Below are 110,696 nucleotides of genomic sequence, written 5' to 3' on the forward strand. Positions count from 1 at the left end.
TTTGTGGCACATTAGTATATGGGAGGGGGCAAACGTTTCAAGATGGGTGGTGACCATGGGCCATTTGGAAGTCAGCCATTTTGGATCCAACTTTTGTTTTTTAAAATGGGAAGAGGGTCATGTGACATCAAACTTATTTGGAATTTCACAAGAAAAACAATGATGTGGTTTTAATGTAACTTTATTCATTCATTAGTTATTTACAAGTTTCTGACCACTTATAAAATGTGTTCAAAGTTCTGCCCATTGTGTTGGATTGTCAATACAACCCTTTTCTCCCACTCTTTCTCTCACACACTGATAGCAACACCGCAGGAGAAATGCTAGCACAGGCTTCTAGTATCCATAGTTTAAGGGGAGAACTGAACCCGAGCTTGCTGTATGGCTACTATACTAGCATACATCTTAAAGCACATTTGTTACATCTCTATATTACATCAGACGACTCTGAATGGATTTGCTTATATTTCCATTTATATAAAAATGCCAGAGTGTACGCAAAAAGCGCACATTGCTAGCAGTAAATTGTTTGTCACATTGAGGTACTGAAAATACAGTACCCATTTTATGTCTCTACAGTTCCTATTAATTTCCAGTGAGTCTCTATCTGTCTAACTGTATCTGCTTTGGCCCTATGTTCTGTGAGGCTGTCTGAGTCGCGCATGCGCGGTAGCCTACTTTACTAAGCGTTCGCGTCTCCGCTCAACAGAAATATTATGTCCGTTTGCCGACGCTGTTCCTTGTATCTTCTTTTCGCGGAGCCTGAATGGCGCTGGTGACAGTCCAGCGTTCGCCGACTGCCAGCACCTCCTCCAGCCCATCGGTGTCGGTAAGTGAGTGAATAACGGAGAAGGAGACATTATAGTTACACTTTATCACACTACTCCCTGTCACACTAGCCCCTGGTTCGCTCTCTGCGCATGCTCTTACACGGCTGCACTCTTTACTAACGGAAAATGAATTTAGCTTATTTAGGAAAATTAATTAACTTTCCACCGAATTGAAATTTCCTGAGAAGCTGACTTCAATCTCATTTACAATCTCGGCATTTAAGGTGGAACGGAATATTTGAATATGACGCTACCTTTAGGGTGTTGCTCATGCTCCTTTTAAGGTGGAACGGAAATGTTCAATAAGATGTTCAGTTTAGCCTCGTTCATTAGAAAGCAACTGCTGCACAGTTTAAGGTGGAACGGAATTTTCCATTCAACAATTATCTAGCTAACTTTATTCTTGTTCTTTGCTGTAACTTAGTTAAGCTAACTAGCTAACAGTATCAGCGTCTGTCATTTGTAAGGAAACAAATGACTACTTCATGTGGAGTCACTCTGGAGTTCTATCTTGATCCTCCAGAGTTAACATTATTCATCAGTTTTGATTCTACATACAACTCTCTACAGTCTCAGTTAGCCTGCTGGTCATTGTCCTGTTATTCTGCTTGTCAGCACCTATGTATCTGTTTGAGATTCATATAAACGTTGGCTTTAAGGCGTGTATGTGTATATTCCCAGATGTGAAACCACACATCATCTAGTTTAGAAATTGATTAATTTCTGTTTCACTCTCCTGAAAGCTAATGTTAGCTGGGAAAAGTTTGTTAGTGCCAAAGCAGCCACACGCAATTCTCAGAGGTTGTAAACTGTGATAAGGCAGGCAATGGGTTTCCCAAAGGAAGGCAGCCTATTTCCTTTTCCTGCAGAACTCAGTCACTGAGATGTAAACATTAATTCCAAGTGTGAAATAGTGCACCGTATTTCCAATATTTATAATTGGCATCATAAGCAGGGCCTGCAGTGTCTACTACCCAAATACAGCAATTGCACTAACCCAAAGGATCAGTGTACTGACAAACCAAAAAAAAAGAAAAATAATAAATGAATTATAATATGCCCTTCTTTATATTTATCATAATATTTAAGATTTTATCTTAAGATCATTTCCCACAATGGTATAACCAGATAGAAAAAGGCCTAAAACCACCCTACCTAAGAATGTGACTTTGTTTAGCAGTAAGTTCATTAGATTGCTGAGTGGCTAGCTTCAGCAAACAAGTTTTAAAACGTGTAAAACTACTTTAAAAATATTTCAGTCATCAGACATGGTATTTGTTGCCATTTTGTATAATATGTTCCTATGAGGCAATTAACACTGTAGCTAACCCATAGACTGGCCAACAGTTTACACTGCTTTTTTACTGTGAAATGAGACAAGCTTTATGAACTTTCTGTTATGCAGTTATTTTAGATTATTTACTTATGTTTATTCATTTTGAAATTGGTATAAGAATGCAAGGCATGCATCATTATTCTGCCTGCACCTCTGTGAATGACTTTAGTAGTCAGTGCATGAAAAGTAGGTTATTATGGTAGCCTATAGTCCACCTGTCAGGATGTGTCATGTATAACAATAACGAGCCCTTGGTCTAACCTCTCAAGACAGAGCAGTCACCATGACACGGTTGCTGTAATGATGACACCAAGACTGGGGTCTACTTTACTTGGTGAATGTATCAGTGGTACAGCAGGGGTTCTCAAAGGCTGCAGAATTTTGTCTTCTCCTCATATATCACATCACATTCAGCTGATTATTTGATTAAGAAGTGTTCAGGTGTGTTAGAGTGTGTAAAACAAAAATGTGTTGGGTCCTTAATCCTTTTCATCACATTCAGTGTCAAAAAATTATACTCTGGACCCTTAGACAAATGTCTAGGTTAGACCATCAGTGAAATCTATAACAAAGAGCTCCAGCCTAAAAGAAATCAGGTTAAGTGAGAGAAATGGGCTGAATTTGCCCTATGGATGTGATGCTACCAGCTGCCCGTCATCTGACCTCAGTGAGACATCCATGTGAGTCATCTTGTGAGAACCCTCAAGCTTTTCAGAGAGAAAACTCACTGTGAAACTCTGCATTTCTGTATTGCTTCAACATGTAAAAAAAAATAGCCAGGGTTGCATGCAGTGAAAGTTATTAACACCTTACTGGTTTGCTTATTCTAGGGCTTCTTGCTTAGTTTTTGTGCTGACTTGTACATTTAGCAAACTATATTAATCATTTTCTGAAATAGAATTTTCTGCAGGAAAAGCAAGGGCTTGTTTGTTCTTTATCCTTCAGCATAGACCTTAGTGTTTACCAATGACCAACTCTTATTTTAAACAGACCAAACCCTTTTGTGATAATTATCATAAAGTTGTCTTAGACACCAGGCAGCATACATGTAACAGCTTAAAATGAATTTTATATATTTAGTATTTTAAGTTGTAGACACATTAAATATTTGGTTGTTACTGACTTTGCTGTAAACAGATGTTTCTAGAATGTCACATTTCTCATCGAACTATTCTGACATTACCTCAACATTTTGTTTTTTAATTGTATAAAGACATTTTTTTTTCTTTTCTTTTTGTTGCCATTCTGCCATAACATATAACTAATTGCAGTGTTTTATCCATACTGTGCACCATCAGCGCTGGGGCAATTACATTTTTGCTATTCTTTTTTCTTTCTTTGTGTTTGTGTGTCCCTGTAGAGGACTGTCTGATTAGGTCATATTAACCTAGTTTGGTGTCACATTGTGGCCCTCTGTGACACAGTGAGGATTGACAGCTGATCCCTGAGAGAAAGCACTAGGAGTCAGAGATTATTGGAGCAGGCAGTGCGGATTAAAGCCAGTCTGGGTCTTGGCAGGGCTACAGCCTGAAACCACTTTGTTCTGCACACTTCTGCCATGGTGTAGCCCATGTTGTTTACATGTTTTTTTTTTTTTTTCCCCTGTATCCACAGGAGGCAGGGAGTGGTGAAGATGACCGTCATTCTCAGACCAGGAGGTAGGGCTGGCTTTTTCATTCTCTTATTTTTTTCCAGTTCTATTCTTGAACAAGGCTAATTAACACTGACAAGATACCGTACTAAGTCTATGTTGCTACATATTGAAGTATGCCTTTTAGTATGTTGAAACAGTACAGTGAATTTTTGAACTGATCAGTGTGCTCTTGATATAGTTTTAACCAAAATGGCACATATTTGTTCAATTATAAGCATGTTTTATTACCCCCAAACACTTACAGAATATTCTGGATTATCTATAACCATTCAGGTGTTTTTGGGACCCAGTTAACAACAGAGAATCTTTAGAGTCTTTTACAGGATGTGCTATATTTCAAAGATCAATATTGAATTAATGACTATCAGTTGATATTGTGCAGCTTTTATTCTATAACAAGTGCTACAAGAGTTTCATTATGTTTTAACATTGTTAGTTTTGGACATGTGTAAACTAATCAGACCTAAGAAAATATGTAGTTTTTTATTTTTTTTATTCTGAAACAATAATTTAAGGAAAATGCATTAGAGCCATTGATATAGCCAAAATTTATTTTAAACTTCTTACGTGTGGAAATTTCCCAGTTACACTGCAATACTCATTTTAACCACCATGAGGGGTCTTCTGATCATTGCATGACTAAAAGCTCAGACTGTACAGTGTGTTCTGGCATTGTACTGCTGATTATTAGATGCTTGGGTATTACGAATTAAAATTTAATTAAAATAGGGTAACAGAAAATCCAGCTCAGTCACCAAAATCAACAAAACATCCAGCATTTGTAGCATTGTTAGCACTGTAAAGTCTGAGACAGTAGCTCATCTGATGCTGCACAGTTTTTGCTGTTCATCCCCTGTCATGTTACAGAATTCTGTGCTTTAGTCATATGTACAAAGTGTGCTTACATAATTTGCTGTTTATTGTTACTTTCAAAGAAAGCAAGAAATGCCCATGAAAAGCCCATGAAGTCCCTCCCAAATCATTTGCTTTTGCCATTATGAGCAGCACAATCAATGCAAAAACCTGGGAAACATTAACTAGACATTTTCTTGGTTTACAGACACCAGTTAGTCATAACATTATGACCTCTACAGTCACTGTCCATTTCCGCCGCTCCATTCACCATACTGGACTACTTCTAGTTCTACAATTACAGTCCATCTATAGCTTTGCATACTTTTTCTTGCCCTCTTTCACCCTGTTCTTTAACAGTCAGGACTCCCACTGGGCCAACACAAAGCAGACGTGATCTGGCTGGTGGAATATTGTCAGTGCTGCAGTGGCACTGATGTGATAGTGTGTGCGTGTTGCATTCGTGTGAATGAATTAGAGTAACATTTTGTCCACTCTATTAAACACCTACCTAGTGCACCTTTTCAATGTAATATCAGAGAAAGTAGCTCATCTGTTGTTGCACAGTGTGTGATGGTCTTCCTCTGGTCTTTCATCAGTGGACACAGGAAGCTGTGGCTGGATATTTTTGATTGGTGGAATATTCTCTGTCAAGCAGTTACACTGAGGTGTTTAAACTGCAGCACAATTGCGATTGGGCCTCTCATACCAATTCAACAAACACTGCAGCGCTGAGTATATTCCACCACCACGTCATACCTGCTCTCTGGTGGTCTTGTAGGGCTCCTGACAGAAGTACAGTGTAAAAGGTGGCAAACAGAGTATGCAGTGCAACAGATGGACTACAGCCTGTAATTGTAGAACTACAACGTGCTGTGTAAGTCCAAAGATCAATGGTGCTGAAAGAATGGACAATTAATTATTGCTTGTTCTCATGTAGTAATATATAATGTTCATCTTTTTATTTGGCTTCTTTAACTAGAACTGCAGTTGCAAAATACTCTGCAGAGTGTTTTGTTTTTTCTCTTGCTCTTTTATTTATGTGTTTATTTGTCTTGGAATGTGCAACTAATGCAAAGTTGACAAAAGCAATATGTCTTCAAATTAAATAAAATTTGAGCATAGTGTATTAGTTAAGTTTACAAGTTTATGTAAGTTCATTTCAGAGAGAGAAAGAAACCATTGTTGGATCACTGACTGTTATAAGTATGTGACCTTATAGTCCAGGTAGTGAAATTATTTGCATTATTATCAGCCATTTGATGTCAGTGAGCTGTTTGTGTTTACAAAACCGCAGTACGTCAATGCAGATGTCAAACTTAGCCCCTCTCGAAAAGTGATTCTGTAAAATCTTGTTTTGAGGACTACATCTCGCACACAAATCTAACAGGGAAGATATGTTAATAAAATATTTAAATGTATCTAAAATCTGGATGTAGATTCAATGAATAGATTGTTTAACTGAATATGGGCATGATTAACTGAACTCCTTTAAAGAAAGGTTTAGTCAATATTGATAAAGTTTTCTTTTCAAAAATAGTCATCATAAAGGCACATGCCAGCATTTTAAAAGCTAATACTTTTCTTCTGCATCTATAGCTTAAGATTGACTACCACAGACAAACATTTCCCTGTATAATTAATAAAGATCAGAACAACCTCTGACTCACAACACATAATAGTGCCAGGGTGTGGGAACAGTCCTTTAGCAATTGTTATAAATGCATTGGGAATAAACAGGTTTTTGGCTATATATCTAAGTACAGATACAAAAAGTTTTGAATTTATTTATTCCTAGTGTATATACATAGTGAATCTTGAGTACATGTTTTTATTCATTCATTCGTTCATTGTCTGTAACCGCTTATCCAGTTCAGGATCACGGTGGGACCAGAGCCTACACAGAATCACTGGGCTCAAAACAGGATCACACCCAGGGCAATGTTGTTATTCTTGAATTCAAATTTAGTTCAAAAATGTATTTAAAAATGTATAGAAATTTGAAAAACTAATATAGGTGCAAGATATATTTTACAAATACTTTAAAGTCAATAACTTGTACTGAATGGCTTGTTATGGCTGTAAATTGAATAAACGATTGAAGGGATCTGACTGGCACAGTACTGTATCATAAGAGTGCTGAGTGTCTAGTGGATATTTGAATTTTCTTATGCAACTACTCTGTCCAGAGTGCCAAGAGGTGGGACAGCCCAAGAAGGGGCTTACATGACATCAGGTTTTGATTCTGCAGTATCCAACACAAAATGTAAACTCTCTTAGCCGTTTGTACAGTGCACCCCACAGCTATGGCTCATAACTGCAGCTGCACATATGGCCTCAATTATATGGAGCATTAGGTAACTCTGACATGGGAATGATATCATTTCCTAGCGATTCTATCCTATGAACTGTCTTTGTATTATCATCTGTCTCAATGCTTTTGGCGACTACCCCCCCCCCCCCACCAACATGTAATAACCTGACCCATGGCAGATTATGTAGCAAGTAGCCAAAATTAAAGTGGAATCAAACTGAGTATCATACCCATGAACACACACATTTGAAGGCATGCAGATTGTGGCTGCATGTAAATGTATCAGTAAATACTTACATTAAAAACAGATTTGTTTCACCAATTTGTAATATTTTCACCTTTGAAACCATATTTTACAAAATTTAACCTGTACAGTGATTTGTTATTCTTTTTCAGTCCTCAGACCCCAAAGTCATCAACATAGGTTTCTGCTCTATAAGTGGCATCCTCTCTTGAATAAAATATTGTATGTAATAAATAAGCTATGAACTAAAACAATGCCCTACTTACTGGGGCTTTCAAAAGCTTAGTTGTGCTGTGGGTGCCCTTAACATCTGAATGCAACTGAGTCATGCATGTGTTTTGTACTTTGTAGGTCATAGCATATAATGCTTGGAACAACAGATTGTAAAAAGAGAGAAAGGGTGGGGATTAATGTGGATATGGAACCAAATAGTTTGCACACTTGTTTATGATCATTCCTTAAAAATGATCAATAAAAAATGAACAGTAGAAAATCTGTTTGTGCAAAAGAGCTTAGAGATTCAGTCTTCATTAAGTTGGCAGTGTTTGGCAACAATTTTCACTTTGCCTTTTTGTCCATACAAGAGGAAATCATGATATATTCATGAGGATATTCAGTTATTGCAGTGCCTACCATTAATTTGCTTTGTTCTCTGGCATTCGTCTGTTTGCTAATATTAGGCTTAAGACTAGAGAGGGAGCATGAAGCAGTGAGAGTAAAAAAAAAAGGAAGAGGTGAAAGTTTAGGCTTAAAAAATCGGATCAGCATTATGGATAAACAGAGATGAAATCCATTGACATCTTCCCTACATTTACTGTTTGTAGTTGAGCAGGTTCTTCAGGATTTGTGTGCACGTGTGAGAAAGCACGCGTCCTAAACTTCCTGTTACAGTAGGACCTATGGTCAGTGATACAGACTGAATCTTGCCTAGATCTGTAATTTAACCCAGATGTCACACCTGAGAAGTTCTATCCTCATGCTGCCAAACCCTAACAAATCATACAATTCTATGACCATTAACTCAAGAACTTAAAACTGGGACAAAAGACCCATTGACATAGTAAGGACTGCAATCACATACTTGTAACTTTCTTAAGTTACAAACCATTTCTCTCAAATTAACAGAAACTAGAAATTATGAACTTTAAAGACTATCACTGCTTCATTCATCTGATTTGTCACTGTTTTTCTGTGTATGGCTGTGAAAAGTATGCTCACATTTCCTGTTCCGAGTATAGGAAACAGCTGGCCCCTCAGAGCAGGATGATTGTGTATTAGGGGCTAACATTTGGGTGATGTCCAAAATTTAAGAAAGAACTTATGACCTTTTCATGGACCTTCCATGCCAAAGTTAAACCATTGCACAAGAAGGATGTGTGATCCTGTAAACATGACATGACAACAGCAACATCTCAAATTACAAGACAAGTGGATGAGACGGGTCTTAATGGGACATGTCTAATATAAACATGAGCAGTCTTACACAACCCAAAGTTTGTCCATATGTTCCAGATAGAGCTATATGTTTGAACGTGGCTGATGTTGCCGATGAAGTGTGGCGGACTGGTGAGAAATAGATTGTTTTGAGTTGTAATGTAAGGAACAGAGTGACTTTTACTTGTGATTTAATCGATCACATAGGCTCTTCTCAGCATATCCACTACAGTGCACCAACATCACATGCCCTCATCCATCAGTCTTGCTGTTTGCTGTTTTATTGTGCTTTTTTTTTGGTACGCTGTGCTTGAATAGCATTAGTCTGTGTTGCAACATGAGTCCATGATGTCCTCCAACCCAATTTCAAAATTAGGAAATTGAACAGCAACTACCTTTAACCAGCTGTACACAACCCAAGTAATTCCTAGAAGTCTTTGTTGATCCGCAGTTGAAATAACATGGTATAAAGTCTCTTCCAATCTTGACTGATGCCTATCGGAGCCAGACAGCACAGCTGATGATGATGATGATTCAGTGAGATGAAACACGAGATGGTAATTACATTTCTCAAGCCATCAGGGAAAGCATTCAATTAAGATCTTTTTGTTAATTAATGACAGCCAGATCATTATGGGTTCTCACATTTAGATATTATTAGGCATGATTACAGTTACCGGGTTTATAATTGACTGTAAGGAAAGTTCTGCCTGATGAAAGTAATATAACGTTATTAACAAGGGTCAAGTATAACCACAAAACTTTGAGGCCTGAAATTACGTCACAATGTTGTCTACCTCAGAAGCAGCTCAGTCAGAGAAGACAGGAATCCAGTGCGGTCAGTTTTCTGTCTTGCCTGAGGATGTGCTTCAGTTTAAACAAAGACGTTTAATCTGCGGAAGAACTACGTAAGCTGAGAGTGACGTGTTTGTCATAGATACCTTAAACAGAGAGTTTCTGTGGTGACACTAATTGTAGTGCTGGTTTTTGGTGTTCTGCTGTGTCTGATCCACTCCATATAAGCCACTATCACATCAGAGTCACTGCAGTGCTGAGATTGATCCACCACACTGCTCTGAGGGTGTCCTGATTGTTGAAGGATTGTGGCTAATGGAAAGGGCTAATTATGTATGTAAATGTAGAATTACAACATGTAGACTATACAAGCAAGGTCATTTTAATGTTATGGCTGATGTGTGTGTGGTGTAGGCTTATTTGTCCTGTATAGTGTTTGATAAGGATTTTCAAATTAGATTCCCTTACTATAATCAGATCATGCTTGAAGGAAAACTTGAAATGAATGTCTTGTTCCTTACTGAGAAGTCTGGTCTCCAGGGCCCAACGAGGAGTCTGCTAGTAACACATCTCTAAAAGGACTTAGAAGACTATTAAAAACAGCGTTGCTTGAAGTTGTTGATGCTAATTTTAGTTTTTCCTGCTTGTGTTCTATTTACCTCTTAAAGCTATTCATAGCACTTGCGCAACAACAGTGTGAACTAAAGTGCACTTGGAGCTCATCTTGAGTGTTGTTTGTGTGTGACTTAATATTATATATTATATATATATTTATGTTGTGTGAGTTAGGTGCAATTATGAACAGCTAAGCAGCTAGTGTTTTTTGGGATATATGTAAGTCAGATGTCAAAATGTCCCACTGGAGTTGGACAGTATCACATTTTATTATGGTATAATAATGCTGCCAAGCATTACTGCACCAAACACTGTGTAGTTGTCCTATGAAAGCTGGCAGAGCAGGGTTTAATTCCCTGGCAAGTGGTTGGTGTGAGGGTTTCATTGACTCGTAAATAGCATAGTGAACAGAGTAGGATAAAATTGCCCATCCGTTTTTTTGTTTGTTTGTTTGTTTTAAACCATATTGTTGACCACATTGTTTAATATTGCAACACTTGGTATTAGTCAAACCACCCAACTGTGTTGCAAATATATATTTTTTTACATTTTAAAACATGCCATGCCCCACCTGTCTTTCACTTCTTCCTTACAGTTCTGCCACTGAACAACAATATGGTCAAAATAGCCATTAGGTATAAGATAAAATTTTCAGTTTTTAGAACATTTTATAGACATAGACAGCAACCAAAAATAATTTATTTTTTAGAAGTGGAAATATTTGGGTTCTATAACTGGCAGCATCTTTGTTTAATTGTATTTTTTGTACTTTTGCCCTTGTTTTTTTAGTAGCTTTCAATATATTTTTTTTCTTCAGATCTGAAGTATCAGCACATCTGGATTTTTCTCCTATCTGTCAAACACAATATTTATGTACATTTTACCTTATGATGGCAGTTTTGGTGGTCTACCTGGTCTTACATGGTTAAAAGTCTCTGCTTGCTCTTTATGCAGTGGCTAAACACTACTTGTTGATGTTCATGGTCTTTCTGTAACATGTATAATTTGGACTGTTTATTATATATGCATGTTTAGCAAAAGTACTGCTACCCAATAATATACTTAGGAAAGGAGCAAAATTCTGATTTATCTTCCTATTTCCTACTGCTTGGAGATACAGACAAACTCAGCCAGGACTGTAATTTGCATATGTTTGGTACAAATATTTGATTAGGTTTTGGTATTTTTTTTTTTTATATAGAAGTTATTCTTATATATGTATATATATATTTAACTATGTCTTTATTTTATGTTGTAAGTAACGTGAGCTGGGTCAGTGCATTTACACCACACCACTCCTACATCAAAAGGGCCCTAAATAATTATGCATGACTTGTGCTAAATAGCCATTTGCCTCTAACTTTCTGGCTGTGTTCAGACGGCAAAGCAATCCACCTTTGAGAATGCTTGCAATTAAAGAAGGAGCATATTTTATGCATGGTAGTTTTCAGCTCAAGCTTCAATTTTTTTATTCATGCATTTGTTCTCTGTACTGGTGAGAATCTATTTTCAATCAGCCACATGCCCGCCATTCACATGTAGTTACATATATTGTGTTTTTTTTAGTTTAAAAGACTAAAAATGAGAAGCATCGAGCTGATGTTTTTTCTGTCAGTTAAAAAAAAAAAAAGCTTTTCAACATGTTTTAGGTATTCATTCATTCATTGTCTAACCACTTATCCAGTTCAGGGTTGTGGTGGGTCCGGAGCCTACACAGAATCACTGGGTGCAAGGCAGGAACACACCCTGGAGGGGGTGCCAATCCTTCACAGGGCGACACACCCACATTCACTCACACCTATGGACACTTTAGAGTCGCCAATCCACCTACCAATGTGGGTTTTTGGACCTTGGGAGAAAACTAGAGCACACCGCTTATATTGATTGTGGATTCAGGCTACTCATCTGCGGATTTGAGTGTAAAGTATCCAGCATCAGGCATAAACATCCAAATGGATTGCATCACTGTAGTGTGTCAGAGAAAGTGTAGTTTCTGGGGAGCCCTGCTGGTGGTGTGTGTAGTCCCTGCGAGCTCCTGTGAGCCCCGCCTGGAGCACATGGCCGAGTCTTCAGTCCGCCCACAGCACACAGAGTTCCCCAGCGCCTAAAGCTCACGGGAGACTAGACGCCGGGGCACAAACACAGCACTGAAACAAGACTGAGCTTCTGCTGTGCCCGGGAGAGCGTTTTGCTGCTGTTTTACTAGGAGGACGTCGTGTGTTTTGTTTGTTATCTGACTTTTTAAGTAGAAGACAACTGGAGATTTATTATCCCGGGATTATTTCAGTCGGACGCGGACAGCTCGCTTCATCCTCGTTTCACTGAGTTTAGTGGAGGACAAGTAGTGATATATGTTTGAGCCTTATTAGCACTTCATTTCATTTCAGTTCGTTTTTTCACTGTCCGTCGTGCACCATGATGTTCGTGGGAGAGAGCTGCTGAGTTCTCCGGTTCTCAGTCATGACTCTGGCTCGACTGGCCGCTTGTGAGAGCCCCGAGCCCGGGCAGACCTGCTCCTGCTGCGGGGCGAAACTCGCCTCAGCGCCGCTACGCTATGACACACCATCGCTGTGAGTCCACTATTCACCTCTTAATCTAGACGAGGCAGAAAAGGTCTTCTTATAGTTTTCTCTGTTTCATCTTGAATGGTGAAGAAAGTACACATGGCACAGTAGCTGGATGAAGCTCAAGTTCCATTCCACCTTAAATGAGTATTCTGACTTAAGGTGGAAGGGTCAGTTAAAAAGGCTAGCGAGAATTTATTTCGCATTGAGATAATGGTTATCATACCAGTGAAACACACATTTCTCACCGACCTATTCTCTATAAGATACAGTAAACAAACTAAGAGCTATTGTTATAGATTGTGGCTAAGAAGTGTTTTAGAGGGCTGATATATACCAGTGAAGAAGCCAGTTTCAGCATAATTTTTTCCTGTCTAGTATTTCACTAAACTGGGTCTCTCCGTTTAGGCTGATCTTGACGTTGAAGGCCTTAACTCTTTCTTGTCCAGCAAGAAACGCAGAAGGAATGTTTTATTTATTATTAGTTATAACTCTGGCTGAAGTGTCTTGTTTCATGAAATGCTCTACTGTCTACAATATGAACATAGAATGCCATCTTTATAGTTTTCTGAGGTTTGTGATTGAATTGGAACAAAATGTTCTGGCACTGGTACCAGTCATCCCCTTTAGCCAAAGCTGTGGAAAGCTTGAATACTACAACAAGGTTTCAGTTTTAAAAGGAAGAACAAGCCAAACAGTTTGAGCAAAAATGGAGAAACGTTTTACAATTTTCATCTTTCACATGCAGTAAAGGGTGGTACAGAAGTTTTCACTTACTGTAAAAGTAATGAAGAAACTCAGTCTTCCTTATTTCTGAACAGTTCCTACCTGTTAAAAATTTCTCAAACACTTGACGCAACAGGACGTGAGGCTCTTCCTTTGTTTTGGGAAGTGTATGTGTTATTCGCAGGAGCTGGCGGGTGTTTCACAATGCAGGATGTCACAGGTTAGCCATGTAACATGCTTAAAGTTAGCCCATTCCAATAGGAAAATACCTAAAAGATATTAATATTTCATATCTCTCCGATTTGAGATTTGGGTTTAAGATGTCTGGCTTAGAAACCCTACTTTAAGAAATCTTCTCCTGGTCTAATGAGTCTGACAGATACTCTGAACTTTACTTTTTTCTTCTCCTATGTTCAGATATTGGGAAATCACTTGGTGTCTGTTCATCTACTAGCTGATTTGTAGCATCACAAATCACTGTAGTTCATGTACCTCTATCTTAAAAGTTTGAAGGAAATGTTTACAGATTTGTCACATTTTCTGAATAATTAAAGGCCTATGTTGTGAGGAAAAATGGTGTTTAGACTGATGCTTCATTCTATATAAACTGAAGTTGTCTGAACTGTGGTGTTAATGCCTAAATGCCTCAAACTCCTCACAGAAAGTTCTTAGACTTGTGTCAAATGGCTACAAATATGCTCATGAATGCCTGAAATAGTTTTTCTGTAGCAGTGAGGTAAATCTTTGGCCTAAAATATCTATATTTTTCATTGTTATATAGCAATATATTTGTAATGAAATGCACTTATAATATTTGGTCTAGTTTCAGAGAAACTATTTTTTATTTTTTATTTTTTTTTATTTGACTTTCAGATAGCAAAGTTAATGTCTGATTAATGGTCTTAGTTGCTGCATGCAGTGAAATAAGCAATGCCCAATATGCTTATTTTTAAATTTTATCATGTCTGGTACAGTTGTGATTGTGTTGGTGACAAACCACAGCCAACCACAGATTTTGCATGTTTCACAACACGCTGACGCAGGTGCGCCAGAATGACCGTGCTTAGTGTGAAAAGAAAAAAAGTCAGATGTCTTCAGGTTATGTTTGAAAAATATGTTGGGTTAGTTGGTGTACTTCATGGATCACTGGAGGCATTAGGTGAAAGTCAAGCATAAGGGAAAGTCCTGTGACTAAATTTAACTCTAAGGAAGCTTTCTTCCTGCTCTGGATTCATCCATGGTGCTGTTACTACATTGACAGCACAAACCATAAAAGAGAATTTAGTGTGTTTTTTTGCAATTTGGACTTTACTGAAATTGTTGCAGTCTTGGCAACAGATACAATCATTATATTTAATAGACGAACAGCAGAATGTACACACATGGACATTGACAATAGTCTATAAACTTTAATATGTTTGGAGTACTGGACCTAGATTATTTTTTTTTTGTAATAGATTTTCTCCTGATTTAAATATTTTGGATTACTTTGCTTCAAAATTAGGGGAGTTGGATTGTGTTTGTAGTAAACAAGATGTTCAAGAAGAAAGTTATTCTCTTGTTTAAACTGTTGTTTGTTTTGAGTCAGTTAAATACAAATACTCAAACTAGCACGTGTGTGCTGTAGTCTGCACCAGCTGTGAGAGGTTTGTTTTCTAGGGAACTTTGCCCTGAGTCTGGTTGCTTTCTGAGAGATGTCAGGCCATAACAACACATACTGATAAGGAGAGGTGATAAAACTAGCTTATATTTTGTTTACTTAAAATGATTTTTGGCAGGTACTGTATTGATATAAAAATGGTGTGTGTGTGTGTCAGCTGGACTTTAATGTTTAACTGGTAATTGCAGTAGGTTTCCAGGCAAGGAAGTGCTATGTTGAAACCTGAAATTTAAAAGTATCCTCCCGTTCTTCTTGTGTTTGTGTGTGAGAAAAAATCTACTTGTATTGTTTTGGGGTTATTTATTTAGTAAATAAATTAAGCCGTCTCTTGTACTAATTATTCCTTTTTTGGGGGGGGTTGTGAGACTAATTTGTTTCCACAATCCTGCTCTCTAGTTCCTCCACTATACAAGTAAGTTCCTCCAACTCTGTATAGTGTGATGTGCCTTTTAAAGGACAGAGGTGTAGACCAGTGTTCATTCAAACTCTGGCTTCAACCAGTTCCCAGTGGTCTCAGATCCATCTTTTGGCTTGAGCTATGCTCATGTATCTTATGATAACAAAGTTATGTTTATGTAATCTGTATGCTGATTCACTGGTATTGATTTTGTATATTTGAATTGCTTTTATTTAATAATTTAAATATATTAAAATACACACTCATTGTATGACCAAAAGAAAAATATATATTTTACTTACGTGATTAATGCTTTCACAGGCAATATTTTCAATGGTGTTCTTTTTAGCTTTTTTCTCTAAAGCTAGATTTAACTATCCACTATATATTTAATAGTGATTGCTAGTATCTTTATAATCTTATTTTATTTTGCTACTGATGTATTTTCTCCATTCAAATGGTTACTCTGTTTCCTAAAGACTCACAACCACAGTGATTTTAAACTCCTACATTGCAGTAGTCACTATATGCTTGTGCATGTTAAACACACAGGTAATCCATATCTTAGAAGGTGTTAGAATGCACTCCCCCTGCCCCTCTCTCTACCCCACCCTGGCTCTTAAGGCCTTTTGTTAGTTTGAGGCCTGGACCTATATTTATCTCCTCTCTAGTGGGAGTGTGACTAATAAGGGCAGGGACAGGTGGGGGTCAGGCATCTCTCCACCCACTGCAAGTGTGCAAGTGAAGTGCTTTGGCCCCTTACATAGTGATGACTGTGTCCGTGCCCTAACATGTACTGGGATGCCAAACGATGCTGCCAGCCAACCCCCCATTGGTTCCTCCTATTTGCACTCATCCGACTAAGCCCCATGTGGACGAGTACAGGCAGGCTGGCTATTTCCTTCTGTCTGACCCATCAGGTCCATTTTTTTTTCTTTCTTTTAAACAGCCCTAGCCAGGATAGTATGGGCATGTGTTTGTGTCTGACCTTACAAAGTCTGCCTGAGTGAAATGTCAGTGGGTGGAATTGCCCGTGTGTATCCTCCATGCCCCCTGCACTGTCTAGTTCATTACTTGTGGAACCCACTGACCCTTCTGAAGGTAATACACTGGGTCACATTCCTCACTATTTACAGGAAAATGTTTTCCTGCATCTGTGGTGTAGAGGGTTCTTACATGGTCTGAAGGCATTTTTTGATGATTGAGATGTACTGAGTATTACAAATGTATAGCCTAAAATTTGGTGTTAATTTAAAGGAGTAGTTCAATAAAAACTTCTCGATGTTTGATATTTGCATCAGTAGATTTCTAACTAGTAGTTTCAAACATGTACCAAACTGTGGTGCAGCAGGTAGTGTCACTTTCACACAGCTCAGCAGTCCTGGTGACATGGGTCCAAACTCAGCCTTTTATCACTCTGAGTTTGGTGTGTTCACAGTGTGTCTGCATGGATTTCCTTGAGGTGCTCTGGTTTGCTTTCCCACTCCAATAAAACACATGCTCGTAGGCGGCTTGACTATTCAAAAGTGTCCTTAGGTGGTGGTGAGAGTGTAAAACTTTGTGATCGACTGGTGCCCTGTCCAGGGTATGTGCTTACCTTTTGCCCAATGATTCCTGGTAGGTTCTGGACACTCAGATGACCCTGAATAGGATAAAGTAGGCACAGATGATGAATGACTTCAGAACAACTTAGTGTATCATGTTACAGGGGTTGAAATATGCGGGGTTAGAAGTTTCTTAAAGACTCGCATCGTTTGGTGGGGACCCTTAAAATCGCTCTTAGGCTGTGGTTTTACACACTATTCAATACCAACCTAGATTTGCTGGCATAAATATACATGGTTTAAATTTGGATTTTAAAACAATCAAATGTGGACTCCCAAATATTCTCTGGAAAGAGGTTCTTAATTTAGAATTATGTACGAAAATGATCTTCCACCAGCTGAGCTTCATGTGATTCAAGATGTAAGCCTGCCTCAGTTGTGCAAAGTGGTTAGACTGCCTTTGTCTGCAAAAATGGGTTAATGCAGTTTCCTGAGCTATTGCTCTAAAGACTGCAAGCTTTGCACTGACTTACATGTGCTACAGACTATCTTTAGTACCTTGAGGTTTCAAACCCAGGGATATGTACAGTTGTAAGTGATGATCAGAGGTGTTATACAGTAGAGACCAAACTTGTAGAAGTCTATCAATAGCCTGTGTTCGTTCACTGTGCCATTTTGACTATAATTAGCTGTGTAAATATATCTACAAGCCTGTAGCCTAGATCTTGGTGCTGAACTTTGTGCGTGCATCCATGTGTGTGTGCATGGGCTTGATTGTTTCACTATTTTCTTATTAAATAGTTTCTCCTCTTCATCATCAGTTTGCCACTTTCCCTCTCGTTTATCTCTCATATTTTACAAAAGTACTTGGCAAATCATTTCTTAGGTCAGGCATCCTCAAAGTCAGATGTTGTAGAACCATCAAAGTGAGAGAGTGGGTTAGAAGGACATTCAAGCAAGAAATGAGCTAAAAGTTGAGGGTGGGAGGTGGGGTGAGGAGGAAACAGCTGGGTCAAGGGTGAATGGGTTATGGGAAATGAGCTCAGTGTTTTTGTTTTTCTTTTTTTCTTTTTTTTTTTTTTTCTCTCGGGCCATGGCTCCATTCTCTGCCTTGTGCAAAAGTCTGTATAAAGAAAAATGTTTCTTACATGGGCTCCTGAGAGAAGCCAAGCTGACGGAGGGCCGGCTGTTTCCTCCTTTTTTAATCACAGTCCCCTTTGAAGTTGCTGCAAGGCTTTTGCAGCATGAGGAACTGCTGTTAAGTCAGTAACCCACTGTCCATGCCTCAGAGTCACTGGTGTTTCTCACAGTACTCCGCTGATGATGAAGTTGGGGCTGTAATGATAACTATTGTGGTCCTGTTTACGTTGCCTTGCTCTGTCATTGAGTGCTGATTAAAAGCCAAAATCACACGTAGGGTGTCTGTAAACTGTCCCCTGTCTCTTTCCTTTCCTCAGTCTGCCTTGTGCATCACAAGTAAGGGTAAATGAAATGATAAAATGATATTGAACCTGACTCTTCTGAAATAGGCTACTAGAATCAGTAATAAATCAGTGCAGTGTCCTATTTTTTTGCACAATTATTTATTTTAAGAAAATTCCAAAAGAGACAACAATTTAATTTGTCATTTTTAACAGTACAAAATCATTGTTTATTTTATTTTTTAGCCCTTAAATAATTTTTTGTAATATTGAATGGTTGAGTTAACTGATAGTGCGAATATTAACATGTTAAAGTGAAGCCACTTTTTATTTCTATATCACTAGCCTTAGGCTGTCAATTAAAGATCTTTATATGGAGGTCTGATGTGAAGTATGTCCCTATTGTGAGAATTTCGTCTCACTGAGGGTCCAGCTGTAGGACCTTCTCCCACAGAAACAGAGCCAAACACCTGCGTATGAAGTGTGTGTGTTTAATTGCAGTTTAGTTTAGGGTTTTGTTTTTTTGTGTGTGTGTGTGAGAGAGAGAGAGAGAAAGAAAATAAATTGCTACTGCAAGACTGAAAAGACATCAGAAACATTTTAATGCCACTGCCATATTGTTCATTTTTAGTGATATTCCTGTGTCTATCTCTTTCAGTATCAGTGAGAACTTCCTCACTGTCAAGGGCGCTGCTGTCTTTTTACCACGTGGAAATGGTTCTTCTCCCTCAACAGCACCCCGCATTACACAGTGGCGGAATAAACACACAGGTATGTCACACAGAGACAAAGATGTTTATTGGCCCAGCTTATTTTAGTTTTTGCTTCTTAAAATCATTTGCTTAAGGTAGTGAAGGGAAGGCTGAGAAAATAAGATGGGGCTTGGATTGGATGATTTGATGTGATTTAATATGATGAAGCCAGGGCTTACACAAGTCAATCTGGGGCCATGTACATGATTTAAGCATAAATGATCCATTAATAAGGTCACACTTATGCTTATAGTAAATGCAGAAGTGCAGTGCAGACATTTGCAGTCGCCTCAGTGCTTACTGGGCAGAACTCCACTGTCAGCAGAGCAGCGAGGGTGGTGGAATGTGCCCTGGTCATGAGGCTAGAGGCTAATGCATGGGGTAGGCTATTTAGGAGAACTGTTCTAAAGCTTGACCTTAAGGGTGAAGGACGCTGTTTATTTCAGTGAGTGAAGCATGTCTGTGTTTTTATGGAGATTAAGAGGGTTTCTTGTAAAGCATTTATGCATTTTGATGTTTGCTGGTTTTAGGCAATACTTCTGAAAAAAACTTTCTAGACAGAAAATTTTTAGATGTTCTGTAACATGACATGCAAATGCCTGAATAGTGTAAAACAGAGATGAAGTACATGTTTTACATGTGCAAAGAAATAAAACAGCTCAGTATGGTGCTGTAAATACTTGCAAAAATTATATAATATCTGATTTTGATATAAATCACAGTGTAACAAATAAGTCTCTTGATTTCTATCCAGGTGACCTCCAGCAACACTTGCAGACCATGTTCACTCTACTGCGGCCAGAGGACTCCATCCGCCTGGTAAATACAATCTCTCAGCTGTTCTGAAAACAGAGGTGTGCTGACTCTGCTTATGTTACTTTAAACTGTGGTTATGCTCTTTTTTCCCCTCAGGCTGTCAGGTTAGAGAGTGCCTACCCTCATTGTACACGGTACATGGTAGTGGTGTCCACCAATGGCAGGCAAGACACTGAAGAGAGTGTGGTTCTTGGCATGGACTTCACCAGCTCAGACCGGTCAGACCCTTGCTCACAGTCACTTTTTAAACAAACCTTTATTTTCCTGTATTAGCTTGTTGTCATTCTGTGGATTTATGTTGTTCTACCTCCTATAGTCTCTGCACAGTTGGACTGGTCTTACCCCTGTGGAGTGACACTATGATTCACTTGGATGGAGATGGGTAAGGTAGCGCTCACACTCCCACATTTGTTTTTATGTCAGAAATGATAGTTTCCATCAGCAGTAATCGAATGTCTCTGTGTCTGAACAGTGGCTTCAGTGTGTCCACTGCCAACAGAGTCCATGTCTTCAAACCCGTGTCTGTCCAGGCCATGTGGTGAGTAAAACATCGACTTCACTCTTTAACTTCCTCTGACCTTTCTGTTTTTTTATTGGAATTCTCTCTCTCTCTGAGCAATGCAGTCCATTTTCCCCCATCTCATTAATGGTCTTTCCATTCTTTGTTCAATCTCACTTCTCTTTCCCTGTTTGTTTTAGGTCAGCTCTGCAGTCCTTACACAAAGCATGTGAAGTAGCCCGGTGTAATAATTACTACCCAGGCAGCCTGTTTCTGACGTGGGTCAGCTACTACCAGAGCCGCATGTGTTCTGAGCAGCACTGCGTCAATGAGTGGAACGCCATGCAGGACGTGCAGTCACACCGCGCAGACTCTCCTGTGCTATTTACTGATGTGTAAGTGCACACATCCATTCAAATACACAACTGAAGAGTCATGACTATGGGTAACTGTACATCAGACTATTCTCACACACATTCAAGGGTTTTTGTGGCATTTCATGTGATGTTTCCAAGTCAGACACACAGATGGTAAACCTAGATGAAAGTCTCATGACTAGTGTCTTAAAATGCAACTTTCTATATATGCACTGCTGCTTGTGCCCTATTTACAAGGTTTAGTTTTTTGTTTTTTTTTTATATTCCACCGACCTAGCAGTGCTTTGAGGACATGGCCCAGAAATGTATTTATGTCAATATCATGAGAGAGGTGATTTCCCCCCGTTGGAGGCATTCCCACGTGAATATGTTTTTATCTTTTAACTCAGCCATTGCTTTTTATAGCTCCACTTGGAGACAGCTTGATTTACAGTTGGAAAAAGCATGGAGACAGATAGATATACAGACACAAGGACAGATGGAAGGAAACAGGTGTTCAGAAAAGAAAGGAGCCAAAGAAGTATGCGGTTAAGAAGCCGTAATCAGTCTAGACAGTTGGTTTTGATAAAGAGATGCAATAGATGACCTTGATTTAAGGGAATGAGGGCAGAAGGTGTTAATTTTCCTTGAGATATTTGACCTCATAAGTTCTGCTGAGGCTACTTTGCCAGTATTAAGGTGTTTAAAGCTCAAACTCCTGTGGGGCGGGTGGGGAAGTCAAACAGAACCCATGTTTATCTTTGAAGCGCAAACAACAATGCACAAAGTGAGATTGAATTTGGATCCTGTTTGGCTTCCTGCCAAAGGTGAAATGTTATTCTTTGTTATGGTATTGTCTCTATTCTTTTACACGCATACTGTCATTTTAATAGTTCTGCTTGTTTGCTTTCCACAACCAGCACTCACTTATGAAATTCAGTGAAAATGTAACTCTACACCACTTCCCAGTAAGGCTAAATTAGTGCTAGTGGCCAGGTGCTTTGTAAGGTGCCTGATCAAGTGTTCGCACACAAACAAACACAGGAACACGTGTTAGTCAAGTGGACTTTACCCAGAGTTGCATAAACATGATTGCATGCACTTGCTGACTTTTTCTGGGGGGAGCTAAAATATATTTATTTTATTTCTGTTTATTTATTAAGTAATTTATGCATTTATTATTAAATTATTATACTTTTTATATAAAAAGTGCGCCATTGTTTTGTATGTGTATTAATGTCACAATCCTGAACCATAGATCCATGTTAAAGATTCTCTGATTCAGAGTGACAAAGTTGTAGTTGCCTGATATCAGGATTGTATTTCTAGTCTGTCTTTAAAATGATAAGCTTATAAGAGTAGGGAAAACACTATTTAAAGTACTATTTAAAGAATTACGTTTGTTTTGCTGTTTATGATTTTTAAGGACAAATATTATTAGAGTTTCATATGGTGGCTATATGCTTGCTTTTATTTGTTTAATAAAGCATGTGTTCATGTCCTTTGTTGTGTAAGCAGGCCAACAGAGAGAGAGCGGACAGAACGACTGATCAAGACTCGTCTGAGGGAGATTATGATGCAGAAAGACTTGGAGAACGTCACCTCTAAAGAGGTACATGCACAATACTTGTGATCACAGATTGTCTGGGGCTGCATGTTTAAACATACTTTTGAACTCTCGTCTACTGTACTACAGTTACAGATTAGATTGTGTACAGAGCAGACTATGGAGTGGGTAAGCATATCTGCTTTGTTTCTTTCAGATCCGCACAGAACTGGAGATGCAGATGGTGTGTAACCTGCGGGAGTTCAAAGAGTTTATTGACAATGAGATGATAGTGATCCTGGGACAGATGGACAGCCCCACAGAAATTTTTGATCACGTCTTCCTGGTGAGGGCCTTCATTTCTCTGTTCAGATCTTTAAATCATAAATAGTACAATGTAAATGAGAACATACTGAAATGTCTCTCATTAATAAAACAGGGTTCAGAATGGAATGCATCCAATCTGGAAGAGCTCCAGAGCAGTGGGTAAGTGCTATTGTTTTGGGCAGCTGGTTCAAATCAATACATCCGGTCTGCTTTGGTGAATTCATTGTTAATTTTATCCCTTACTTCTCCATGCTCAACAGAGTTCGCTACATCCTAAATGTGACTCGGGAAATTGATAATTTCTTCCCTGGTCTTTTTGAGTACCACAACATTCGTGTGTATGACGAGGAGGCCACCAACCTCCTTGAGTACTGGAACGATACCTGGAAGTTCATCTCAAAGGCCAAGTACGAGTTTGGATATTTATGACGCTTAAACAGCTCTTTGTTAATTTATTGAATTGAGTGTAAATGTGTTCTGTGTTTGTTGTAGAAAAGCTGGGGTGAAGTGTCTGGTGCACTGTAAGATGGGTGTAAGCCGCTCAGCCTCTACTGTGATAGCCTATGCAATGAAAGAGTATGGATGGGACCTGGACCGAGCATTTGAGCATGTTAAAGAGAGACGTTCAGTCACCAAGCCCAACCCATCCTTTATGAAGCAGCTAGAGGAGTATCAGGGCATCCTGCTGGCCAGGTACAGACAGAAACAGAGACATACATTTGCATACAAACAGACATTTAAGTCCAAATGTATTAATACCTATCCCAAGCGTGATTTTTTTTTTTTTATAGTGCATATTTTACAAATATGTCACCAAAAGATATGACAAGTCCTTGTGTTTGTGAGGGCAATGGTAAATTAGTGGTTTCTCATTATGAACTCATTATGAATTTTTACTAAAATGGCCATGGTCACATTTATTTATACCCTTTCTCAGGAATAAGTGCAAAGCCTTTATTTGCAATTACAGCAGTCATATGATTCTTATTGTTAACTAGCTTTCTGCATCTCTCCATTGTGTATTTTGGACCACTCCTTTTTTGCAATGATCTTCAGGTTTTAAGAATTGGAAGGCTTCCTTTCCATAACGCCAGTCTTTTGTACTGTCCACAAAATCCTTGATTGGCTTCAGGTCAGGGATCCAAAAGGTTGATACTCTTTTCTGTTAACTAGTTATTAACCACTTTGGCTGTATGATTTGGATTTTATTGGCTTGTTGGAAGTCCCAGGTGCTGTTTAAGTACAAGTCTATAAGCAACTGGAAGCAAAATGGAAGTTTTTAGACATGAGGATGAAACACAAAGCTCTCCCCCTGGTCAGTCATGATGGTGGTAAATACAATGATTTGGGTTTTTGTTTGGTTGGTTACTTATTAATTCAGACAGTGGGCCAGAAAGCCTTCTCAAAGTAATTGCCATCACACCAACTAAAAGATGAATACCAATGCTTAATTTAAGCCAGGTTCGACCAGAACAAGATCAGGCATCTCTCATATTTGCATCACATTCCTTCCCGAACTTATTCATGTGGACCTGGCACCTCTGTTGTTTTTATCAAAATTTTATGAACATTCTGGTTTGGCAAAGCCAAATATGAATCCCATGGATAATCTGTGAAGGGAACTAAACATCAGAGGGATGGCAAGGAAGCCTTCCAAACTTCCAGTCTAGTATTTTCTGAAATATTTTTCTCACACACACCTGTGATTTATTCACCACAAAGCACACCAATACTGACCTAAATAATGAAACATGATCCACTTCATTTTGCTTTCAAATAAACATTGAAGGCTGAAACTGGACTTTTCCACTGTGCGTTTGCTTAAGGATTTTCTTGCCACAAAATGATGGTGTTGACTACTGCGTGTTACGTATTAATTATGTAGGAGTGGGGAAGGAGTACTTGCTTGACTACATTCCTTTTCTTCATATCTCTTCGTCATGTTCTGATGTCATGTTTTAAATTTCCATTCACACAAGTTTTCCTTTTCTCTTTCTTTATTGGCAGAAAAAGGTCATGAACAAATGTTTTCCCAGTTTATTCTATTTATAATAGAAACTTATACTTAGGAAACTGCATTTATACTTACACCGCGACCCTGAAATGGAGAAGCGGAGACGAAAATGATGATGATTTATACTTAGTAAACTGAATGCATGGATCACCACGTTTGCCTCAAAGTGCGTCAGTGTCTTACACTGAATGACAAACTGTCATTTATGGGAATGGGCCACACTACCTAAAATTCCAACCCTGAAACCTGAATGATTTTTTTTCACATACAAAATTTTTCCATTTAAAACAGATGTAACAAAAGCACTTATATTTAATCCTACAAAAGCAGACTCAGAGAGACCTATAAACTGGGTGCCAAGCTAATGTTTGTATTGTATAACAGTATGTAATACAGTGTCATACTACAAGTTGACTTGCCAATAACTTCAGGTGAATTAAGGCATGTGGATTTTATTTATTAACCCTCAGTTTTCATTCTTCACTCTTTCATCTCCAGCAAACAGAGGCACAACAAGCTGTGGCGGTCTCATTCTGATGGCGACCTGTCTGAGCAGCAAGAATCACTGTGCAAAAGTCCACGCACTCTGGGCCGCTGTTACCCTCACAATCACCACAATTTCAAAAGCAGCAGCCCTCCATCCATCCAGAACATGCTTGGGATGGCTGTGCTACAGACCCTCAATGGCCAAAGTCCCAGTGAGAACCACCCATGTTCCAACTCCTCTGGCATCTCCAATGGTCAGTCCACTGTGAAAAACCAAGCTGAGCAGAAAAACGAGGACCCTTTGCTTCCTCCTCGGCCACGGCCACGGGCAGCCACTGTTGTTCCTGAACAAAACATGGTAGAAAGCTGCAATCTCAAAGTAGCAGTGACGGTCCCTGTCGCTAGCCCTCACCCTCCTCCTCTTCTCCATGTCCTCACTCCTTCTGCCTCCACTTCTCTTCACACCCCGGAGCCAAAAATGGACTCTGTTAAGCCGTCCTTGGATTTGACTGATCAGAATGACTCTTGTCAAACGTCTCATTCCTCCGGGACGTTAAGCTTGGCACTTTGTCTGGATACTGTGAGCACTGTTAGTGAAGCAGAAGGCAATTTAGCATCACCAGAGACGCCTATGACCGACAGCCCCTCAATGGCTGCTCTAGCACTTGGACTTCCTTCTAAAAGTGACTCAGAAAACCCCAGTACTGTAGCTGAGCAAGTTCAGAGGAAAAATAGTTCAGTGGACCCTGCCTGCTCACACCTTAGCACTGATAGCATCGACTTCTTCAGTGCCAGAGAAAAGTTCCTGGGACTGTCTCAGGACAGCCAAACCCACCAGAGTTCTGACGCAACACCTTTGCGCATGGTTCACTCCCAATGTTCCAGTCTTTACTTAGAGGAGCCCACCACAGTTTCAACAGTGGAGGTAAGAGTGCCGTTACGCTCAGCACTGAATAGATTTCCTAAATTGTCACTGTAGAGGATGTTAAGTTTCAGCTGCAAGTGAAATTAATGAAATACTGCTACCTGCTGGAAAATATGGGAATTACAGCACTAGCAGCAACCACAAAGAGAATGGAGTACAATTCTAAAAATAGTTTTACACTAAAGCTGATATCGTTGCAATTTGCCTTCATCACAACAGCTGCATCACAGAGGCAACTATATAAAGAGAAACAGAAGCAATAGTAAGTCTTTTACTGAATGTAAAAGGCCAATGGTCAGTATCAGAAGTCAAGGGAATCCATTGTAATATCATTAAAAATATACTTTTTTTTTTTTGGACAACATTTTAATAACTGTACTGATATTTACTTTTCTGAGATGGTCTTTCTTCATCCTTCAAACTTACTAATTTTAGCAGCAGTATTCTAATCCTCACTTCTTTTATTTTCTCTTTTTGTAGTGCTCCACCTGTTCAGAGAGTGTTGACGACGCTGTATCTTTGCCAACTGCATCACCCTACCATAACCATGACAATGGAGTGTCCGTGCGGCACATGGTGACTTCACTGGAGTCCACCTCACATGCACGCAGCCCTCAGCATCACCCCTCACTCCAGGAGCAGGAGGCGGAGCAAGAGGAGAGATCATCACTCCCTCCCTCCCCCTCCACACCCCACTGCGAGCGACCTGCCGGATCTGTGCGACGAGCCACAGAACAGCTGGAGCTGAAGCTAAGACAGGAGCAGGAGAGCATCCATTTCCACTCCCCTCTGCACTCCCTCAGCCCAAGCAGTCCTGATCTACAGTACTTTTCTGTAAACACTGATTCCATTCAGGACACAAAAGTACAGGGAGACGATGTCCGGCCACTGGAAGATGAGGATTCGGGCATAATCCCTGATCCAAGTAGTTCTCTCTCCACTTACCAATCGGCGGTCACTCTGAACCCCAGCTTGGAGCCCAGCTCTGCCTCCTCCTCCGTACTGTGTCTAGAAGGCGTCACTGAGCTGGAGAGTGATGTAGATGACCCACTTAGGCCAAATGGACGTCTGGCCCGGAGCAGCCAGGACCTGCAGAGAATTCAGGAGACACTCAGGGAGCTGCAGGCCTTTCTGCATGAGGCTGGAGGCCTGGCCAACCATGATGATGCCAAGCCTCGGTTCCAAAGCACCCAGAGCAAGGTAGAAGCAGAGCCGCGAGCAGAGCCTAAAGCTCCAGCTGTGTGGCAGAGGGCCATGGAGATTGAAGCAAGGCTCAGACAGGCAGGGCTAACGCCACCCTCGCTCATGAAGCGCTCTGCCTCTTTAGCCAAACTGGACCAGCTGGAGCTGTCCATGCATGATCTGAATGACTGGGACTTCCACCCTACTACCCAAGGCTCTGAGCCTCCCTCGTCCTCCCCCTCGTCTGATTCTCAGTCTCACTCACTTGTCCACTGTCCTGACGATACACATAAGAAGCAACGTTTTCTACCTCAAAGCCCTTCCAGCCCCCTCACTACTGCTCATTCTCTGGAGGCTAACAGGACTGAAGACTCCACTAAATCCTCATTTCCACACTTTATTCATCGACAAGTGGGTGGGGATGAGCCTAGCATTGCTCCACCCACAGTTTCTGTCCATACACGACAGCAACAGCAGCATGCTAAAACGTTCCCCACACGGCGTTTGCGCAAGGCAGCTGACAAGAAAAAGACAGTAACTGTGTTGTACAATACCATGTGACCCATGTTGAACTGATGTGTGCCAATGAGGCTGACTGTGGCCTGTTAATGTTAGGATTAAAGTGGCCCATACCTAAGCTAAAACTGTGAGTCTGTGCTACTGTATTTGTGTGTGTGTATGTGTGTGAGAGAAAGTATGAGTGTATGACACTGCCCCTCCCCCACTTTCAGCAACTTTCAAATATCAATCTGTGGCGAGTGGGGGTGCTGTTTCTCAAGACATGCACTTTACTTATGTTTTTCTCATTTTTAATATTGTTTATGATCTTTTTTAAGTTTGTTTTTATGTTTAAAGCATATTTTTTGCACTGATTTGGAAGGTAGCCTGTCTGTATGTGTGTATGTATAAGTGTGTGCTGGCCTGGATTTTGCTGGGGAACCAGTGACTTGATATGTATTTTTTTTATCTTGTGGCTATTAAATAAATAACAAATACATACATTTTAACCACGTGAGGATTTTTTTTCCCCCTCAGTGTTAACATTACCAACATTTGTTGTGTTGTGGAGTGTAGAGATTTGAGGTGATTTAACAGAACTTTCTTTGTTTCCTGAAAAGTCATATTTGAAAATTAATCAGTGAAGAATCTTTTAGCGGTTTTATTGAATCACGTAACCTTTTTTAATGAATTGACCTACTGTGTACAGGGACATAGCATTGTGGAGGTAAGGCTAACTATACAGGAGAAAGAGAACTTGAACTTTAAAAGGCAACTGTACACTACCTTTCGACCTGTTCCATTGGTCTATTCATCATTAACATCTTACTCAACGTAAGCAGAAGAAAGAAATGGAAATTTAAATCCAAAGGGTTAAGATTTGGAAGATGTCAATGTAAAAATGTCTAAAACTGAATAGGACATAAGAATATACTAAGTGTATGCAGCAGTGCCACCGTGTGGAGAGTAGTTGGGACCAAAATAAATTTACGCTCTCACATTACAGGCCTTAAAGTAAGGATTATGAATGTAGTAGTTAAGATGGTATAAGTCCCAATGAAATTAAGTCAATATACGGCCCCCACAGTGTACGGTAATTGGTGTGAATGCTGTAATGTAATGCTGTGCTCTAGTGCTGTCCAGCACCAGGGCTCAAGCCCCACTCTTAATCTAATCTACGACAGCTTTACTGCATCTGTTTATCCGCTAAACGGCCCCGGTCACAAATGGCGGGAAAACGGTGCTCGCTAAAATGGGAATTACTTTCAAGTGGTGGCTTTATTTCAGGAATCTAAACAGTAGACACCAGCCCAGTCAGTACAGCTGGAGTTTACATTTTAGGCACGTTTATTAAAACAATATGCTGTATTTTATATTCAGTAGGTTGTTTCCCCCTACTCTCTATGAGGAGTTTGGTGTGTTCCCCCTGTGTCTGTTTGGGATTCTTCCAGGTGCTCTGGGTTTTTTCTTCACTATCTTCAAACACGCTGGTAGGTGAACTGGCTGTGCAAAAATATATCTGTGAGTGTTCTGTGCCTTGTAATGGACTGGCACCTTAACTAAATTGTGTACCTCCAGGGTAGGCTCCAGACTCACTGTGACCATGAACAGGATAAATCAGTGATAGAAAATGACTGAATGAAAGTTACTCAAGTGCAGCAGTTAGAGGTATTTACTGTTAAAAAAGAAAAAACCCTGATGCTTATGCTTTTCGCCCCTCGCTGCCGTTGTATGCTTAGCTGAACCTGTGTGTGCTTTTAGGTCCTTTACACCTTTATTTGCTACACATGGGAAAACATGGGAATTTCTTTTTGTAATTGATTCGAGAACTTACATTTAGGTTTCGGGATAACTGCTCGAGATGAGGGTGGGTACATGAGCTTTGCCTGACGTAAAGAAGGACTACTGACGTGCAGACTGACCAATTAAATGTTTACGGAGAAGGTTATCGACCAATAGCGGTAGCTCTACAGTCAGACCGTCCAATCAGAAGATTTTAGGCTACTTTGCCACGCCCCCTTCTCACTCAAGCGAACCAATCGGAGTAGGGGAGGGCGGGACTAGTTTGTGAACGAAACGCTTCTCGAAGTTCTATGTAAGCTCTAGAAAAACAAAATCCCGGACGGTAGTGAAATTCCGCCCGGACATTTTTACACAAGTCTAAAAAAGAGGACATGTCCGGGTAAAAGAGGACGTCTGGTCACCCTAGTGTCACCTGTCAACATTAGGATATTTTACACTGTGATTTCAGTCCATCAAGGAAAAGCATACATGATTTGACACCAAGCACCAAGAGAAACATTTAATGGTTTAAATGATTTTTGTTCATTAAGGGCTTTATAAGGTATTCACTCAAACCTCATTTAGTATAAATGATCTCTTATACCCTAGTTAAAAGCATTCACTCAAGTGTGCACGCTAATGTATAATACAGACGCATATTTGTGAGTGATACTGAAATTCTGTCAACACTAACCAGGGTCTATTCTCAGTTAAAGTCCCTCGTTGTTCACACGTTTATTTATAAGCCTCGGCTCAGAAGCCCAGACCGGGTTTGAGCTGTTTGTGAATTCTCTTCACGGCTCTGGCTTTGAGTTCTCTGCCTGGTTAATGTTATTCATTGAGGTTGACTCACCAGGCCACTGAAGCTCTCTGCAGATTGCTGATTCATACTGAGATTCGTGGAGCTCTGCTTGGCTCTCAGTTCAGTGCTTTCCCAAACCTCCCAGAATAACTGGAGCTAAAGGCCTTTTTCTGAGCTGCTGATGAGGCTCTTCTCACCCTTCTTCATGTTGTGACACATGGGTGAAATGAGCCAGTTTGAAGCTTCTGAACTGCAGACATGAGTTTTACAGCTGCTTTAGGATTGCCCCGATTAAGATTGCCCCAGTCTCCTGACAAACCCTAGTATATACTCATTATTACCATGAAAGATCATGTTTACATAACACACAAGGCCCATTTAATTAAAAATGAGTTGAAATATAGCTCTCACAGGGGTCTGTAAATAGGAGAAAAAAAGTAATGATTATAAGTAATAATAAAAATAAAACAGCAACTTCTACCAATCGTTCTTCTACTTTAATCGTTTCACTGTTTGGCTACACAGTTTTTTGCAGAATGGCTGAGCACACTTCATCTTCAATTCAGAAAGTCTTAGCATCTCTGATATTTAATGTGCGACCCGTCAGCATTCATTAAATATTACACACTGTATAAAATGAGATCTTCTCTTTTTATTCAGTCTCTCTTTAAAGTTACAAATCTGAGCAGCGTCATTGTAGGCAGTTCCATCACATCATATAGACACCATATCGACACTCCACATTCATATCAGGTTTAAACAAAAACAGTGAAATATTTTCATGTTGTTTTAATATTTATGATATTAAAACATTGAATCACATCAAGCATGTCTATACTCTCAAACCTTATAATCACTTGTTCTCTCTAAATAACTCTACACACTAATATACACACTCTGCTATACTGCTGAACAGCCCTTTGGTCATTTCATTTGACTTGCCTTTCATAGCACAGGGTCCATCTGCTTTGTGTAAAATTGTGCTTAAAAAGGAGACTCATTCTGTCTATGGTCTATTGCCTTGCCTCTGATTTTATTATTCAGGCTCCACCAAGTTCTGCCAGTCACTTAGACCCAGATTGTCAGACTATGAAGAGGAACTCTCCAGTTAAGATATATGATGTTAGATTGGTCGTCAGTATGAGACTGTTATCTGGATCAGAGGAACTAGCCCTTTTGGTTTTCTCCCTGTATCGGTGCACCTGGTTAGACCCTGCTTACAGTCAGGCCACTGATTGGCGGAGTCATGTGTTTCAAGCACTGTGATAGAACTAACATGTCGTAGACAGTGGGTTCTGAAGCAATGTGTTGGGAAGCACTGTATGGAAGCCACAAAAAAGAAAAACAAAGTGGGATCCAAAAAACATGCATAAAGCAAATGACATCAAAGAAATGTGATAGAAAAAGACTGACATAGCACCATATTAGATACAGTACATACATTATAATGTATGTTTTCTGAGCAGTTTGACATTGTGGTTATGACAAAGAACATGAATATTGCGGTGAAGATTTCATTCACTGTCAATTACACGTCAGGTTAATCTACTTGACCTGGAAAAAGACTGGACATCAGTTGCTATTTTCATACTGTGCTGTTCACACTTATCAGTTATCATGTATAAATGCAATCCTACATCCTTTGATTCAGAACTTGCTCTTGCTTGTCGAAATAAACTAAATTAAACTGCACAGGTGGGAGGTGGAACAACGAAGACAGGATCATGCTGTTTCCATCGTGCCCAGAGACAAAGTGCCACCCATCCTGCTTGACAACACGAGGCCAGTGTACTCTACATCTACACATTCCTTTAAACTCCTTATGGTTTCTACTACAGTGCAATCAAAATTATGTGCAAATGAAAATCAAATCTAATATACAATTCCATATAAAACAGACATAATAGCTTTGTAAACCTCTCTCCTTCTGGTGGAGAGTCTGGGAGGACTTTAGCCTCGTTCTGAGTGGAGCTCAGCGTAATGGCTTTACGAATGATCCTGAAATCTCCAGAAGCAGCTCCAGTCTCATTAATTTGTCAGAAACAAAATGTACACACACACATTTGCTGAGTAGCCATGCACCAGTCTGGTGCCTGCAAACTGATTGCCCAAGATTTTGAAAAAACGTAGTGGTTGTAAACTTGTAAAAAAGTAGACAGGTGGATCTCTGTGGTGCTGTATGGATGTAGTCAGCCCTACTGAGCTTTGTGCCTCAGGGAGGTTGCTAGAAGAGGAGGGACTGGACATCAGAGAGAATCACAGTTCTTATTGGACTGATGCTGTGCACCCTCTCCCACCACTTGATTCTTGCTGTGATTTCTATCACTTCTCCATGAGTGACAGCTGTATGATGCGCTGAAGCTCTTCCTCCTCTTGCCTCTGCCGGAGCTCGGCCTCTTCCTGTTCTCGGGCAGAAAGCTCCATGGCTAGTCGAAGCTGCTCATCATAGCTGCGTGGCGGTTTGGTTTTGGGAGTGCGGGGACTGGCTACTGGGCTGCTCTTGTGCTGTGGTGTTCTGGAGGTTGCGGAGAAAAGAACCAATTAACGAAGGAAAAGACATTAGGACACCTGTGACACCTGCAACTTAAACAGGCATGTAACAGACATTAACATTGGGCAGATAATATTTTTAAAACCATAACTCTACATTATTAGAGACGCCTGTTAGTAGCAACCACCTTGAATCCTAAACTGTCTTTTCAGCTGTGTCCTGTTGTTTTTTTGTTCTTGTTGTTTGATAACCCATAAACCAGTGTAATTCAGATCACATAGGAAGTTGATGTGGTTTGAATAAGTGTGTGATGATTTGTGTGCACAATGCATACAGCCAATGGGTGAGACATAAGTTCTCTTTACTTTTTAGTTACACAAGCTTTAGTTCAATGCATTAATTAAGAAGCAAACATATATTAATTTTAGAGAAAAAAATCATTTTGAGGTAAATATTCATTTAAAATGGTCCAGGACATGTTCGACCCACTAGTTAACACAGCTCCCAGGGTTTTTAAAGAATCATCTGTGTTATATGCTTTGATCAAAATTATACAAGAAGCACTGTTCTCCCTCTGTCTGAACAGCCCTGTTCAGAAAACCTGGTTTCAGTTTCTTTAAATGAGAATGAGCCACAGCTTACTTCAGCGCCAGAGTCCAGGAGCGAGAAGTGAGGATAGGGTCTAGTGTTCTGAGCGAAAATACTCAGACAAAGAGGCAGGACAATTTCAAAGTCTCTGCACTTGGCTTAATAAAAAGTGCCATCCCATTTCATGACAAAAACTGACTGGATTTCCAGACCACAAATTATGAGCAAATGCACTGAATTTTTTTTGCGTTCGCTAAGGAGAGCGCAACACTAAATTTCTATGATGTTTTTATGAGGTGTCTGAGGTTCAAACACAATTTCTATGATTTTCACTCTGTGATGCCAAGGGTATTGACCCTGGACCTGTGTAAACAGTTATAGTATGTGCAGTGGTGCATACAGGATGTGCCTGATGGCAGTGGCCATGAAACTACAGGGAAGAAGAGATACTGACTGCAGACCTTTCCACACGGCTGGAGTCACAGGAGATAGGGTGGGTCCCTGGCTTACTGTTCGTCAGTGCTTCCCAGATAGTCACCTATAGAAAATATCATTAGATCAAAGAAAACCCTTAGTAAACCTACATTTATCATTTTAACTCTGTTTTGAAAATGTGATATATGTTTTGAAATTAAGATACACTAATGATTAGTTATCACCAGGGTGTAACAATACACTGCTTATGATACAGTTTCATTCACTATTATATTTTCTCACAGTTTCTTAAAAATGTTCAGTTAAAGATTAATAGAATTTCACATTTTATGACAAAAACAATATTTCGCATGTTGAAATGTAGCAGCTGGAGTAGTGTCCCTAATAGCACACCGTACTCCCAACATACACCCAGAGAGGGCACTGGTTTCACTGGAAGATGTGAAGATTATAGCTGATTACAAATAGTTTTATAATTCAATGTACACTGTGCACAACATATGAGCTTGAGCCAATTTATCATGGTGCGGTAGTAGAAGTTTTACACCTCCTTGTCCTAATCATGTAGACTTTTTTTGCTGTCCTCTTGAGCAAACTGATGCACACAAGCTATTAATGCACCCGTTATTCACTTCCTAAAACAATGCATCATCTTACAAGTTTGATGTGTCTGATGTTGGTGGCAAAGGTAATGTTCATAAACATATCAATGTGTGCACACATGTCGATTCAGTGACAGATTCCTTCACATTACAGACAGATACAGGACAATATGCTACAGGCTTGCGGGAGATTTTTGTTACGTTTGTGATCACTGATGTTGGAACAATGGCAACATTTTAAAGGACATTACAGGAATACATTTTAAAGGAATAAACAGGAGAGATATGTCAAGATGGTGCTGTCTACCATGCAGTGTCCTTACTGTGTTGCAGTGCATTATTACCCCCCTAGTTATTATGTGTTGCATATAACTTTTCACGTTAGTTATTATCTGCTCATGCTGTAGGGGGTAACTGACCTGGTCATACTCAGAGCCTGCCTCCAGTAGACTCTGCTGAATTGCAAACTGAAGGAGATCCTCCTCTTCCTCACGCATGTTCTCTCTCTGGTTACCTCCCAGTACACTGTAGCCTCGTGGAGCCTCAAACACACATGGAGGAATCTCGCCTCCACGACAGGAATCTAAAGTGCGCACACACACACACACACACACACACACACATACAGATGTCACAATGCAGTGGGAGTAAAAGACAGACTAAAGCCAGTGCTACCAGCACGTACTGTTAACACATGCAACATCGTTCCATTCAGTTTGGAGTGGGTGAAACTCTTTTCTCTGTCACACTTTTGGTGTCCCAATTGTATATTAAACAATAAGTCTAGCATTAGCTAACAGTGAGGATCACCAGGTTATTCCAAAAAGGGTTTTTCATTCCAGTCAAATAGAAGCCCATCTGATTCCATTAGTTTAATCAGTTTGCCTCACTTCTTCAAACAACTGGTTCAATATCTTGTGTGTGATCTTGTTTGATTGGAATGAAAACCTACATCCACACTGACCCTTTGATGAAAAAACTGGTGACCCCTGCAGTATATTTAGCAGTTGAATATGCTAAAAATATCCCACATGCAAACCACTGGCCGATTTTGGTGTGTGATGCCAAAAGACATAATTGTCCATAAATGAAAGATAAGTGGAAATAGAGGAATTACTCACGGCTGGAAATTTTTGAAAACATGGAAGACGATGAGTTGAGCATTTCTATGATGGGTGAAAAGAACAATTAATAAACTCCAAACGTCATCTAAGTTCATGGCAAAACATTCTTTGTATAAATATGGTGGTAGTTCCGAACTAGCCTTCAAGTCAGCAGCTTGAAGCCATACACAGTCTCTGTGTCCCACTATGAAATGATCTAGTATGCTTATGTTATAAACAAAAACCTACCACAATCTTACAAAACTCCCACTCACACAAATTGTATTAGTGGAAGTTTGACAGTTATTTTTAAAACTGTGAGAATGCACCTCATAAAAAAAGTCCATTAGAAAAGGTAATAATGGCACTGAAATCTGATTGGCTGGACCAATCCTTACATACCTGATAAACACACACTTTTGTGTGAACACTTCAACTAAAACGTAGCCGATGTCTGTGATGGTCTATACATTTCATATCTTTATTATTGTTTATTATACAACTGGGACATAGTCATTTAATTTCACTTCCATTACTGGCACTGAGTTATTACTACACTGAGTGACAATCTGGTTCTCACTAGTGGAGCTGGAGCTGGACACACTGGATGAATCGCTGCCTGGAGAAGGCGTCTCTGTCCTGGGGCTATCTTTCTGTCCATCTTCGTTCTCTGCTCGCCCCAGTCCACCCTCCTCACAGCCATTCAGGTTCTCAAAGGTGATGCGGGCATTCAGGATGTGATAGATGGGGATCTCTGAGGAGGTGATGTATGATGGATGACGGGTGATGTAATACACAGTGGAATTAAATTACTGTATTTATGAGATTTTTTTCTGGATCAGCCTGACAACCACAGTTTTTCCACTCTAAGAGTGCATACAAGGAAACAAACAAATGAAGAAGGACTGCCTAAATTCTGATGGATGGAAAAACACCAGGAGATAAATATATATATATATATATATATATTTAGATAATTCTGCTTGTCTAAAATAGAGGGAGTGATAATATAAGAGAATCTCTCTCTCTCTCTCTCTCTCTCTAATACAGTAATTCAGTAGTGTTATATTTCCATTCCCAGTAATAAATCTAAAATACCTAAAGTAAATACCAGTTCAATGTAATTTGGCGGCATTACCGAAGCATTCTATAGCCCAGCATTAAACTCTTAAACCTCAATATTGTGCAAGAATTCACTGATTTCTCTAGCTTTCATGATTTTGTTCCTGTGTGTCTTTTCACTACAATACCCAACTTGTATTTCAATGATAGCAATAAAACAATAAAACTATGGTGTCAATCAGTCACTATTCTTAGTCAAGCCACTCATCTGTAGTCCAGTAAAATCAACATGTAACATAGGATTTTACACACACAGGATCACACAGGATTTGTAAAGAAAACCGTGATTTTGGCTGGAGTGTCCCTTTAAATATGCACCACAACTACACCAATCAGTCATAAACCTCCTTGTTACTCACTGTCCGTTCTCTCAGCTCCACTGTCCACAGGAGCATTTTATAGTTCTACAGACTGGAGTCTGTCTGTTGCTCTGTATTTATTGTTTGCCCCCTTTGGGAATATAGGACAAATGGACTATATTCTGTAGTTATAAAACTATGAAGTGCTCCTGTGTGGTCAGTGACAACTCAGAGAATGGACAGTGAGTGTAGAAACAAGGAGGTGGTCGTAATGTTAGTTTGATCGGTGTAAAATCTTTTGATTACAGAGTACACACACTTGCATGGCATATTTCTCTTCTTCTTACTCTCACCTATCTTGACAGGAAAGCCAGGGGGCAGACGCAGGGTGATGAAATCTCTGAGCTTAGCAAACAGGGCATTGGAGATGGCCATGAGATCGATAATCGGAGCCACCTGGTCGGCCAGTGACAGAGGATGAGACTCACAGAGCCACAGCTTGGCTTTGAACCTGAGAACATGAGGTAAATCGGGTGCTTTAGTGTATAGAAAATAATTATTATGACTAGTATTATCAATTGCACTGCACATGACAACAAAGGTGTAAGAGTCTGTTTAAAGGGATTGGTTACTGTGGATTATGGAGAATTAATTCTAACCTGTGAAGTTTGTTTGTGAGCTTTGAAACATGTTAATGGTTGGCCTGAGGTTATTACCTTTGTGTCTTAGTGGTGAGGTGGGATGGCTGGCCGATATCTTTGTGGCTTTGGCTCAGACTGGGGTTGAAGTATTCCTCTGCTGTCAGGGCAGTGGGGTTGGCCACAGGGCATGACATTTGGGTCACTAATGTCTGCTATAACACACACCAGAACAACTCATACACAACATCAGAAAGCAGCATTAAACTCTGAAACCCTAACAACCTTTTTACTTTTATCAATTGACTATTAGCCTTAGGATTGAGCACTGAAGTCTGAAAAACCTTATTAAATCTGTTTTTTTGTTTTAGTTGGTGGAACACAGCTTAGGTACTGTACTGGTTACCTACAAATAAAAACATTTATCATGAACTCATGAAATTTTACCATTCACCCACATTTACTAAACATTTTATGGAATCAAGGAAAAAAAATCAATGCCTGTTTTTCTTTTTTTTTATTCCCCTCCTGACATGAATAAAATAAAACAAATAAAATAAAATAATTTACATGTGTTAATGTTAATTCTTCTATTTGTAGTGTTATATTCAGTTTATTTAACCTATAATAAATGATTACTTTCTAATACTCCATGCTGTGATTTTCAAACTGCATGTCACTATTTGTAATTTTACAGATCTGACAGCAGTTTAGCTCTAATAAAAAAAGCAGACACAGCTGTGTTGTTATTGTTGTAAAGTGTACCATATGTTGCTGATATTCACTTCAATACACATATAAATCTGTCATTCAAATCTTTAAAAAAAGCAATTACAGAACATCCTCGGGTAAAACAAACACAAGACAAACACACAAGTTAAAGGTTTTCTACATAATGTCAGCCACAGCCAATAAGGGGAATGTTTACCACTCAGTAAATCATAACAGTGGTCGGAAATGCATTAAAGTGCACTCACCCCATTGTTGGTCCCCATGTGCTGCTCTGCGATTCCCAGAAAAGACTGCAGGGGGGTTTTACTGCCTGAAAAAGGAGAAACGTAACTGAAGGCCACACATAATCACTCACCCAAAGCTTTATGGACATTAGAAACAAACTGGGAGTCCTAATAGCCAGTCCACATTCAGGCTTACTGGACAGAAACACCATTACTTAGGTATATTGATTGAAATGTCTGGTTTGTCAATAGTGCTTCACCGAATTTACTAATGTTGAAAGTCCTTGTTCAGAGTCATCACACCATGCTAATGGAATAGGCATGGAATTCACATCTCAGGGACAAATGAGATTTCTACTGATTAACGGTGTCTCAGTCTTAGTCTATTGTAAATGTTAGAACTGTGATAAGCACCACAAGAATCTGATAGAATACAAGAGGATTCCGTTTGAGCTTATTTTGGTACCTTTGGGTTTGGTTTTGTGTTGCTCTGTCAGGTGGTCAGTTCGTGTGCGAGTGATCAGCTCTACGTTTGAGGCACAATAGACCTGGAACAGAACAGATAAATACAGACTTCATTATTGTGAGTTTAGGGGTATTGCACTAAGCACATGCCTTTTTCAAAATTTCCCTAATTCCAGATTTATACCCTCCCAGCCCTGAACAGAATGCACAGAATTATTTGTGACTGCAAAAACAGAAACAGATTCAGATGTGAAATTCACAGATGACACCTTTAATTTTCATTTTATTCATATCTGAGTGTCAAGAAAAACAATAAAACTATAGATAACAAAAATACACAGAAGCCACAACAACTAAATATAGTGCTGTTTTTTTCCATGTGCTCACCATTTGCCTTTAGTAGGGGTTCTGTTCTTTTTTAAAGATTTAATGTACATTCTTTTAAATGTGCAGAAAAAGAAATCTGCTACTGATATAATATTCATGGTCTACCAGGTCTTGCATGTTAGTGTGAACAAATTTAAAGTGGAAAAATCAAATATTGTTACACTTGGAAAATAAAAGTGTGGTCTCAGACTTGAAAACTGATTGATTTAGTTACATTGGTTGCATATCTTAAGTCTTAAAAAAATACATTACAGTTAACACTGTGGCAGTGGGGGGTGTGGTTATGTAATTTGTAACACCTTGTTATAGCTGTTTTTTCATCTGTTTGACTTGTTCTGATCATTACACACTTTGTATACAAATAGAAAACAGAGCCTTTTAAAATGTTGTTTGTTATTAAGCATAAAGGCAGTACCTTGGCTTCGTACCCATTCACCACCTCCGTTTTCTCACTGCGCCAGCCAAGAATGCCTGTCTTGTTCCTGCAGAGAAGAGGCAGATGCATTAACACAAGGCTGAGGACCTGCAAACAGAGGTGAGTCTATGACACACTTTTTAATGAGGAATCAGCAAAACAAAGTGTCAATATGATGCAAATAGTGATAATTGGAAACTCTAATGGTGTTTCAACAAACTCCTTACTATTTCGGTATGTTTCTAAGAACTAATACAAACCATCGGGCCATGACCAAGGAAACGGTGAACTACAGCATTCACTTTCAAAAAGAAGGCCTATAGGTGCCTTTATATACAGTATTTTGCAAATTTTAGTAACATAAGGTTACGGTGGCGCAGCAGGTAAGTCGCAGTCACACAGCTCCAGGGACCTGGAGGTTGTGGGTTCGATTCCCGCTCCAGGTGACTGTCTGTGAGGAGTTGGTGTGTTCTCCCCGTGTCCGCGTGGGTTTCCTCCGGGTGCTCTGGTTTCCTCCCACAGTCCAAAAACACACATTGGTAGGTGGATTGGTGACTCAAAAGTGTGAGTGAATGTGTGTGTGTGTTGCCCTGTGAAGGACTGGCGCCCCCTCCAGGGTGTATTCCCGCCTTGCGCCCAATGACTCCAGGAAGGCTCTGGACCACCGCCACCCTGAATTGGATAAGCGGTTACAGATAATGAATGAATGAATTTTCCCTCTTTCCCACTGTCAATCCTTTCAGGTGTTCTTTTTTCAGCTTTTCAAAAAATTGATAAGAATATTTTTTCACGTTACAGTCTTAGAATTCAGTTGCATTTTCACACACAGTGTGATGTTGAATACTGGGTTCTGGGGGTAACCAGCCCAGTGCTGAGAACATCATTATTTGCACATGTTTCTGTCCATTTCCTTTTTGCAGTAACCACATCCTTTCAGACCCACTATGTGTAAGAATGGATAAAAAAACGGCCACTTATTTTTCATTATACATTATAACGTATTTCTTGACTTACCTTTCAAAAGAAATGTTCCTTGTGTCTAGCTGAGTGGTGACAACTGGAGCAGAGAGACGGGCAGCAACCTGCTCGTCACTGGGTTGCAGCGCCCCCAGCAGGCTGAAGGCTGTGGGATGTGGCCGTGAGGATGGAGAAGAGGGTAGGCTGGGTAGCGTCTCACAGAAAACCAGCTGTCTGTCATGGTCTACCTCCATCACCATGGCACTGGAGTCTGAGAAAACAGATGAATGGAGAGGGAACAGAGGATAAATGAGCCAATGAATTAGTGGAGAACATTGAGATTAACTGATTTTTAACCCTCTTACGTCCCTCGTTGTTTAAAATGCCGCTTCTTACATTGAAAAACATATTTCTCAGGAAAAGTTAATGCACAATAAAATAAGTTGTAAAAGTACAGCTTCAAATTTCCAACTTTATGAAGATTTCTTTTTGTTTTCATTATTTTTTTGTTGAAAAACTGGTTTGTTTTTTTTCTGATGGTTTTTACATACATCAGATGTATGACACAAATCATGTTTTTTATATCAATAACCATAGTGGATAAATAAGGTTTAATAAATGTCAGATGGTCTGAGTTTAGAATAAATCAGAAAAGATGTGAGAATAGATGAAGAACGTTATTAAACACCTTGCCCTTTGAAGATGAAGCTGCGATTTCCTCTCTGCCAGGTCATCTGCTCAAAGCCCATGAGAGTGGTGTCCACTCGCAAGCATTGTCCACTCTTCCACACACGATACGTGTCACTTGGACAGATACGAGACACCAATGGCACTGAGTCAGAGAAATGTAGACATCATCCAACGTGAGAGAGAGAGAGAGAGCGAGCGTCAAGCATTATATAATCTGAATGATTTATGACTTATCCTTTATTTATACAGGTAAAATCCCATTGAGCTTATGACCTCGTTCCAAGGCAAACCTGACAAAAGTGTATGACCTACATTACCCAGACAATATACTGGCAATTATATCAAGTGCTTTTTTCAATCAAGGGCTGATCCAGTGTTTGTTTTGTATTTTTGAGAGCATTATATTTAAAAATCAAATTTCAGTCATTTCAAAAGCACAGAATTATGAATGTACTTTGTTGTAAAATAAACAGATTGTGGAGATATAATGAATGTAATTACTAATCTCAATAAAAATAACCTATAAACTTGCCAATATAACGAGCCTCCTATTTGGAATTAATATTAAAATAATTCATGAATATCCTTCTCTTTAGGAAATCCCTCTCTAATAATAACACCATGAGGCACAAAGGTTAGATTCAAGGCCAGGGTGTTACGTATGGCCTTTAGGACCAGTCTGAAGGCCAGTAGCACTGTAGGACTAATACGAATTCCCTCCAAAACTGGAAGAGACTTGAAGATTATTTTAAAGGTCAATTCGGTAGATGTGGAATATCAGTGTGAAGTATGCTTCTATGTGTTAGACATTTATCAGTAATTATGATGAATCATCAATAAACCCGCTGTGAACAAAGTGACTGTAAGGAATGATAATATTAAAGGGCCCATATTCTACAATTTTTCAGTTTTAATTTGTTTTCATATTTTCCCATATTTTGGTGCATGTTCTATTTTACATGATCATTTCTATCCCTCTCTTTGACTATTTTGTTTTTGCCTGTTCTTAATGTTTGAATAAGCTCTGTTAAGGTAGGCTGACATATCAATATATTAAGACTTTAGACTGCTTTATGCTGCATAGGTAGCAACATAGCCAAACCACATACATGTTTCTGGAATTTGGGAGAATGAAGAGAAAACTCGTAAAAATATGGTCATCCGTGGTCGGGATGGAATTGAGGTCCATGAAATCCTGAGCTGCTGCCCTATATGTTACATATTACCAGCAAATTAATGATGAATGTATATGTATAATACCTACATATTATAAGAAGAGAAAGAGAGAGAGAGAGAGAACGAGAGAAAGAGAGAGAGAGAGAGAACGAGAGAAAGAGAGAGAGAGAGAGAGAGAGAGAGAAAGATGGAGAGCCCAAAAACAATCTCTTCCAATCACCTACTAATATCTAAATGCTCTTAACAAAACTGTAAAATGCCTTCAGTGTGAATTTGGTGCAATCCCTGTTGTATATTTTTAGAAACTATGTAATTTCACATACCCCAGCTTGTGAACTCCCACTTCATCTCCACATAAAAGTCCTGGGCCTAAGAAAAAAAATATGGGGAGAGAGAGAGAGAAAGAGAGAGAGAGGTGAGAAGAAGGAAGAAAAAAGAGGTGGAGAGTAAGTGAACACAGAGTGGGCTGGTGAGACAGATGAAACTAAAGCAGACTGGGGAGATATTAATACATTTCTTGTGGGGAGAGATGGTACATCCATCACCAACAAAAGTAAATGAATTTGAGACAGTGCCCAGGGACACAGAAAGTGAGCCAGTGTGTGTGTGTGTGTGAGAGAGAGAGAGAGAGAGAGAGAGAGAGAGAAAGAGAGGATATTTGCTGTAAGAAAAAGACTACAAGCTTCATGATTAGGGGCAGAAACCCACTTAGTGTTTTTATGTGCCTGTGTGTTTTCTGCTCTTCAAGTTCAGTTAAATAATCACTATTCTATAACAGTATCACCATTCATTCTTCGCCTGTAACCGTTTATCCAGCTCAGGAGTGTACCAGGAGTCTCTGGAACACACACTGGAGGGGGTGGCAGTCCTTTGTGGGCGAGACACACTCATACCTAAGGACACACCCTCCAACATGTGTTTCTGGACTCTGGAGAGAAAACCAGAGCACCTGGAGGAAACACGCGCGAACACAGAGAGAACACACCACACTCCTCTAAGACAGTCACCCGGAGTGGGACGCTAACCCACAAGCCCAGGACCCTGGAGCTGTGTGACAGTGACACTACTTGTTACATCACAATATTCGCTAGCATTAAAGTGATTCATATGTTTATAAATATTATATCCAATATTTTAATGATGTTACAATTTAAAGTTATGGTTTGGAAAAAAAAATCTAATGGAAAACACTTAACTGTGTGTCCAATATTTGTTTCTTTAATTCCACGTTGGAGCTATGAGACTAAAAATGATACCCAGAGCTAGATGTCAAAAGTCAACTAAAACCCAAAGTGTGTTTAAGCATTTTGTGTACAAACAGTGTACAAGAGATTTTATATTTTTTTAATCTAGTTCCTGCTGTTTGCTGACCTGCTGCAGTCTTTCCAGCAGACGGGGGATTCCTGCGAGCCTTTTAGTTGTGCGTTGGTAATCCCGATGACGCAGGACCATACGAACCATTTCAGGATCACGCCTACTGATGGCCTCCTGCAGCACTGAGAGAAACATAGCAATGTTACAAGTGTTTTTTTTTTTGGTTGTTTCTTTTTTAAATCTACTGCCGCAGCAAACTTTCTTTATAATGCTAATCTCCCTCTAATATCTTCTTCTCCCAAGTGTGCTGCCTGCGCTTTAATTACTTACCACCCACTCAGTGTTTTTCTGGGGTGGGGTGGGGGGGGGGGGGGGCAGAACTTGTTCTCTCAGGTGTTCTCTCACTCAGTTACTTTTTCACAGGAGGCTAGGTGTGATTGCTCATGATTCATGAACATTAAAACAATCTGAATATCAAATGCATGTAATTCCACTTACAGCACCAGTCAAAAGGTGGTGGAATAGGGCTATTCACTGTATAGAACTGTGTACCTCTGCACAACCCAAGTTATGGTCTCAATCACATTAATGCGGCGAGCAGTTCTACATATTAACTCTTGATGAGGCTACAGCTGTTCACTGAAAACTGTTTCACTTCTACTTTGAAGAATCTATAAAATATAAAAGATATCCTGGTTTGTTTCACACATTTTTGTTCACTACATAATTCCATATGTGTTCCTTCATAGTTTTAATGTCTTCCATATTCATTTACAATGTAGTGAATAATAAAAATCAACAAAAAACCATTGAATGAGAAGATGTCCAAATTCTGACTGGTACTGTACATTCACAATATTTGGAAAATGGCCCAAAACAAAGGACACCCACCCTGAGTGGGCGTGTCCAAACATTTGACTGGTACTGTAACTCCAAAGTGATCAATTAGCCTAGTTACACATTATGTCCAAGTGCTGTATAATTAGTAAAGGCAGAAGCTTAATGTGCACCCATTCAGCTGGAATAATGCGTAAATTCACCATATTCAATATCAAGTGTCAGCTAGAGGAGTATAAAAATTGCCAACACTGGCCTGTGAAGCAGTGGAAATTGGTTCTCTGAGGTTACTGAGCAACATCCCAGATACCTCTGGGATGACCTGGAGAGGAATCTGTGATCCAGAACTCATCTTCCAACATCAGTGGTGTGATGCCATCAAATTCACACACTAATTCATATACAGGCTTCATATATAGCCTATATATGAAGGCTATACAAATGCAAATATATTTCACATTTTACAGGTAATAGCATTGCCTTTATTGTCTGAAACCACCTGTCTGCCAAGGAAGACCACATATTTTATACAGTTCAAAGTGTGAGGCAGGTGTGATGATCTATGTATGCAGTTTGCATGAAGATAACTGGTGTAGGCAAGCATTCATTGTTTGTAGCTCCACTGCCGTCACAACCTGAGTGAAACACTGAAGAAGCAAACTTCAGACATTAACAGTGTCTTGGCAGGCTACATTTGGGATACGAGGCAAACTGTGCATTGTTTTGAGAATCTCTTTGAAGAACAAACAACCTGAAATGAGATCTGAATGAGCATGAACTGTGCCATGATCCTACCTGTCCAGCCATTAGAGTTCTCTTTGCTGACATCAGCTCCATACTGCAACAGCACACGAGCGCTCTCCAGGTGGCTCAGTGTCACAGCCAGGTGCAAAGGGGTCCGGCCCCGAGGGTCTAACACATCTACATCAACCTGAGAACAAGGAGAAATGAAGGACAGAGAAAGAGTGCTGTAGTTAGTATACAGGCACTTATATGGTAAACAGAGTTGAGGCTGAGGTGAGACGTGATGAAAGAACAAAGTGACAGATGATAATTAAACCATCACACTCAAACCTGACAAGCCTCTGCATTGTAGCCTGAAGCATCCATGAGAAATTACTGAACATTAAGCCTCAGAGAATGACAGTACTGTGTAGAAATCAGAAAAATACCTTTCATGTGTGGTTTGGTTATCCGTCTGAAGAGCCATTAAGAAGATATTTTTTTTTTCAAGGGATTAGATATAAAATAATCCACTTGCATAAAGATTGGGGAAAAGAAATCTGGAAATAAACATTAAAATATATAAAAACTGAGGGTTCTTTACAACTATAAAAGACCTGCTATAGTTCCACCATCAGATAAACAGTACTTAAAGCTTTCCCCTTTCAGAGACTGGAGAAAATAAAGCTTGCCAAATCTTGTGTTTCACTACCAAGCTCTTCGTCTATCCGGGCGATTGTGAAAGAGTTGTTGCAATGCTTTATGGAAAGAACATAACTCAGATTTATTAGTTTGGGTGCTATTATTTATGCATACACTACATCCCACTTGATCACATTTGATGAGCTGGCGGACTGCCTGGGATTGTGTCCACACACATTAATCCCATTGTCAGGAAGCAAGGTCATAATAGTGGGGAAAGGGCAGGGCTGGCCTGACAATGAGGATATGTAGATGAGCCAGTGCCTTAGGAGTGCTTTATTTCAAGCAGGACTACTGTAAGTGAGTTGCATAATGCTGGCTTTATGTACACTCCTCAGACTGGCACATCGTAATGGAAACATATTACTGCCTGAGGGCACACTGTCTGTTGGGAGAGCTCTTCTGTTGCCTAACAGTAGCACTGGCAGCCACACTGCCATATTTATGCTTTTATACAGTGTCTGTGCATCTGTGTGTACAGTCTTAGATCTTACAGTGTCCTTGTGTTTCAGTGAATGGAAAGCATGATCATCTGCAACTACTGCCCTTGTGAACATGTGCGTAACTGAATGGACAGTGTGTATTTAACAGAAATAGCGTGGGTTGTGTGTACCGCTTGTTGTAATGTGTGTCCCCATACAATAACTGTTACATTACAGTTTTGCATGCATTTAACAGAAAATGTAGTGTAGGCGGGTTTGTGTGAAGCACAATTGATCTTACTGTGTTGCAATGAGTTCTACGGCATTGTTGTTTTACAATATATAATATATATATTTTGACCATCATTAGAGGTTAAGTTACTACTTTGGGAGAAACATGTATTTCATTGGACAGCGACATTATATATAAAGTCGTATATAAAAATATATATACATGTATATATTTTTTCTCTCAGATGGCTTACATATTTATGAACTCATTCAGATGCTTTAGAAACTGGTCACATACGGTTTTTCCTGATACAAGAAATCAGAGGTGGCAAGTTAAAAAATAAATAAATAAATAAATAAATAAACAAACAATTTTGTGTCAAGCGCCCAGAAAGCTCTGCCAGACTATGCTGCTTTGAGATTATAAGAGAAGCCAGGCATTTGGAATGAAATCCTGGAGAGGATTTTTACTCCAGTTTTCACTTATTTACTTTTGGCTTTCTCCTGTCTTTATGCAAATGCATTATATTTTCATCTTAATACAGCTAATCTCATCAGACCTATCTCTGAATATACATAAAAATGAATAGTTCTATGACCATATAAACCAGAATTAAAATTCAACAAATATCATGACTTAGAAAGAACACTTTATATGGACTGGTCACGTAAAGCTGATATCCATTCTGCTTAACAAGGTTAGCACTGGTGCCCTTGTGAGTCACTGTGTTTTATCACACTCGTTTTCATGTGTATTGAACAGAACACAGTACATGTAGTAAGGTGTTTGTGTGTGTGTGTTTGTGTGTTAATGTACATGTGCATATGCCTGTAGAAGACACAGTGCGCTCTATTGTAGTTTTATTTTGCCCACTAAAGCTGCTCCCCAGTGCAGTGTTGCTGCTCTAGGCCCTCTCCCTGAGCTCCTTCAGTACTCTGCAATTATCCTCCTCCCTTGTTAACAGCCGCAGCTGGAGAGCAACAACTGGGACCTGAGCTGCCTTAGAGGAACGAGAACACAGCAGCTCACACACCACAGGACAACACAGGAGGGTGTGGACCAGGAGGTGCATTGCTATGGTAACAGAGGGAGCAGAGGAAGGGGTGTCAAGCATCAGGATGGTGCGAAAGAGAGGGAGAGAGAGACAGAGATAGAGAGAGAGAGTGTTTAATGTAGTGGTGTTTAATGTAGTGATGACTTTATCACAATTTTTAATTAATAAAGTATCGTTATATTGGAACAACTATATTTTCTAATGGTAAATTTACATGTAAATTATTCTTAACTTTCAATGTATGTTAAATTAAAAAAAATATTTTTTTTGGTTATGTTCATTTGTTATGAAATTATTAACATACTGTAACATTTGAAATTGTGAATAAAGAAAGAACAACAAAAACGGATCTACAAATTTTGTTCCAACAGCAATGATATATGGTATGGATGATTTAGTTGGTAATCTTTCCCTACCCAGACATGTGCACCATGCTATACACACCAATAAGTCCAAGAAGAGTTTAGGGCAAAACATACAACTTCAGCCACTGCCCTGGAGAAGAGCTCCTGCCAAATGCATAAATGTAAATGCTAAATAATACACTAAGTTTCATTGGTGGTAAATGTTGGACTGATTCTTCTCTAGTAAAAAGAAAACAGTGTTTCTGGTGGCAGTCCAGTAGGCAGCTCACCCCAAGCCCTGAGGCTAATGCCAGAGAGGAGATGACAGCTTAACTCTCAGGGGACACAGAGGAATACGGGAAGAGAGAGATGGCGGGGTGGGTTGGTGGGGGTATCAGATGGGAGAGAGAGTGAAATCTAAAATTTAATGTTATGAGGGACTAGAGCATGATATGAGAGAGGGAGAGAGGAAAGAACAAGGGTCATCAATTCTTTCTGGCCTCGCAGTTACCCTGCTCTCTTCTGTATATACTCCACCCAGACGTGCCATGTACAGGCACATATGCTTGTTACTGCTCACCCACCTTCTCAGCATACACTCAACTATTGTTTCATCCTGCACAGCACACAAAAAACCTGCCTTCCTTGCAACTAAATAGACAATGACAAATAATATTCCTTTCACCCAAACAATTAGATGCTGAATGCTGCAGATTATCTGCAGGTTCTGTTTTTATCAACAGTGCAGATTCAATTCAACTGATACAAGTCCATTGTTTTTATTTTTTATTTTATATCACACATACAAAGTAAGAAAGTATACTATTATACTGGGAAAGCGGCATTAAGTTTTTTAGTCATGTTCATGTTATATGATAATACTTACACAATATGCAAAGCATCCATAATTACAAAAAAGTCTACGATTGTAGGCGAATGCTGTTCTCTCTGGTTTGTTTATGTTCAGAAGCTTTGCTTCTTTTAAAAGTGGAATGATTAGTTTTTAGTCTGTTTACATTCATTCTCTCCTGAATTTGTCATCAGTTCCACCTTAAGTAATATGAAACAGAAAAAAATAAGTCAATACTACCCTCCTATGGAGCAGGAATAGAGCAATCTCCTCATCTTGGTTCATGCTTTTGAACATTTGGAGGACTACTCATTGTAAACCAAATGCCTGTTCTGTGCTGTGAGCAGAGAGAGAGAACCTAGCATAGTGGACCAAGACACCATGTTCTTTTTTTTACACATTTTTATAGACACCAGGGCTTCTTAAACACATTAGATCTATTCGAGCATGCAAACAGACTGGAGAGCAAGCAAATGGTGAGGAAAGATCCTGAGAATTTTATTTTAAAAAATAAAATGTGAATTTGAATATATCGTTGAATATATATATTTTATTTTACATTGAGGATGACAAACAATTTTTTTTACAAAAGAAAATTAGAATAATAAAGAATAAATATATTTTTGATGCAAGTGCTCAATTGTAGAACTATAGAGTGCAATTGTGGTATATAGAGCTGCTGGTGGACAATGAGAAATGTAATATACAAAAATGAAAATTATATTACACTATTACACTATTATTATTACTACTATTATTACTATTATTATTAGTACTATTATTACACTATAGTGTACACAATTACACTATTAACATACTTTTCTGATTAACAGTGGCGCACTTGACTGCACATATGAAAATTTAAGCAGCCACATATTGACCCCACAGCTGTAAATCAATTTTACATCATTTCCCCCACTTAAAAGCTTTGCTACCTGACGTATGCTTTTTTAGTCTTACACTGCGTGAGGTTGGTAAGCAATCATAAATAAACTTGATTTATGACATGCGGTAGAAAAGTGTATATTTTCATCCTAGGAATTCAAAGTATATTATGCCATGTGGAGTGTTCCCCCACATTTTAGCACACTTACCGATTGTCCATCCTTGCTATTTTGATTCTTTCTCCCTCCACAGCCATGGGCCTGCTAGAGACTGCATTATTGATAGTCATCTCTGGTGGAGCATCTGCTCTTGCGCTCTCTCTGCCTTGGCTAATGTTCTCTGGCAGCTACTTAAACCAGCATCAATCTTTCATTTGGAGCACAAACTGTGCATGTGGGAGGCAAGCAGAAGCACATCATGTGAATATATATACATATGTATGTGAATATGTGTTCATGTGTGTGTTTATAGGGATAGGGCCTTTGAAAAGCACAAGGTGCAACGTAAGAATGAAGAACCAGGTTATAATAGATAATGTATAAAGTGAGTGCAGATGCAACCAACTGCCGTTTGCTGCATGAAAAGCAAGAGGATAAATAACACTACCTTGAGGCTAGCGCTTCATTTCCGTTCATCTGCTCCCGGATTGAGGCGATAATAACGGAAAGTAAGGAACTTAAGGGAGTGAGAGGAATCATACATGCAGCAGAAAGCAAGTGGGATCTGAGGGGGCTTGTCTTTGGGATATGTTCGGCTTCTCTAAAAAGCTCTGGCATCAGAATTCAGCAACCATCTCCCCGGTGACCCTGCCCCAGCAGAGGAGAGAGAGAAAGAGCAAGAAAGAGAAAGAGAGAAATGGGTCTTCTCTTCCTCTCCTCATCTAGTGGCAAGTGTGACGCTCAGGGAGCTGGCGCACATCACCAGAGCTGCACTCTTGTGTTCCATCCACAGTCTCCCGGACTGAGACAACAGCCCCCCCAGTGCAGAGAGGCCAAAAATATAAAGCCAATGCACTAGCATCTACATATTCTTAGCTCAGCAACGTCATAGCCAAAGGTGATTTTAAGTGTTTGTACAATCTAAAAATGTTTTGCTACATTTTTAACAAAAATACAGACATCCATCCATACTACTTTTTTCTTTCTATACAGATTCAGATTCAGATTCAGATACCCGATCCTGTGGGTTGATCCTGATATTATAAGTCTGGCTTACTTAAGTATGTGCCTTTAAAATCTGACAATTACATATTTCAACTTTTATAATTATTCTGTTTTTTATAAAATCAGAGATATTTTCACATATGAAACATACTAAGCTTGAATGATTAACATTTCTGGTGGAATAACTTCACAACTGAAATGTGTTTTTGAAATAAGAGCTCCAGATATCTGGAATCACAATACAGACGTATTGAGACCAAGGTCACATTTCTCAGCTCCATCTAGTGATAATGAAAATTACAAGACATGACAATCTTCAGTGCTATGTCTAGACTGTACAGAAGCAACAGTTTACTCCAATTTAATAAACAAAATTGAAATTACTGCAATACTGAATGGTTCCATGGGCAATGGCTTAAGGTCTCATTATAAAGACACTGTGCTCCGTCCTGTGTTACAGCTATATCCAAATAGTTTACAACGGGTTGTAAAAACTGCTCTATTCAGGTCTTATAAAAGTTTATATCCCTCCACTGTATGTGTGGGCTTTAACCCTAAGAAAAGTTCACTTGTACCTACCTCAGACTGTTCTTTATTAACACAGCTATTGACACACTCAGATCATGACATATCAGACTACTGTATAATCATTATAACTTTATAAATCTTCATTTGATAAAATTGTTAAATGATAATATTTCTCCCATACATAATGTGTGTATTATACATTTACTTGTTGTCTCTAGAGTTGTCATTTTTTGTTAGCCTAAAAAGCTTATGTTGTTTGAGCCTGAGTGGCCAATTTATATTGTTGAAACATGCATGCTCAAGGGGAAAATCTGGCTGGGGTGTGCAGTTATAGATTTTGGAGATTTTGCAACAGAGATTCTGTAATAGTGCAGTGTGCATAGCATATTTCAATATGCACAAAGGGATCTTGTGGACCATCTATAATGAGTCTCCCAGAACAGCTAGAAAATGACTGTTATGGCAGTTGGGTGGGAAAGACTATCACAACCATTTCAAGTATATTTTATCTAGGGTTGCAAAATTCTGGGCAATTTCAAAGTTGGGAAACTTACCATGGGAATTAACAGGAATTAACAGGTAATTATGGGAATTAGCAGGTAATTATGAGAATTAAAGGGAATAAAATGGAAATATTTGAAGCTAAAGGTGAGAAACGTACATATAGTTGGTAAAAATTATACTGAAGTATAATCTTGGCTAAAATAATTAGATATGATACCAAAGCAGTGAAATAGCAAAGCTGTTCCTCAATCCCAGGCACATTATACACTGAAGGGCTACTGAGAACTATTGAAACATTTAAGCAACTATTAAATCAAGTTGTAAGCTACCAGTTTTTTTGCTATCTGGTATATCAGAAATGCTTAATGAGCAACTACATTTAAGAGACTAGTTTATCAAGGCTAGCAGGCTAGCAAGAGGTTTGCTTACCAAGGCTGAGGGGTAAGCTAGTTCTTTTTTAATTGTTCAATGAAAGAATTAAGCATTTATAAAGTTCTGCTTGCCACTATGTGTCATATTTATCATTTGCATTATTATGCCTTCAGGTCTGCTGCTGACAGTTAGTTCCTTTAAATTTAATAGGAAATTAAATATTTCCTATTAATTCCAATAAATTCCTATAAATACCCAAAATTTCCATGGAAAGGTTACATTTTGGAATATTTCCAAGGTTCCTGATCTAAAGTTCCCATGGAAACTTACCAGTGATTTACTGGAAATTTATTGGAAATTTTCCACCCCTTTTGCAACCCTAGTTTTATCACATTTAGTGTTGCTAGTTTGACTAACGGCTTGTAGCTGATGGAGGTCTTGCAAATCTATGTGTGCCTGGTCAATAATTTACATTAGTTATTTCTCTTTTAATTTAACATTTCAAGTTTTAAGATTAACATTTGAACCCGGTTAAACGTCACTATATATAGGATAGTATATTTAAGTTATAAAAAGAAAGAAAGAAAATAAGAATTAATCTTTGCTCTCTAATATGGGTTGTGGATGGTTTTATATACAGCCTCTTTTTATTGTACGCCTTCATGCCGAAGGTCAGAATGAGGGCCAGTATCACCCTGAAGAAGCAAATGTAAATACAGTTATTTACGTTTAGCCCTAACACAGGACATGCACAGCATCTCCCCTTATTTCCATTTTTCTACATGTAGAGAGATATGACTCACTGCACCATGGCCTGAGGTTTGTCGAACTTTTTTCCAAATCAGATATCATCGCCTGATATCTAATATAACGTTTCCCATAAAACAAAAAACTGTTCTTGAGTGTAAGAACGGAAACAGATAAATAATAGGTCATTCTGAAAGCATATGTATTATATTTCTTCTAAGTGCAAACACATAAAACAAATTTGAATGTACAAACTCCATGCCCAGAAAAATTTGATCATTTCATACAATAAAACAAGAATCTTTGAGGTGGGGGAGGGGGGACACAGTGCGAAGGAGAGATGCTGTGTTCAAATGAGGAATTAAACTAAACATTCTCAAAAATGAAAATACATATTTTTAATTGGACAGCAAAAATGTTGCTGGATATTTCAGGAAGAGAATTCCAGGCCTCATTCTGTATGTGCCAAAACAACATGGCTTCAGAGTGTGCATGTGTTACATTGGCCTGTCTGCAGTACAGAGTCTATGGAGAATTAGGCAATGGCAACCACAGACTCTTGAGCAGCAAAAGTTTTGTATCAAGGAAGAATGAGCAAAACTTTAAAAACTGTTCCCAAATGATGATGCAACACAGTCATAAACAAGCTTCTGTTCCAACATTTTTGGAGTATGTTGAAGGTGTCAAATTTCAAATGTGTTTATATTTAAAAAGCACAGTGAATTTGGTGAGTGAAAACTCTGGCCATGTTCTCTTTGTTATTTGTCCTTTAAATAAAGCTTTTTTTTGAGAATTATACAATCACAGATTTTTTGTTTTATTGCATTTTAAAAGTTAACCCAACATTTCTGTTTGTTGCTTTCAATTAGAATCACTGATTGTCATTTTCTCTTTAGGTGATTGATAGCTTTCAATAAGGTCTAATTAATCTACAAATAGATCAAAGGTTTCATTCAATCAGATAAAATGGCCTTCAAGAACAAACAAAATCATGAGGAACATTGCACTGGTGCAATGGTAATCTAAACCGCAGCTTTTTTAGGATTTTTTTAGGAAAAAATACATAAAAATAATAATATTAATTTTTCTTTTTTACTTTGTGAGCAAGTCATGTTTTCATTCAGTTTCATCCTACAGTTCCAGTCAATCTTCCACTCCCAGCATTTAGATGATGTCATCTATGCTCTTTTCAGTGTGCAGTTCAGAGCTGTGAAGTAAAGATAAGACACTGGGGAAGTGGAAACTGGAGTGGAAAAAGGCTTGGCTCATTCCAAGAGAATGCAGAACAAGCTCTATGTTATTTTGCATAGTCAAATCCAAACAGGGGAATATGTTCATGGTAGTTTTAAATGTTACAGTAACCAATGGTAAACCGTTGTAAGGAAGTGGTGTGTCATGTCATAGCAAATGTCAGGACTCCATTAATTCAATTTTCACGAATGCCATAAATGCATCTTCAAAGTGTTAACAGCTGGCACGTTTTGGAGAGCTTCTTTATAGCAGCTGGGTGTGTCTGTGCTGTTCCACTGTTGGCAAATTCAGACTATACACCATAATGAAATCAGATATGATCTTCAAAGTACCTTTCATTTCCTCATTTCCAATTCACCAACCCACACAGTCACAACATATTGCAGCCTTGTCTGTGCAGACATCTATTCAATTTTTGAGCTCTGGCAGATGCTGCCCTCTTGTCCTGCCCTGTCTGTTAAAAGCTTTCAGTAAGTTAACTAAATCTCAGGCTACTCTCTCCCAGGCCTCATCCTCATCCCCTTCCCCAGTGACAATATTCTGCAATTAGTGTTGGGTTTCATGATGCAGTAGGACAGTAGAAGAGCTGGAATGATGGAAGGCTGAGAAAGACAGTGAAATGAAACAATGAGTAGCTAGATACAAGCGTATTAGAAAGACACATGAGAAATGAGCCTGAAAGCAGACAAAGATCTTCAAGCTCCTGCTGACTTCACATAAACATGATGGTGGATTGTGTGATATAACCATTTCTCTTCTTAGGACACAAGCACTTGGTTGCAGTTTCTTCCTTTTTTAATAACTGTGGGTTTGGTAGCAGATGTATTACACAAATCTTCCCACCTCTAGGCAGCTCCTGCCTGCTTTTCACTCTTTCTGTCCTGTGCTGTTTTCTAATCCAACCTCTATTTCCCTCTTGTCTACTCCAGACTGTCAGCTGTCTGCTCTATTTCTCTGCTCTGCATTTATGGCACTGTCAAGCCAAATGGCAAATTTAGCTCCTTTGCTGACTTTTTTTTCTCCCCATCTTTAAATTCATCTCGTTTTTATTCATACTCCACTCCTCTTCCTTCTACCTTCTGGCTCATGTTTTTGCCCCCTCTGTTCTTTTTCTGACACCCAACACCGATCACGTAGTCCAGTGTTTTGCGGCAGCACCTTTGAATTTGTCAAACTGCAGAACAGCAGGCCTTCTCTTTCCTTCTCCTAGTGACACAATTGCGATAATTCTGAACGGTGTTGGGTGATATGCTGTATATGTCTATGCTGGTATATTGTAATATTTGAGTACCATTGATATCAATTGTCATTTTTTTAATGAAACTTTGACACATTTAACACAAACTACATTTCGAGAAGAGATGGGACACCTTCAATAAATGCAGTGAAATCTCAAATCTGTAATGTATTAATTAATTAATTTGAATATTAATTTAACAGACAAAGAGACAAATGACTTTTGCAGTGCCTGCAACACCCTCAAAAACACTGGTACAGAGGCATATTTACAGCTTCAACTTTTGTTTTAATTATACTTTTTATTCCTATGGGATTTATTTAAACTTTTGCATAATGAGGGCTGGTGGTGTTCTGCTAAAATAGACTCAGAGTTCCTGAAAAAAGGCATAATCTTGATGGCAGCATATGTCTCTCCAAAATACTAATACAAGTCTCTGTATCAATATTACCTTCACAAATATGCAGGACCCCATGCTGCAGGCACTGATGCCCCTCATGCCATCAAATATGCAGGTTTTGGCATATTTATTGTTAGTAACATCTTTGGCACATAGAATCAAACGTCCATTCAGTAAGTTTCTAGCTTTGGCCCTTATGCACTGAGGTTTTCCCTAACTCCCTGAATCTTTTCAAGATATTATGAAGTATAGATGGTTCATTCATTCATTCATTATCTGTAACCGCTTATCCAGTTCAGGGTCGCGGTAGTATAGATGGTGAAAAAACTAAATACTTGCACTGAAAAAAATATTTTTTAACTAGTTGACAATTCTCTCACATATTTTGGCAGGAAGAGATGAGCGACAATCTATTTATGCTTGAAAACACTGAGAGTTGTGTGAATGTTCTGTTTATATATTTTATATTCACTTTATTTTTATATATTTTAAATTCTGCTTATATTGTAATGCTTCATAACAGTGTGACATCAAATTTAAAAATTTTATTTTGCCCCTGTCCCAAGGTTTTGGAGTTTGTTGCAGGCATCAGATTCTACATTTTTTACGTTTACAAAATACAATGTAGTTGATCAAAGGAAAACATTGGAATTTGTCACTTGGTACAGTTGTCCACTAAACAAAGGTTAAAGGTGAAAATAGGGTTTGTACATAAACAGCATTTTGTCCAAAATATATAACCCACTCAAACTTTCACTCACTCTCTCGTGTTTAACACAATGCTCCACAAGGGACACTACTCAGTGCTTCACACATAAAATCATTTTGTGTCATGCACTCCTGATATCCAAGCCTGGACTTTTTATCTCTACACTGTGGTAATGCTTGGTGCCTCCAACAATTTAAATTTGGTTTGTTTCTACTTAATATTTACAAACCCTATACCCTTTTCTATTTAAAGCACTAAAACACAAATATAAATATATGGGGACTTTTTCTCCTAATATTGTCCAACTTATATTCTAAAAATATTATACAGTCTATTATATTGAATTTTATCCAGATCATGTTGCCTTAGTTCTGACTACCTAAATCTCTCTCATACACACACACACACACACGTAATGCATACATACATACAGACCAAACATGAAAGAAGAACCATGAGGACACCTTAATCACATGAGCCTGCACACCATGCCATCTATGGCCAGATTATGATGTCAGCAGCCAGAAAATCAGATAATAAACAAGTGCTTTATATTACGACAATAATCAGCAGGGTTAGCAATTGAATTATCACTAGCCGCCAGGACCAAAAAGCCCCACTCCATTCAGTGATGGATTCTGGTGTTCAGGATTAGCGTGTGGGAGTCACATCACACAAAATCATTTAGAGTACAAATGAACCTTAATATATAACTGCTCCAATTAGCCTAGTACTCAATGTTTTATGGCTGGTGACCTGTATATAGGACTTTGCCAAAGTAAGAAAGATTGCACAGAAGTCTTAACTACATTTTAATGTATTTAGTTTGTCTAGCCTTTGGCTTTATTTTAACAGGCATTATTTTTTTTAAATCCATCTGCAGGGATAGTTTTTTCACTGCTCCAAAGTTCAAATTTAGACGTTTGCTATAATTTCGCTTTTTCTTAATGATCCCAGTATGCCCAATTACAAATTAAGACTTACCAGTAAGAAACCTTACCCACAAATACCTTCAGAATTTGAGCTTCTTAACAGCTACAGATCTATTCAGATGCACAAAGTTGTTTTCTCACATTGGAAGGATCTTTTCAGATCTGAAGCACCAGTGAAGCATAATTTTCTCTTAAAGATCAAAGATTAATAATATTTATCAAGAGTTGACAATGTTGGTGCTCTATCAGATCTTGAATAGTATTTGTGTCATATTTGTCTATAGTTTTTAATATTTTTTTCAAATCCTGTTTTCTTTTTTTTTTTGCATTATGCAAGGAGATTATTTTATCTAATCTTCTAAAAATATCCCCTGATATCTAGACAAATGTGCATAATAACACATGACTATGGCCAGTACTGTATGTTTATGTGATTATATATTTTTGTTATATTGCTGAAATATGTTTCATGAGGACGATTTAGTGCTGGCCTGACAATATTGATAGATATTGGTATCAGTACAAAAGTCCTGGATCAGATATTGGAAAAAAAGGAAATCATGAATCTTAACAAATCATGGAACAAATTTTGCCTGAAATAACAAACATTCACACTGTGAATCAGATGTGATGTTTCTATATATGTTTCACTTTCTATGTGATCGAGAGTGTTTATGTAGTGTTTAAGTACTCATACTACATTAAAGGTTTGGCCCAAATGTGGCAAATCTTCAGTTCTCTTTTTGCCCACATTTTGCCTTAAATAATGGTGTTGACTGGCTGCCTCACCTCAGCCACCAGTCGACCTTTTATAAACCAGATATGACATGTGTTGTGGACTAAATTATCTGGCCTACACAACACATGTCATAGCCTAAGTGAAGCCTATTTCATATCAGTTGGCCCACACAACATTGGCCTGTGCCACACAACACTAGCCTGGACTGAGCTATGAGCACCAAAAATGACACAAATCTGTAATCTGGGTACCTTAAGGGAAGTGATTAATTAAAACATGCATTATATTAAGATAAAAAGTATTTAAAGGAGAATATTTGATTTGTTTATCAGGATACTAATTGGATGATTTTATACTGGTACTGATACTCAAAAATAAATAGTGGTGCCATGCCATCTGTAGTATTTAATTATAATTTTATTTAATTATAGCTTCATAATAAATTATATTGTAACACGTTATACAGTGAGCACACTAATTTAAATTCAATCTCTAATCACTCCCACTGTTAGTTCAGTTGGTAAAAATAAAAAAATAGACATCAATAATTATGTTACACACAAGAACAGAATATGTTCTGCCATCCCTTGTTCTGCTTTATCAGTTTAATTTATGCTTTATATTTCACAAGCTTGGTGCTCTCATTGAGAGTTTTTGTACGTTACAGGTTAATGACTGTGACTGAGTGTTGGCGCTGATGTTTTGTTGCATATGAAATTCTTTATAAACGAGACCAACCCACCTTTTTTACAGACAGACCCTCTGATGGAGTGTGTTGAGATGTGCTGCATGAGTGGAAAGGGGAGGTTGATGAAGAGGAATCAAGAAAGCAGCCATTGTCCTCTGTGTCTCTCTCTCTCTCTCTCTCTCTCTCTCTCTCTCTCATATAAACTGCTCTAATCCAATACAACCATTAATTTTAATACTCGGCATATGTGTGGGAAATGGCATACGTGGAATTTTGAACAGAAACCGTTTGTAACTGTCAGAAACAGGTCTATGACACAGAAGCTATTTAATAAGTGAATAAGTTACATACATTTATACAACACATACAGTTAAAAAGAACTGTGGTTGCCACCCAAAGAAGCACACGAAAAAATAAAGATATATGAGCAGATTAGAAGTGCATTTGTCTTTATAATATAGCATGTGCATGTAGACTGGCTGAAGACCGGCCAGCTTATATTTAAGGTGCTACCGTTCGTTTTTCTGTAGTTTTCACCTAATAATCTGACAGGCACTTTGAAAGTGGTGTTATATCGAGATGAATGTTATGTCGTATGCTAGTGATAGCTAACTCTGTGGCACACGACGATTAGCTCTTCGGCCATAGTCACCCTATTGAAATATACACAATATAAACAGGTAATTGTATTAGTTGTAGCCCATATTCGGTTTCCCTTAAGATCTGATATGTCAGTCTGAAGGGTCCTAACGGTTTAACGGACTCTATACCGATTTGGCTGTTTCCAAATGGGAAAGGTGTTGTACAGGAAACTAGTGGTCTCCAGTGACAACCATTAAGTCAATTCCCGTTAAGAAAACTGAATCCCTTAGGTTGTCTACGTTGGTCTTGTTTTCAGTCTCCCACCCACAAGCCCCCTCACCTGCTCGCTGGCCGAAAGCTCCTTCTCCAGCTGCCGGTGTTTGTTGTACCAGACAAGGTAATGGAGGCGGTACCGACTCTTCTCCGGAGTTTTCTTGGCAGAAATCATGATTCTCGGCGCATAGTTTGCTGCTCTAGGCGTCCGTGTCGTCCTGTTTTCCTTCACGCTACTTTGAGAACAGACGACCTGTTTTACCGCGGGGGCTCCTGTGAAGGGAATCTGTCTTCCCTCGCGTAAAGCAACACCACATCCTCATAGTAAAGTCAAAACGCGGAATGTCTAAACACTCAATAGGATTTTTGCCAGCTATCTCGAAGCCAAAGCCATCTGCGTGGTCTGTCTCTTGCAGTCTGTCACTGGCCCTGCGAAAGCAGAAAAACGCCTATGAGCCAAGGCTCTTTTTCTCTTCGCGCAGTGATCATGCGATGGATCTCTCTCTCTCTCTCTCTCTCTCTCTCTCTCTCTCTCTGCGCCCTTGCACCACAGTGCGTATTCAAATATACTGTAGATAGCACAGAAAAGCCTATTGGGCGAAGCCCTGCTTCATATCTGAGCACCACTGTCAAACACTAATCACTTAAAAGAGAAATTCTTACTATTGCTTTTTTTCTAAATAATACCTGAACACAGATGAGTCGATGACAATTTAACGCATTCATTCAAAGTGTTTAATGTAAAACTGAATTGTAGAGAAGCGTATTTTAAAGGGGGGCAATATTTATATTTCAGTAGGAAGTGGTGTGTGTGTGTGTGTGTGGGTGTGTGGGCGTTGGGGTGGGTCGTCAATGCTGTCCAAACCTGAGTCAATTTTAATATAAATTTATCTCAGCACGAATTTAACATACCGTGCCCTGCGCTTCTGTGCAGTACTTCGGGTGTTTATGGTAATATAAAAAAATGTATTTCATTGAGGTAACAATTAGAGGCACTGAATGCAAATTGTGACTTTTTCTAGAACAGTACGCGTTTCATATTGAAATCAAGGAGTTTGTTTAGATGTTTCATTGTTTAACATGATATTCCAGCTTAGACACTCAAGCTATTCAACACCACGTAATTATTATATTCATTAATTACAAAACCCCGCTGGGTTATATATAGTCTTAATAAAATAAATTGAGTGGACGTTGCTACAAATGTTTATTGTCACATATTTTATGTATGGTAAAATAATACGAAATTTGAATTTTGATAAGGGGCAGTGTAGCAGCAGGTAGTGTCGCTGTCACACAGCTCCAGGGATCTGGAGTTGGGGGTTCAAATCCTGCTCCGGGTGACTGTCTGTGAGGAGTGTGGTGTGTTTTCTCTGTGTTCGCGTGGGTTTCCTCCGGGTGCCCCGGTTTCCTCCCACGGTCCAAAAACACACGTTGGTAGGTGGATTGGCGACTCAAAAGTGTCCATATGTGTGAATGTGTGAGTGTATGTCGCCCTGTGAAGGACTGGCGCCCCCTCCAGGGTGTGTTCCCGCCTTGCGCCCAGTGATTCTGGGTAGGCTCCGGACCCACCGCGACCCTGAACTGGATAAGAGTTACAGATAATGAATCAATGAATTAATGAAAATTTGATAACCTAATACTACTGCCTTTAAAACTCTGACTTTAGTAACTATCCACACATTTTTATTGGACTTACCAGGTTTTTATCAAGGGAGTCAAATGCAGTCATGCCACATAATATCCAGAATTAAACAAGTAATCAAAGATTACCAGTGTGTGTTGTCCATCACATTTTGTACAGCAGTGCCACTCAGTAGCCATAATAATATTTTGAAAAATAGGATCCAGATCAACTTTAGGTATTAAAGGCATAGTTCACAATTTTAATCAAAAACACGTTTTATAAAATTCAGAAGTTTTCTCAATATTAGATCTCCAGATTGTTTGCATGCTCGAAACCTGCCTAATGTGTTTACAAAGCCCCGCAGTTTGTAAATGAGTAAATAAACAATCTGTCTCTGTTTGTTATGCTTTCTCTCTCTCTCTCTCTCTCTCTCTCTCTCTCTCTCTCTCTCTCTCTGCTAATGGCAGAGGCATCTGGAATTATTTTAGACAATGGAGAGAAATCTAAATGTTGTAAAGCACAAACTAAATGAGGATTGCTCTGTTCCTGCTCCATAGGTAATCTTGGTAATCATAGGTAATCTTGAATTATTTTTGGTGTTTCTGATCTCTTAAATTGTAGATGTGTCCAAACTTGGGAGATGGCTACAAAACTGAGCAACACCCGTTACAAATATGTTTATGAATAAAAACTTAATACATACTCAAACACACCATGCCACTTTAAAAAATGTGATTTTATATGGTCCAAAAACACATGTTGGTAGGTGGATTGGCTACTCAGAAGTTTCCATAGTAGTGAGTGAATGTGTGAGTGTTTGTTACCCTGTTTAGGACTGGCGCCCCCTCCAGGGTGTGTTCCCGCTTTGTGCCCAGTTATTTCTGGGAGGCTCTGGACACACAACCACCCTGAACTGGATAAATGAATGAATGAATGAATGAATGAATGAAGTATAATTAATGTTGCAACACGCTCTCCATAACTGGCACACAAGTGGCTGAGATTCAAGCCCCAGAAAAATGTCTAGGCTCTGTTACTCAAACCAGGATTAATTACGTAGAGCTAACAACTGTGCAACATGAATATGCCCCCCTTACCTTTACCTACTGGACACATTTGAACTGAGGTTTAAATAATATGGCTAAACTGATAAAATGCTACCGTAAATCAAAGAAAATAGATACATTTAAACCATTAAAAAGTACTGGGAATAAAAAATATACATATTTTCCCCCAAATTGTTCAGCCCTAGTGTTGCTGCAGAGGAGGGATCTGGCAAACATTGTGTTAATTAAAAAAAACCAACAACAACTGAATTTCGTTATAAACATAAGATTTTTCCACAGATTCCATTAAACTGTCAGTTATTAGTGGTGGGGTGAAAGTCATGCAGAGCAGTTTGCTGCCTCCCTTGCTACCCCACCATGAACTGACAATAGGGGCAAGAGAGTGGGACGTCAGAGGGAGACAGTATGCAGTCTTACCACAGCCTACAATCGTGTGGGGGTGCTGGATGTAAATAAAACCTTGTTTCCATGTTTTTTTCTTAATGAATCTGGATATGGGGCTTGGATGTAATAGGCTACATACGTGTAGTGTACAAAGAGGGACGTTGCGAATGATATAGCCTTGAGAAAGTGAGAGAACTTACTCAGGCGGTAAGGGGAAGCGTCTGGGTTATTTTTACGAAAGCCTAGGCAGAGGACACAGCACAAAAAAGAAAGAAACAGAAAACAGACGAGAAGGAGAAGAAGGGCGAGGACCGGGAGCGCTGGAGAGCTCTTTGCCGGCTTCCGGACATTCAGGGGCAGCATCAAGGCTGCAGTCGTCGTCGCTGCTGAACTGGACCGTCGTTACTGGATTGGAATATATTCTTGTATCTCGCAAAGGGCGGTTGTGAATTGTTTTTGTTTACCATGTCCAGAAAAGTCCAAAGAAGCGAGGTGTGTGCCGACTGCAGTGCGCCAGGTACGTTTAAATTTATGGATCAAGGCGTTGTTGAGATCTAACATTGTCTGAATTGACTGAAGCGAGGTTGGCGCTGGGAGGAGAAAACACCGCACATAAACGGCCTACAAACCGCGGCCAGAAAGTTACCCGGGCCTTAATACCTGTAAACACACAACATATTACTATTTCGTCAACGGCACACGGTTCATTAGACGCTTACTATTAAAGTAATAGTGTGAAATATGTGGTTGTACTTGCTGCTAATATAATGGCGAGATTTATTTCATTCTAAAGGCTTAAATCTGGCTTCTAATTCAAGTTTATCGTTGCACCGTGAGACAGAGCAGTTCATCTGCATTCATGCGTCTACGGGGTTCCAGATTTGATCTCCTGCACCATTTAAGATGGAAAGAGATATTTGGACACGAAGCCAACTCCAGCTTCATATTTAGCTCTGCTTGTTGTTAGCAACCAAGCTAGCCACGTAACATTAGCCACTACCCAATCCTTTATATTAGAATTTGTCAGAATCACACAAATATATACATATGTATCCATGTGTTATACAACGTTATATCTGGCCACACAAAGTGAGGATTCAGCGTTTATATCCAGTAAAGTTAAAGCGATTTATTTGTGCTAACGTTAACCAAGCTAACGTTAAGTTACCTCTGTTGCGTACTTGGCGCATTTAATCAATACAAATGAATGTATTTTAGCTTTCAACACCTCAGGCACTTATAGCTTTAAAGCGACGAATGATTACAGACACAAACATATTATCTGAGTCGCTGACGTATCGATGCAGAAACGTTGGCTAACGCTAAACATTGGGCTAGGCTGCTATATTTGCTAGCTAAAGTTAGTCTTGATGTAAAAACAGTTACTCAAGATATATTCTCCAAAAATAATGTCCTTAACTCTGATATTCGTCGTTTACTGGCACAGACGTGACTCACCATTTATTCCTTACTAATTGTATTATTTTATCGCCGAAAATAATGTCTGATGATAGTTTTGTACCTAGTAGCCTAGTTATTACCCTTAGCCCAAAACTTCATCACGTTTCGGTTACAGTAACTCAGGAAACTTAAGCTTAAACGGCCCTTGTCCTACTGTTTTCTTGGACTGTATTTAGTATTTTTCCAGAGAGGCCCACTTTTGTCATGTGTGGGCTCACGTACCGAAAAGAATACATATTTATTTGACATCTCTATTTGAGTGTTTGTCACCTTCTTTATCAGCCAGAAATAAAGTGCTGTTGATACTGTGCTTTTAAGACTGACATGTAGTTGTAAATTACGTATTTTCTGATTAGCTGCCCAAAACAGTGTCTTTTTTTCTATAAGCATTCTGGAGTTATGTGTGGACCGTATAATTTAAAAAAGGTAACCGAAATGCCACATTTAAAATATACAGGTATAAATGATGATGAATACTTAGTGTTTTGCATATAGCACACATTAACATTCGTTCATTCATTCATTGTGAATTAAATTACAGATAATATCCATGATATGCTTAGAAAAAAAATATATGGTAGTGATAAATAACATCAAATTTCTCACAAGTATTGGTTAGTTGATTTATATTTTGTTCCCATTTTGCTTGCTTGGCATTGTATGGGTGTCTGGAAAAAAGTACAATATTTTTGTATAAAGGCAGTCATAATGAGAGTATAACTGAATGTCCGTTGTTATCATATTTATATATTGTACATTAAAATCATTCGAATCTATTTCCTTCAGAATTCCATTCAGACAGTTCACATTGTGACAATTGCCAATGCATGGTGCTGTGTTCTGCCGGTTAACAGTTGCTAGCAAATGTAATCTTTTAATAATGTCAGTTTTATGGCCTGAAAACCATACTTCATTAAGATGTTATCACAGTGCCTTTGATATTCAGATGTTTTGATGAAAGTCAGGTTAGCTGTTAAATGAACATCAGTGCAGGCCTAGCCTTGGCCTTGCTTTTGGAGCTCTCATCTGCTCCATGGGGAAGAGGGGCAGAATGTATGGCAGCTGCTGTCATACCCACAGCTGTTCTCTTTCCAGGAATGTGTGTCTGTGTTTTTCACTCCCTGTGTTTCTTCTGTCACCTTTTAGCCAGATTACTCCTGCACCATCCTGTCAGCTGATTTATGACCCCTGAGTTTCTACCTGCAGAAGTCAACTAACATGTTGCAGTTATTCAAAATGTTTGTCGGCTTTAGGCGAAAGGCAACAACCACTTTGTGCATCCTTGCATACATTGAGTTTGTGCTGGAAACGTGTAGGTTCTAGACTGACTCTGTTACTGCCTGGAATACTGCAGTTCTCTGCTGAGGAGTGTGTAATTGTCACGTTTGACATGCCAAAGGAATGCAGATAATGGTGTGGTGTAAAGTAGTGTTGAGTGCGTCAGCTGGTGAGAAGCTGGTGATTGTTGTGCTGTGGTGTGGATGTAAAAGGATGGCTGTTAAACATCATACTGTACACTGTCAATGTGTTGTTTAAAATGGAGTGGAGATGAATACCTTTATGTTACAAGACTAAAGAAGACTATCTGCTCTGTGACTTTGTGAGAGTATGAGAATACATGTGAAATAATGTAAAGCAAGAGGCCCGCAGGAAAAAAGTGGATAAGACCAAAGATGAAGGGAAGAAAATGGGGCTGGCAAAAGTAGGCCTGTGGCTAATTTAAGATTTTACATGTACTTAGTTTTAATTTAAATTTATATTTGGGCTTTGTAAACTACCATCTTCCTTGGAGAGAATTGAGGTGCAAATGCCAGCTTACTGAACCACTGAAATCAGTTGGCTGCTTAGTAAAATCCCAAAGATTACAACTTCCCTAATTTTATTTAGTTGACTAGTGTACTCACTGAGGGCATTCACCAAGGATAAAGGACTCTAATTTATTTATGTAATTTTAGACAAGTCACAAAGGTCCATACTAGCTGGCAGCACATTTCTGGAACTCTTGGTCATTTTATTAGTCACATATTTAACTTCACCCTAACTGCTCTGCTCTCCTAGCAGCCTTTTCCTTGTTTGCCACCTCTCGTTCCAGGATCCATGAGTGGACATACTCACCAAGGGACAGGCTGTTGCCTCAGATAATGTAAAAGAAATATATACTTTGCTGCAACAGTTATGCCTATATTAGAAAAGAATTTGTAACACTGACATGATTAGCTTGAAGCAGGATATGTGTTTTATATGTACCTCAGTAGTCGTACTATAAATTCTTCAGTAGCATATAGACACTCATATGCACACACACTTTTTTTTTTTTTTTTGTGCAAAGCAATCTCTTTCAAAGAGATTCCTAGTGTGCTTTGCTGTGTTGGCAGATCCTGGCTGGAGCAGTATAAACCGGGGCGTGCTGATCTGTGATGAGTGCTGTTCTGTGCACCGGAGCTTGGGACGCCACATCTCTATCGTCAAGCATCTGCGCCACAGTGGCTGGCCACCTTCTTTATTACAGGTACTTAGAACCCAGATTTGCCAGCACCCAGAACAAATCTCTGTAACCCACTATAGATATATAACAATCTTGTGTGACTGTATTTTAGATGGTGCAGACTCTTGCTTGTAATGGTGCTAATTCCATTTGGGAGCACTCTCTACTGGACCCTGCACAGGTCCAAAGCGGTCGCAGAAAACCTAACCCCCAAGATAAAGTGCAGTAAGTATAAATTATTTAAAATTCATTGGAACACAAGCATTTGACTTAGATCAAAAGTCAGTATAGCTTTCAAGTCATACCTGACTGTTTATTTTAAGTGAAATGTCATAGTCTCCCTCATCCTTTATTTAGTCCATGGGTTTTCCTTTTAAGAGTCAGAATAATAGCAGTAATTAAAGTCAACACCTAAGGCTTAATATGCTATCAAATGTGTCATAATTTGGTTTGCATGTGAACCCCAGCTGCATTTGACTTCCTTATATATCGCCTTCCTATTTACTCCATATCAGATAGATCAAATGATGTGGTATATTAGTGTATTTCTTGAATTCTGAAAGTATAGGTCTTATAGCAACGTATATTTATCTCTTTGATGAAGCCACTTATTGAAACATGAAAAATTAAAATGTTATGTCCATAGCCACACTACAATTAAGACTTGTTAACCCAGTCAGCAGGTTCTTTTTGCTTAGGGTTTAAACCCAACTCCAGGGAGCACCTTTTCATAAATGTCTATTTCCCTAACAGTTGTAGTACCTTTGTGCTTTTTTTTGGTTTGTTTTATCAATTATCTTGCACCATTTTGCATCATTTCAAAACAATGCTATGCTAGTGCTCACTGAACGTGCTGGTGCCAAAGTCTCCCAAAGTACACCTCTCTACTCTTGGACACCATGTGCATGGTTATTTGGACCCTAATTCTGGGACATTTTTAGCACAATTTTCAGTGCAACTAGGGCACTGAATCTATTACATATTACATCTACTGCATTTTAATATCACCCTTTAATTTAACTATTTATATTTTTAGTTAGCTCAGCTTACACTGTATATTTTTTTCACAGTATCTTTCATGCAACTCTGGCAAAACCAAATTTAAGTGCTAAAACCATTTAAATAGCCTTGCAGAAGTTACTGATATATTTATGGAAATAGTTCTAATAGTTTTATTTTGCACACAAGTCATGGTTAATTGCAATAATTATTTGCCACTTATTAGCCTGCTTTAATGATTCATTTAATTCTAAGTCTCAGTCATATATTTGGTATATCCCTGTAGCCCCACCAAGTCTGAGTTCATACGCGCCAAGTATCAGATGCTAGCCTTCGTCCACAAGCTGCCCTGCCGTGATGATGATGGGGTCACCACCAAAGACCTCAGCAAGGTGAGACAGCTCATAAAGGTCAGCTTAGCCTGAGGAGAGCCAGAGCATTTTTCTCTATTGCGCTCTGCTCCCCACTGAGCAATTGAACACGTGGTCCCTGCAGGAGGCCTCTTAACACGCTTAATGATGCCCTGCTTGTGAATGAAACATGCCTTAGGTCTATTGAGTAACCGTAATGAGAAGATTCTGTGAATCTTCTCATCCTCTCTCTCTCTCTCTCTCTCTATCTATCTATCTATCTATCTATCTATCTCTCTCTCTCTCTCTCTCTCTCTCTCTCTCTATCTCTCTATCTCTCTATCTCTCTCTCTCTCTCTCTCATGTATCTACAACAGCAACTACATTCAAGTGTCCGGACTGGGAGTTTGGAGACATGTCTGCGGCTGCTGTCTCTTGGAGCTCAGGCCAACTTCTTTCATCCTGTGAGTGCCCTGTCCTTATTGTCTTAACACCACAGTGATGTCTTACTAGCTGGGTGACTCTACAGTGGAATAAATGAGAATTATGGGAGAAGATTAGAGTCTCTTAGAGTAGTAAATAAGGGACCAACGTCCTATTGCTTTTTGACCACCGACTTAGTTTAGGATATATGGTCAGCATTTTAGGAGTTTAACAGTGAAGTCATTATTTAATTTATATGTAAAGTCTTTGGAAAAAAACTGCTTTTCCTTCTTTAGGCTATTATTTCTAAGGCATAGTGACAGTTAAAATCAGCTTACTTTTTGTAGTCAGTCAAGGTAGTCTGTGAATACCCTGTGTTATTTTCACATAATTTTATATCTATTGCATATGGAGACATGACTTTGTGTCCTCTTCTGCCTGCAGGAGAAAGGCACTACTCCTTTGCACGTGGCTGCTAAAGCAGGACAGGTCCTTCAGGCCGAACTGCTCGTTGTGTATGGAGCTGACCCTGGAGCTCCAGACATTAACGGTCGCACACCCATGGACTATGCTAGGTACAGACTCGCACGTACACACCTTCAGAGGGCACTGGGTAGATAATATCTGGCCATAGTTTTTTCTCCTTTTGGACACGTTCCCTGTCATGTTGCTCTAGTTATTCAACCCAGGAGAAATATCCTTCTCCTTTTGCTAGTTTTTATAAATAAATAGAGCTACACCCTTAAATAGAGATTCCTATAAGTGAAACAAAGATAGAGAGATAGAGGCATATTTTATTGCTCCCCAGAGGAAGTTGCTTAGCACTGTGTTAGATACAATTACATTACAGCACACAAGCACTGCAGCTATGATGAACTTTCCATTATGTGTGGTTAGTTCTCTGAGCAGTGCAGGTTTAGGGATGTTAGCTTCATTTTTTTAAAATTAAATTTCTTTACATATAACATGCAGCGTAAAATATTTCTGGCCTAGCAAATGTGCCTTTTGGAATTTGGTGGTGAATTCCATCAGGATGTGTGGGTGACTCCAGCATGACGGATTAAAACTGGTTTATGAAAGTGAGAGTGTAGAGAAAGAATAAAGTAAGGAGGAAAAAATAGAGCATGGAAATGCAGTGGAAAGTCTTTTTAAAAGTAGGAGGCAGGCAGTGAGAATTTGAGCGTGAAAAGTCTTGTCCTTTAGGGTTTGAACATACAGACGTGTCCTAGATTAAAGAGTATATATTAAACTGCAGTCAGAGTGATTGTATATGCTCTTTGCATTTGGTGCTCAGGCAAGCTGGCCATGTGGAGTTAGCCGAGCGATTGGTGGAATGTCAGTACGAGCTAACAGACAGGCTGGCCTTCTATTTGTGTGGTCGACGTCCAGGTAAGAGAACTTCCAGTCGTCTAAGAGCTGATGGCGGAGCGCAGGCGGATGTCTGTTTTTCTGATTGCTTAAAGAGACTTTACAGAGATAAATGTGATCACTTGTAATCTTTCATCTCATTCATTCTGCAGATCACAAGAATGGACATTATATCATTCCCCAAATGGCTGACAGGTGTGGATATACTCTGTATGTCTCTGTGTGTATGCATGCAGGACAGTTCTGTATTTTTAATATGTAAATACTATATGTGTATTTAGAACTTTAAATGTTCAGTTAGGTTCATGTCGTTTTAAACATATGCCGTAGACATTTGTCATAGCCCACTGAGCTGCCTTGTTGCAGTGGTTGTATTTGAGTGTTATGGCCAGCAGGATGCGCCATGTTTTCAATCAGTTTGCATTAACGCTGAAGGTCCAGCGGCCCCTGAATTAATGCAGTCTGTTTGTTAAACTTTAAACTTTTCACTGCTGAGAGAAAGCCATCTGACAGTTACACTGACCTGACCTGAAGCAATAGTCAGTAACTGCAGCAGTGTTATTATGGGGTCTCTCTCTCTCTCTCTCTCTCTCTCTCTCTCTCTCTCTGATCTTTATATTTGTGTCCCTGTCTTTCTCTGGCTGTCTTGCTCACTCGTTCTCTGTTCTCTCCACCTTTGCTGCGCTTTATGGAGGCAGAGCTCGCCCTAAGTGCCCGACGCAGAGGTATCTCACACTCCTCTTTTCCCTCTCCATAACCTATTTTATTCTTTCATCTTTATTTTCATTTTATCCAGGTGCTAGGGTCAGAATAGTTGAGATGGGCAAACAAGTGTACAGGTTTATATCTATCTCCAAATAAATAAAATGAAGTTCACTTGGCTAAACCTAAAACTGCTTTCTGTGCCTGTTATACGGTTAGTGATGATATATGAACTACATTATATTAAAAAATGAACATCCAGTTTTTTTCTATCAGATTAGACATTTGGGAAAACTTCAGCAGCCTCTAATGACCATTGCTGCTTTTTAGCCCATCTCATTGTTATCCCTGGCCTGGCACCTCCACTGCCTTGATGCCATGCTCCGTCCATCCACCCTCAGCCCTTTTTTTTTTTTCTCTTTCCCCTTCCCTCTCTTTCTCCTCATCTTTCTCTGTTTGTATGTTTCCGGTGTCCTTTTACTCCTGTGTCTGTGTCTTTGTCTTTGTGTAGCCTGGACCTATCTGAACTGGCCAAGGCCGCCAAGAAGAAGCTGCAAGCGGTGAGTGTTTAGGATGCCGACGAGAGAGCTGGAATCTCCGTCCTGGTCATCCAGAAATTATCATGAGCACAGTGGTCTTATCTGGGCAACAGTGCACATTGTAATGATAGATTTGTCATTTAAAAAAATAATAAAGTTAAATATGAAGTAAGTGTAAAACAGTGGAATTTGTTCCTTGTCTCTGATCTTTATTTATTTACTGCTTTGTGTGGATTGCAGTGCTTCTGTTGGGCTTCTCCCAAATGCTTCCTATGTGTGATCCCAATGTCTGCATACCACTCTCTTGTTTTCTGCCTGGCTCTGTGCTTGTGGATGGCCTCAGCACTCACTGTGCACATTACCCTGGCATCCACTGAATTTCAATGCCACATATTGATATTTTGTTTGTGTGACACGCAGCTCAATAACCGCTTGTTCGAGGAGCTGGCCATGGACGTATATGATGAGGTAGACCGCAGGGAGAATGATGCAGGTAGGATTCTTTGTATGCTTTCTCTCTTTCTCACTGCCCTCTGAGTGTGAAGTGTGAGTTCATGTCTACTAGCCTAGTCCTTGGAGACTAATTGCTCAGTGTTTTATAAACACTGACTATAGAAGGGCACTGGCCAAGCAATCTGACTCTGAGGAAGGGAGGGACACAGAAGGAAAGAGTGGGAGAGAGGGAGAAAGAACGCAAAAGAGAGAGCGAGGGAGAGAGAACAGGACAGAAAGTGAGAGTGAGCTGGTGAAGGAGTGCCTAAGGAATTCTCTCCTCCTCCTCCTCCTTTTTTTTTTTTTGCTGTCTTTTTTCTCGCTGTCTCTCCTTCCTCCTCTGTGAAGTGGGAGCTATAACATGCTGGGGTGGCAGGCTGAGGCTCTGCAGGTAAGCAGGGTTGGGTAGGAGGCCATGGGACACACAAACACACACACACACACACACACAGGCTGAGGAAGGGACAGGCAGGATTTTGTATGTGCTTTCCATGGAAGTAAGTGCTGTTTTAAATGTAGCTCATATCTGTAGATCTCTGTGTGTGGGTGTTTGAGTGGGCAATAAGATGACCTTGCTTTTCATACTGTAACACTTTTTTTTCATTTTCTCTCTCTCTCTCTCTCTCTCTCTCTCTTAGTGTGGCTAACAACTCAGAACCACAGCACACTTGTTACAGAGAGAAGCGCAGTCCCGTTTCTGCCTGTGAATCCGGAATACTCAGCTACACGCAACCAGGTAACACATCTGTATTGTCACAGTTTGATAAAACCTCATACAACATTTGTCAGTTAGAAGAAAACTCTCAACACAGTATTATACACCTGTGTATGAATAAAAATGGTCATAAATAAATAAAATATAAACTGTAAAGCAATCCAGAACAATCACCCAAATTAAAATCTGTCTGGTTAGAAATTGGCCACTGCTTCAGTTAAATAGACATCAATACATGCCATATTTTACACATTTACACTTTTTCTCTTTACACTATGTAAAAATGTCAGCTGCCCTCTATAATATGTAAATACTTCTTGATAAGTTGACCAACAGGATGTATGAAGATAAAAGACTTTACAGTTTTACATTATTTGTGCCTCAGAATATAAATTGAAATTTTCTCCCATTTTAAGTTGTATATACATTTATTCTGATACCTACATTTATTTTTGCATATAAATTATGTAGTTTTATTACACCTACTCCTTATTATGAGCACCCAGCTGACTGTACGGAGCAAATGGGAGCAATGTGGCATTGTGCAGCTGAGGTCGCAGCCTAGACCCAGATGTGAACGATGCAGTCTGACACAGGCGGCCAAGGAGCAACAGCCTGCGTGCTGTGGGAATTTGAGGAAGAGCCCAGCAGGGAGAACAGAAGGGCAGAGCTGGCATGATGATGTCTGGGCTGTGGCAGAGACAGAGAGGGAGCAGGGTGGATGAAAGCACAAGTCTAAAAATAGCGAGTCTGTGGCTTTGCAATGACCGAGGGCCGGCACTTGCCAGTGCGCAGAGGGAGAAGAAAAGAGAGCAAAGTTTTCCAGTTGTTTGAGGGTTGTAGACGTTCTCTCGTTCACAGTTTCCACTGAAATCCTTCTATAAGACACACACTACTATTTTTAAACAGACATTTATAGTCTGCTGTGGGTCTGCTTTCCTGAAATGTGATTCCTGACTAAATTGCAGAACTCCCTGAGTGCTAACTGCTGTGTTTGTTTTTAGACTTTTTTTTTAAACAGATACACATAGACTTCCTGAGCAGGGTAGACCATTGTGCCATGTAGTTTAATATCATTTTGTGTTCTTAATTTTTTAAAAAATGATTTAAACATAGCAAAGTAACCGTAGATGAAGAAAATGTTTTCTAAGACAATATAACAGTTTAACATTGGGAAACTTTTACAATGTACCTTTCACTTCCCAGTCTGTATACCTGGTATGTGGATACAGATATCAAACCATCATCTTTGATATATTAAAAGATGGCCCATTATTTACTGTAGAGTAATGACCCAGCCATTTTGAATGAAGTAATAATGAGGGTGTTTACTGCAGATGTTTTGGAGAAAAGTTATTTCAGCTTAAGACATATGAGACTTCTGATTTTGCTGCCGCTGAGTGTCAAGCAAAAACTTCCATATGTTTCAGTACAGTGTTTAGGGTTGTGTTGCTTATTTTAAACAACAAGGCTGCCAATTTGAGAAGTAGCAGTTTACATGTATCACAACAGGCACAGAAATGGCTCGTTTTATTAATACATTTCAGCGGTGTTTTGTGCTGTGTTCCTTGTTTTAAACAAGGTGAAATACCAGACAGCCAACAGCAGCTGAAATTGTTTACATATATCACAGCAGGCACAGTGAAAGCACAAAAAAGGAAACAGCTTGTTTAATTCTAGACAACAAAAAACTGTTTGTAAATCCAACCAGGATCCAAGAGTAGTGAAGTAACATATTGGGAACAGGTCTTTAAAAGATTTTTCTCTTCAATATGTTAGGGTCGACAGAAGCTGGCTCGCTTTAATGCAAGGGAGTTTGCCACCCTCATCATTGATATCCTCAGTGATGCCAAACGAAGGCAGCAAGGCAAAGGCCTGACGAGTCCCACAGGTGAGAGACATTGCATTTTGCTTTCATAGCTTTACATTACAGAACCCTGCTTAACTGAATTGGGCCATAAGATTGAGCACAGAAACGGCCTATGTATGTATTAATGCTGCTGAATGTTTCAGAGCCTCTGGATGTGAGTCAGGCAGATGACGACCAGCATGATTATGACAGTGTAGCTTCTGATGAGGACACGGACAGCGAGCTGACTACGCAGAACAACACCAATACCCAGCGCAACAACCGCGCCAAGGTCAGCTCCTCTGCCTTTATATGCATTCAGGGGTACTCAGCCAACAACTCTGCCGCTGCAGAATTATTTATTCTTTGTCTTGAATGAGTTTGTGTTGGGCAGGGCTTAATTTACTCATTTATTTTGAGCTTCACTGATTTAAACCTTAGTGGTTGAGCTGCTGTGGTGTATAGAACAGCAGCCAGTTGTGTCACAGCTTCCAGCTTGTCCCAGCAAAGCATTGCGGTTAAATGATTGGCCCTGCCTCATACTTGTAGAATGACATAAACACTTACTCTGAGAGTCGATGTGTGGGTCATTGTTCTGCAGCTGGAAAGGGGAAGCTCTGTTTGAGCATGCTCCCTGTTCTTTTTTTTTCTTTCTTTCTCTTAGTAGGAAGTGCCTTGACTGAGGCAAAGTTACACTATGTGCTTCTGCTTCTATGTGTGCATTCAAGTATTTGGTACTAACATGTCATAATTTTATTTAAATTTTAGGTCAAAATTGAAGGGGATTTATTTCTAGGATGATTTCATACTTGTCGCATTTTTGTGATAGTTGAAGTAAATGTATTGTTACTGTTGTGAAACAGTGACTTGAAACGTGAAAATAACTGTTAATAAAACAAGTTGCAGTACCTCAGTGTAAATATTGAGTAACATCTCTTTTTAAACATACAACTTATATCTGCAACAGAATTGTTATGGCAGATGTTTATATAGCTCAGAAATTCTCTACAAAGATCCAGTTGATTTAAATAAAAGGCTAAAATTCAAATCCCCATGGCTAGTCTCTGAACAGTATAGATTGTCTCCAACAAAACATAATGAAACTGAACACAGAAAAGGAATTAGTAACTTCACAAGAATGTCTCAATTAAAGTTGAAAACATTTAATTTAAATTGATATTTATTTACTTTATTTAATTATAACTTTATTTAATGTAAAATGAGTTTAAAATATTGTGATTTGAAAGTATTCAAGAGCTTGAAGATCTTTTTGATATTTTACTTAAACGTGTACCTGAGTAAACATTACTAGTTACTGCCCTCTTCTGTATAGTACATATTGGTGGATGGAGCATATGTGCACAGTTTTACATTTAATTTGCCTGTTGTATTTAGCAAGTGGCTAGTACACCACGCAGAGTATGATTTATAATTGCAAATTGTATGCTGCTTTTGTTAGATCCATTTGTGCTGTTACTATTTGACGTTTTCCTTTTGAGTTTTTTTTGATGAATAAAATATTTGAAAATATTATGACATAAATAAACGGATCCCACTGTCCCTACACGCTGAAAGTGGAAGATAATGTGGAGGACAATGTTCAATCGTGACTGACTGCCTAAATTATCTCTCTGGTTTGGCTTGAACTTTTTAAAAATTTGATTAAGTAGTTTTCTTGTCTGAAAGTGTGAGTGATCAGTGAGAGATATTTCCATACCGCAGTAAAGCCAAGGCAGAATCCCAAAGGTCTCCCTTCACCCTCTGTAGGGCACAGTGTCCATTATAAAATAGTGGTTTCTGCAGTAACTGTAATGTTGAAAAATAATTTTTTGTGAGTTATAAGGTTAATATTTCCTAGTCAAATTGCCATCTAATTACTATTTGAGAGGGGCGGGTTGGTGACGCAGCAGGTAGTTTTGCAGTCACACAGCTCCAGGGACCTGGAGTTTGTTGGTTCGATTCCCGCTCCGGGTCACTGTCTGTGAGGAGTTTGGTGTGTTCTCCCAGTGTCCGTGTGGGTTTCCTTCAGGTGCTCTTGTTTCCTCCCACAGTCCAAAAACACACGTTGGTAGGTGTGAGTGAGTGAGTGAATGTGTTTGTATTGCCCTGTGAAGGACTGGCACGCCCTCCAGGGTGTATTCCATATCCAATGATTCCAGGTAGGCTCTGGACCCACCGCGACCTGAACTGGATAAGCGCTTATAGAGAATGAATGAATGAACTATGTAGAGTGTATGGCGCTACCTTGGAACGCAGCCCAAGCTCCTGACTGACACAGATAACAGAGATCTGTTTACAAACGTGACGCAGATAAATGGGTCAGGGATCCTTACATACTTTATTTTTATGTCTAAATGAGAAAAAAACATTTTCACAGAAACAATAGGCAAGGTAAAGCAAGTTTATTTATAGAGCAGCTTTCGTACACAATGGCAATTCAAAGTGGTTTACAGAGCAATACAGAAAAATTACAGTAGAATTGAAAAAGTAAAAGAAAATAAAAACGTTTAAAAAGTATTAAAATAGAATTCAAACAGAGTATATAATAAAAATAAGATAAAAATGATTAAAAAGCTGCAATTTAAAGTTTTATCTGAGTTTTGTTTTTGAGTAATGAGTAGGTCCCCAATATGGCAGTAAATCTACACTGTGACATCAGCTGCAACCCAGGAAATAGGGAGCTAGGATACAGATTTCAGTCTCAGTACTTCTGATTAGCATCTAAATATTTTCACTGTGAGATGTGCTTACTGATTTTTTTTTTTTTTTTTTTTTTGGCTGTTTTCAACAGAGCATGGACTCGTCTGACTTGTCAGATGGGCCTATCACACTTCAGGAGTATCTGGAGGTAAAGAAAGCCCTGGCTTCTTCTGAGGCCAAAGTCCAGCAGCTTATGAAGGTCAACAACAACTTAAGTGAAGAGCTGAGGAGGCTTCAGAAAGAGGTATAAAAACAGAGATGTTTCTGGTTAAGAAAAGATTATTGACCAGGGTTTCTTAATCAGCTATACACCTAAGGGCAGTGTTTCAGAGAGGTGCAGATAAATGATTCAAATCTGTGAGTAAACACCAATTTAGGTACTGTGCCAGTTTTTAGACTAGGGCTTTAGACTGCATGTTTTAATAATCAACTCTTTTTCTTTATCTTATGTAGTTGCATGGTTGGTATTTTTAACTTATAATGTTTACTAATAGGTGGCATGGTGGCACAGCAGGTAGTGTTGCTGTCACACAGCTCCAGGTATCTGGAGTTGGGGGTTTGAGTCCCGCTCCGGGTGACTGTCTGTGAGGAGTTTGGCGTGCTCCGGTTATCTCCCACAATCCAAAAAAACGTTGGTAGGTGGATTGGTGACTCAAAAGTGTCCATAGGTGTGAGTGTGTGAGTGAATGCGAGAGTGTGTGTCGCCCTGTGAAGGGCTAGCGCCCCCTCTGGGGTGTGTCCCCTCCTTGTGCACAGTGATTCTGGGTAGGCTCTGGACCCACTGCGACCCTGAACTGGACAAATGGTTACAGACAATGAATGAATGAATGTTTACTGTAAATTATAAGAGTAGTTATAGTAGTTATATATTTGCTGAACTGAACATTTTACACTTTATCCCATAATACTTTTAATGAATTAGTGAAAATAAATTGTGGAAGGGATAGAAAGAATACAATTTCTATTGCTTTTTCAAATCTATTTTTGTTTATTTATTGTTTGCATACAGTGAGGGGAAACAAGTATTCAGACACGTCTGTTATTGTTATTTAATATTCCTCCAGTGCAGAGAAGCACTTCAAATTTCACACACTGCTGACGGGGTTGCCGTTATAAAATCCTGCATACATTTTTAATGGGTTTCAAGTCAGGAGGTTGGCGAGACCATGTAAGCATTTATACCTTCTTCTGTAGACATTGCTCCAGTTATTTTGGGTTTAGTTGTTGTTAAAAAAATCCATCTTCTTCTGAGATTAGGTATCTTGGAATTAATATTTCTCCAATATGTCCCAGTATTTCACTCCATTTATGTTTTCTTTTGATCAGGGGTAATGTTCTAGTCCTGCAGAGAAACAGGCCCATGTAATTATGCTCACACCTACAGACTTCATTGAAGTGTAGTATTGATATTTTCCCAACCAGAGGCAACTTTTAATTTTTATGTAACATGTATATATTTATGTATTTTTATATGTTGTCTGGGCACTTGTTTCCCTGACCGTTTTGTGCTAAAAACTTATTGCATATTTTATTGAGGTCTCAGTCATTGCTTTTTTTGAGTGTCCCCATAATTTGTTCTTAGTCAGTTTTTCATGCACCACCCCACACAGACATACACACTGCAAAGTATTGCAGCCCCCCAAAAAAATAAAAGGGCAGGACTGCAGAGTGCAGTATATTTTTATCCCTCCCTGAGAATGACTTCTGTTCTCATGCATAATGGCTCAAACTCCTCTCATTTTATCAGTCTGACAGTTGACCCCCCCCTGCATGATGCAGCTCTTACCTGTTTAGACCACTCTTCAAACCATATAATGGAATGACTCCTTTTGTTTGTGTATTCATGTGTGTGACTCCCGCTGATGCTCCTTCATCCCCTGTAGATTACGCGGATGCAGACGGAGAACGTAGCGCTGCGGGGGGCCCAGGCTGGGGCTCCGGGGGCTCTGGGTGGGGGCGGCGGTGTGCCCCTGTGGCCCGGCGGGGTGAGGGGAGTGGCGGGGGGAGGAGGGGGAGCAGTCAGTGGGGATTCGAGCCTGACCCCGCCCTCCTCTGCCCTGCTTCGCAGAGACAGGCAGGCATTCTCTATGTATGAGCCTGGAGCAGCCACCCCCAAAGCCCTCACCCCAGCGCTGGACTCCCTGACCGGCCACCTACAGCCCCTCGGCCCCAGCGTAAGTGTGTGAGCGCTAGCGGCCAGCCTGATCCCTTGCACTCTTACCTTTTTATAACCTCTGCGTTCCTTTTCATCTTTCCTCCGGTCTCCCTCTGCAGACCTGCACCAGTGACACGCTTCTGCTGCCTTGGCAGTCCCTGCTTTTACTCCTGTGTTGTTGTTTTTGTTTTTTGTTTTTTTAATTCACCATTAAATCTGACACTCTGTTTCACACTGCTCTCTACTGCCACATCATGGCCATACATCAGCAAAACCTGCACTACCTCTGCAGAGTAATCTTCCCAATTACTCCAAATGACACATGCTTTTATAGAAAAATGACATGGTCATGGTTAAGAGCATGAACTGCTGCTTTTTTGAAGGTGTATATAAGTTTAGTACTAGAGATATCATCTCTGTGTTTTAAAGCTGTGGCTAATGTGCCAAGAGAAGCTATCTTTTTAAGATGAGCTTGTCTTGTGCCTAGCTGCTGTGTGAGTTAGCTGGGAATGGAGAAGATCACTGGTTATGTTCTGGTGCCTGATTGTCTGATCAATGGACTGAATAGTGAGAATCGCTTGAAATGAATGTGCTATTTTTTCATTCCCATTTTCTGCATTATTACCTTCAGAACCCTGGTTGATACTGCAGGATATATATTGCAGATTAGTGTGAGAAAAATGCATTTATATATACACCTGTCCAAATGAGACACAGCATGAGCATGAGCAAAGAGCAGGCGTTTAAGTGAGTCATGATTCTCAAGTTATTCTTCTCAGTGTTACCATCATGATCCAGATCATTTCTGCTTCAATCCAAACTGACTGTCTGAAAACGTTACAATATGAATTCCTGATATGTCGAAGCAAAAAATGACTTTAATGCAGTTTGAAAATGATGGGCAGAGATTTGATTCTTTTTTTTGCAAGTTGCAACTTGTTCAAAATCAGTGAAAGGTTTTGTAATTGCAGGGTAATGCATTGGGCACAAGAGTTTAAAGACATTTCAAGTAATTTTAAAGGATGTGTTCAATTTTTAAGATCTTCCTTTTTTTTCCTGATTTTCCTAACACTTCTAGGTTCTTCACTTTAAGGTTTCTTGACAATCTGCCTGAAGGCTCTCTGTGTCTTCATGTTGACTTTAACATTTAACAGAACTTCTGATCTTTGTCTCTGGTTTCTTGACTGCTATATAGTGTAACAAACTCTCAGTGCAGAACTTTCTTTAAGGTCTCCTTTCTGTTCTCTGCTCATAAGATACCTTACAATCAAGCTTTTTCTCGTTTCTGTTTAAGCCTTGTTCTGTGTTACTCATGTTCATCCTCAGGTCCGAAAAGGAGCTCCTGCAGGTCCCTCCCCTTATGGAGGACCACACCTATCTGCTTCTATAGAGGTGGGGCGATATATGGTGAGTTAGACAAGTTCATGCTGAATTCTATCAATTGAGTTATCTCCATTCAAGTGAAAACATAATTTCAGAAAATCCTCAAGAATTTTTTGTGCATCTTCCTCCCTCTGTTTAGGCTCCTAAGGCAGAAAAACATGGTAGTGGCACTGATAGCGACTATGACAACACTCAAACATATGACGCTTCGCAAGGGTAAGTGGAGGTTACCTAAGAAAATGACAAGTAAAAGCTTCACAATCAGAGGTACATGGTTTCATGTTACTCAAACAAATGCTTTGAAATTTGCTTCTTTAATTTTGCATCTGCCAAGCAATATGTATGAATTTCAGAAATGTGTTTAGCCAACATTATTAGCATTATGCAAACTGTGTGTTTGCGTTTTCACATACTTACTCCAAACCATGTCAGATTCCGTTATTATAAGACATCTTGCCCATGGCAAGTGCAAACACATGTTGCGTAGTGGAATAGGTCAAATATTTCTTCTTGCCTCTTTAGATAGAAGTTTGTCTGTCAATTTTGAGGAATACTTTTGCTTTGCAGCTTGGGCCGTAGCAGTGAGGAGGACAGCCGAGGAGAGGTGGAGGATAGTGGTGATAGTGGTGAGCCAGACCCTACGCTGCCATGCACAGAGGATGTCATCTTGAAGACAGAACAGGTCACCAAGAACATCCAGGAGCTGCTAAGAGCAGCACAGGAATTCAAACATGACAGGTGGACACTTCCTACAACTAGAGCTTAAATTAAAGTGCTTGATTATAGGGATTTTTAAAAAATATGGCTTGTTTAAAATCCATTTTTTTTATATTTACTGTTAGTCCATTTCAGTTTGTTGTAACAGAATGGTGGTATAAGTTTTTATAGGTTATAAAAAGCACAAACATATACAGTGTTGCTTTCCAGATTTTTAAGCCTATATTACCATGCTTGTTGTGTAATATGAACTCTCACTCTGGTTACAGCTTTGTGCCGTGCTCAGAAAAAATCCATTCAGCTGTGACAGAGATGGCCTCTCTCTTTCCTAAGGTAAATGCCCTGTTTTTTTCTTCGTCCTTTTTAGCAATTTCTTTTTGTGGGCCAAGTCTGCCCTGGGTTTCAAATCTACTAAATAAAAGTTATTTCAGGATTCTTTTCCACATTTGGCGTCCAAGAAAACCTTGTTTTGCATCATTAGACATTTGAAATAAAGCTGTTGCAAAATGAAAGCAAATAATTGTAAAAATCTAGTGAAATGCCTCCTCATTCTTTTGGTCAAATTTGGGCTTTTCTTTAATCAAATATGAAATTTGGAAGCTCAGTGGGGCTCAGTGTTTAAATCCATCTCTCTGTTTCATCTCCAGAGGCCAGCACTGGATGCTGTTCGCTCCTCCTTAAGGCTGCTGGCAGCAAGTGCGTCTCGGCTGCAGGTGGAGTGTCGCAAGGCAGCTCCCTCTGAGTCATCAGCCAGCACAGTGGACTACCAGCTACTTACGCAGCAGGTCATCCAGTGTGCCTACGATATTGCCAAGGCCGCCAAACAGCTCGTCACCATCACAACCCGTGAGAAAAAGCAGTGACCCGATGGGCAGGCAGGGCACATGCTTACTGAGAAACAGGCAAGGGGATGCACTACAGAAAGGGGACAGGAGCGGACACGTTGATGGTGAGGGAAAGGACCAGAAATAAATGGAGCTGCTTGATGTTAGAAATAAAACGAAATCTAGAAGAGAGAAACGCAGGGATGGTTGAATGTAGGGCATTATGAAAGTGGTCATTTTATGGCTGAAAAGGAAAGGAAATATTGCCAGACAATGAAAAAAAGAAAAGGAAGTTACAAGCAGCTATCACCACCGACATGGAGAGAGGGCGGCTTGGTGGAGGACCCTTCATGGAGCGGCTAATCATCTCACTCCATCTACCTGCTCTTGTGTTATTTTGATCCCTCTCTACCTGCACCCTTTACGCAACCCTTTCTTTTTTCTTCTTTTTCTTTTTCTTTTTCTTTCTCACTCACATATTCATACTTTGATTTGCACATACACAAACACACAGTTCAGTGCTTGTGGCCTTTTAGCACACTAACTGCTGCTCCTCTGGTTCTTAGTCACATGTACATTCTCATTTAACACTGACACACAAACATACATACCCACTACAAGCCTTGATCCAGGGAACCAGCCCAGAGCGCTGTTCCACAAAGCAGGGTTGATGAATTAGCTAGATAACTTAAGCCCAGATTTTTGGGCTGAGTGAAGGCATGTCGCTCATCTCTTTATCTATTAGACATGCTTGACTCTGAGCTTATGTTGTTTGGCTCAAGTGGGAAATCCTGCTTTATGGAATACCCTCAACAGTCCCTAGCACCACTATGTGTTTGTTTGTGTTTTATTATTATTATTTTTTGCCAGTGTTTATCTTCCTTTTTTTTCCCTTTAATCTTCTTCCTTTGTGTATTTTTACTTTTGAACGCCACTCCACTGGCCTGTACCTCTCGGGACAAATGCTCAGACTTTAAACAAAAAAAAAGAAAGAAAGAAAGAAAACACTTACACTGGAATTATTGTATTGTTTATGACTATAGTTTTGTATTAATGTAATGATTATCATTGTCATTGATGGTTTCTTCTGACTTCTGTTAAATATGTATTTTTGTTGTTTAATTTTATCACTTGGTCATGAAAAAAAAGGGGGTAGTGTTTTTCAATGGGACACTCAGTTCTTACAGTATTGGGGTGTTCACAAACCTGTGAAAGGTGTCCCCCTGATCATACAGAACACATCTGTGTTCTAGAGGAACATGTTTAGATCACTTTGAGTCACTCTGTGTACAAATCTCTTGCATACGTCATAGCCAAAGGAGAATGAGAAGTGTGAGAACACTGTAGCGATGACCTTTTCCTTTTGAGCACAAAGACAGTGGTCCGCTTTGACCCAGAAAGCCATGGATGTTGATTTCAGAGGGTAAGGTCAGATCTCTTCTTAATGGGAAGACCGAGCAATTCATCTCATCACAGTTAGGCTACTGTGGACACATTTGCTTCATTCTTAGTCTGCACCTTTCAGTTTCGTAACAAAACCGTTCCACTTTGATTGGTTCGGTTTCCTTTCCAGATCTTCCATTGTACTTTTGTGAGAGTATGAATCAGCCTCTATCATAGTGTAGTGTGTTAGGGAACTTTGATGTAAGCCCTTATTTCCTGGACCATATTTTCTCTTTTGGGAATATCTGATTTTGATGTAGTTCATGCATTTTTTTTTTCTTTTCTTGGAAAGCATGTGTACTGTCAATGTAACAGGACCCTTATGTTATATAAGCTACAAGGAAGGTAATGTTGGTGGTTGAAGACTGCCATCGACATTCTCCTCCTAGACACTTCAGCAGGTTAGAGTAGTGGGGGGGGAGACAGCTGTGCTGTATATAGCTCTTCCACAGTTGATCCATGAGCAGTGAAGCCAGTGTGGGTGAGACTGTAGGCAGCAGCGGGGGACTGCAGGTTACTGTTGAATGGCTCTCCGCACGACCCAGTCATTTCAGCTGTGAAGTACTCCTCATGATGTTTGTGGGGTGGTGAACTGGAGCTTTCAAAGCGCAAACATGCCAAGCACTACTTAATCGAAACACTACGTTCATCATCCTGGCGCTTCATTTAGGAAGCCAGTCACTTTGTGACAGTTGGTTTCCTTCGCTCAAATAATCAGTTTTTATTTGGAGCACATTTCAGCAGATGATCACAATGCAGTCCTGTGTCTAAACAGGTGGAATCTGTTTTACTTTACTGTCCAGACGCAGCTTGAATCCTGTCACTCAGAAATGATCAGAAGTTTTCTTTTCAATGTTTTACTGGTTACTTTTGTATGTTTTCTTTGCCACTACATAAGCCTTAAAATTTCTTTGTTGCATTTTCTCCTTCTTAAGTTGTCCAAGATCCCCTAAGAATTTCATTTAGTACATGCACTTGCCTTCTTTGCGTTTTGGGGAGTGGACTGATACATTTCCCTTAAAAAATGTGTCAAAAAGATTGTGTGAGAGAATCTTTCATCATTGCCTTTGCACATCTGCTAAACTGATACTCCGTAGCATCTGTTGTCTTGATGGTTGCCATCTCTTCCTTCCTTTTTGACCTCTCTGGGTAGCACACACAGAACAGCGTCACTGAGTATGATTCACAAATATTGGTAATTTTGCCTTTTTTCACAAGGCTACGTGTTATACGGTGGTTTTTGGGAGATGCTTTACCCAGTTGTTTATTTTTGTGACAGTGGTTAGATATTGGGAGAACCCAAGAGGTTAGCACCAAACTGAGAGAAGAGATGGGGGATGTGTGTGTGTGAGTGTGTGTGCGCGTGTGGTGTGTGTTGGGAAAGCTGGAGCCTTTGCACACACAGACTGCATGATCTATCCAGCACAATGTTGGGCTCCTCTGCTGTGAATTGTAGAAATTTAATGTCTGCCTTTGTCCCATGCAGCCTCATGCCATCATGCAGTCAGTGCACACATGAACAAAGCCTTCACAAATACAGATGCGCACACAGAACGAGCATCCACATCCTTATTTTGCATAGTCTCTTTTTCAGTTCATTTCAACTCACGGCACTGTACTCGTAATGACTGTTCTGAGATTGCTGATGGGAGAAATTCTTTTAGCAGAGTTAACTGTATAAAATAAAGAAATAAACGACTAAGCAAAAACAATTAAATCATAATAGAAACTTGTAAGCTGTACATTTGTAATAAAGACAAAAAATGATAATTGTCCTACAAGCATGTTTATTTATTTTGAATTATCTCATATTTCGATATGCACATAATGAAGGGTTGTTGTTATTTTTTATGGCCACTAATTTTATTTTTTTTGGAATTATTAAGGTGGTTTAAACTATTTTTTTACATCACAAATCAAAAATAGGCAGAGTTAAGTTTGAAGATCTTATGAATTAATATTATATTCCTACAGGACATTTAAACAAAAGTGTTTAATTTTGACTGTATTTATTAATGTACAGATCATTTGTAATGCATTTTCTTGAACAAAAACCCTGATTGATGCCTCAAGTGCTGAGAAATATACAATTATACTGTGTATACTAGCAGTTTTTGCCTGGATAATGGAGCTCAGGAGTTGCAGTGAACCCACCATTTAGTTCACTTTACCAAAAGGTACACTAACTGCCCACGTTTTGGAGATGAAATGATTTTGTGAAAGGCAAACAGTTGCTGTCAGACCACTGTGTATTCGTTTGGTTTCAGCGTTAGAATGGTGTTTCTATGGAGACCGGTATCTAAAGGTTGCAGTAGAAGCAGCTTCAGCTGACAGACGGCTTTCATCAAAATGTAGTAATGTACATCCGAATGAATACGAAATCACAACCCTAGATTGTACAGTAGGGGTACAGCTTTATTTATGTATTTGAAATATCTAACCTCTTGTGAAGAGCATCATAGTGTCGCAGTCACACGGTTCTCCCCGTGTCGGTGTTTGTTTCCTCCCGGTGCTCCGGTTACCTCGCACGGTCCAAAAATACCTTGGTAGGTGGATTGGCGACTCAAAAAGTATCCCTAGGTGTGTGTGTGATGTGTGTCACCCTGTGAAATACTGGCCCCCCATCTTGAGTGTGTTCCCGCCTTGCGCCCAGTGATTCCGGGTAGGCTCCGGACCCACCACGACCCTGAACTGGATAAACGGTAACAGACAATGAATTAATGAATGAATAAACGAATAAATTATCTCTTGTGATCGTAGAGAATAATTATTCACAAATATGTGAACACTGGAGATATTATACTGCATGTTTGAACCTGTCTTAGATTCATTCTGATTGTTATTATTTATTCGGATTTTAAATGTAGGAAACACCATCATCATTTAAACCTGGGTTGTCCACACTGTACACGTTCATTTTAATATTTCAGGTCTGTAATTACATTGCCATGGGTGTTTGAATATTACTGGGGAAGACAGTACTTTTTTTGTGAACTGTAAAATCACTATTGTTTGAATGATGGCTGTGCTGAACCGGTGACTGTAAGGCTCCATTTTTCATTCAAACAAAAACATGCCCTTTTATTTTGCACTCTGGCGCCATCTAGAGTCTGGACAACAAAGACTGGCTTCTTCTTTTAAAAAGAGACGCTGTTCATCTGTTCCTAAGTCATTGTAACACACAGTTTGCAGTGGGTGACAGGTCTGGATTAAATAAGTGCCCAGACACTTGTATTAAGAAGTCTTACTGAAATAAGCAAGGACTACCCAGAAATAGAAGTGTAGAAACTGTATTGTTCAGCATTAATTGTGCCTTAGATGTGCAAGTCGCCCATGTCATGTGCAGTAACGTGACCCTATACCATCACGGATGCTGGCTTTTGAACTGTGGGTTTATAATAGGGTGACCAGACGTCCTATTTTCGCCATATACATATCCTCTTTTCGGGACCTAAAAAGGTCTAAATCTCCAAACCTATCCGGGATTTTGCCGTCTACAGTTTTCCCCCTGTCCCAATTCTCAGAAAAAAGCCCTCATCCCTTGCTTAAAGTTTGCATTTCAATGACGTATGATGACGTTGTTGTAGGTGAGCAAAAGGGGCGCGCCGGGATCAAGTGTTCAAGGGGTCGGAGCTCAGAGCAGAAATGGGACACACTTCACCGCGCGCACATTCTTGTGTTTACATCACTTTTAGCCGAGCTCCACTACACATCACAGTATTTACTGGAGCCTCGATCAGAAATGTGTTGAAAGTTGTTAAGGTAATTTATCATAGTCTCTTCTTCGTATTTTGAAGCATTTCTGTGTCACACGAGCCTTTCACTTTCTGCTGTATATTTTACAAAACGGAAAGTCGTCACTTCTGTCCTTATAACGTCACAAATACACGGACACACCTGACCGTTACTGACTTTCTGACGAGTTCATCAAGTCACACCTGCGCAGTTTTTCTGTTTAACATTAACTTTAGAAGAAAACAGGCCAAATCTCCGGATCATTAAAACCGGGACAGGGGAGAGACTGAATTATAGATATCACATTTTATCAGCCAGACCTTATAAAATATGAAATATAAGTATTTTTACATAAATGTCTGGATCCCAGCGATGCTCTGATCATTTATCAAGTCTATTTTATTTTTGATTGGTAAAATGTGGTGCTTGCTTTTAGTAACGTTAAAAAAAGCACAGTTAAAAGTTAAACTCGTCAGTTTCTGTCATGATCATGAGTTTTCAGGTGTAAACAAGTGCTTTAATACACGGCTTCAGTTTTGAAGTGTGGTATAAACAGAAAGTAACAGGTTTCAGTGATAATGAACTGTCAAGAAATGACAAAAATATTATTTTATTAATTTTGCTTAGGGCCAAATGTTGAATGGCATGGAATCTGTCCAAAAAGGCATTTGTTATTTATCTTGTTAAAAGAGCATCTGTTTATGCATTAAATTTCCGCAGCATAGTTGCATGGTTATGGAAGCATTTGTTTCTGCCAACCTGCCCCATGTGCCTCAAATATGGTCACTCTAGTTTATAACTTACCAGATGGTCCCTCTCCTCTTTAGTCTGGAGGACATGGTGTTTATAAATTCTACAGGACACTTTTCTACATCAGCTCAGTCCATCATAAATAAACTCAAGCACAGAAATTTGGCAGTGTTTCTTATTCCTTACAACTCTGAATCACTGGGTGCAAGGCAAGCACCAGTCCATCACAGAATATCACACACTCAAACATGTGTTAGGTGCATTTTAAGTTACAAAACATTACTTTTGAACTGTTTACTTACTTGCCCCCAGGGTTTTTTACAGGGTGGTGAACCCCTCCCCACATTAACTTCCGAGATGCTCTTTTTAAATCCAATCTTGTAACTGACCTGTCTTTTGTTGCCCTGTCCAACATTTTATAGGTGTTGTTGGCATCAAATAAATAACACATAAATTATGCTGGTATGAAAATAAAATAAAATAAAACAAAACACACTAGAACCAGTATCATTCAATTTGTATAGTTTCCTCCTGGCCCTATGGTTACCATTAGAGCCCAATAGTGACAACACACTCTCACACTCTCTCTCTCTCTCTCTCTCTCTCTCTCTCTCTCTCTCTCTCTCTCTCTCTCTCTCTCTCTCTCAGGTCACCAATTAAATGTTTATTGTTCTTTATATTGTAATGGTATCATTGCCTCAACATGAAAGTAACTTCAATTACTGAGTTAAGCCTGCAATTCTAACTTGGGTGTCACTGTAGTCATATCGTGTGTAGAGTAACATCAAAGTTATCAAAGAAGATTTTTCTAGTCTGTTTTTTATTATTATTATTGTTCACATCAATAGTTAACAACCACAACAAAGAATACATCATTCATAGGCAAAACAGATCAGCTCAATATACCCGACACACGGCTGATGCCTAAAATCCATAATGAATAAAATTCTGTACACACTGAACCCTAACAGATACCGGGGACTCCGAGCTGCCACACTGGAGTGCTCTATGCTAGTACATGCCAACGTGAACCTACTATTCGGTTTCACAGATACAACAATGATTGACATTCAAAAGCAATATGAGGGGAGCATCTTGTGAGAAGAATCACAGAGGTCAATGTTGACCTCTGATCTCTTTTCCCACACTCCTGACTAAAGGACACTCAAGGACACATCTGCCTGTCACAAGTCCTTCTCGTTTTGTTTCCATGAAATCAAGGTCAGTTGATATGAATGTATAGGAAATATTTAAGATGATCAACACTGATCATGCATGTATAATCAGTGCTTAATATGTTGTAGTTTTTCTAGAGTGAATAACTTTCCATATATTTAAAATTGTAATAAAAATACTGTTAAGGTAATTATTGCTATATAATAACTTTAAGAATTAAGAGTTATGTAGTTTGTCCAAAATACTATCAACACAATTTTGTCTAGCAATCTCAGTAGTTGTATAGTAACTTTCTGCTTTCCTGATCATAGGAAACTAGAGAATATTTTCAGACCTTTCTGCAGCTGGATAAATAGGGACCTTTGAAATTATTATGTGATAAGTTCAAGTTTAACATTAATGTGTAATTGGGTGGTGGTGAAAACATTATATATGTATGTGTGTGTGTGTGTGTGTGTGTGTGTGTGTGTGTAAACTGGAATTCTGGAATTCAGTGCTTGGCTGAATTTATTTAAAAAAATACTTGGTAGTTTTAACATTTCATTAGTCACACTTGACCATCATCTGGCACAAGCATTCACACAGAGCATGCATAATTCACAAACTATGGCAAGGCTAAGTGTTGCTTAGCAGTTTCAAATACTTTGTAGTAACTAAACTGTACAATCAGAATCAGAAAGAAAAAATCTTTAGACCTTCTTTTACCCTGTCTGACTCTATCGGTGTGCTTTTGGGTCACAACAGATGATACAGTTTGATGTAAACTGAATACAGACTGCAGTACAATGAGGCATGATGTTTTATCGAGTGCATACTAAATATATTTATGATTATAAGTTTATTTAAGCTTTTGTATTAAACTGTCCCAGTTCACAAGTCGCTGACAGTATTATTTCTGTATTTAATGTGCCATATTTAAGAATAAATGATAAAATCTGATGCCATTCTGGACAAAATTAAATTCATTTTATTTTCCAATGCATACAATTTATTGCTGCCTACTTTTTCTGTGCATCATGCTCATCACACTGGCTGCTGTCACACATTCGCTAAAATACCTAACAATGGATTGTCTTGCTTTGTAATATCCAAACATGTGAAGATGTTTTACCCACTCTCTATTTCCACTTAATTAGTCTTTTCTACCTCACAAAAGTAGAATAAAAACACTACACAAAAACATTCGTTTTGTTTTTAAACCATAAAATACTGCCCAGAGACAGGTTCATGCCTTCAAACCTTTTCATTGTTTCACTGTATCAGACTATCAAGCATCTTGTGATGACAACACAAACTCTGAGATATATTTGCACACAGTTGTGTATGATTGTATGAATGCGGGGTGGGCAGCATATTCTCCTATCACTATTATTAGACATTAATTGTTGGCATCCACTGTAGTTTACCACATCTCTGAGTGTGAGACTGTTACACTTTGAAGCTTGTGTGACCCCTGCACTGTACACTAGACACAAAGAGAACTACAGACAGGACAATTATAAATATATTCACGTGCTCACACTTGCTTGGATTTTACACAGTATGTATATGCTGCATTCTGAATCCACTCCGCAACACCTTAACATTCACACAATGTTTATAGTCTAAACAGGCCTTCTCGGTGATTTACATTTAAACTGCATCCCCAAAAAGACTTCCCGTATATCACTGAAGAGACGGCTTGTGGGTTAATCACGAGGAAGGTGCTTGCTTCTAAATATTTTGGGCTGGGTTTTAATCTTATATACTATTACTCTTTCACAGATGTATATTAATAACAATAAAGGGTCCACTAGCTCACTTCTTTATCAGTATTACTAGTAATGACCAGTGATAGCTGAATTTGAAATCTGTGATACACTGGGCCCAACAAACCAAGACTGACTAAGCTAACAACAGCTTACACAGAGCATACTTTCTAAAATAGGATACAGTGTATGTTTTGAAACCCAGCAGCTTTGACACCTGAAAAAATACTATTAATTAATTGATAATGTCATTTGTAAATGTCCTTTTAAAAAAAAACTGTGGTTACCAGTGGTTTTAGTGTGCTAGGAGGAATGTTCTGTATATTGAGGAGGATATAGTGTTTTTTTTTTATTGATATCAAACCTCTAGTGCAGCTGTACTTGGTTGAATTGTGGAACTGTGAAATATTTCCACAACTATTGGAAAGAGTGGATCAAATCTTGGATAGATTAATATTTAAGAAGATTCCTTTTATTATGTAGAAGTTCTTCACAGTAGAACAGGCAAATTAATAAATAACTCAATAACAGTATTTGGGTAGATACTATTGGGCAAATTTAATGTAATATTAAAATTATTAGATTGTCCTTTCATCATATAGTTACATATAAATAGTCAAATGCTCAGTTCTTCGGGCAGCACTTTCACAACCATATCAATGGAGGTTGTGCATAACTCTCCTGTTTAGGGTCAAGGATGAGATGGACCTGATTTTTTTACCTTTATCATGCATCATCAGCATGTTTACTTTCTGCAGTCTACCCCTGCAGTCTACCCCTTATCAGGATTAAAACTTTTAATCTTTATTCTTACCCTCTTCCTTTTAATCCTGCCCATTTAGCATGTGCGATGGGCCTTTCTCGCTGTGCTGTACTACTGTAAAATTTGACTTGTGAGTGTTTAACTATGGTCCTGTTATCAAACTAACTACTTTGTTATCATAGAGCTCAGAGAAATACAGACATAAGAGTAAGACAAATGAATGGTTTGACTTACTGTTACTGTAATCTATGCACATTACAGTGTTACGGTAAAAATTCTATTATTCAAGCAGCCTACACGTGTCTAATAGTGTTCTTCCTGGTAAACGTGAGATTATAATCTATGGAGGAAGGATGTTAGGAGTACATTTTATTTGGGTTTAACAGACTCTCTGGCATGCTTGTAATACAGGGGGCTTACTGACTGCCATAATCATTTAACAAGACACAACGGAAGTGAACCCTAGGTTTGCCATAGAAGAATACTTGCTACCAAAGGGAAGGAAAATACAAGTTTACTAAAATCTTGGAGGTATGCACTGTAGTGTCGATACTAACGCTGTGGATTCAGTGGCAGTAGAAGACAGTGCAGTGTCTGGTTAAAAGGATACTGGCACTGAACACAACTTAATCCTACTCAGTGGTTTCCATTTTATATTCAACATCCAAACTGCAATCCTCATATATCCATCCTGAAACTAATTCCTTTGTGGTCAAGCACTTTATAAGCATATAAGCACTTTATAAGCAAGTTCTGCCAAATATTCATAAGCAATAATCTTTTGTCTGACTCAGCCTCATTTGGTTTGGGGATTTTTGGCACGGATCGAGTCCCATTAGTGTTTTGGGGTGGCTATATGAGGTCAACCAACGTCCTGAAGTTAGTCAAGGAAACCAAATCTTTATTATTCTTAGTGAGACCACAAACCTGTCAAAGCCTTGCCTTGAAATCTGAGCTGTGTGTATCTGGGGAAACAGAGAAAATGGTTAAAGAAGAAAGAAGAGGCTTTTGACAACGGTGAGATAAATGCAAATTTTTTAAAATGTCTGCTTGTGTACTGCTAGTGTACTGGTTTGAACCGATTTCCTGGCAATTAGATGCAGAAGGCTGGATTGAGAAAAGGGAGACTGTGGACCCCAGAGAAACACTGCGAGAGCTGTTGCAATGTGGGTGGGAGGTGACTGCCACTCGGGGAGGGGACCAGGAGATGATATTGGTGCCACGGTCCGTGTAAGCTTGTGCATCATCTTGGAAGCTCAGCTTATAAGATTCAGTCTGTGGGATAGAAAATACAGAGGTAGCACACAATTTAGCCTATGTGGTGAGTGACTGGATTTTCCCTCTACATTCTGGAGCTCCAACCCACCCACACACTGTGAAATAAAAGAATCCAGTCAGATATTGTGATCAGCCTAAGTCTATTGTGAAAACCTACAATAAAACAAGTTGCTGCTTTCTATGTAGATAGCTGGATATTTAGAGTTGTCCTGCCTCCTTGTTGGAGGCTCTCCTATCAAAGCACTGGACCCACATTTATGTGAGATGGCAAAGACAAGGCTGACTAACACAACAGGTGTGGAGAACTAAATGTACTGAATAAATATGGCAAAAACAAGATCAGAAAAAAATAAATAAAATAAAATAACGGCTAAAAACCAGAGCCTCTGCTCCTTACTCCTGGGTCCTAATGCTGAGCTTAGCTGTATGTAACTACGTAGTCACTAGTCACATGTTCCAATCAGCTGTAGCAGGGTGGATGGTAAGTTCCCAGTAAGATCAAGAAAGTCATTAACCTGCCAACATTTGTTAGCTTTGTTGTACTAGCATTATTCAACATGTACAGTACAAGAAAGAATATTAAACATTCTGTTAGAAGATCTACAAAAATGTAAAAATATTCAAAACCTTGAAAAATTTTCAAATTTTAGATTGGACTGTTTGTCATGAAATAAAGGGCAGCTACTCATTTCAAATGGTGTTTAAATGTGACAAACCAAATAATTATATAATTTTAAGGTGTCCTTAAGGATAATGATTAAAACAGGAGTAAAAACAACAGGGATAACAGAACAATAACAATATAAAAACAGAAAGACTAGATAAAATACTGAAACAAAGAGGACACGTCTGATATTAACTTACTTGTCGCTGGGATACGTTTATCCAAACCCTGTGAAATCAAGTGCCCCTCTTGAATAGCAGAAGAACTTTCCTTCATCCCATTCTCCTTGGTCCCTTTATCTGCCTGTGTCGGGGGTTTCGCTGTAGAGGCAGGCGAGCTTACCTCAGACTTCTGCTGATTCCCTCCAGCCTGGAAACACAGTACAAATAAGCTCTACATTTTCAGATAAGATAACATGAAGACAGAGAAAATCTGAACTGAGGCTGTCTTTAGGTAAAGAAAGCTGTTAAACAGGTCTTTTTACACTAGTAGAAATATAGCTTTCATGATGTATAATTGTTTGTATATTTATAATTAAGAACAACTGAACATTTTGTCTCCTCTGTGGTTGTATAATGGCCAATTTGCTCATGTTCCTGCTGTGGACAGTCTACTGAGACAGTCAAGGCTGGAAGAGCATGCTAATTTTTAGCAAATAGCTCCTCTCAATTTTTAATGTTTTTGATAACTAAAAATGTATGCTAGAATTATTTTGGTGTGTATAACAGGCAGAAAAAAAACTGTGGAATTTATTCTCAGGAACATACTTTCATCTTTTATTCTAATCATGCCTTTCAGGGCTTCCGTACTTTTCAGATAAAAAATATTAAAACATACAGAGATTATGGGCTATCTAGTAAATGTTTTGTGACTGTACACAGAGGATTTGCTGTATATGGAATAATGCAGTTGTTAGGTTCATTACCTTAAGTTGGTTGCCTCCCGGTTCATGGCCCACACTGTCTGGTGATTCATTTTTGGCCTTGTTCTTAATGTCCACCTCAGCAGAGTCAGTCATCTCATCATCACCACCTGTCATGTATCAGCAGTTTCAGAATATTCAGTCACAATATATCTGTACAGAGTAATAAGGTAAAAAAAACAATTTAACTAATCTCTTACCAGACATTAACTTGTCCTTGATGTTGTCCTTGGAGCCGCACTTTGAATTCACTTTGCTTATATCCACCTTTTTGTTTAGAATCTGAACCTGAAAATCATCATATTATACAGGCATTAAGAACATGGGGACTTACTGTGTTCAAGAGCTATCAGAGTTATTCAGCTGTGAGAAGAATCATATTGTCATGGAAAGTATATGTTTATATGTGATTACATTCAATACACTTTACACAATATTTTATTTTTACATACTGGTGCTTAATTTTCAGATAATGATCCTGACCAAGGTTCCAATGCCCTATAATATAGGTCTATCAAAAAGAGCCCTTTTCATATGTGGCTTTATGTTGAGTTTCAAACATATTTTTTCTTTCTCATAAAAACAACAGGAAACTATTAATACTTTATATTATTTAATATAATTCTATAATTAAACACAGGAAAGCTTTCTTACATAAGACAGAAAACTATTTTCAGATGGATTTTAATTGTGACATAGTATGGGGTGTACTTGTATCTACAATCATTCATAGATTGTCTGTAATTATTATCCAGTTCAGGGTCGCGGTGCGTCCGGAGCCTACCCGAAATCACTGGGTGCAAAGCAGGAACTCACGCTGTAGGGGGCGTCAGTCCTTTGTCAAAATTCTGTGCTATAGTTAAATTAATATGAAATATTGTGGCTTGTGGGCTAAGGTGTATTTTGTAAAAAAAAAAAAGAAATATTCCTCTCTTAGTCCTGAACCTGAATAACAAATACAAAAGCCTGCTTGAATATCACATCCAGTGCTTCTAAGCATGATGTAAATTAAAAAGTACTTTATTAGTCAAAAACATTGTTGAATTTTTCAATATTGTGAAGCAAGTGCAGGGCACGTACACATTTTGATATAAGAGTCAAATAGGTCTTTGAAGGAGGTACAGTATGTACTTACATTTCCTCCACCTGGGACATGCTTGATGTTGTCCTTGGAGCCACAACGGGAAGTCACATGGCTGAAGTCCAGTTTTTTGTGGACTATCTGAATCTATGCACAGCACAGAGGGATAGAGTCAAGGAGTTACTTGGGATACTACAGTAAGAACATTTTTAAATCCAATATTTACAATAAATTTAATAAAACTATCAGTTTGTCACCACATTAATCTGTAAATTATTCTGGTTTCTGATTTGATGGGGTGGCATATCAAGATGCCATCATGGTTATTGCAAAGGTGTACCATAGGCTGGCCACAATAAAAGGCCACACTAATTTTCACTAAAATTGCAGGTAACCAGAGGTTTTACCAACAGAAAATGCCATTTTGTATACAAATTACTGTGCTAAACAATACAGTAACCTTGCTCCTGATTACTGTACCTTGCCTCCACCAGGCTGGTACTTCATGTTGTCCGTGGAGCCGATCTTGGAGGCCACGTTCTTTAGATCAGGCATGGGGGCATTAGTGACACGAGTGTTGCGTGGTGCTCGTGGCACGGGAGGCTTCCTTGGTAGTGGAACTTGCTTGGGCACCGGGGGTTTGGTGATGCGTGATGGACGAGGGGTTTGGGTCCCGTTGTTTGCTGGTGAAGCTGGATCATTCACAGAGGAGGAAGTATGGGTTTTAGCTTTTTTGAGGGGAAGGACAGAGGTTAGAAAATTAAAGAAGAAGTTGAAGACATGACATTGTGAGCTAATGTAAGTTTAGAAATCACTACAAAATATGTGAAACTAGACATGGGGTTTGTTAAAACGTGTAAAAATTTCCTCATCAAGTAGCGGTTACAAGTACTTGTTGACAATGTATCTTAACCATGAAATAGTTAACTAATTTTAACATTCATACAGAATTTTTGAGCACAATCTCTCATTCCTAATTAAAGAAAGATGAAAGTTATGTTTAGTCAAGTCTCACCAGAGGACCCCCGGGCAGTATGGGTGTTGTTATTGAACTTTGGTACAGGAGGCTTCCGTTGGCGAGGAGTAATGTTCTCTGGGGTCTGAGTGGAAAAAAATAAATGGAGGATGCAACAAAGGTCTGGAGAAGTAGCATAGTGGACATAGTGAAGTGGGTTGTGTACAGATCTAACAGACTGCAGTCTTGATGTTGACCTAATTTTGGTGAATCCAAACCAGACGGCTCAATGTTTTATGGATTGGGGTTTGCTCACTTACATAAACAACGGATTATGCTATACCAGATGTTGATGTATTTAGTCGTTATGCATTACTATAATAGATGCATTAAAAAGATAATGTAAATATGCAAATGTATGCAGATTTGACAATGACTACAATATATTTTTATCATAGAAAATTCCCAATTATTTTGGTTTTGTAACACTTGAGTGTAAATAAATATTTGTTACATGATTGCAAATTTTTATTGTCCAAAATGTATTTGTTTGTTAGATCCAAAAAATATTTTTATAATTGAGAAAGAACCATTATATAGTGTAGAGTTCACTGCACATTTCACAGGGCACAAGTATGTGGGTGGGCCTTCTTTATATCATCCCAAAACTTAATGCATGCTCATTGTCATACCCAAACAATCACAGGGAAAATGCTCACTTTGGCATCACGGGCAGAGTTGGTGCCAGGAGGTTTCTTGGTGCCAGTTGTGGAGGTTGTTGTCTTGGCGGTAGGGCCTTTTTTATTGGCTAAATTTTCTCCAGAGGAATGTAAGTTTGGTTTTGTCGAATTTTGTTTGTCGGTCTGCATATGATTACATAAATAGGAAAGAAAATAAAAAAGAGCTTAACAAGTACACTCTCTTAAGTAAAAGAAACAGAAGAAAATCTACTGTTGAAACATTTTTAGCAATGGATATAAAATTTTTCTTTTCACCAAGTCTTACCTTTGCTTTTTTGTCAGGACTGATCAGGCCTTTGCCATTAGCTGTAGGAGATTTGACTGCTGTTTTGCCAGCCTTCTCATTCTTCTCATTTTTGACCGTCTTGTCCACCTTTTCATTGCCATTTTTCTTCACCTCTTTCCCTTCATTATTTAACTTTTCAACTTTTTCATTCTTCACAGGTTTATGGTCCTTGTTCAGATTCTCAGTTTTCTTGTTGGAGGTATCAGTCTTCTCTGTCTTGTCTACTTTCCCTAACATACTGGAAGTTTCTATCTTAGGAGAAGTGTCCGTCTTCTCTGTCTTCTCTTTGGCACTCAACGTTTCCTTCACTTGAAAAAGACAGAAAATCTTTTTACAGATATCGTGTACAAAACTTTTCCCATTTACTATCTAAATTAGAAACATAGCATTACACATACGGCAGAAAACAAAACCAAGTACACACCTGTTCAGAGCTTAACTGGAATCATTTGGTGAATATATAATGAAATATTTCATTTAATATGCTTTAATATTTTTCTTTAAATAATCATATAATGAAAGTTGTGTTTTGAACATTTGAAGGATATTGAACATTGCACTGTTGTAGTGTATTGAATTCTGAATGACTAAGAACAGCAGAAGAGTCACAAAGGCTAGATTTTAAGCTAGCTCCTCTTCGTTATTTACCTTTTAAACACATTATTATATATTTATATACTGTTACATTATATTTAAAACAACTCTAATATCAATAACTGACCAGTGTTTTAGAGATATTTTAAGAACTTTTAAAGATTCATTTTAACCACATCATTCATTCATTCATTATCTATAACCCTTATCCAGTTCAGAGTCATGGTGGGTCCGGAGCCTAATTGGAATCATTGGGCGCAGGGCGGGAATACACCCTGGAGGGGGCGCCAGTCCTTCACAGGGCAACACACACTCACACTTACGGACACTTTTGAGTTGCCAATCCACCTACCAACGTGTGTTTTTGGACCGTGGGAGGAAACCGGAGCACCCGGAAGAAACCCACGCAGACACAGGGAAAACACACCAAACTCCTCACAGACAGTCACTCGGAGCGGGACTTGATCCCACAACCTCTAGGTCCCTGGAACTGTGTGACTGTGACGCTACCTGCTGCACCATCGTGCCGTCCTTATTAATTAATTAATAACAAACAAATAAATATTTTGCACTGATGAGATCTTAGAGAGGCCTGTTCTCATCATGAAATAAAGATGTAGGTCACAGCATCCCCTGACAGCTACAGCTTACATCCGCATTTCTCTTCTGTCATGTCACAGCAGGAAATCTGCTGTTGGTAGGCAATGTCTCAGCAATTTTTCCTCTTCACTGCGCATATGTCATTCCTAACAAAAATTCAGCCAGCTAGTAAATGACAATTTACTAAATGTATTAGATGATCAAGCAAAAGATTATTTGCATCATATTACAACAGAACAATCTATAAATGTGATATGCTGTGCATAACCATCAAAAATATTAATATATGTAATTTTATTGATGATGTTATATATATGTTGATGTCATTGTGAGGAGTTGGTGTGTTCTCCCCTTGTCCGCGTGGGTTTCCTCTGGGTGCTCCGGTTTCCTCCCACAGTCCAAAAACACACGTTGGTAGGTTGACTGGTGACTTAAAAGTGACCATAGGTGTGAGTGTGTGAATGAATGTGTGAGTGTGTGTGTTGCCCTGTGAAGGACTGGCATCCCCTCCAGGGTGTATTCCTGCCTTGCGCCCAATGATTCCAGGTAGGCTCTGGACCCACCGTGACCTTGAATTGGATAAGCAGTTACAGATAATGGATGGATGGATGGATGGATGATGTCATTGTGCAATCTAGACTGGAATAATAATCAAAATTTATATTAACAAATCTCTCCTAATACTGTTAGTGATTGATTATATTTAATTAATAATATTTTTAGAGAATTGGTTTTAAACACTTTTTAAAATAACTTTATATGCAAAGACTTTGCTTGCGGCACGGTGGTGCAGCAGGTAGTGTCACAGCTCCAGGGACCTGAAAATTGTGGGTTCGATTCCCGCTCTGGGTGACTGTCTGTGAGGAGTTGGTGTTTTCTCCCTGTGTCTGCGTGGGTTTCCTCCGGGTGACTGTCTGTGAGGAGTGTGCTGTGTTCTCCCTGTGTCTGCGTGGGTTTCCTCCGGGGCTCCGGTTTCCTCCCACAGTCCAAAAACACATGTTGGTAGGTGAATTGGCAACTCAAAAGTGTCTGTATGAGTGTGTGTGTTGCCCTGTGAAGGACAGGTGCCCCCTCCAGGGTTTTTGTGGTCAGTATATTATTTCAGAGTGACCAATCAAAATGCAGCCCCACTGAAACTGAGGACAGCTGATTAAGCTAATAATGCTACAGTAGTCATTAATATAAGCACAAAGTCAAAACATTAGACCAGATTAGATTTGATTCCCATTATTCACAGTTAAATTTGAGTACAACATGTTAAAGATCAGAATGTGTGAGTGTGTGTTGCCCTGGGAAGGACTGGCGTCCCCTCCAGGGTATTCCCGCCTTGCGCCCTATGTTTCCAGGTAGGCTCTGGACCCACCGCGGCCCTGAACTGGATAAGGGTTACAGATCATGAATGAATGACAGTCTTGCATGATACATAATATACATTTATGGCATATTGGCAGATGCTCTTGTCCAAAGTGATTTACAGTTTTATTCATGTTACAAATGCAGGCAGTGTTAGACTTCTTCCTTGAGGACTACCATCAGGGTCCTTTTCATGTTCAAACTAGGAAATCGAACCTTGACCTACTATGTGAAGGGCAGCGGTGTAACACTTTATCAGACACTTCAATATCAGTCAATCAGCCATACATACACATATGCTAAATCACTACTCAAAACGGTTCTCGAGGCAACAATGCCTCTGAGGCAGAAGGAATGTCATTGGTTACCAACCAACAGGCAGGGATGGATGTGACTGATGCTATAAACCGGTCAAGCTCTGCCTAGACCCTGTTTGCCTGCTCTGACCAGAAATGACTTTGGAAGAAATAGACTTAGCTCTGTTTCATAATTTGTTGGATGTGCTGCCTCACAGGAAACTACAGAACTTTATAATGATCTGCTGTCTTTGATTCTGAAGAAGTCATTGGCAAACCACAAGAGTGTATGCAGAAATGTCCTGGTTTATGGCATTTGAAAATCTTGTTCATCCATACCTGTGGGCTGCTACACAGTTACATTTCTTTTGTCTCAAAGGCAGTGCTGCCTGCAGAACTAAATATTTTACACATAAACTACATAATCTCATAAATGTTTCTGCTTAACTTGTTACAGCGGCTAGAATTAATAATAATAATAATGAAAACACTTTGAAATAATGATAAAATCATAAAATAAATTAAATGTTGGTCTTACCTGTTTTATATGAAGGATTCATCAATCAGTTTGGTACATAAACAGAAAGTAAAAATGGAAAAATGTTTATAATTAATTGCTAGCTGTGATTGTAAATATTACTTTGCTATTAAAACCCCAGATGACCCTTAATTGTTGTGGAAAAAAACAGATATTTGAACACATTGTCAGATTAGAAATCATCTGGCAGAGTAGATGAGAAATGAACCTCAAGAATAGGTCTAGAGCAGAGCAAGGACCTGTTTGAAATGGGACTGCAAGTTTAAAAAAACTGGCCTACAAAATGACACTATCATCATCCCACTCTAGATGATCATCAGCATTTACAACCACATTCATAATCAGACAGCTCAGGAGAGCCAAGGTAAAGGATCAGTGCACTCTGGAAAATGCTGTGAGAAAAAGAGAAGCCTGCTGTTATTCAGAAAAAGCTGAGATAGCCAATAAAGAGCAAAAATTTGGGTTGATGCAACACAAGGCATTCAGTGTGAAAAGACAGCACTGACACTTTATTACATGCAGGAGGTATCAGAGAGTATAAAGCACAGGGAGAGTTTGCTATGGGATTTCCAGTCACAGTAAATTCACAAGAAGAACGTTTTCATTTTGTGGTAAAAGACAGGTTAAATATGAATAACAGTAACTGAGCCAAACTAGGGCAACGGCACTTAATTAAACAGCTCTTTTGCAGCACTCTGAGGGTCTTTGCTCAGATACATCAGTGGGAGTTCATTCTGTCAAATTATCAGCTGAAATAGTGCACTGTTTTTTTTCAGTCTGTTTCCTGCAGGCCATCTAATACGGAGTCTTATAGAGAGGATAATTAAAATTTGGATTTTTATCTTTTTTCACTAGACCTCAGTAAATTCATCTTCTATAACCACTTCATCCTGTTGAGGGTTTTGGCAGGTCCAGAGCTACCTGGAATCTATGAGTATCAGACTAGGACTCATTTAAATTATAAATATATTCTTACTCATTTGTAGACTTGATTATTTCAGTTTTATTCAGATCATTTCAGACCAACTCTGTTAAACCGTGGTCACATCATGGATTTCCATGAAAACACTGTTAAAAAAGTTCAATAATAACAGTTATAAAGTGCTTATATATTTAATTTAACTGCTTACAAATTCACTGGACCATAATGAAATTTGAACAGGATGTAAATGCGTTTCTTTCCCTTTCTTTTCGGCATTGCATTGGACATTGCACTTTTAGTTTTCAACTACATACTTTATTTAGAATGAAATGAAAATTTGGCTAGTTATTGATCTAGCTGCTTCTCCTATCATAATGCCACTGGAAGAATAGATGTAAAAATAAATTGATATATCTATTGTGTCCTGTGTGACATTTAATACAAGATAACTTCTCAGAAGCAGTGTATGCTGTGTGAATGTGTGAATGAAATTGAAATACTGTAAGCACTGCTTAAACACTGCAAAGTTAACAAAGTCTGAATTCATAGCAAAACCACTTTGATGTATCTCAGTGCTGCATGAGAAAAGTTTATTCATTTGTGTCCCGTGGGGGACTTCGCTCTGTGCGGTCACCTGAGAATTCTGTCAGCAGCTTTCATTGAGAAACTGTTCTAGAGTAAGTTACTGTGACCCAAAATGGCTGTGGTATCTCAGTAAATTGAATTCAGCTACAGATACAGCTAAGCAGCAGAAGGCTCACTTCACTGAGCCATGCATTAAGGAAATCATCTTCATATACTCTTCGGTGTCACCAACCTTGCAGTTGGGGGGACTTTGCCAGCGGTGGCTCCAGCTGCTTTGTGAGTGAGGTGAGGGAAGGCGACGCTGCATGGCTTACTACAGTGCTGGAGGTAACTGGAGGGGAGGGGGCTGGGCCAGACATAGAGGAACTGTTCTGGCAGGCAGTGCTGGTTTTAGGGCTAGGAATAGAATCTGCAGTAGTCTTAAAGCCCATGGAGAAATCTGGGGATGCATGTGAAGAGGCAGTTACTACAGGGATACTCTGGGTGGGGTCTGGGGCTGCAGATGGTGCCTGACTTGCAACTGGAACAACTGACTTATTTGGGGTTGTGTGAGATACAGAATCAGTTGTGAAAGAAGGCATCGCACTCCTTTGTTCAGTGCTAATAGCAGAATCAGTGCAAATGTCCATGTCTGTGACCATTAAGGTACTAGGCTCCAGTGGAGGTGATGGACTACTTGTGGCCCATTCTTCAGGGAGCTTTTTTCTGCTCTTGCTTTTCTTAGCTTGGATCCGCCCTCCACCCCACTCTCGGATCTCACTCTTCCAGCTTTCCCCTGGACTTGGAGGGGGAGAATCTCCTTGGTCAGTGCTTTTTGACAGGGCTTTCTCGGGAGATCGGAGACTTTCCAACAGACCATATGCCTCTTCCATATCATCACATTTCTTCTTCCTCTTGTGCTGGCCTCCATCATTTGACTCTTCCATTGATGTAGTATCTTGATCTTCATATCCCTGGATACCCAAAGGCTTAGAGGTACTCAGCTCTGGCTTGTTGGGGGAATGGGACTGCTCTTTGGAGAGCATGTCCTCACCTGTCCAAGGTTTTCCCCATACTTCTTGGTGTACAAAGAGGAGAGGAAGTGTCATTTTCTGCCATGCATACCATTTGAGAACAAAGGTCATCAAAAATGCATCACCAAAACTAGGGTCTATCCCCAAATGATCCCTTAGAAAACAAAAATGCAATACAAGACAAAACAGACCTCAGTTTTTGCTACTGAATGAAAGACAACTTTGCAGTTTGCATTTTTAAAGCTTCACTAAATATTTGGAATAAATAAAAGACATATAAAATGCTTTGGAGACCAGCTAACTGGGAATGTAGAACAGGGAATGGGACTTAGCACAGAGATACTGTAGAATTTTTTTGCCCAACAGAGGTTACTATTGCATAGGGCCTATGAGTCTTCCACATACAAAGGCCCAGTTCAAGGCAAGACAAAAGGCCACTCTTTGGCAAGGTAATGCATAATGCATTTTCTGAATGGGTGCACAATTTTCAGAGAAACATTTTTCCTCAGCAGCACTGTGTCTTGTTGTTTTTTTTTTTTTTTTTTTTTTTTTTTTTTACATCTGTGTTAACTACCAGGGTACACATTCTCCTGGTTTAACATATTCTTAACTAGGATAACTGTCATTTTCCTATAGCTAGTCCTTGCAGGCTTTAGTCTTTGCTCATGCTTTAGTGATCTTTAACATTCATTTATTCATTCATTATCATTCATTGGCTGTAAGCATTTATTCAGTTCAGTGTCACGGTGGGTCTGGAGCCTACCCAGAATCACTGGGTGCAAGGCAGGAACACACCCTGGGTGCCAGATGCTCACACATTCACTCACATACCAACGTGTGTTTTTGGACCGTGGGAGGAAACCAGAGCACCCGGAGTAAACGGGGAGAACACACCAAACTCCTCATAGACAGTCACCCAGAGCGGGACTCGAACCCACAACCTCCAGGTCCCTGGAGCTGTGTGACTGCAACACTACCTGCTGCACCACTGTGCCACTGATCTTTAACATTCATTCATTCATTCATTATCTGTAAGCTCTTATTCAGTTCAGGGTTGCGGTGGGTCCAGAGCCTACCTGGAATCATTGGGCGCAAGGCGGGAATACACCCTGGAGGAGGTGCCAGTCCTTCACAGGGCAACACACACACTCACACATTCTGATCTTTAACATGTTGTACTCAAATTTAACTGTGAATAATGGGAATCTAATCTGGTCTAATTTTTTGACTTTATGTTTACATTAATGACTACTGTAGCATTATTAGCTTAATCAGCTGTCCTCAGTTTCAGTGGGGCTGCATTTTGATTGGTCACTCTGAAATAAAATACTGACCACAAACCTCGGTTAATGAGGGAAAACAATCTGATTGTTTTGTCTACCATAACCGTTCATAACATGCCATAGAGCACATAAACATGCACTATAATTATACATAATAAAAGCTTTCATTGTTAATAGTTAACATCTGTCTTACCTGCGAAGGTCTGCAGTAAAATAAGCAGAATTAAACTTTACCTGCAGAGTTGTCCGAGGTGTTATGAGGCCTTGTGTCAAAAGGATTACTGGGTGTCTGGACTGGTTTGGGTGGTTCGTTGGCATGCAGAGCAGATGTCTTCTGAGGTTCAGTCAAGCTGGGGGGTTTAGCAGACTGTAAAGGGGCCATGCCCACATTCATATTAGCACTCATATTCATCGCTGGCTGAGAGAACCCTGTAGAACAGAACAGCAAAATATAGTGCTTCAGGAGATAAATGGCATAAGAGGTATCTTGATTATTACTGTAGTAACTTAGTGAAAATGTCTGGGCTGTTCATTGCCATTTGCTGATTCTCTCCTTTATAAATAAGGTATACATCTGTCACTTTACCTTGAGGTTTAGAGGCAAATTGAACTTTCTTTCATTATAGATGATGCACTCAATGTATTTGACCTGAGACACTGGTGGTCATTACAGAGGGTTGTGCACACAGGTGTGATTGCAGTAGCTAAACAGAGATTTAGCAAAATTCAGAGAAAAGCTTTTAATATAAACTAGAAATATACAAAGCAGCTGAAGTGTGTTTGGGTAGTGAGTTGTGTGAATTTGAGTGTCTGTTTGGAGGGAAACCTAATGTCACTGACACAACTGGAAAAAACTTTTGTTGGAATGACCTTGTATCTGGGCTGGGTTTATTTGCATTGTGCTGTATGGCTATAGGGTGTTGGATTTAAATTGGAAATGTGATGTTCAAACTGCTATAAGGTGTACAAGGTGCACACAAAATAATGAACCAATTAAATACTGACAAATACTGATTTGATGTTTTAATTTAGTTGAAATTGCTGTTAAACAAAATCTTAATATTGTTTATAAAGATGTATATAGGGCTGGGCAATTAATAGAAAACTATTCGAAATCGACATCCAGAACGTCTAATCGACATAATCTGGTCTATATCTATTATATTGATTATTTTTATTCTGTTGTGTCCCCACTGTGTGTTCATGTACTGCCGACCAAGCGACTCGAGCAGGTCGTACCAAAGAAAAACAAAACAATCACACACCAAATATATACAGTGCTCAGAAAACAAGAGAGGAACTAGCTCCCAGCAGCATTAGAACAATATTCCATATTTAATACTGGAGCAGATTTACAGTACAAGCCTTGTCACTGAACTGAGGGTCAAAAATACAAAAACAAAATAATTGTTCATTAATCGTACTCATGGTAAAATGTACAATTAATCGTGATATTGATTTGTGCTCATATCACCCAGCACTAGACGTATATATGTAATTTCTATTATGAAATATTACAATTATTCAAACATAGTTTTATAGCCTATTAGCTATTAGCTGTTGTATAATTCAGATGTCAGATCATCTTCATTATCTTTAACATTGTCAGCATTTGTTTGTATGCAATCTTATGTTCTACCTGTCAGAAAATAGTTATTAAACAAAATTAATATAATACAATCAGTTACATTAAACTAACTGCTATTCATCTTTGCTTTCCATGTTCAATTTTAAACCTCTGAAAGTCTCTGCAGATGTGCAACAGTATATCTTACCTGATATATCTGAACTGAAAAATGGTTTTTCTGGTGCACCAGGGCAGCTTTGTCCTAGGAAACCATGAAACTGGTTACCAGTCTGCCCTCCAGACATTCCAGAAAGTCCAGACCCTGGAAAGGCTGAGAGAACAGAGAAGAACTAATGGATATTTTAAAGAATATAAACGTGCCCTGTGTTTACACTGAGCCTAGACACTGTTATTACAGAAAGAGAGTAAATGTTTTTTTGTTTGTAGTTTCAGGTCCATTCAGATGGATCAGTTCAAGGAGTGTGACTGACAGTCTGCTTTAACGTCAGTTTCAGCTGGGAGAATCCATTCCTAAAACATTCCAGGCCCCATCCATGGTCCTTATCAGGTTTAATGAGAGGAATAGTCAGTGATGGATGATGCTGAGGAGAAGGGACAGGCAGAGAGTGTGGGCCCATTACCATGGTTACACAACCAGCTGTGACCATCCCAGTTCCAGGCAACTGAGATTAGGAATAAGAACATGTCATGCTCTGAGATTCTGTTGTAGAAAATATATACAGTCAGGTTTTTGTGGATTGTTATGTATTGTATTTTACTATATAGCACGTTTGTGTGGATTACTATTAAGAAGATAATTCATATAATATAAAATTCTTAAATGAATGTGTAAATACTTTATTCATTAGCACAAATCAATCCATTGCTCAAAGCCCCTTAAACTAGATATTGTGTTATAAAAACACATTTTAAAAAGCGTTCTAACATGGCTAGAGTTCACGAATATTTCAAGCTGCTCAAAAGTATACAAACAAAAATAAAAATAATAATAAATAATGTGAATCTATGAAACATTAGCTCACCTCCGCTCTTCCCATCCATCTTCTCACCAGCTTTATTATCAAAGCTCTTGGCCTCTGGACTAGCCACAAAATCTTTGTTCAGCGGGTTGAAGTCCATTTCTTAAACTGGAGAAAACAAAAAAACACATGTAGAGATAATAAAAAAAACACATAAGTGACTATATTGTTTTTACTTTTTATACAGCAAATCTGTTTTAATATCACATTTACCTCTGAAAATGCCAGTATTTGGCTGCACAAAATCATTTATAAGGAAATATATTCCTGACAACAATTCCTGGTTCTTTATAGGTTCATAAGTATAACCAAGATCTGTATTTAGAATTATCTGTAGGGTGAAATGATGGAGAATGTGTTGTAAATAGATTTGTAAAGCACTTTTCTGAAAATCTTCAATACAGAACAACAAGTGGTCTTTTACCTTTATGATACCTAGCCTGTTTCATTAAAAGAACTCTTGGTACTGTGTAGAACCTTCTGTTTTACATAAAAATGTGCTGCATAGAACCAGATACAACACATCCTCTATCAATCTAAAAAGCTAATTCAACCATGCAGATGATTTAAATAGTACTCCAGGTTGTAAACTTAGCCATTGCCTTTATTAAGGAACCCTGGAAGAACCCTCTTTTTTAAGAGTGCCATTTTTCATCTTTGATCGAATATGGCTTTTGCTTAATGTGAAATGCTTGAGATATCTTAATGTCAGAGCATTAATGGAGAGCAATTACAGAGGGTTCTGATCTGATACCACATAACAGCATCAGGCCAATACTAGAGGGTAAAAAAGAATGAATCCAATCCAATCCTGTAATAGATCTAGCCTGTAACAGCGCACACACACACTCTCACACTGTGTGGTATGATTTTAGCTGTGCATTTCTCCTTGTGGTAAAGCAGTGTTTGTGTAGTTTCAGCCTCATGGCCTATTTTTAGATGGTTGTCTTAAGTGAAGTACTCCAGGAAAATAGAGCAGATCAGTAATGATACCTTATGTTTTAGTGATGGCACTGGTTCTGGAAAAGAAATAGTGGCATTATGTCATCTCTGAGAGGTTTGTTTACATCAAGGATGGAAACAAACTCAGTGTGGTTTGATATGAAACCCTGCTCTAGAGAAATATCAGAAGTCAGAATTGTTGATGGTGAAGACTGGAGAACTGAATGCTCCTAAAAGCTGCCTGACAGGATGTTACTAAGTGAAATAGTGACATACAATTATTTGATTCAGTACAATTTTTTGATTTCAGATTTATACCCATTTTTACCACTGTCAACATTAGGTACAATAAAAATAATAATAATAATAATAATAATAATAATAGAAATTTTGGAAAGGAGCAGTAAATAAAATGGCTGTATTTGTTGTGTAGACATGAGACCTCTGGGTTCCTGTCATCACAGTTTACACATAATAACCTGCCTCTGTACAATGAAACAATTAACTGTTTCGCACCAAGACACTCTGAATAACTTTGTTTACATCTCAGACAGACTAGTGGAAATTGGTGGGAATCTTTTAACATGAAATGCAAGCACCTCAAACAATTATACTTCAGTCACAATTCGAGTATTAATGTGATTGAGCTTGAGGGTCTTGACTGTCAATGTCAGACTGGACGTCCCCTCTGTCTCGTCGTCTTTTTTTCTGGCGCAATTTCTACCTCTGACGTCACACACACACACACACACACACACACACGTACACAGGCCTCTTCCCTGTGCTTTGAATAGATAGATGTTCACTGGTGGCGCAGCATAGGCCTCCTGCCCCTACATCGCATCACTCACATGGCACCTGTCCACATTATCCACAATGTAACAGAATAAATAGGAAAAAAAAAAAAAAAAATCATGCAGTTATTCAAATGAATATTCCCCTGAGCAAAGAGGAGAAAAACAATATGCGCCATTCATAATCATTAACCTGGTCATTAAATATTAATCAGGCTGCATGCCGACTGCAATCCATTCAGCAACGAAACCAGGTCTGTCAATGACTGTAAACGACTGCTGTGGGATTAGAAGAGCACACAAAGCCAAACACGCCCCTGTATTTGCCATTTTCACTTCATCACGCTCCAGCGGCATTTCGCGTCCCTTTGCCTGCTTCTATCTGCTTGTTTCATGTGCTCCGCCTCTCAGATGACAGACCAGAACACGTTTATAAAGCCCCACTCACCTCCGTTGGGTTTTGAATCCGAAAGGATGCGTTTGTCCCGTTCTCCGCCAGATCCAGCTTTATAGAGTACAGTGCGTCTGTATGACCGCAGACACAAACACGCACACGCACCACGGCCCCGCCCCCTTTTCAGGGCTGAGCCAATCAGAGCTCGGGACTCTCTCACTCTACTCTGAGCCCCTCATCAGTGAGGCTGGATGAATGCTGCTCTTCATCCTCGGCCTCTTTGTCTCTCGTCTTCCTGCTCATGCGTGAACGACAGACTCGTATTATATAAGGTATTGATTTTATCCAGCGAACTGCTCGAAAACTCTTACAGACTGCACTCACTGACTCCCAGCTCTGGACTCTGTGCTTTGTTTTGGTGTCGGGGTGGGCGTGGCACCAACAATGGGCGTGGTCATCAGCATGTCAGTCCCACTGAACCAATCCCAGAACACAAGCAAGGCTCGCCAAGCTGAAGAGAAACCTTCAGTGCTGTGTGGAGCTGACAGATCTCGAATGTTCCTCAAAACCACCCGTTCATGCTGAGCATCGGTTAAAAATAATACAGCAGTGTCACTGCAGGACGGGGCTGGGCATTTATTTACATGTGCAATGTGCAGTAGTAGTTGTGGACAGAATGCCTGTATTATCATCATTATGCTACAGTTTTCATTTATGACACTAATGCTTTTATGCAGTACAAATTATTAATACATTTTAAACGCAGTTGAATATGTAAGACTCTTTTCCAATGTCTCTTTGGGATAGTTTG

The 110,696-nt window shown here is 39.2% G+C and overlaps 4 protein-coding genes across 12 annotated transcripts; 2 read left to right on the top strand and 2 right to left on the bottom strand.

Annotated features, from left to right (window-relative positions):
* Positions 1-678: 678 nt before the first annotated feature.
* Positions 679-28,277, top strand: ssh2a (slingshot protein phosphatase 2a). Of its 2 annotated transcripts, XM_066665124.1 has the most exons (15): positions 679-829; positions 3,781-3,824; positions 19,045-19,157; positions 19,893-19,957; positions 20,051-20,172; positions 20,271-20,336; positions 20,427-20,492; positions 20,654-20,848; positions 22,328-22,421; positions 22,573-22,701; positions 22,795-22,841; positions 22,943-23,089; positions 23,175-23,375; positions 25,195-26,107; positions 26,588-28,277. In XM_066665124.1, exons 1-15 carry the CDS (start codon positions 767-769, stop codon positions 27,848-27,850), a joined length of 3,528 nt encoding a protein of 1,175 aa, XP_066521221.1. In that variant the 5' UTR covers positions 679-766; the 3' UTR covers positions 27,851-28,277. The 2 variants fall into 2 exon arrangements, with proteins under 2 accessions (XP_066521221.1, XP_066521212.1); XM_066665115.1 differs by lacking the exons at positions 679-829; positions 3,781-3,824 and adding an exon at positions 12,105-12,644.
* Positions 28,278-30,922: 2,645 nt separating this feature from the next.
* ankrd13b (ankyrin repeat domain 13B) lies at positions 30,923-60,640 on the bottom strand. Of its 4 annotated transcripts, none has more exons than XM_066665143.1 (16): positions 60,251-60,640; positions 45,642-45,777; positions 44,067-44,191; positions 43,019-43,064; positions 41,518-41,661; positions 40,887-41,100; positions 39,873-39,939; positions 39,072-39,153; positions 38,627-38,691; positions 37,728-37,861; positions 37,365-37,522; positions 36,171-36,344; positions 35,609-35,653; positions 34,907-35,070; positions 33,912-33,988; positions 30,923-32,886 (listed from the first exon to the last, which is right to left on the bottom strand). In XM_066665143.1, exons 1-16 carry the CDS (start codon positions 60,356-60,358, stop codon positions 32,694-32,696), a joined length of 1,932 nt encoding a protein of 643 aa, XP_066521240.1. In that variant the 5' UTR covers positions 60,359-60,640; the 3' UTR covers positions 30,923-32,693. The 4 variants fall into 4 exon arrangements, with proteins under 4 accessions (XP_066521240.1, XP_066521231.1, XP_066521259.1 ...); XM_066665134.1 differs by having other exon boundaries at positions 37,728-37,864; XM_066665162.1 differs by lacking the exon at positions 35,609-35,653.
* Positions 60,641-63,278: 2,638 nt separating this feature from the next.
* Positions 63,279-83,546, top strand: git1 (G protein-coupled receptor kinase interacting ArfGAP 1). 3 transcript variants are annotated; one of them, XM_066665173.1, is made up of 21 exons: positions 63,279-63,778; positions 67,098-67,231; positions 67,320-67,432; positions 68,493-68,598; positions 68,934-69,020; positions 69,424-69,554; positions 70,274-70,368; positions 70,500-70,542; positions 71,046-71,072; positions 71,561-71,609; positions 72,009-72,081; positions 72,719-72,816; positions 74,575-74,686; positions 74,809-74,936; positions 77,436-77,588; positions 79,228-79,518; positions 80,826-80,906; positions 81,022-81,098; positions 81,450-81,620; positions 81,869-81,932; positions 82,247-83,546. In XM_066665173.1, exons 1-21 carry the CDS (start codon positions 63,727-63,729, stop codon positions 82,460-82,462), a joined length of 2,301 nt encoding a protein of 766 aa, XP_066521270.1. In that variant the 5' UTR covers positions 63,279-63,726; the 3' UTR covers positions 82,463-83,546. The 3 variants fall into 3 exon arrangements, with proteins under 3 accessions (XP_066521270.1, XP_066521287.1, XP_066521277.1); XM_066665190.1 differs by lacking the exon at positions 79,228-79,518; XM_066665180.1 differs by lacking the exon at positions 71,046-71,072.
* A 9,609-nt stretch (positions 83,547-93,155) lies between these two features.
* On the bottom strand, positions 93,156-110,180 carry LOC136692096 (microtubule-associated protein tau-like). Of its 3 annotated transcripts, none has more exons than XM_066665210.1 (14): positions 109,940-110,180; positions 107,759-107,863; positions 106,924-107,046; positions 105,383-105,577; positions 103,085-103,906; positions 97,944-98,272; positions 97,658-97,801; positions 96,999-97,083; positions 96,464-96,711; positions 96,038-96,130; positions 95,103-95,190; positions 94,906-95,012; positions 94,181-94,349; positions 93,156-93,313 (listed from the first exon to the last, which is right to left on the bottom strand). In XM_066665210.1, exons 2-14 carry the CDS (start codon positions 107,853-107,855, stop codon positions 93,309-93,311), a joined length of 2,505 nt encoding a protein of 834 aa, XP_066521307.1. In that variant the 5' UTR covers positions 107,856-107,863; positions 109,940-110,180; the 3' UTR covers positions 93,156-93,308. The 3 variants fall into 3 exon arrangements, with proteins under 3 accessions (XP_066521307.1, XP_066521299.1, XP_066521316.1); XM_066665202.1 differs by having other exon boundaries at positions 103,085-103,909; XM_066665219.1 differs by having other exon boundaries at positions 96,464-96,675; positions 103,085-103,909; positions 109,940-110,178.
* Between the last annotated feature and the right edge of the window lie 516 nt (positions 110,181-110,696).

The sequence above is a fragment of the Hoplias malabaricus genome, chromosome 1 (assembly GCF_029633855.1).
Source record: "Hoplias malabaricus isolate fHopMal1 chromosome 1, fHopMal1.hap1, whole genome shotgun sequence".
In the NCBI taxonomy this organism is placed as follows: domain Eukaryota; kingdom Metazoa; phylum Chordata; class Actinopteri; order Characiformes; family Erythrinidae; genus Hoplias; species Hoplias malabaricus.

Coding starts and splice junctions, on each gene's coding strand:
- ssh2a (XM_066665115.1), top strand. CDS start 12,535: ATGACTCTGGCTCGACTGGCCGCTTGTGAGAGCCCCGAGCCCGGGCAG. Junction 19,158..19,892: donor GTGGCGGAATAAACACACAG/GTATGTCACACA, acceptor ATTTCTATCCAG/GTGACCTCCAGCAACACTTG. Junction 20,173..20,270: donor GACTTCACCAGCTCAGACCG/GTCAGACCCTTG, acceptor TACCTCCTATAG/TCTCTGCACAGTTGGACTGG.
- LOC136692096 (XM_066665202.1), bottom strand. CDS start 107,855: ATGGACTTCAACCCGCTGAACAAAGATTTTGTGGCTAGTCCAGAGGCC. Junction 95,191..96,037: donor ATGTCCCAGGTGGAGGAAAT/GTAAGTACATAC, acceptor GATGATTTTCAG/GTTCAGATTCTAAACAAAAA. Junction 94,350..94,905: donor CGGGAGGCAACCAACTTAAG/GTAATGAACCTA, acceptor CTGTGTTTCCAG/GCTGGAGGGAATCAGCAGAA.
- ankrd13b (XM_066665134.1), bottom strand. CDS start 60,358: ATGATTTCTGCCAAGAAAACTCCGGAGAAGAGTCGGTACCGCCTCCAT. Junction 44,192..45,641: donor GAACTCTAATGGCTGGACAG/GTAGGATCATGG, acceptor TGTTTCTCTCAG/TGCTGCAGGAGGCCATCAGT. Junction 39,154..39,872: donor TGAATGGGTACGAAGCCAAG/GTACTGCCTTTA, acceptor GTTCTGTTCCAG/GTCTATTGTGCCTCAAACGT.
- git1 (XM_066665173.1), top strand. CDS start 63,727: ATGTCCAGAAAAGTCCAAAGAAGCGAGGTGTGTGCCGACTGCAGTGCG. Junction 71,073..71,560: donor CCTAAGTGCCCGACGCAGAG/GTATCTCACACT, acceptor GTCTTTGTGTAG/CCTGGACCTATCTGAACTGG. Junction 81,933..82,246: donor TGGCCTCTCTCTTTCCTAAG/GTAAATGCCCTG, acceptor TTTCATCTCCAG/AGGCCAGCACTGGATGCTGT.